General features: G+C 42.2%; 3 protein-coding genes across 8 annotated transcripts; 1 reads left to right on the top strand and 2 right to left on the bottom strand.

The window, feature by feature from the left end:
• Positions 1-12,397: 12,397 nt before the first annotated feature.
• Positions 12,398-38,660, bottom strand: ALDH2 (aldehyde dehydrogenase 2 family member). Its single transcript, XM_031948603.1, has 13 exons — positions 38,438-38,660; positions 26,545-26,649; positions 24,824-24,964; positions 24,636-24,715; positions 22,182-22,293; positions 19,373-19,501; positions 18,743-18,856; positions 18,115-18,217; positions 17,252-17,436; positions 16,627-16,791; positions 16,170-16,327; positions 15,120-15,234; positions 12,398-12,737 (listed from the first exon to the last, which is right to left on the bottom strand). The coding sequence occupies exons 1-13, from the start codon at positions 38,549-38,551 to the stop codon at positions 12,705-12,707; spliced, it is 1,554 nt and encodes a 517-aa protein (XP_031804463.1). The 5' UTR covers positions 38,552-38,660; the 3' UTR covers positions 12,398-12,704.
• Positions 38,661-71,793: 33,133 nt separating this feature from the next.
• ACAD10 (acyl-CoA dehydrogenase family member 10) lies at positions 71,794-115,264 on the bottom strand. Of its 5 annotated transcripts, none has more exons than XM_031948596.1 (22): positions 115,175-115,264; positions 113,184-113,269; positions 112,570-112,765; positions 110,338-110,486; positions 108,019-108,213; positions 105,592-105,750; positions 104,597-104,756; positions 97,055-97,202; positions 93,818-93,946; positions 93,189-93,370; positions 90,473-90,623; positions 87,636-87,781; positions 86,685-86,858; positions 84,161-84,561; positions 81,214-81,354; positions 80,176-80,313; positions 79,997-80,087; positions 79,376-79,534; positions 74,320-74,492; positions 73,553-73,696; positions 73,001-73,078; positions 71,794-72,501 (listed from the first exon to the last, which is right to left on the bottom strand). In XM_031948596.1, the coding sequence occupies exons 3-22, from the start codon at positions 112,754-112,756 to the stop codon at positions 72,367-72,369; spliced, it is 3,240 nt and encodes a 1,079-aa protein (XP_031804456.1). In that variant the 5' UTR covers positions 112,757-112,765; positions 113,184-113,269; positions 115,175-115,264; the 3' UTR covers positions 71,794-72,366. The 5 variants fall into 5 exon arrangements, with proteins under 5 accessions (XP_031804456.1, XP_031804458.1, XP_031804457.1 ...); XM_031948598.1 differs by having other exon boundaries at positions 93,818-93,886; XM_031948597.1 differs by lacking the exon at positions 115,175-115,264 and adding an exon at positions 114,728-114,860.
• Positions 115,265-115,269: 5 nt separating this feature from the next.
• Positions 115,270-140,756, top strand: BRAP (BRCA1 associated protein). 2 transcript variants are annotated; one of them, XM_031948601.1, is made up of 13 exons: positions 115,519-115,688; positions 117,577-117,738; positions 118,508-118,703; positions 120,298-120,487; positions 124,930-125,043; positions 126,208-126,356; positions 130,003-130,078; positions 130,359-130,451; positions 130,555-130,693; positions 131,121-131,230; positions 134,420-134,509; positions 137,045-137,148; positions 138,248-140,756. In XM_031948601.1, the coding sequence occupies exons 1-13, from the start codon at positions 115,604-115,606 to the stop codon at positions 138,609-138,611; spliced, it is 1,872 nt and encodes a 623-aa protein (XP_031804461.1). In that variant the 5' UTR covers positions 115,519-115,603; the 3' UTR covers positions 138,612-140,756. The 2 variants fall into 2 exon arrangements, with proteins under 2 accessions (XP_031804462.1, XP_031804461.1); XM_031948602.1 differs by lacking the exon at positions 130,359-130,451 and having other exon boundaries at positions 115,270-115,688.
• The last annotated feature ends 700 nt before the right edge of the window (positions 140,757-141,456 follow it).

Below are 141,456 nucleotides of genomic sequence, written 5' to 3'. Positions count from 1 at the left end.
GTTGTTTTTCACTTTTGTTGTTAGTTTTCTTTTCATAACTTGACTTATGAGGAAATATATTTAATGTGATTGCACACACTATATCAGATTTCTTGCTGTGTTGGGGAGGAGGGAGAGAAGAAGAGAAAGAGAAAATTTGGAGAGCTCAAAATCTCACTGAAATGAATGTTGGAAACTATCTTTACATGTAATTGGAAAAAATAAAATAAAAAGAAAGAGTAAGGAGTTTTCACATTGTCTGGCTTCTTCTAAGGTGACCTTAGTTGGTTTAGGAAAGAAACAGTTGCCAATGATTCCTTAATTCACCTAATTTATGAAACAGTTTGCAAGTAATTATTATAGTCCTTTAATTTATGGGACAGTTTGTGACTTTTATTTGTTACATATAAACTTACTATACTAATTGGAGTTGGGGGTGGGGAATGGAGTTCACGGGAAGCAGAAAAAACTACCATTTCAACACAAATGGGAAGAAAAAAGGAATAAAGATTTATCTAGTGCCTGCTGTATGTCAGGAGCTAGGCTAAGTGCTTTACAAATGTTATATTATTTGATTCTCACAGTAACCCTGATAGGTAAATCCAAGGCAGAAGCAAACATATGATCTGATATCCCCCTATTCAGATTTCTCATAGCATTGTATGTGAAAATTTCCATTTAATGAAATTCAATTTTTAAAGCATTAAATAAAGATCAAGGTAAGAAGTAGTATGACAAATATGGTATTTAAAGTTAGGAAGTAGTATTGGTGATCAAGGTGAGAAGCAGTGTAACATATATGATATTTAAAGTTAGGAAGGAAAGTAGTATTAGTATTTATAATCAGGAAGTATTTAGTATCAGGAAGATCACCCTAGGTTCTTGTCCCATTTCTGATATGTATTAATACCATGACCTTGAGCAACCTCTTAGTACAGAGGATTAGGAAACTTTTTCTGCAAAGGATCAGGCAGTAAACATTTGGGAAAATCAAGGCCATTGTGTAGGTGTATATAGTAAGAGAAAGTAAATTTCCACCAGTTTTTTATTTACAAATTGAAAGTATATATTGAATATATATAATATATATAATTGAATATAATTATTTGGAATGGAGATCTCCTAGTAAGAAGAATGAAAATTCTTTTGGCAATGATATTTCACTTAATTAGGGTTCAAAGTTAGTATTCCCTAGCCACAAATTCAATTGCCAAAGTAATTATAGATAGATAGATTCAGTCATCCTGTTCTTCCTATTACGTTATAAACTTCTTTAAGGGGCAGGATCTGAATCATATTTTATGTTAACATTAAAAAAGGGCAACTTTTCTATCCTTCAATCTGTCCAATGGGAGCTCACGGAAGGGAGTCAGTAAATCAGACCATCATTTTAAAGAGGCAATTTCAGTTTTAAATGTTAGGTTTGAATTTCCAGGGAGTCCCCACTAGGTGGCTACTAGACCTACAATACAATATAGTACTGTAAAACAGCATTTCAGAATTTCAGAGGGGGAGTCAATCAACCAAACAAACAATAAATATTTATTAAGTAAGTGCCTACTATTTGCCAGGCAGGGTACTAGGCACTGGAGACAGAGCAAGATGCAAAAAAAAAAAAAAAAAAAAAAAAAGACAATCTCTGGAGTTTACAGTCTAATGGGAAAGACAACATACAAGCAAATATATACAAAGCAAACTATTAAATAATCAAATAATTAATAGAGCCAAGGCATTAGAATGAAGAGGGATTAGAATAGGCTTCCTGTAAAAATATAAAAGATGAGATTCTCATTAGGACTTAAAAGAAGTCAGGAAAATCAGTAATCAGAGCAGAAAAAAGAAAGTGTTCCAAGCGTGGTGGATAGCTAGAGAAAATGCTAGATAGAGAAAAATCAGCACTTTCCAATTAATCCATTCCTTTTGGATGCTTCTCTTTGTTGGGAAGTTTCTCTTTACAGCAAGCCTGGAGCTAAAACTTCTTATTTTATAGCATGTTGATGAAGCTGGGATTTAAATTCTGGCTCAAAAGTCTTCAAATTCTTTTAGAGTAGAGGCTACCTCTACTTGAAACTCCTTCATTGCACCTTCTATCCATTGTTCTAAAAACTCCTCTTTAAGATATACTTCTGACTTTCTGGACTTTTTCTGCCATGTCCCTACTGGGTACCTACTGTCCTGATAGTCAGCTTCCTTTGATATGACTTCTTTTATTAGAGTGTAAGCTTCTTATGTGTAGTCAATTTCTTCAACTTCTATATTGTTCTCCTAAAATAAGGACAGGATTAGAAGAGAAGAAGACTTGAGCTATGTACCAAATTCCATTAAAAAGGAAGGGGATTGTCCTTGGTGCCAGTCACTGAATGAACTTAAAGGAGCATGGTACAGTAGAAAAAATCAATGGCTTTGAAATCAAAGCTCCTGAGTTTGAATCCTAACTTAGACATATTACCTGTGTGATCTTAGATAAGTCATGACTTTTCTGGGCCTCTTTCCCCATTGCAAAATGAGGATGTTAAACTACATGGCCTCTGAGGTTCCTTTCTGCTCTAAATTTATGATCTTTTTGATACTAATATATGATTCTATGAGACTTTCTAGGCCTCAGTTTCCCCATTTTAAAAAGAGAATATTGAATTTATGAGGCTCTGAGTTTCCTTCTTAGTTTTAATCTATAATCCTTTGATCCTAGTCCCTGATCATATGATTCCTCTCTGGATCTCAGTTACTTCATCTGTAAAATGAGGAGGCTGGAAAAGATGATGTCCATGATCCTATGATCCCTTCATTATTCTAACTGCCCTCCTCTGGATGCTCTCCAGTTATCAGCTGAATTACCATTCCCATCCTCTTTCCCCAAAGGAAAAACTAGCATGTAAAATACTGCTCTATTTTCCAGATTGAATTGGAATGGATTTTCACAGTGCATTGTTTATCATTTAAGAGTCTATAAGAATAGAGAGTTGCTTCACACTTGATACTCCTGCGATTGCCCCACTCCAATTACCAGAGATTAGGTTGCCCACAACATGAGAACTCCAATTATATTCCAGAACACTTGAGCCTATCAAGGATTTTTGTCACTCATAAACCTCTGAGAAAAACAAGTGTTTATTTAGAGTGTCTAAATCAGTGCTGCAGCGAAGAAGGAATGGGTGGAAGTTTAGAGCCAGCTGATTGATGCTGGATGTCAAGAAAAACTTCCTAATAATTCACACTTCCCCAAGGAGGAATGGAGTATTTGGATAAGGTAGGGGGCTCCCCATCTCTGAAGGTATTCAAGCAAAGGCTGGATGACTGGATGGCTTGTTGGGGATGTTGTTGGGGGATCTTTGCTCAGAGATGAGTTGGCCCAAATGACCTCTGAGGCCACATCCAACTCTGAGATTCTGTGAAAAATAGTGTAAGCCAAAATGTCAAAGGCTTTCAAGGTCATGATATATGAGGATGGAGTAAAGGAAATGGGGAAGTTTAGCCTGAAGAACAGAAGGGATTAGGGGGAACACAATAGCCATCTTCAAGTTTCTGAAAGGTTATCGTGGGGAAATCAATAAGCTTCTAGGGGATGTAATGAACCACACTGGGCCAGGAGTCAGTCCATTAGTCAATCATCATTTATTAAGCACCAACTGTGTCAGGCAGAAATGTGCACAAAGTTATATACAGGATTAATAGGAAATAATTAGTATAAGGAAAGAGCTAGAATTGAGAGGTCGAGGAAGTCTGTGAAAGGGGAGATTTCACTTGGGACTTAAAGGGAGGTTAATAGTCAGAGTAGAGGAAGGAGAATATTCCAAGAAATGAAGAAAACCAGAGACAATGTGTGGGATCGAGAGATGAAGTGTCCTGTTCATAAAATGGACAGGAGCCCTGTGACAGGTAGATAGAAAAGTATGTAACCGTGAGGAAGATGAAAGAAAATTGGAAAGGGATGGGGAGGACTAGTATGAAGGGTTTTGAATGTCAAGTAGTATTTCATTATCATCTGAAGAGGATGGAGAACCCTTAGGGTTTTTTAAGGAGAGGGCGGGGTCAGATCTGTGTTACTTTGGTGGATCAATAGGGAAGGAGAGATCAAGCAGGCCCCACAGCAACTAGTGACATGGTCCAAGCATGAAGGGATGAGGGCCTGCCCCAAGGTGGGCCATGGAAGAGGGAAGCGGGTATATTTGAGAGCTCAGATTGTCCATGGGAAGTTAGAAATAAGGAGGAGTCAAGGATGACTCCTAGTTTGTGAGCCTGAAGCACTAGCAGGAGGGCGATGGCCTTCTCCATCTACAAGAAGAGGGAAGTTTAGAAGGGGGGAGAATTTTAGTGGAGAGATAAAGGTAAAGGGGTGATATTAGTGTATAATAAGGAAAGGAGAGATGTTTCAGGGCAAGAAAGCAGTTGAAGTATGCTGGCTAAGCTCAGAGAATCAGACACTAGGCCAGAAGAGGAATGAAGGATGGCTTCAAAATGGAGGTTCAAGGAGGAATTTATCAGTGGAAGAACATGGTTTAAGGGTCCTCAAACTACAGCCCACAGGCCAGATGCAACAGCTGAGGACGATTATCCCCCTCACCCAGGGCTATGAAGTTTCTTTATTTAAAGGCTCACAAAACAAAGTTTTTGTTTTTACAAACAACAGTTCAGCCCTCCAACAGTCGGAGGGACAGTGAACTGGCCCCCTATTTAAAAAGTTTGAGGACCCCTGGCTAAAGAGTGGAGGGGTGTTCCAGGGTGAGAAAGCCAATTAATCAATCTATAATTTAAAAAAATGTAGGCTTTGGAAGTCCGTAAACCCTTCAGATTTTTAGAACAAGAATAAGAAAAAATCAGTCACCTTCAAAGACGATGAGTAAACATACTGCTGCTGAGCTTGGAATGCTTCCCAAATCTCAAGAACGGATGAAAACAGCTTCCAAATTTCATCAAGGATACAAAAATAATCCTAACTGGGTTTGGGTTGTTCCTGTTCTACCTTGTTCTTTGCAACTTGCACTGTGACCAGCACATAGTAATTACTTAAAAATGTTTGTTGATAAAAGAACAAATTGGCTCACAATATATTATACTTGAGCTTGAGCTGACATCAAAATACTGGCCTGTTATGCTAGTAGAAAAGAATGTTGGATTTGGTCAAGAAAGATCGGGGTTTGAATTCTGTGTCTGATACTTAATGGCTGTGTGACTATGAAAATCATTAAATTCTGTCTGCCTCAGTGTGCTCAGCTGTAAAAATGGGGATCATAATAAACAGCTACTTCATAGGATTGTTGTGAGGAGCAAATCAGAGATTTGTAAAGTGCTTAGTACAGTGCCTGGCACATGATAGGTATTGAATAAGTGCTAGCTATTTTTAATAATATAATATAATAATAACAATTATTATTCTTACTATTATTTTGCTGAGGCAATTGGGGTTAAGTGACTTGCCCAGGATCACAGAGATGGGCAGTGTTAAGTGACTGAGGCCAGATTTGTTTTTTTTTTATTTATTTTTTTTTTTATTTAATAGCCTTTTATTTACAGGATATATACATGGGTAACTTTACAGCATTAACAATTGCCAAACCTCTTGTTCCAATTTTTCACCTCTTACCCCCCCACCCCCTCCCCTAGATGGCAGGATGACCAGTAGATGTTAAATATATTAAAATATAAATTAGATACACAATAAGTATACCTGACCAAAACATTATTTTGCTGTAGAAAAAGAATCAGACTCTGAAATATTGTACAATTAGCTTGTGAAGGAAATCAAAGATGCAGGTGGGCATAAATATAGGGATTGGGAATTCAATGTAATGGTTTTTAGTCATCTCCCAGAGTTCTTTCTCTGGGCATAGCTAGTTCAGTTCATTACTGCTCCATTAGAAATGATTTGGTTGATCTTGTTGCTGAGGATGGCCTGGTCCATCAGAACTGGTCATCATCTAGTATTGTTGTTGAAGTATATAATGATCTCCTGGTCCTGCTCATTTCACTCAGCATCAGTTCGTGTAAGTCTCTCCAGGCCTTTCTGAAATCATCCTGTTGGTCATTTCTTACAGAACAGTAATATTCCATAATTTTCATATACCACAATTTATTCAGCCATTCTCCAACTGATGGACATCCATTCAGTTTCCAGTTTCTAGCCACTACAAAAAGGGCTGCCACAAACATTCGTGCACATACAGGTCCCTTTCCCTTCTTTATAATCTCTTTGGGATATAATCCCAGTAGTAACACTGCTGGATCAAAGGGTATGCACAGTTTGATAACTTTTTGAGCATAGTTCCAAACTACTCTCCAAAATGGTTGGATTCGTTCACAACTCCACCAACAATGCATCAATGTCCCAGTTTTCCCGCATCCCCTCCAACAATCATCATTATTTTTTCCTGTCATCTTAGCCAATCTGACAGGTGTGTAGTGGTATCTTAGAGTTGTCTTAATTTGCATTTCTCTGATTAATAATGACTTGGAGCATCTTTTCATATGACTAGAAATAGTTTCAATTTCTTCATCTGAGAATTGTCTGTTCATATCCTTTGACCATTTTTCAATTGGAGAATGGCTTGATTTTTTATAAATTAGAGTTAATTCTCTATATATTTTGGAAATGAGGCCTTTATCAGAACCTTTGACTGTAAAAATATTTTCCCAGTTTATTGCTTCCCTTCTAATCTTGTCTGCATGTTTTGTTTGTACAAAAACTTTTCAGTTTGGTATAATCGAAATTTTCTATTTTGTGATCAGTAATGATCTCTAGTTCTGCTTTGGTCATAAAGACCTTCCCCTTCCACAGGTCTGAGAGGTAAACTATCCTGTGTTCCTCTAATTTATTAATAATTTCATTCTTTATGTGAGGCCAGATTTGAACACAGGTCCTCCTAACTTAAGGGCTGGTATTCTATCCACTGCACCACCTAGCTAGCCCTTATTATTATTATTATTATTAATTAATTACAATTTCTGTGGACCTCAGTTCCCTCATCTGTGAAATGAAAGAGTTGGACCCCATGGCCTTTGAGATCCATTTAATTGCTTAACCTCCCTAGACCTCAGCTTCCTCATCTGTAAGTTGATAGGGTAGAAATGATCTCTGAGATACCTCCCAGTTTTAGAACTATTATCTTTTTTTTTTTTTTAAGTAAATCCCAACTTCAATTATGAAAGCCTTGGTTCTTCTCAGTGATCCAAGCAGTCCCAATAAACTTTGAATAGAAACCACCATCTGCATCCAGAAAAACAACTATAGAGATTGAATGTTTCTGCTTTTTTTTTTCCTCTCCCATGGTTTTTCCCTTCTGTTCTGATTTTTCTCTTCCAACATGATTCATAAAGCAATGGGTATTAAAAAATAAAATATTAAATATAATAAAATAAATATATATAATATAAATATAAATAATATATTATATATAATATATTACATACATACATAAATATAAATAAAATATAAATATATATAAATATGATATAAATAAAATAAAAAATAAAGTAAATCATTACTACATAGGACCTCTTAGTTGACTGATTAAAGTCCCAATGGTCTTCCTGCCCTTTCTAATTTTTTCACAAAGCCTAACTGGGCTTTACCTCTCCCTTCTCTCCTCCACCTCCCATTTCCCCAATTCTAAAATATCACTATTTTCTTGCAAGGTCTTGCCAGGGTGAGCTGTTGCCTGTCCTAGGCAGGTTGCCTGCACTCAGCTAACAGCTGCTTCCCAAAGTTACTGAACATGGATCCATCGGGTAAATATGAGCAATTGCCCAGTACAGGCCTCTCATTTGGACTCAGCTGCCTGACTCTGGGGCCATTAATTGTGGAATTTGTGCCAATGCCAATCACGAGTCAAGGAAACATTGTCCACGAGCTCAGCTGTGTGTGCTCTGGCCAATCACCGCCTGCCAGATCCTCCAGACCAAATCAGAGACTCGGTACTGATGCCATTTAGGCCAGAAGTGAAAGTATAGCAGAGTATTTGCTTTCCACTGTAGGGAGCACAAATCCTCTGTGATCTTAGCACCTTCCCTCTGAGACTCCCCCAACTTATCCTATCCACATCCTGTTGTTTGCATATAGTGGGCTTTTTTATTGAAGCTTTTTATTTTTCAAAACATATGCATGGATAATTCTTCAACATTAACCCTTGCAAAACCTTATGTTCCAATCCCCCCCCCCTTCCTCTACCCTTTCCCCCAGATGGCAAGAAGTCCAATATCACATAGTAGTTTGTGTCTCCATTAGTCTGTGAACTTCTTGGGAGCAGGGGTCATTTGTTTTTTGCCTTTCGCTTAGAACAGGGGTCCTCAAACTACGACCCAGGGGCCAGATGCAGCAGCTGAGGATGTTTATCCCCCTCACCCAGGGTTATAAAGTTTCTTTATTTAAAGGCCCACAACACAAAGTTTTTGTTTTTACTATAGTCCGGTCCTCCAACAGCCTGAGGGTCAGTGAACTGGCCTCCTATTTATAAAGTTTGAGAACCCCTGACTTAGAACAATGTCTGGCATATAGAAGGCACTTAACCAATGTTAAGTTGATTGACTGATTGACTGATTGACTTTCTCTAGCGCCTCAGGACTTCATGTCCTTCATAAATCCCACTTGAATATCTGAAATTATGTGTTGGGTTTCACTTTTACTATTCATTAGTATTGTAGTTACACAGAATAACCATCCACTTAGAGAGCATTTGCTAAATAAGACCAATGATTTCTTGAACCCATGAAAGCATCCTCTGAATCTTGAACATAAATATTCTGGCAAGAATAGAAATTAAGCATTTATTAAGTGCTTACTGTGTGCCAGAGACTGTACTGGGAATACAAGGTCTCAACTCTAAAGGAGCTTATGCTCTGATGAATAAAGATAAAACATAAAGAGTAATTAGAAAGGGGGATTGGGAAATGAAGAGTATCTGATGAAATTGGAGATGTGAGGAGATACAACTGGTGTAAAAACAGAAAATGAGCAACAATATGGCGGTTCAAGATGGACCTCACTAATCATTAGATCAATCTGTGATGGGAAAGAAGGTATAAGGTAGATGTGAAGGTAGAGCAGGCCCCTGACCGTGGTCCACTGTTAAAATAGTATGGTACAGTTGAAAGAGTTAAATATATAGTAGCTCCTTAGGCTTGTTTCTATCTGCATAATGAGGAATGTTTGATTACATGATCTTTCAGGTCCCTTCCAGCTTCATATCTGTGATCAGATTAAAAATAATATATCTTTCACTGTAAAATTAATAATTTTATTTTCTTTTGCTTCTGCTTTTGGGCTGGTTACTGTGAAACCATTCCGTAGAAATAGGTGATCAGAGTTGAACAGCAGACCTTAACTATGGAAAAGCCAGAGAAAAAACAAATGCCTAAATGAGATTCATTCAACTAGCTTCTTTCTCATAATCCAAATTCTTCACTACCACACAATGCCATGAAATTAAGGAAGAGGAAATCTTAGTGGGATGAGACCTATGGAGATCTTGCAACAGATTCACACGTCTGTGGATTATGATAGAACTGGAAAATCTCGAGTACCCATGACCTTTCTCTGAGAAGGCACTGGGATATCCTGGAGCTTGGAAAAATTAGTACAATATGTACAGGCAGAGTGTCTGCAAACAGACATTTCCTTAACAATCCAAATAAGAAAAACTAAATGGATGAACATATTTATTGTCTATAGGATGACCAATCCTTGAGTAAGTAAATCTATGGGATCATAAATGTAGACCTGGAAGTAATCTTAGAAGCTATCTAGACTAACCTGTTCACTTTATAGATGAGAAAAATAAAGCCTGAGGAAATGAATGATTCATTCAATTCAGGGTTATTTGGGACATTCTAGATTGGCAATGATTTGGATCCAGAATTGAACAGAAAGAAGAGCACAGTTCTTTTAACAATCCAAAGCTTCTCCTTGGAGCAGATTCATTTTCCCCCAGTGTTCTCGGAGCAATATCTGGTTGCAGATATTTGAATACCATGCTCTTTAATGTGATGACTGCGTATTTAAAATCAGCCAGAGTCAGGAACTGAGGATAAGGGAAAATCTTCAATCTTTATTCTCTATGGAGGTGAAGAAGGATCAGAGGTGAAGGAGAATCGCAATAGCAATGTGTGCAGCTGTGACAAGATGTCAGCCAGCAGTCTCTCCCCACCTCTCTTCCTGCCCCTCTGCCTCCACCCACCAAAATCGTCATTTCCTATACAACACATCAGGACTTGCACAAAGAGTGGGCGGGGGCCATTCTTTCTCCAAGCATATATATTAATAGAGTATGGCCCAATTACTATTTAGCCTCATGTGCTTGGGACCTTAGTGCATCAATTTGAGCTTCAGTCCATTACACTTTAAGGAATCAGTTATGGGTAACCCAAAGTAGGGACATGTGTTGCACTAAAATGGGATTTAATCTATTTCCAATGATATCCTATGTGGTATAGATTCTTTTTGAAGATACTTGACTGGTAAAGAAGATGGACTGGTCATGGGACAAAAGTGGAGGATAACAGAGTGCTCCAGTTGTACTCTTCAAATAAAAAGTTAACTTTTTTTATATCAAGGATTCACCTGGCAGACCAGTGAAAACTATTCTTTTTCAGAATCATGCTTTTAAATAAAGCATAATTAATATGCTTTTAAAATAAAATATAAAATAATTGTTACAAAGGAAAATAACTATATCGAAATGTTTTCCCCCATTCATGTTTGCCAAACCCCATTCAAATCTCTTCACAGATTCCTTTGTAGTCCACAAAACCCAAGCTAAAAACCTTCACCTAAAAGAAGCCCCCAAGCATGATGGGAAAATCTTCTGGGGAGAACCATGGGAGAACACAGAGAACATAAGATAAATATTTATCTCAGCTTTTCAAAATCCAATTCATCCAGCAACGAATATCACAAACGATCTTAAAATATTAAGACATATATATATATATATATATATATATATATATATATATATATATACACTAAAGGGAGGAAATCTTTGGTTCCCATCCTGCTCCACCCAGCTTAATTGATGTAGTCACAGGATGAAAACATTCATGAGTAGGTCTTAACCACTTGTTACCACAGCAATGCTGTCTTAGGTTACGTATTTGTTGTTCAATTTGACTATTCATGACCTTATTTGAGGTTTTCTTGGCAAAGATACTGGAGTGGTCTGCCATTTCCTTCTTTATTTTACAGGTGAGGAACTCAAGGTGAAGTTATGTCCAGGGTCACACAGCTGGGACCCAGCTGTGGTCAGATTTGAACTCAGAAAGATTAGACTTCCTGACTCCAAGCTGGACACTCCATCCCCTGTGCCACCCAATTATGTACTTAAGGGCACTCCCTTGTTGTACACAGTTTGGTTGGGGAAAAGGGCTAAAAAAAGAACCTGTATAAAGAAAACCAATAAAATCTACTTGTGGAGAAACACCTGTGATAAAACATTGAGAGGAGAAGCACACATCCCGAAGAACAGAAAACTGCCCCCTCTGACCAATGTCCTCAGAGTTCACTGTTGTTTAAAGAGCTTCTGGGACTAATTATTCTCTAGTATCATTTAGAGCTAAGAGGGGAAACCTCTTAGGAGCTGCCTCCTACTGCTCTCTCCAGTTTGGGGGGGAAAAAATAAAGAATTATTTCCATCGTAGTTGCTGTGATAGGAGTGGAGCAGACTGAGAAGGAAGCTATTTGCAAATGCAAGCCACCTCCAAATTCTGTTAAAGGAACCCCTAGTCAATATAATAGCTTAACACTTTTTCAATGGTCCATTAAGGGTGGCAATGAGATAAAAGAGCCTGTCTCAGCTTCCTCAGCTTAAGAGCTAAGAGGGGAGCAAACTAGCAGAGAAGCAAACTAGCAGAGAAGCACCTTCACTTAGTACAGATGATTCTGAAAGAGATCAAGACCTGAAATCCAGAACCACAAGTTGCTCTCAGCCCAAAGATTTCCTCACTCATATCTCTCTAAATATGTCCACTCCCCTCAACCAACACTGACTGTATTGAAGGGAAAGTGTGTTCAAGATTGATGATCATTTGATTATTCTAATTTTTGCCTTCTATTGACTAAAAACTGATTGTTTCTGCTTTTGTCTTCTATTGAGTAAATATTATTGCTTTTGTGTTTATTATTTCATTATTTAAGGTTTAATGGGTATCATGGTAATTAATTTCATATAAACAGAGCTCAGGAACTATAATGGCAAACAGTAGTTGTGTAGCAAACCCCACTCCCTCAAATAGACACACAGAATAAAGAGGGAGAGAGAAGGGGAAGAAAGAAAGGAAAGAAGAAAGAGAAGAAGGGGGAGGGAAGGAGGAAGGAAATGTGTAAGGTTTGTAAGGTTCTTTACATATGTTATCTCACTGTGTACATATGCTCAGGTCACATGGGACTAGGTTTTCTTCTAAGATAGAATAAATTATACAAGAAACAAAGGTATCAAGTTGTTTTTTTTTTTAATAAGGTTTAGCCCTAAAGCAAAAAAAGTGCCAAAAATGGTTGACAAGAATGTTAACCAACGTATTAAAATGTTTCAGGTATAAAAATTCACTCTCAGATTGTAATGCAGTTGCAGTTAAAAATAAAGTTCTTCCCCCCACCATGGAACATTATCATTTCACAACATTTTTGATTGTTTCTACAGAGACGTTAGTTAACCAGCGGGTCTCTTCTTGGTCCAGGTTCTAACCTCAATCTAATTAAAACTCCAACTGGAGGCATGGTTGGGGAAATCCCACATCCTCCTTTATGAATTCTTCTGAGGAACTTTGACGGTGACCTAATAATAGAATGAAGAGTTAGAAAGTTTCGAAGAGAAAGAATGTGGATAATAATGCTTAATCTTGACCCTGGAGAAGAGACAAGGAAAGACACCCTTCTTCTTTCCTAGGAATAGAGGGAGGGAGGTTGGTCTCTTGGTGTGGAATACTGTATATTCTACCAAGATGGGTTATTTTGCTTAATGATTTTTCTTTATCAGAAGGGACATAATTAAAAATGACATCCAAAAATAAAAATAAAAAATTTTCTTTTAAAATCAAATAGAAGGATTATGGCCCTAAACATTCATTTTTGTTGTTCCCTAGAGTAACACCTATTTCAAAAGCCTCTCCAATCAATGCTAGACTTATTATACTATGAATTTTAAAAAGCCAAATGCAATGTTGTAGAAAGGGAAAATTTCAACTTTTGGTTTAAAGGGACTATTCAGAGTGATAGCTTGAAAGATAGAGGCCTTCTCACTTGATAGAACTGTTTTAGTCTTTACCTTGTGAAGAAAATGAAAAGAATTCTTGAGAAAAGACTTTGCTTAGTTCCTGAATGAACTAAATGAGGTAGGACCATGTTCTCAGAAATGAAGAAACATTATCTGCAGCTATAGTGAAGATTTGAGATGATTCTCATTTGAACATCAAAAATACTGTAAATATTTGAGGTTCTGCTAATTACAATGTTAACTGAACAAACTAACTTTGAATGGACCTAATCCTAGGAAAGTAGGGACTTTGATATTTATAGATAAGCAATAGTTGATGGGAAGAGTTTGCTCTGATTTATGAAATAATATTTAATAAACTGGAGCAGACTATATCAAACTACTTGCTGTCTTGGAGAAGTGGAGTGGGAAAAAAATTTGGAGCACAAGGTTTTGCAAAGGTGAATATTACATGTATTTGGAAAAATAAAACACTAATTAAAAAAGAAAAAAATAACTGGGGTGGGGGCCCTAAATTAATTACTCAAAAGTAATTTTGGGTGGAAAGTACCCAAACATACTCCTGGGTTATATTACAACTCAGGGTGATTGAGAATAAATACAGTAATGGGTCAAACAGCTGACTCAATTGGTTTTTTTCCCCCGTTACAAGGGAGTATTCAATGGTGTTTGGGGAGGGGAAGGTAAATATATATTGGGAAATTATTGATGTAAAAAAAAAAAAACTTTAAAAAACAAACCAAAAAACCTCACCTCACCTTAGAAATTAATAATAAATAAAAGGGTCTTTAGAGATTTCATAGACCAATTCCATTCAAACAAAAGTGCATAAAGAGTAAAGTTTTTCATTTTAGATGCAGGGGGACTTTTCTGGATTCGGCTAGACTTGCCTTCCCTTATCAGTGGACTGAGCACAGGAAATAATACGGGGACAGGAGAGAAAGATATGAACCCATAGCTGTCCACTGTCCCTAAAATAAGACAGAAGTTCTTCTGGTTCCCATTTAGATCCTCCACAATCCGGTTCCCACCTGGGCTGACTTCACATGCACCATCTTCCTGCCCTCTGATATCCCAGAGGGAATGATCTAATCGCTGTTTCCTATACATGACACTCTCCCCCTCCCCAAAAGCTTGAAACTCTTTCTTTAATTGCCAACCCTTCAATCTCCCTTCAAGACTCCCATGAGATGCCGCCTCCTACCCAAGGCCACTGTGTAAAGTGCAAGGATCATTCCACCCATTCCTCAAACTCCTTGGTACATATTTTGAATTGATTTATCTGTGTACAGAACAAAGTAAACAACTATCTAATATTCTCTCCAGGCCACAGACTCTAAATCTGGGCTCTATGAATTTGATTTTTTAAAAAACATTTTGATAACTGTATTTTTTCTTTTTTTTTGAGCAAGGCAATTGGGATTAAGTGACTGGCCAGTAATAAGGCTAGATTTTTAACTCAAGCTCTCTTGACTGATGCTCCAAACTATATTCCACTATAATTGGTTCCCTTGACAATTCAGTGTATCTTATTCTATGTATTTAAAAATACAATTAAGAAGAGCTCCAGGCTGGCAAAGAGACCCAAAACACACAAAAAAGTAAAGAATCCCTGAATAAGGGGTGCTAGGTGGGACAAGGATAGCACACCAGCTCTGGAGACAAAGGGACCCAAATCTGCCCCAGATACTTCCCAGCTGTCTGACACTGAGCACGTCACTTAATGCCCACTGCCCCCCTTCAAAAAATTAAATAAATCCCTGCCCATTCTAGAATGTAGCTCCTCGAGGGCAGGAATTATTTTTGGGTTTTGCCTTTTGCATCCCTAGCATCATGCTCAGCACTTAAGAGGAGTTTTGAGTGTTGCCTAATGAATAAAACTGTAACAAATCTAAAAATCTTTCATGGTAAACAGCTTTGCTAAAAGTTAACCCCCAAACTCACAGTTTTCACTTCTGTGTACGCCTGCAAGCCATACTCGCCCAGCTCTCGCCCATTCCCAGACATCTTGTAGCCTCCAAATGGGGACTGTGCCCCAAATACATCATAGCAATTGATCCTGCAATTCCAAAATTTAATAATTTAGAACAAGGTTTAAAAACAGTTCCCAGCTTCTTGCTCTCCTAATCTCCAATCCAAGTAGTGATAACGTGTTTTTTTTTTCTTTTTTAAAAAAATTAAAATTTTGCATACCCTTTGATTCAGCAGTGTCTCTAGTGGATGTGTAACTCAAAAAGACCGTAAAAGAGGGAAAAGGACCCACATCTGCAAATATGTTTGTTGTGGTGCTTTTTGTAGTGGCAAAGAACTGGAAATTGGGGGGATGTTCATCAATTGGGGAATGGCCGAATAAGTTATGGTGTCTGAATGTAAGATAATACTATTGTTCTAGAAGAAACATGAGCTGGCTGATTTCAGAAAATCCTGGGGTCAATGTTGAAGAATTATCTATGTCTGTGTTTTCAAAATAATTAATTGTATATAACCTGTATCAGCTTGCTCATTGTCTTGGGGAGGAGGGAGGAAAAAAAATCTGAAATTCAAAATTTTACAAAGATGAGTGCTGAAAACTAGCTTTACTATAAAAAAAAAATACGGTTAAATGGGAAAAAAAATTTTAAATTTAAATTTTTCTTGGAACACTAGATTTTGCAAGGGTGAATGTTTAAAATGATTTATGCATATGTTTTGAAAATAAAAAGCTTTAGTAAAAAAAATTTAATTATTTTTCAAGAAATCTCTCCCCTTTCTCACTCCCATCTCATTTGAAAGAAAAAGAAAAGAAAATTTGTAACAAATGACGGGCAAAATAAATTCCCACAGTGGCCATGTCTGTCAGGAGGTGGCAGACATTTTCTGCCAAGAGCCCCCAGAACTATGGTCAGGTCCAAGTTCCAGGGTCCCTGCTGGCCATCAGACTTTACGATACCGCTTCTGCTCCGGCATGAGGGCCCCTTGGCTGGCCCCTGGCTCGCCCGTCTGGGGGTTCCTTACCACACTGTGCCGGCCTGCAGGGCCTGGGACAGGTAGTTGGCTTTGTCCAGGTCTCTGGTGAAGACGGCTGCAGCCAGCCCATATGTGGAACCGTTGGCTCTCTCCACCACCTCCTCGATGGTCTTGAACTTCAAGATCTGCATCACTGGCCCAAAGATCTGAGGGAGGGAGTGCTCCAATGTGGGGGACGCCGACCTCCCCACGCCCGGCTCTGCCCTCGGGGCCGAGCCAACCCCGCTTTGTCCCCCTGACCAAGACCTCCGGCCCAAGGTGGGCCGACGGGTCCGAACGGTCAGCTGCGGGGTCCAAACGGTCAGCCACGGGGGCCGCGGGCTCACCTCCTCCGAGGTGACCCCGCTTTGTCCCCCCAAGCAGACCTCCGGCCCAAGGTGGGCCAACAAATCTGAGCGGTCAGCCATGGGGTCAGAACAATCAGCCGCGGGGGCCGCGGGCTCACCTCCTCCGAGGCGATGGTCATGTTGTCCTGCACGTCCCCAAAGATGGTGGGCTGGATGAAGAAGCCCCGGTCGGAGGCAGGCCCCCCTCCGCACAGCAGCTTGGCCCCCTGCTGTTTCCCCAAATCGATGTAGCCCAGAATCTTCTTAAACTGCTCTTGGTCCACCTGTGGAGGGAGATGTGCAGCTTGGTCCCAGCTCCTGGTGCTGGGCTGGACTGGGCGAATTTTCAGGTTAAACCGGAAGCTCCTTGAGCTGCCTCTTGTCGTATCCCCAGCTTAGCTCAGTGGCTGGCACACAGTAGGTGCTTAATGACTGCCAGCCGACTGACTACCTATGGTATGCAGCTCACAGACAAAAGAAGGCACAAGATGGTCAGAAAATGCAGAAACTACAGAGAGCTGGCCTCCAGGAGGGACATTCCCGGCCCTAGGCCCCGACCCTGGGGCTCACACAGGCACATGAACACACACAATAGGTGCTTAATGACTGCCAGCCAACTAACTACCTATGGTATGCAGCTCACAGACAAAAGGAGGCACAGGATGGTCAGAAAACGCAAAAACTAAGGAGAGCCGCCATTCCTGACCCTGGGCCCCGACCCCGGGCTCCCACGGGCACACACACCTGGGGCCCCTGCTCCGTGCGGCTGTCAAAGGGGTTCCCCACCACACGCGCCTTGGCCCGGGCCACGCTCCTCTCCACGAACTCAGGGTAGATGTCCTCCTGCACGAAGGTCCGGGAGCCCGCGCAGCAGCACTGGCCCTGGTTGAAGAACAGGGCGAAATGGGCCTGCTCCACAGCCCAGTCCACTGTTGGGGGAGAAGGCAGGTTGCAGGTGAGCCTCCCCGGGTGCCATCTCATGCCCTCTGCCAGGGCTCCTTGGCCAGCGGCCAGGTCAGTGTGAGGGGCAGGGGCGGGGCTCGGGGCCATCTCCGGATCCTGGCAACTTCTCTCATGTTTGTCCCTATGCTGTCACAACCCTCTATGGCCCCTCTGGGGTTTTCCTGGCAGAAATGGGGGGCACTTAGCCCCTCATCTCCCGCTCACTTTACAGAGGAGGAAACAGAGGCATTTGGTGTCTGAGGGGCCCCTGATGTCAGGCCTTGTTGTATCTGCCCCTTACTGCTACTCACTATATGCAGACAGAACTGGGGGACCATGGGGGGCAGACGGAGCCGGGGGGCCATAGGGGCAGAGCTGGGGGGCATCAGGGCAGACAGAGCTGGGGGGCCATCGGGGGCAGAGCTGGGGGGCTATGGGGACAGACGGAGCTGAGGGCCATGGGGGCAGAGCTGGGGGGCTATGGGGGCAGATGGAGCTGGGGGACATTGGAGCAGACAGAGCTGGGGGGTAATGGGGGCAGAGTCGGGAGCTCCCCAGGCCTACGCTCTGAGCAACTCCCTAAGGCTGCCAGGGAGGCGGGGGGAGTGTCCTCCCTTTGACTCCCCACGTCCGTCGGAGCAGACTCTAACCCCCCCCCGGCTTACGGTCAGCGTCTGAGAGGATGATGTTGGGGCTCTTGCCGCCCAGCTCCAGGGTCACTCTCTTCAGGTTGCTGCTCCCTGCGGCCACCTGGATGAGCTTCCCAACCTGAGCAGAGACAGAGGGGCTAGAGGCTCCAGGCTCCGGGCGAGGGAGTCGCGGCCGTGCCTCAGTTTACTCACCTGTAAAACTGCTCAGATTGGGATTCCGAGTTAGGAGAAACCAGCTCCTACCTCCCCTCCCTGACAGGCTTGGGGAGGGCCCCATGGCGGGGAGGACCCCACTGAGACTCTGCCAGTGACTGGGCACATCCTGCTCTGCTGCAGCATCCCCCTCTACCCCCCTGCCGGGGCCCCGAGACATGCTGGGCCCCACTGAGACCTCACAGCAGGGTCTGCTAGTGAACGAGACCAGCTTCTTCCCCTCCACATTCCTAGCAGGTGTCTAATCAATGCTCGCTACCCGCCTGCCCCTCCCAAGCAGGTCTCCTGTAACACGCAGACCATCGCTCATTATAAGAAGCGGCGGCTTTGTGGAGGAGGCGGCTCCGTGCCCCAAGAAGACCCCAGCCTCTCCTTGGAGACTCCCCAACGAGGAGCCAAACCCGCCCCCTGGGTCCCTGGGGCTTCTCACCTCGGTGGAGCCAGTGAACGCCACCTTGTCCACGTCCATGTGGGAAGAGAGGGCGGCGCCAGCCGTTGGACCGTACCCGGGGATGATGTTGACCACTCCGGGGGGGAAACCAGCCTGTGGGTGAACAGCCCAGGGCATGGACTGGGGTATCCTCCTGTGCCGGAGGAGGAAGGGGGCAGGGGCTCTGCCAGGCCCGGGGGGCTTCTCCCTGGGCCAAGAGGGCACCATCACACAAGAACCAGGGAGCACCAGTCTAGCCCCCCCAGGGGGGACCCCTTTGTTGAGTGTGGGATCCCGGACCAGAGTCATGTAGGGGCCAGCACAAAGAGGGGCTTGATCAGCGTTTGGGAATGAATGGGTCCCCTCAGCCCCCCTCTCATACCATGGGGCCTGGTACAGCAAGGGGGGCAGACCCAAAGGAGAGGAAAGGGAGGGGAGGGAAGCCCACAAGCATCTATTAAGCGCCTCCTGTATGCCAGCCACTTAGAAAATGGTCCCTGCCCTCAAGGACCTTACATTCCCACAGACAGACCCAAGAGGAGATGGATGGACACAATCACGACACTAAAGGAGGGGGGCCTTGTCCCAACATATCGGTCTGGAAGAGGGGAGAAGAGCCGCGTCCCTCACCTCCTTGATCAGGTTGGCCACGTAGAGGGCGGTCAGGGGGGTCTGCTCGGCCACCTTCATCACCACCACGTTCCCCGTGGCCAGGGCTGGGCCTAGTTTCCAGGCCTGCATCAGCAGGGGGAAGTTCCACTAGGAGAGACGTTGTCCAATCATTCTACGGCCAGCTCTCGACGACCCCTCACGTGGCAGCCCATGGTCACCCAGCCCGGGAGGGCCCGGGGTCACCCGGCCAGGGAGGGCCCGGGAGGGCCTGAGGCTTTTCAGACTCCCAACCCGGCCCTCTCCGACCGGCTCCCAGCCTAAGCACAGAGAGCAGCTGGCCTTTGTCTTAAGATCAGCTGCTCTCTGCAGTGCTTTTATTCCAGGGGGAAAGACTCAGCCCGGAGCTCAGAGGACCCCAGGGCCCAGAGCCTTCACCAGGGTGGGTCAGGAGCCAGCCCCCGTGGGAGGGCCCACATGCCTGTGGGCTGCCCTGCTGACCCCGGGCCTGGTCTGAGGCTTATGGTCAGGAGAGAAGCCAGAGGCCTTTACTGCCTCAGCCTGCAGGGACCAGGGGCAGGATGGGGACAAGGGGCCGCTCACGGGGCACAGCTCTGTCCCAAGGCCTTTGCCCGGTGGCCTTCTGAGAACCCGCAACCCTCTGCTGCTCGGCCAGCTGGCCGGAAGGCGAAAGCCCGGTGACCAGACGGTCTGAGACGCCACGCTGAAAAACCGGATCCCCCACGGCCAACTGGCTCCCGGGGACTCACCAACAAGCATTTATTAGGCCTTTATGCTGGGCTAGACCCCGCTGAGTAAGTGATAGGGATACGGGGATAGGGAACTGGCCACAAACAGGCAAAACTAGAGAAAACACGTGAATGTGTGCGCACATATGTATATGTACAGACCCAGAAAAAAACAGACACAAAGGAAGGGAGGGAGAGAGAGGGGGAAGAAAGGAAGGAGACAGAGGATGAGGAGAAGGGGCGGAGAGAGAGGGAGCAAGAGACAGAGAGAAAGACAGAGATGCAGAGACAGAGAGACACAGAAAGAGGGATATGGAGACAGAAAGAAACAAAGAGAGACAGAGAAAGACAAAGAGACAGAGACAGAGAAACAGAAAGAGATACAGAGAGATACACAAAGAGAAAGAGAAACAGTGTTGCACAGACAGATACAGAGACATGCAGAGACAGAGAGATAGAGACAGAGAAAGACCAAGAGACAGAGAAAGAGACAGAAAGAAACAGAGACAGAGACAAAGACAGAGACAGAGATACAGAAACAGAGGCAGAGAGACAAGAGAGAGAGATAAGACAGAAAGAGAGACAGAGACAGAATGAATCTGTCAGTGGGTGGTCATCTGGCCAGAGGAGGAGGTTTCCTGCAGAAAGGAGGGCTTTTTTGGCTTAAGGGACAGCCATGAAGACCCTGAGGAGTTCTTGTTGGACCAGCCAGGAGGCCATGGGGGGAAGTGAGGTCTAAGACTGGAAAGGTGTGGACCACAACATAGCATTTCCACTCTTTCTATTGTTTGCATTTTTGTTTTCCTTCTCAGGTTTTTTTTTTTCTAAATCTGATTTTTCTTGTGCAACAAGATAAATACAATATATGTATACATATATTGTATTTATCACATACTTTAACATATTTAACGTGTATGGGACTACCTGCCATGTAAGGGAAGGGGTTGGGGGAGGAAAGGGAAAATTTGGAACAGAAGGTTTTGCAAGGGTCAATGTTGTAAAAATATCCATGCATATGTTTTGTAAATAAAAAGCTATAATTTAAAAAAAAAAAGAGAGAGAGAGAGAGAGAGGATCAGGTTATAACAGGTTTTAGAAGCCAAATAGTATAGCAAGAATAATAGTAAGAGGGGCCCTGGGAGTTTGCCAAGTGGGAGGAAGACCCCATCAGACCTATGTTTTAGGGAAGTCCCTTTGGAAATGCACAAAGGCTGAGTTGGGGGCACTAAGAGGCAGGCTGACCCCCCCCCCCAGCAGCCATGGGCTGAGAGGAAAGGAGAGGCCACATTTGAGGGAGGTTGCAGAAGGGGGATCAGTGGGCATCTGGGTATGGGGGGGAGAGAATGAGGAACTGATGGTGACCCTGCATCTCCAGGGGCTGGCAGGACAGCACTGTCCTCCATAGTAGTCAAGAAGTCCAGGAGGGAGGAGACATGTGGGAAGGGAATGGGTCCTGTTTGGTTATGTGACATTCAGGATGTCTGCTGGACATCCAGAGGCAAGTGTCCAAAAGGCCGCCTGTTCACTGAGGACCTACTGTGTACTAGGCCCCACCCCCAGAGCAGCATTCACTTCCCTGGAGTGCTCAGCCTGTGTGAGCAGGTGCCTGCTGACTGCCAAAGGGACCGGGAGGACTTTCCTTAAAATAAAGGGCTCGAGGCTCAACCTGGGTCCTCCTGGGCCCTGGGTGTCTCCCTGAGCTCGGAGTCTGGAGGTGTCCGGAGGCACCAGGAGCCCAGCTTACTCCTGGCCAGCGCCTTGCAGCGCTCTGAGGCTGGCTCTCTCTGCCCTTGCTCCAGGCTGTATCTCACACATACAAAATAAGGGTGAGTTCAGAGCAGGCCCTAAGAATACCCCCCACTTTTGTTTAAACCATAGTTTTCAGTCTTGTACGGAAAAGGCCCCAGGTACTGCCGGTCACCAGGGCCACCCCTGGAGCCCTTCAGCCCGGCAGGATGGTCACCCCCTGGCACAAGGAAGGACAGCGCTTCGGTGACGGCCCCAGGGACCCTGAGCGCTCTCTGTGCCGTGCAGGCAGGAGCTTGGGGCTCCTTGTGGCCTGGGGCCAGGGAGGCACTTACTGGAATGATCTGGCCGCACACCCCGATGGGCTCGTGGCGTGTGTAGCTGAAGAAGTCCCCATCGATGGGGATGGTCTTCCCGTGGTACTTGTCAGCCCAGCCAGCGTAATACCTGCCAACAAACACCTGTGGTTTCAGGTACCAGACTGTGGGAAGCTTCCATGGAGCAAACGGGCGTCAGCCCCATTTCTCAAGCGGCCTCCTCATGGGGCCCCTCCCAGGGAAGCAGCCCCAAGAACCCAGCTCTGGGAAGCACCGAGTCCCCTGGAGCCACCAGACCAACGTGTTCCCAACCCTCCAGAAGGAAAGAAATGAATACGGAGGAGAAAACCTGGAGAACAGAAAGCCAGATTCCACAGGCCCAGGGACTTCTGGAGGTGGACAATCCCTGCGCTGATGCAGATCGCCATGCGGCCCTCTGAGCGTTGCCTCTGACCCTGAAAGGCTTGCCACAGCTACACCGTGCTGGAGCCTGGGACAAGGCTTCCTGCCCCAAACCTGGATTCACTAACACTACACCGTCACCCATATAGCACTAAGCTATATTATATACGTAAATATAGCATATAAATGCACACAAGAGCACAGCTTGTTTCATTGTTTTAATCCTCAGGGCCTAGAATATAGTTGGCATTTAATTAATGCTTGCTCCTTGGTAATGAATAGGAAAGGAGAGAAAAAGAGTTAAAGTTAGAGTCGCATTTAAGGTGAAGAGAGAGGAAGGCAAGAGAAAGAGAGCTATGTGTATGTATATGCATACATGTGTCTGAACAAATATTAGACTATGAGGGGAATCAACTCTGGAGAAACAGCCTCTGGATTCCCCAAATATTACTGAATGCCAGTAATAAATACTAGACTGGTCCCAAAAAGAAATATGAAAATTAAAAAATGACTAAAAAATGTGTGTATAAAAATGTATTATATATATATATGTATGTATGTTTATATATATTTGTGTGTGCATGTATTTGACTTAAGCATCCCCCATCCCCACTTCCCCCATCTGTTCTAAAGGGCAAAATGATTCTCATCCCCCTGCCATCCTCTTAGAACCAGTTAGTGACATGCAATGTGCAACTAAACAAATGCCCATCTAGCACCAACTGTGCGCCAGCTGTGTCAAGCATCACAAAATAGACAGAGAGACAGAGAAAGAGAAAGAGACAGAAAGAACAAATACTAGACTAGTCCCAAAAAGAAATACGAAAATTTAAAAATGACCAAAAAATGTGTGTATAAAAATGTGGCTTTCCCCCCCCCCCCCATAAAGTTTATTCAATAAAGAGGAGCCATTACAGAAAGCAGGAACTGTTTCCTAAGCGTCTGAGGCAGGTTCCTGGGCCCAGCTCATCAGATCCTGCCTTTCGGGTCTTGACTCCCCTAGCCTAACTTTCTAGATCATTAACATCCACGAGATTAACTCCTGGAGGTCAAAGACAAAAAGGAAAAGTAAGAAAGAGAACAATTACAGCAGTTTCTTCTCCCCCATCAGCCGGGGAGCGTCTATTAACCACAGCAAGTGAATACAACTAAACTCAAATACAAATCAATTAAATCACAAGACAGAATTCAGAGAAATCTAGGAGGACCTGTACGAGCTGAGAACTAAACACTCCAATGACTGTAATGATGGGAATGGTCTTCTTTCTCCCTCCCTCCCTCCCTTCCTCTCTCCTTCTCTCTCTCTCTCTCTTCCTCTCTTTCTCTGTCTCTCTCCTCTCTTTTCTCTGTCTCTTTCTCTGTATCTGTCTCTCTCTGTCTGTCTCTGTCTCTCTCTCTGTCTCTCTCTGTCTTTCTGTCTCTTTTTCATTTTTTCCCCCGATCTGCCAGAAGTTTCAGTTTACTATTTACGGATAAGTCAAAGTAGGGGAGTCCTTCCTATAAGAGAAGGAACTATGGTGGAGGCATAATATATGGAGAAATAACATGGTGGAAAAAAAAGAATCAATAAAATTATCAATGATAATAAACACTCATGCCTAAGAACTGTCCAACTAATACAGCTCCCCAACCTTCCCTCCACAAACTCAAACTCAATCATGTGAATTTTATCTGAAGGGGAACGACAGACAGTGAAAAACTCTCTCTACTGCTTTGCCATTTATAATCTTAGAACACAAGAAGTAAAGTGACTCCCCTACAGGCTATCATACACATTTGGTACTTGACAGATTATTGGTTGCTAATAGAGATCTATCAGAAAACTGAGATGAAGGAAGACGGGATGACTGCCAGCAGTTTCCTTCTCAGATTTAACCGTACACAAACATCCTGCCTGTTTCATGGGGGCAACAATATCATCAAAGAGTTAATCTGGGAAGTGCCAATTGACCCACACTTTCAGTGGCTCCCAAAGACAGCCCTTGCCCCACACCATGAGGGTTTGGAAAAGGCTCCGCCTTGGTCTTTTTAGAACTCTCTCCCGGAGTGCTACAGACGCACAGGACCTACCGAAGGCACTTGAGAACCATGTCCAAGTCCACGAGGTAGGAGATGGCGTAGGGTTTGCCGTTGTCCAAGGTCTCCAGCGTCTGAGAAGAGAGAAGCAATTAGTGGCTGCGACCAGCATGGCCCCCAGTGCTACCTCGGGGGCATCTGGGAGACGGGGAGGCAGAAAGGGGCCCGGGAGGGGCACATACGGCCAAGTAAGCCCGGTCCCTCTCGATCAGGTCCGCCAGTCGGTTCAAGAGCCTTCCTCGGTGTGACGCGTCCATTCTCCTCCACGGAGAGCCCAGGCGAAATGCCTCTCTTGCAGCTTTTACTGCCTTGTCCACGTCTGCCTGGGAAACAAAGACCGGGCCCCAGCTCCACCTTTGCACGGGGATGATGGAGAAGGGGGATGACGAGGGAATGCTATTCATGGGATTCTAGATTAAGGGCCAGCCTTTGTGACTCTTTCTACCATACTACACTGCCCTTTCTATAGCTTTCTCCTTATATGTATTCCTCCCCAAATCCCAGGTCTCCTCCCCATGTGCGTTCCTCCCCAAATCCTGGGCCTCCTCCCCATATTTGTTCCTCCCCATATCCCAGCCTCCTCTCCATATGTGTTCCTCCCCAAATCCTGGGTATGCATAATAGTTATCAAGCCAAGCAAATAAAAAACTGAAAAAGGGTCCAAACAGATAAAAAAAAAAAAAAAAAAAAAAAAAAAAAAAAAAAAGCTCTACTGAATGAACTATTACGGACAAAACCAATATGAGAAATTCAGAGAGACTTTAGAAAACTTGTATCAACAGATGCAAAATAAAGAAAAAGCTAACCCAGGAGACAACCTGTAGAGAATGACTATAGTTGTATAATATATGTTCAGTAATAATATAAGTTAAGTAAAATTCAAACGCAGATGAACTTGGAATCCCAATATGAATTCCAGGGGACGGCTGACCATACCTCCCTTCCTCCACCTCAGGAGAGCTGAGAGGACGATTATAGACTACAAATTGATGGATGTATGGGACGTGTGGGTCAGTTTTGAAATGCTGATTGTCCTTCCTATAAGAGAAGGAACTATGGTGGAGGCATAATATATGGAGAAATAACATGGTGGAAAAAAAAGAATCAATAAAATTATCAATGATAATAAACACTCATGCCTAAGAACTGTCCAACTAATACAGCTCCCCAACCTTCCCTCCACAAACTCAAACTCAATCATGTGAATTTTATCTGAAGGGGAACGACAGACAGTGAAAAACTCTCTCTACTGCTTTGCCATTTATAATCTTAGAACACAAGAAGTAAAGTGACTCCCCTAGCACCACTCAGCCAGAAGGTTTCAAAGGCTGGACTTGAAAGCAGATTTTCCAGACTCCCAAGCCAGCTTATTACATAACCTCTCAATACATAAATAAATACATACTTGCTGATCTGACTCCTCCAAATTTCTATCTGAAAGCCAAAATACTTTCAACACTATAGCATTTCCCCAATCTGCTCCCAACAAACTCAATAAGTGTGTAAATAAAATTAGTCTTTAGTTCTATAAACTTCAGGGACCACAGATTTTGCTCTCTCAATTATTTCCCTTTCTAAATCATAGTGGGAATGACCATCTAACCAGATTCTATTTTTAAGTAATAATAATAATAAAAAAATTAACTCTAGACACAGACATTTCTGGGATTTCACAACTTGTCCCCCCTTCTCAGGAAGAAAAAGATGATAAATGTTTCCAAAGGAGAAAAGCTGTCTTTCTGGAAGAGTATAAAAATGTACCAGGTCCCTCTTGTTCCCTGTCCCCTCAGGGTCATTCCCCAAGTGAGACAACAGCAACAAGTATAACTTTAGTTCTTTTTAGAACATGGCCTGGTTTAGAGAATCCAGACTTGCTATTTGTTTAGGACGAGGCTCTCTGTACCTTGTCCCCCTCGGCCACTTGGCAGATCACGTCTCCAGTGGATGGGTTGATGGTGGGAAAAGTCTTCTTGCTGACAGCATCATGCCACTCGTTGTTTATAAAAATCTGCCATAGGGAAAAAAAAAAAACTTTCCATCAATCAGTCATTTAATTAAACATTTACTATGTTCCAGGCACTGAGTCTTTAAGCTTTGGGACTTGCCAGTAACAAGAGAGACCCTGACAAACCGCCATGAATGGATGGGGCACCTGGACAAGTGTATCTGAACTGGCCTTGGCTTGAGCACCCAAGAGACCAAATCTGCATTGGGTGAATGTGCCCGGGAAGGAGGCCTTCAGCAAGGAACTGTCCTTAGCTCAGAAGATGATGTCCACAGGCCATTTGTCCCTTACTTAAGAGCCGTGAATTTCAGAGTTAAACAGGAATTTACATATATATATATTATAAATGTATATATAATGACCCATATACACATACATGCATACATACACATATATACAGGAATATATATGTACACACATATATACAGGAATATATATATATATATATATATATATACAGGAACATATATATGTGTGTGTATGTATATGTGTATATATATATATATATATATATATATATATATATATATATATATATATATATCAGATTGTTTGTCCTCTTGGGGAGGAAAGGGACAGAAGAAGAAAAAAATCTGGAACTCAAACTCTTACAAAGAATGTTGAAAACTATTTTCACAGGTAACTGGAAAAAAATAAAAGTATTATTGATAGAAAGGAATGTATTTCTCAATTAGGCCATGAATTCTTAACCTGGGGACCTCCAAGGGGGTCTGTGGGCGGATTTAAGGGACTCCAACAACTTGACCATCTCTATCTCTCTTTCAATATAATTGGTTTCCTTTCTAATTCTGTGCATTTTAATGCATTTAATAACATTATTCTTAGAAAGGGTCCATAAGTTTCACTAGACTGCCAAAGGGGTCCAGAACACAAAAAGTCTAAAAACTTTTGAACTAGTACAACAAAAACCTTTTCATGACCTGGATGACAAGGTGGTAATCTAGCTTGTATCCAATATAAGGAGGGAGAGAATGAGCGTTTCAATAGTACTTACTCTGTGCTTTTTTAAACAATTATATTTTATTTGATTCTCATATCAGCCCTGGCAGAGGAAGAGAAGGTGCTGTTATTATTCCCATTTTACAGATGAGGAAACTGAGGCAGACAGTGGTTAAAGTGACGTATCTAGAGCTAGTGAGTATTTGAGATTTCAACTCAGGGTCTTCTTGACCGAGTCCTATACCACTTCACTGTCCAAATTAAATCCAAAGAATATTTATTGTCATTGATTATTAATAATGATCATTTATTCTGAGTCCTATACCACCTCACTGTCCAAACTAAATACAAAGAATAATCATTGTCATTATTTATTATTAATGATAATTTATCTAGCATTTTGCAAAGTACTTTTAATTCTGTTTGAAGGAAATGCTCTTTTTTTTTTTTTTACTGTAATTGCTGTCAGACCGATGACGTCCACCTTTGCAGCATCTCTCAAATGCACCCCCTGCTCTTCTCCAACATTGCCCCAGCCCTGGTGCAAGCCCTCATCACCTCATGGCCAGACCACTGTAACTGGTGGGTCTGCCGGCCTCGAGTCCCTCCCAACTTCAGCCCATCCTCCCTATAGGGATCAAGAAAGGGAAGGAAAGAGAAAATAAGCACTTATTAAGTGTCTATTGTGTGCCAGGCATTATGTCATGCACACTACAAATATTATCTCATTTAATTCTTACAACAATCTTGAGCGATAAAAGCTATTTCCCCCATTCTACTGTTACAATTATTAGCAAGTACGCCCTAACTCAATACATTCCAGTGGCTCTGGGATGAATTATAAAAAACTGTTTAATTTTTTTTTTTAAATCCTGTCTGACTTTTAAAACTTTCCATAAACTGGCCCCTCCACCCGAGACTGCCTTGCAAGCATTTTGATCCAGTAGCACGGGCCTCCTGTCCTTCCCTCAAACATGATGTTCACTCTGGGCTCAGTGCAGTCTCCGGGGCTGGCCGCACCCCTGGAACTCAAACTCTCTCCTCATCCTAGCTTCCTGCATCCTTCCTTCAGTTCCTCCCTTCTTTAAAGAGCCTTTCCCAATCATTTTTTAAAATTATTTTTAATGACATACATCCAATTCCCTACTCCTCCCAGGCTTCTTTTTCCACTCCTTAATTTTGTGCCTTCCCTCTGAGACCACCCCCAACTTCCATCTGTCTTGTTCCAATGCGGCTATTTGCATGTTGACTCTCCCATGAGACTGGGAATTCGTTTTTGTTTTTATTCTCAGTGTCTGATCACACAGTAGGAGCCTAATAAATGCTACCCGATTAATGTCGTCTGTATAAAGAGCCCCTAGAAAACTCAGCCCACAAATAAATGTGATGGGCGCCATCTTGGTCTGCCATTCAAGAGTCTTAGAGCTGGTGTAAGGTACTGAGAAGTTTAGTGATTGGGCCTCCAAGGCAGGATTTGGGTGGCTGGTTATCCCCCCCCCCCCATCTCGGTCCATCTGTCTCTCTTCACTGGGGTTTGGACTGGACTGTGTTTGCTCCATGAGCCGGGGTTGGGGGTTGGCACTTGGGCCAAGATCAAGGCTCTTCCGGGGTGTAAAGTCTTCCCCTAGGGAGGGCCCCACCCTGCAGCCCAGCTCAGCTGGTTGTGCTCAATCAGTGTTATATAATATATTGATTCAGCAGGCTCCAAGTGAGCTAGGATTTCTTCAATAAAGAACATGAAAGGGAATTTCACCACAGAAAGGGCCCTTGGAGGTTAAGTACCCTCAGGTGAATAATTAAGGTCAGAGCCAACAAAAGAAGAAAACTTTTGTTGTCTTGGAGTCGTTCTTCCAGCGCTCCCCATTTGGAGTTTTCTTGGCAGAGATATAGGAGTGATGGGCCATTTTTTTCTCTAGCCCATTTTGCCCCCCACTGTAATCTTCCCTTCCTCACCCCACCTCAGCTGTGTCCTGTTCCCCATTAGAGCGTAAGCCCCCTGGGGACAGGGAGCTTTGCGCTTGTAAGATGCAGCAGCCTCACCCCAGAGCAAACACTGCAAGGTGCTCATTTCTACTTCTGGTGAATCTGGATGCAAGAGAGCAATGCCAGCAGCGCACAAGGTCCGACAGTGGGGCTCCCTCACCTGGAAAGCCTTTGAGTATGGATGGACCCAGTGCAGGGCAGTATCCACTGTCCAAGCAAAGCCTGGCCCTCACAATGGCAGAGGAAACGACTGGCAGTGACCTCCTCCCTCCCAGGCTCAGGACAGTCTAGTCCAGGGGGAACCTGAACTTTAGAGTCTTGCCCCCAAGGGAAGTCACAAGTAGCAGGGCAGGGATTTGAAGCCATCCTGATGCAGACTCCATCCCTCTGTTCTTGAGTCTTTGAAGCCATCCTGATTCTGAATCCCTCTGCTCTTGAGCCATTGAAGTCATCCTGATTGAGAATCCATCCCTCTGATCTTCAGCCTCTGGAGCCCTCCTGATTCCGAGTCCATCCCTCTGCTTTTGAGCCTCTGGAGCCATCCTGATTCAGACTCCATTCCTCTCTTCTTGAGTGTTTGAAGCCATCCTGATTCTGAATCCCTCTGCCCCTCTGTTCTTCAGCCTTCGAAGTCATCCTGATTCAGACTCCATCCCTCTGCTCTTGGGCCTTTGAAACCATCCTAATTCTGAATCTATCTCCTAGCTCTCCCAGAAGTTCTGCTTCTCATAATAAACTAGGATCCCATGAGGTTTCCCTACCCCCTCCCTGGAGGATTCATGTTGAGAGCCAGCTTAGCCTAGTCCAGGGAGACCCTTGGTCAGCACAGAGCCATGAAGATGCTTAGTTGTGGAGAGAGGATGGCCTGGATCTCTGTGGGGAAGCCATCTACACCAAAAAAAACCCCAGATCTTTGGTTCCCACCAAGGGTGGAATTTGCTGCAAAGAACTAGAAAGAGATTCCCCACATGATAGCCATTTGCAGACCTGAGCTTGCAACGTGCAGGGCCAACCCTAAGGTTTTGGGTTTTTTTAACTTTTAGTCTTTTTAAACAGGAAGCACTTGAACCATACAGACAATAGGATCAAAATGTTCCTAGATTCCTCTGTCCTCAGGCTTTGAGCCAAGGCAGATTCTCTCCTGGATGTTCTACCCTCCCTAGCTTGTGATCTCCACCCCTCATACCAGGACAGAGCAGATCAAAGCTTAGAATTCAAAAGTAAATAGATCCTGTTAAAAGAGCTTTATTTTGCTGGCTGACAAGTAATTCAGACAAAGTTCTCCAGACCAGAAATCTTCTCTTCTTAAGTAAATATGAGGATGGGAAGACACTGACCAGACCTAATGTAAAACTTAAGAGCTTGGAAACCAAAGAATGGAATCTTAGGGATAGCATTCAAGAGAAGGGCTGGAAGAGATTCCCAACATTAAAATGTGGTTCTAGGAAACAGAATCATAGAGAAATCATCTAGTTCAAGGAGTTCTTAATGTGGTGTGTAGGTTTATATATATATTCTTTCTGATAACTTTTAATATCATTGGTTTCCTTTTTCATGCTGTTCATTTGGTTTAGTGAATTTTAAAATATGATTTTAAGAAGGGGTCCAGCCATAGGTTTCACTAGCAGCAGCCCAAGGGGTCCATGGGGAGGGTTAAGAACCCCCAGACTGGTCCCAGGTCTACCTCCCCTCAGTCCTCCCCAACCTGCAAAATGATGTCCCTAAAGCACAGGCTGGCAGCCAACAGCAAGCCCAAAGCCCCAGATGTCCCCAGGGCTTTGCTCCCTCAAAGATCAAAGAGAAACATCTCATTTGGCTTTCAAAGTCCTTCACTACTCAATTCCAGGTGACCACCAGGTTTCCTAGCATTCTGCTTTACATAAACCACCAGGGGACAGCTCCAAGGCTGGGGAGTTTCCCCCAAAATCCATTGTTCTGAGATTTGCCTTCCAAACAGAAGACTAAAACAAGCCAGATAGAAAGGTCTGAGATAAAGTCAGCAGCCTTCCCCATTCCCAACCAGCCCAGGGGGCTCCTCTAAACTTGTGGCGATAAGATTATTTCAAAAGGGGCAATAACGATTCAACTGTCCAGAAATTCAGGTCTGACCTGAAGAAAGGGTGCCCTCCAAATAGAGGCGGGAGCTAAAGCCTTGGGACCCAATACGTGGGTCAAGCACATATTCCAAGAGCTCACCCACAGGAGACTTAGTGGTCCCCGCTGCTGTCTCCAGGGGGTTGCCAACAATCCCATCTGTGAGCTTCAAAACAAAACAGCAGAATACCTTCAAAATCATCCCATAATTCCTTGACTAATGTGGTCAGAATCCAGCTCGGTCTGGAAAGGGGAATTGTTCCCCAAGTCAGCAAACATTTATAAATGCACCTGCCCCGTGCCAGGTATGGGCGAAGAAAAGAAAGGCAAAAACCCCTGCTGGGGAGAGAAAGGGGAGGAGGATAATAAAATAATTCTGTATAACAAGCTACAGATGAAATAAATTGGAGATAATCTCCAAGGGAGCCTGAGAAAGACTTCTTGCAGAAGATGGGGTTTGAGCTGGGAATGAGGGAAGCCATCTCCTTCACACTTTTACAAAAGGTTAGACTAAGAGGCAGGGAAACAGATACCAATTGTGGTCTTGGGAATGGAATGGAAGGGAAGGGAGGAAGAACAACACAGCCAGCCTCAGTCAGAAACATCTGTGGTAAGTTCTGCATCCAATTAGTGCTCTGGGTGACTCCTAAGCCCTTGCAGTAATGAAAAAAACAAAAAGGCTGGGGACTCAACAAACAGAATGCTGGGCCTGGAGCAGAGAAGAACTGAATTCAAATCCTGTCTCAGACACTAGCTGTGTGACCCTGGGCCAGTTACTTCACCCCAATTGTCTACCCTCCATAAATAAAATAAAAAATCTGGCCAGAAGACACTCACAAGATGCTTGGGCAAGTCATTTCACCTCTGCCTGCCTCTTTTCTTTATTTTTAAAATAAGGATTTAAATAGCCTCTACTTCGCAGGATTGTTGTGAGGTTCTAAGGAGATAATTTTTGGAAAGTCTTAGTATAGAGGCCTGACATACAGTAGGTGCTTAATAAGTAAATATTTTAAAATATAAATATATATTAATTATAGTTTATTACATATTTTACATTACTATATTATGTGTATTGTATATTATATATTGTATTAATAATATATTAATCTTTAGTTTTTTTACCCTTAGCCCTTCTCTGTTACCTTCTCCCTAATGAAAAGTAAGCTCCTTTGGGGCAGGGACTGGCTATGTAATGAAGGGTAGAGATTCATATCCTGTAACTTCTGAAACATCTAATTAATGGGGAAGCAGGAGAGGCCCTTGTGCTTCAGGATAGGAAATGAGATGCTACCTTTGGAGTTTCAAAAGTGTGTCTCCTCAGCTTGCAAGAACGTAAAATAAATCTTTCCTGCATTCATCAATGAGTCTGTGGGTTCTTGCTAAGACATTATGTTTCTTACATCTATAACCTCTTCTCATAAATAAACCTACTTTTTGCCAAAGCCAAAGACTATTGTGAATTCTTCACATGACCAAATCTCAACATTTGGTGTCAATTACCTACAAGGTTTTGGGCCAGCGACAGATTATAGGGAACATATAATCTCAGGTATCTGACATAATTTGGCTTTCTAATTGGATACAGTAAGGTGGGGTTACCTCCCCAAGGGCAGAACTGTAAAGCGGAGGGGCTCCCTGTCAGTGCCTTTCCCTGCTAGTCTCAGGGAGTAATCTTATGAGTATTTCAGGCTTTCTCTACCAATCCCATCTAATGACCCAGGACCTCATAAGATGAGCCAGAGCTTACTGTGATGACACAAATTTTAAATTTTTCTATTTAGATTACAGAATTTTTTTTCTCTAATACTGACTTAAACAAAGATCTGAATAAAGTCTTCAGTTCTCTGGGATTTGTTTTTAAAAATTATTAAGGAAAAAAAAAGAATATTTCTTCAACCTTTTAATTCAGGGATTAATCTCAGATAAAGACTATTCCAGTCTCATTTCCCATGACTTCCCTCATTTTATGTTCCTAATCTCTGAACAAGCCATATCTCTTTAGAATGTATTCCCTCTTCACCTCCATCTCTTAGAATTATTTTTACCATCTTTCAAAGCTTCAGAACCACCTCCTACAAGAAGTCCTGACTAATCTGTCCCCTACTATTTTTGGGAGATCTGTAAGGAAATCTTTCATTTATATATTTCCCAGTGCTAGGGAGTCATCTCTTATAACAAAGAATTTTTTTTTAAAAGAGAGGAAAAAAAAAATCAACAAAACTGATCCATGGATTTAAAAAACTGGCATTATATGCTATGTTACACCTACCTCATCCCCAACTTCTCCACCCCTGCAAAGGACGGAGAAAGGACACTCACCTATCATTAAAGTTTTCCTTAAATTACCTCCTTATATTTACACAATTACATGTAAATAAGTGTAGAATTCAAATCCAACTCTGTGAAGGCAGAAACTGTTGTTTTTGTCTCTTAATCCCCAAGCTGGCATTCAGCAGGCATTTTTTAAAAGTCATTTTTGTTTGCCCCAAAAAGGAAGAACAAAGCAACAATGGTGAGGCATTTCTGTCAAATTTAATTGATACAAGAAAAAACCTGCTTTAGGAGAGGTTTAAGGAGGTTAAGCAAAGGATCATTGAGTTAGTGGGAAGAGGCTTTATAAGCAATTTTACAGATGAACCTTGAAAAGTAAAGTGACTTGTCTACTGTTATAAAAGTACTGAGTAGCACAGGGGAAATTCGAATCCAGGTCTTCTGACTCCAAATCCATGGTGCCCCAAGCCTTTAAAGCCTGTGCATCCACTTATCAGTTATGCTACAGACCCCACACATAGTTACAACACTCCTGAGTATAAGCAATAGCTGAGAAACATTTAACAAAATAAATAAAAATACAAAACATAGATAATAATACATTCTAAAACTATGTAAATATGAGATCTTTTGTGACTAGTTAACTTCCCACGTATCCCCTGAGTTTGACTCAATAGTTATAAAGAGAATTCTTTCCCATAACTAGAAACTGCTGTGATTCTGAAATGAGCTGAAGACCAAAGACTTTCTAAAAAAAAGCTGGTCATCAGGTGAAGGATGATTTGGGCCTGGGTAGCTCATAAAATCATCTAGAAAGGCTGGGAATCTGCAAAACGGAGGGAGGGGGAGTCTAGAAATCACAGGATCCTTCAAGTATCAAAAGGTCCAGGCCCTAGTTGGCTAATAACTTAATGGCTAAACCATAATTACAGTGAAAGCAACCCACTCAACAGTTTGTTAAAGCTAAAAAAAAACTGGGCTCTACCTCTACTCTTATCCTTCATTTCCAATAAAATGTGGGAAGGAAAAAAGTGCAGACAAAGGAGTTGGGGCTTGCCATAGATTTATTGCCCTTCTAATTTGTGGAGTTCAGAGAAAGGGGCTGGATTTGGAGTCAGAGAAAGCAGGCTCCAATTCCAGTCCCTCTGTGACCCTTGGCAATTGGAGGAAACTCTCTGAGTCTGCATTTCTTTAGCTGTGAAAAAGAGGGAGGTGGAACGCTGACCTCTGAGCTCCTATTCCACTGTTAGTCTGCAATCCTACCATGTGGCTGCAAGCAGGGGGAATTTAGGAAAGACCCTAAAATTTAGGCTTCTTCCAGAAGATCATTTCCTGGCAGATCAGAACCCTTTAGACTGTTGTCTTTGCATTCTCCAGAAACTACCACAGGACCCAGGACATAGCAGGGGATTCAGAAGTACTAGTCTATTGACTGACTAGCACACAGTAGGTGCTCCTGACTGGAGGTTACTCCTATATAACAAAGAACTCCCAAATGAAACAAGTTCTCCAATGAAAATTGGTGTTGTCTTTGAAATCTATCATCTTAATTGGAGAGGTGACTTCGCCATGTCCACACAGCCAGGGTGTGTCAGAAGCAGGACTGAGGCTATCCCACCCCAGAAGACAGTAGAACTAGAAAGATAAAGGCAACTGGGTACAGTGGGGGGAGGGGGGAAACCAGGAGTTACTCCCTGACAATTTCCCCTATTTAGTTCCTGGCCTTCATCTATTTTGTAAGGTTGCTGCAACAGATGCCAACTATGGCTTCTACATGTCCCTCTCCTCCTCACTAACTGTTGCCCAGATTAAAAGGAGACAGCAGGGAAAGGGGGGTGGGGGCGGGGGGGAAAGACTGGAGGAGGGGGAACTCGAGTACAGCTATCAATCCTAACCAAAGAAAGTTGAAACTAGTCCAATTTTTTTTTAAGACAAAAGGTCAGAGAAGCCTAGTGTTTCATAACAGAACTCAGCTAACCCAATAATGTTCCCTCTTTGAAAACACAAGATTCTGGTTATTTAAGGTCCTTGAGCTAATCTGGAGGGGGGGGGGGGGGGGAGAAGGAAGGGTTGTTGTTTTTAAGAAAAGAATCAAGTTGCTAGCTTTTTCAGTGGGTGGAGGAGGGGCGGAAGAGAGAGGATTTGGAGTTCAAAATATTTAAGAATGAATGTTAAAAAAAAAAAAAAAAAAAACACTGGGGCAGCTGGGTGATGCAGTGGATAGAACATCAGCCCCAAAGTCAGGACCTGAGTTCAAATTTGGCTTCAGCCACTTAACACTTCTTAACCCCACTTACCTTAGCAAGAAATAATGTGGGGGGAAAATCCACCCAAAATTTCAAATGTGAGGTGGATAGAGCAGTGGGCCTGAAGTCAGGATGAGCTGAATTCAAATCCTGATTCAGATAACTTCCTAACTGTAACCCTAAGCAAATCACAGAAACCCTCCCAGATTCAATTTACCCATCTGTAAAATAAGGGAATTAAACTCTAAGGATACTAGAGGGTCTAAATCTAGGATATTCTGAGCGGAATGATATAGTGGAAAGGAGGCTACTGCTGGAGCCTGAGGGACCGAGTTCAAACCCCACGGGACATTATTGGCTGTGCAGACTGGGACAAGTCACATCACTTCCTGGGACTTAATTTCTGCATTGGTGAAATGAAGGGGGTTGGACCAGATGGTCTCTGAAGTCCCTCCCATCTCTGGACCTATGATCTTATTAACTTTTTTTTTTCTGATGTATTTTTTAATCAATTTTTTAAATACACATTTCTTGATGAATCATCTTGGGAGAGAAAAATCAGAACAAAAAGGAAATACCATTGGAGGAGGGGGAAAAAACAGGAAAAAGAAATGAACATAGCATGTGTTGATTTCTAGTCAATCTCCAAAGTTTTTTTTCTGGATGCAGATGGCATTTTCTCTATCCAAAGTTTATTGGGATTGCCTTGGATTGTATGAACTTTCAATAGGCAGAGCAGAGAATATAAACTTCCCACAGCAAACCAAGTCAACATTGACTTATTGGGAGAGTAGTTACTTCCTGATACTTTTCCCTTTCTGATATAGTTTGTAATCTGCTGGAGGCAGCAACTGCTGAGGAGTGGTCTGGTGGACATTATCTAATGATGGTGGCCTCTGGTCTGTACCCAAGGCTCTGGTCCAAAGAGACTCTAGTTCTGGAGAAGTAGATGAAAGACATTTGCCTAATGAGGAGTTCAACAGATGCTCACAGCTGGAGCGTTGGATGGGGGGAGGGAGCTCTGAATTATAAACCTGTCTCACCTGAATGAGCCCAATTCCCATCCCCCTCTCATTTGACTGATGAGGAAACTGAAGAAGACAACAGGTACTCCCCCTCTCCCATAACCCAGAAGGAGCAGTTCAGGGAAGATGTTGGCAGGAAAGGTGAAGAAGGTAAGAGAGGGCAAAGGGAAAGGAGGAAAAGGAGGGGAAAAGCCTCCCAAAGAGGAAGGAGGGAAGGTGGAGGTTAGAGAAAGGAAAAAAAGTTCTGATTGGAAGGAGAGAAGGTGAGAAGCAATAGACAACAACTCCAAGAAAGTAGAAAATTAGCAATGAGGTGAAAAAATTGGGGGAACGGAATGGGGGTGGAGGAAAGAACAGGGAGAAGAGAGTGTATGAGAAGACAGAGGAAGAGAAGTCGGTCACTAAGCACTGATTAAGCTCCTACTGTGTGCCAGACACTGAACTAAACAATGGGAAAGAAAATAGGTAAGAAAAGGGAAGCACAGGATGGAAAAGAGGGGTCAGTTACAAAGGAGCAGACTAGACGGGAAGGAAGGGGGTAAGAGAACAGACACAAGGGAGCATGAAGAGAGCAGGGAGGCAAGGAAGGTAGGAAGAGAATGAAGGAGGAGGTGCAGGAGGAAAAGGGTCTCATGGGATGCAGGGGGAGAAAGGGGAGCTATGGGGTGCAAGGGAGAAAAGTGTTGGTGCAGGGAGAAGGGGAAACTATAGGTGCAAAACGGAAGGGAGAATTGAGAAAGGAGGGAGGGGAAAAGAAAGGCTAGGGAAGAATGGGGAAAATGGGGGGTGGGGTTCAAAAAAGTGCACAAGGAAGAAGAAAGGGCACAGAAGAGGAAGGAGAGGGGAAAGAATCAGTGAGGGTTGCAGAAACGGTGGAGGGGAAGGGAGACATGAGGTATAAAGGGGGACAAAAAAAAAGAAGCGTCGGGTGTAGAGAGAGGGGAAAGGCAGACATAGGGTACAGAAGACAGAAAAGGGAGGTGTGGGGTGCAGAGCACACGGAAAAAGGTGGAAAGGAGGGATTAGAGAAGAGAGCGGGTTAAAAGGAAGGCTCGGGGGTGCACCAGGGGAAGAGGGAGGGGGCACAGACGAGGGGTGCAGAACCAGCCGTACACACAAGAGGGAAGGGGTGCTGGGGAGGGGGGCATGGGGTGCAGGCTTGCATTCGGGAGGGGCCGGCGCCCAGGCCAGCGGGGGCGCGGGGCATCCCACCTTGTTGTAGAAGATTTCGGGGTGCTCGTTGGGGATGGGCACGGCGGCCGCAGCGGTCGAGGACAGAAAGCGGCGGCCCAGACGGGGCCCGAGCAGAGCAGCGGCCCGGAGCATGCTGAGTTGGAGGCTGGAGGCCGGAGGTCGGAGCGGAGGCAGATCAAGGTCCCACGTCCGTCCCTAAAAGGCGAGAGACGCGCAACTGACTCTCGAGGGCCGTCACTCAGCCTCCGGGCACAGAAAGAGGCGGAGCCCGCAACGCCCATCTGCACTCGTGGCCAATAGGAGGAGGGAGCGACATCTGGGGCGGGGCTGAGGAGAGCGCTCCGGGCCGCTGGTGTCGAGACCCGGACGTCAATCACCGACCTCCGGACGCCCACGTGGGAGAGGATGGGGGAGTGTCAGAACTGGGAGGGCCCTGGAAGCCTCAAATGTCAGAGCTTAGTCCCCAATGGAGTCTTAACAATGGAATCCTTAATAATGAGCGGGTCAGAGAACAATCCCAGAAACAACTAATAACTGTGGAAAAGAAAGAGGTAAAGATGAAGCAAGATATCGGATTCCTGAGATAAAGTAGTCCTCCGGGAGGAAAGCCTATCCTCACACACTACATTAACAAAATGGGGAGAAGAGGAAGGGACTGAATGGGCAGTTTAAAAGATTAGAAAACTAATTAATAAATAAACCTAAAATAACAAGAGGAGCTAGTAAAAATCGGGGGAAACTAGGAAAAGAAACAGATATGAGAGTGAAAACTGAGAGCTGGTTCTTTAAAAAAAAAAATAAAATTGATAAACAGTTAATTAAAATGAAAAGAGAGCAGAAAACCTAATCAATAAAAAACCAAATGAGCAATGTGGAATCGCAGCAAAACCAGGAGAAAAGAAAAGAACAATCAGATTTTTATCGTGTTCCTTACAGCTAACAAAATCGAGAACACAAAAGAAACGGGAATAGCTTCAAAAATCTAGACTATCCCAAATTATCAGAAGACTAGGTAATAACCCAGTTCCATAAAGGGAAATAGATCTAGATGTGAAGGAAAAAAATACCAGTCCAGACTGGATTCATAGGAGAAATTCTATCAAACTTTGCATTTTTTATGAGTTATTCTCAAAAGTTGAGAAAGAACTTTATGAAAATTCTCCTGAGATAAAGGTAGCCCTAATACAGAAACTAGGAAAAGATCAAACACAAGAAAATTATAAGCCAATATCAACACAACAAATTTAAACAAAATCCTATAGCAATTTATCCAAGAAATCAATCATGATCGAGTGGAATATATGCCAAGGATGCAAGAATGGTTCAATATTAGGAAAACAATTAACATGATTAATCATATGAAAACCAAAGGATCCCAAACAATACGTACGATCATCTCAATAGATGGAGAAAAAGCAACTAAAACAAACAAAGCTTACAAGATATAGGCTTAGAGGGAACTTTTTAAACTATTATAAAAAGCATCTACCTAAAACCAAAAGCAGATATTACGTGAAAATTATTTTCCAATAAATTCGAGTGCAACAAGGTTGCCCACTCTCCCCACTATAATTTACTCTGCTATGAGACACAATGTATATGATGAATACAAAGAAGCATGAAGAGATCTATATAACCTAATGCAGAGTGAAGTCAGCACAGCCAAGAAAACAATATTAACAGTAACTGCAACAATGCAAGTAGAAAGAACAACAAAAACCCCAAGTCGATGTTTGGTGTAAAACTGACAATATTATAAAGAACAATCAGGAGTCAAAGGAAGAGATAGGGGAAGACATTCCCCAACCCACCTGTTCAGGAAGGTGGGAGGTCCATAGGTGTTACACACTGCACATGTTTTCAGATTTTTTCAATTTATCCATCAATCGTACTGATTTTTCCCTCTCTTTTAAAAAATATTATTTGTTATATGAAATGGATCTCTAGGAGGAGACAGGGGAAGGATACCAGGAATGTGATATAAAAAACAGAAGACATCAATAAATTTAAAAAATAAAATAAAGAAAAAAGGCAAAGCTGGGAGGAGTCATAGAATGTAGACTATCAGAACTGAGGGATCTCTTAGAACAGGGATGTCAGAGCTGAAGCAGCCTTAGAAAAGGGAATATCAGGGCTGGGAGAGCCTTAGATCAGGGGATGTCAGAGCGGAGGGTGGGCCGCACCTTAGAACACAGAATGTCAGGGCTGGGAGGGCCTTAGATTAGGGAATGTCAGAACTGAGAAGGAGACTATAAGGCAAAATAGAAAGTGCATTGGGCTTGGCAAACGCAAATATTTTACGGATGCTTACAGAGCCTGAGTATTCTCATGTTTACCATGGAAATAATCTCTTTAATACCGCCCCCAACAGATTTGTTGTGAGACTCAGAGCAATGTACAAGGCACCTTAAAAACACGAAGCACCATATAAATGTCAGTTATTATCATTTGTATTATCTATGTATTATTATGATAATTATTATTATATTATTGAGTGTCAGAATGGAAAGAGACCTCCAAGGCTCTCTCATCTAAGCATACCTGGAGAAAGCCTCCATCAGAGCCAGATGGTGATTGTCCAGCCTTTGAAGAAATCCAGGGAGGGAAGGTAAACTATCTCCCCAGGCTCTCTGTTCCATTTAGAAATGCTCTCATTGGGTTATTTTTTTTTCTGAAGTTTTATTGATTGGAGTTTTTTCGGCACCATTTTCCCCAATCTACACTTCCTCCCCAACATCAAAAATTTTCCTTTTAATCAAACCAAAAAGAAAAAAAAATTAAACAAAAAAAAATTTTTTTAACCAATCTCAAAATCAATTAGACCTAAAACCTTATTTGATAATATATCAATTCTTACAATCCCCCTCCTCTATACCTAAATTAGAGAAATACATTTTATCATTTGTTCCAGGAAAGCAAAGCAAGTTCTTACAAATACTTTTACTGTCATTTTCATTTATATTACTGTGTTCTCTTTGGGCATTTTATTCTCCTGGTTCTGTTCCTATATCTCTGCATCAGTTTGTACATGATCTCCCAAGTTTCTCTGAATGTCTCATATATTCATAATTTCTTAAGGTGCTGTTATTTGTATAATCACCATTTATTCAGCCATCAATTATTCAATGTGCAGGTACTTACTAAGCCCCTCCCATGAGTCAGTCAGACACTATGAAATAAGAAATGAGGATCCAAAGGCACAGGTGGAACAGGTCCTGCCTTTCAAGGAGAAGATATGAGTGCACGTAGGCTAGAAAGAAACCGGTTTTCTGGGGAAAGTGTAGAATAAATGCATTTTTAAGTTTAATCTGCACAACTGACATTTTCTTCATCTCTTTAAGCTCAGACCAATAAAACTATAAAGCGAGCACTGATTTGCCAGTTATTTCTGAGATATAAATGTTCACACAAAAATTTTTCACAGTGGCCTCTAAAGTGCTTCACAAACTGTCTCCAGTATATCCTTGCAAAAAAGTATGTGCACACACACTTATGTGTACTGCATAAATACATATTTAGACAGTATATTATATATATACATATACATACCTATATGCAAGGATGTATTAGAGCCAGCCAGTTATACATCTAGTATATTCTTGCATATAGATCTGTGTATACGTACACATACATACACACTTATAATATATACATATATAGATGTATATAGATAGAGATCTAGCTGTAATATATGTATTTATATTTTATATGATATAATTATATTATCACATCTATGTGAGATATATGAAACTATGATTATATGATATCACACATTAATCATAATTATATATAGATATATTACATAAATGTCATATTTTCATAATTTGTGTAATATATATGATTATGATAATATATTATAAAGAATTATATACATAACAGATAACATGTATGATATATAATTATTGTATATGCATATATATGCATATATAATTATACATGCAACAGATTATATGCATAATATATAATTATTATATACATATATACAAAAATAGAATATATGACATAATTGCGTATTATATACAAACATTTTTATTTTCTGTATTTGTTTATATCATGTATGTGTTACATATAATTCTAAAGATATATTATGTGTATATTATATCTGTAATTATTATATATAAATATACACACAATTTAAAAATATAAAGTAAAGAAATGGAAAGTAATTTAGAGGGAGAGAATGTTGTGTGTGAGGAAGAGGATTATGTGAAGGAGAATGATGTAAATCAACTTGGAAAGCTAGACTAGAGCAGGACTTTGAGGGCCTTTAAATTACAAGGTGCTTACTATTTGATCTTAGAAATATTAGGGAGTCATTGGAGTTTATTGAGTGGGGTGTGATTTGGTCAGACCTGTTTGGGGGTTTTTTGTTTTATATTTTGTTTTTTGGGAAAACCAAATCTCTGGCAGTTAACTCATTTGCACTAGAGAGATTATTACTTGAATTAGTGGGCAGTCACTGTGTGCTAGAAAATAGAGAAGAAAAGATGCTTAAACCCTTAGCCTTAGGTACTTATTATCTGTATGACCCTAGGCACCTCACTTAATTCTGATTACCTCAGTTTCCTTACCTGTAAAATGAGCTGAAGAAATGGCAAAACACTCCAGTATCTTTGCCAAAATAAATCCCAAATAGGATCATGAAGAGACAAACACATCTGAAAAATGATTAAGTAACCACAACATATGAGAAGATTAAAATTCATCCTGTCCTTTCTTTATTGATCCTGTTTATAAATAATCATAAGTCATGGTACTTTGTCTTTGAATTAAACATCTGTCATGGAATGGGTTATATTTTAAAATCCAGCTCTTCTTGCCTTAAGGAATTTAACTAATCTTGGAAAATACTGGTGAAAGCAAACGAATTGGACAGGATAACTTTTTACAACCAAGCTATTCTTCAAGGAAGTCTGGCTTGTCCAAAAGTGTCAGTTGCTATCTTGCATGTGGACTCAAACTAGGAGCACTTCTAAATTTCATAAGAGAAGGTGGGGAGGATATTATTGCTAGCTCTCATTCCTCTATCCATCCAAACTTTCATGTTGTTCTCTGTGTCTCAGCTTTATAAGTAGTTAGCCTGGGCAACTAGATAGCATTGTAGATAGAGCACCAGCCCTGAAGTCAGGAGGACCTGAGTTCAAATGTGACCTCATCCACTTAACACTTCCTAGCTGTGTGACTTGGGCAAGTCACTTAAGCCCAATTGCCTCAACAAAAAACCAAAAATAACTAATTATGCTGATCTCAATCCTGTGGTGTCATTCACCCTGTTCTTTGTTTTGTACTCCCCAAAACCTATAAAAGGGGAATTGTTCTTGTGCTCAGGGGTCTTTGGCACAATCAGAGTCATTTATCCACTAAGCCATTTACTGGCAGGCAGTATGACTTAATTAATAGTTAAATAATAATTAATAAGTTAATAAATACTCTCTTGAATTCAAATTTGCCTCAGTTTATCTTTTTGTCAAATTTCACTGGAGACAAGTATAATCATTGAGTCAATAGGCAGGAACAGACATTTCCCCCATAATTACTAATTGTTTTCCAGAATGACTGAACCATTTGTCACCAAGGTACACTAGTAAGCCAGGCTTCTCATGGTCCCTGAAAAATGCACTATTTTTGTCTTTAATCATTTTTGACAATTTTATGGATATCATATACCTCATTCTATTATTGGTGGCTTGTTACATTTTTTTCATAATTCTTTAGAGTTTGGGATTTCTTTTTTTTATTTTTAAATATTTGTTTATTTAAAAATAAAATACAAAATAGAAAGAAAAAAACAGTGCTATGTGCACAGCAGAACATGAGAGAGGATTCAAAATATGAGACAATGAATTTCCATTTATCTATATCTATATCTATATATGTCTAAAAATAAAGACTAAACCTTTTCTTTGCTTCTTTGTAGGTTTTCTTTTGCTTTCTACTACGCAATTTTTACTTTATTTTTCCCCCCCTCTCTTTCCTCTTCAACCTTCCCTTCTCCCAAGAAGGCTACAATTAAGTAGGGATATAGTTTTATAGATAGAAATCTATAATTTTATATATATATATATATATACACATTCATAAGCATCTATGTAAAACCATACTATGTTTATTTGTCCTTTGTTTCTCTGAAAGTGGATAAAATCATTCTGCATAAATCCAAGTCTTTCCATATTTTTCTAAATCCACCATCTCATCATTTCCTACACTACAGCAATATTCCAACCTTATACTATCTTGTTATTTTAAATAGTCTAAAACAATATTGATGAATATGGCTATCATAGAATAAGATACTTTTTTGGACAATTGTTCACATTTTACCATTTATCCATTGAGAAGTGAAATGCTCTGGTTATTGTTAGAAACAAAACAACTTCTGTAGAATTATTAAAAGAGAATTTAGAAGACATCAAATACAACCCCCTTTTTCCAGATGAAGAAACAGGCATAGAGGAGTTAGTAACTTGGTTGGAGTCACACAGCCAGTTAGTTTCTGAGGCTGGATTGGAATTCGGATCTTCCTGACCTTACACACAGCACTCTACCGCACTTCCAAAGCCACCTATTGGGAGGTGATGGTAGTTAGCTTTGAATAATTGGTTTTCACCTCAACCCTCAGATGTAACCGTAGAGATCAAAAAATAAATAGCAGAAGGAAAGAATTATTCATTTATTAACAAGTTGTTCAACTGTCTGGACACCTAAAGAATTCTCAAATGTTTTCTAGCGACAGGTAAGTGGTTCAGTGGATAGATTCCTGAACCAAAAGAATGGAAGGCCAGATTTCAAATTCAGCCTTTGGATCCTGATATAAGTTATTTAACTTTAGCCTGTTTCCTCATCTGTAAAATGGTGATAATATTTGTCCCTACATGTTGGGATTGTTATGAGAATCAAACACAATTGGGATATTATTGTTCTATTAAAAAAATGGTGAGTAGGCTGATTTCAGAAAAGCCTGGAAAGACTTACATGAATTGATGCTAAGTGAAATGAGCAGAACCAGGAGAACATTGTACACAGCAACAACAAAATTATATGTTGAACAACTGTGATGGACTTGACTCTTTTTAATAATGAGATGATTCAAGACAATTCCAATAGACTTGGGATAGAAAGTATCATCCACATCCAGAGAGAGAACTATGGAGACTGAATGTGTATCAAAGCATAGTATATTCATCATTTTTGTTACTGTTGTTGTTTTTCCTTTCTCGTGTTTTTTTCCCCTTTTGATCTGTTTGTGTGTGTCTGTCTGCAGCATGACAAATATAGAAATTTAGAAGAATTGTATAGGTTTAACCTATATCAGATTGCTTGCTGTCTTGGGGGGGTGGGAAAGGGAAGAAGAGGGAGAAAAAAATTGTAACACAAGATTTTGCAAAGGTAAATGGTGAAAACTATTTTTGCGTGTATTTGGAAAAACAAAATAAGACTAAAAATGTTTGCAAAGAAAATAAGCACGATATTATTTGTATAGTATTTTGCAAACCTTAAAATGCCATATAAATGGTAGATCTTTCTCCCCCAACTTCTCAAAATGACTTCGGGTTGGACTTTTGAGCTATTTTAAAGGCCTCTGAAGATTGGCTAATTTTTAGTCAGTTAGTCCTAAACTCTCCTTCCAGTGGAGAGAAATGTTTTCACATTTTGTTATTTGTTCTTTACTTTGGCTACATCAAATAGTTGGGGGAGAGAGAAGAAAGGAATAGAAACCAAAGATCAATCTCTCCCCACTCTGACATTGAGCTGAATTTGGCCTCCCTTCAATTTCTACCCACTGCCTCCTTCTGTTTTCTAAAAGAAGATAAGGAGAGCTGATGTAATTCTTTTTTAAGCTTTTGCCCAAATTTCCTATTTTTGTTCCTGTATTCTTAAATTTTTATTATAAATGTGACAAACACTAAAAAAAAATTCTCAAAGTAAAGCAGATAAAGCAAATTATGTGTAAAATGATAGTATGTATAGCTCATTAAAAAAAATCTGCCAGAAATTATTTTAATTAATTTATCATTATCCTGGAAGTGATTCAGTATTTTTTTTTCTGGTATACTATCTAGGTTTCACAGGTATACAACACTGAGTTCAGCTCAACAGCTCTGTAGATCTTCAGTCTGGTAGTCAGTCTAATATCTCTCCTATACTTTTCTTTGGAGCCTCCAAACACTGAGTTGGCTTTAGCAACACATGTGCCAGTCTCATTATCAATGTGACGTCCCTGGAAAGTATACTGCCAAGGTAAGAGAACTTATTCACAACATTCAAAACTTCTCCATTGGCTGCAACCAGTGGTTCCACACATGGACCATGTGCCACTGGCTGATGGAGAACCTGTGTTTTCTTGGTGTTAACTATCTCAGGAGAAAAGAGGTTGGCTCAACTGACAAGAGCCTACCATTCTCCCCAAAGCATCTCTCTAACATGAGACATTTGGAAGTAATATGTGTAGGAATACTGAACAAGGCAAATCTTGCAATATGATAAAATACAGATAAGCAATTAACAGACTGTTCTTTCCAGCAGAAAAATAGTCCCTTAATCTTTCTGAGAAGTACTTGGAGAATTAATTGGCCTTCTCCTCAAAAGTTTTCTGCACAACTGGTAGCAGCTGATCTGAAATCATCAAAAGGGACTTAATGCCCTGTTCAATACCCTACTCCCTTTAATAAATGGAGAAATAGGGAATGGCCTTTAGGTAATCCCTAATTACTCTGATTGTCTAAAAAGCTTGAAAGAAGATAATAATCTTAACTAGAAGTGAGATAGGTCTATTTCTAGGTCTGTCCACCACTTCTAATCCATTTTCTGAAGTCTATTAACATTCATTCTTGTCCTTTACTTGGGAGACCCTGGCACAGGACTACCCAGCATGCTGTGCCCTCATCAAAGAACACGCTGTGCTCTATGAGCAAAGCAGAATTGAATTAACTCAGAAGAAACTGGAGAGAGAATCCACCCCACATGTTCATAGGGACTATTTGTGCACCATCTGTGGCAAAGCATTCTGAGCTCATGTTGGTCTGATCAGCCATAATTGGACACAGTAACTCCACTCGAATGTAATGTCATTTTGGTCCTCTTCAAGAATAAAGGAAAACAACTGATATAGTTTTATTAAAAGAAAGAGGCTGGATCTAAGAGAAAGAAGAAAAATATAGAAAGGGCTTTAGAGAAATATTTATTACTTAATGTATTTATTTCAACTTAAAATGAAGTTTTTTAAAAAATTATACTTCCACTATGGTCAAACAAGACAAATCTCCACCTTGGCCATGCCTGAAAATATGTCTCTTTCTGTACCTTGAGTCCATCATTTCTCTGTTAGGGAGTGGGTAATATGTTTTATCAATCACTGATATAAAGAGCTATCTGTACCCTTTGGGGCTCAAATGAAATCAGATGTAGTTTTGTCTGAGTGTACCCCACCAACTGCACCCCACTTTAGCCACTCTGCTATCCCTTTAAAAATTTCTCTCCAAATCCCTTTAATAATTATTCAGTGATCAAAAACTACTCACCAAAAAAAATAAATAAGTAAAAATAAAACAAAAAAACAAACAAACAAACAAACAAAAAACTACTCACCACTCCCCTCTCCAATTCTTTTATTTCTATCATTCTCAATCCAATGTCACTCTAAACAACTGACTCCTACCTGTCATTCCAGACTTACTGGGCATTATTTTCCTGTCTGCTTTTTGCAATCTGGACAAAATTACCTTCTCATTGTTGTGCAGACTCTACTCCCTAATTCCATAGGTTTTCACTGATTATATACCTTGTTTAGAATGCATTCTCTTCATTTCTGTTTCTTTGACTCCCTCTCTTCCTTTCAGATACAACTAAGGAAATTTTTTCATACTTAAAAAAATATGTATCTAAAATTCAAATGTTTTTCAAAGTTTGGTCACTTTTCAGTTATGTCTGACTAACCGTGATCCCTTTTAGGATTTTCTTGGCAAAGATACAGATGAGTAAACTAAGGTAAACAGAGTTTAGTCATACAGCTAGCAAATGTCTGAAGCTGTATTTAAATTCAGGAATTCCTGACTCTATCCACTGCTCCACCTAGTTGCCCCAAAGCAAGCATCATATTCAATGAAGATACATTAGAATCTTTCCCAGTAAATATAGGTATGAAGCGAAGTACTCACTCTCCCAACTATTATTTGGCATAGTTCTTAAAATGCTAGCATTAATAGTGATAAGAAAGAAAACAAAGGTTGAGAAAAAGGAAAAAAAAAAAAGATAAGACCATCCTTATTTGTTGATCACATGTTCCTTTACTTTAAAAAATCCTAGGAATCAGCAAAGATACTCATTGAGCAATAGTAATAAATAATATAATATAATATTAATATATATGATAATGTAGTATAATATAAAATATGATATTATGTGATAATAACACAAAAGGAAATAATTCCAAATAACTTCAAAATTTATAAAGTATTTGGGAATCAAAATACTTTAAAGTACACAATTACAAAGTGTTCCCTATAGAAATAAAAACCACAAATAGTTGGAGGAATATTTGTGCTCTTGACTGGGCCATGTCAATAAAAAATGACAAAATTGCTAAAGTTAATTGGCATTTTAATGTTATACCAATCAAATTATCAAATGGATATTTCAAAGAATTTGCTTAAATAATAATAAAACTCATTTGGGAAAATAAAAGATCTAGGATATTAAGAGAAATTATGAAGAGACATAGGGAATAAAAGGAAACAAGTACTTCTAGATCTCAAACTACATCATAAAGTAGCAGTCATCAAAACCATCCAGGGGAAAAGAGGGTAAAGATAAAATGAAATAGTGATAAGAAACCATGAGTTCTTCACAAACTCCTCCTGACAGAGCTAGAAAATCCACCAAACCAAATCCTGATGGGGAAATCCAGAAAAAGCAATAGTGAGTCCTTTGTCCAGCCCAGCTTAGGACATGGAGACTCTAAAACATTGGTGGGAAAAAAAAAAAAACCATAACTTGGGCACAAACTCAACTGGAATTCCTGGAAACAATGAAGCAAGAGTTTTTAAAAGGAGTCTTAAATTTTTTTATAAATTGAATGAGTGCTCAAAGGGGAAAAAATGGGGAAAAAAATGAGAATTGAGGAAGAATTAGATCCAAAGACCCCTTGGTGAAAAATGTTATCCACCTCCAGAGAACTGATGAACTCTGAGAGCAAATTGAAGCATACATTTTTTTTCCACTTTATGTTTCTTGATTTGGGGGCTTTTTAAAAACATGACTAATATGAACATATGTTATATATGACTTCATATATATATATATAATTGATGTCATACATTTTTTTCCACTTTATGTTTCTTGATTTGGGAGCTTTTTTAAAACATGACTAATATGAGCATATGTTTTATATGACTTCATATATATATATATATATATATATAATTGATGTCATATTGTTTGCCTTTTCAATGGGCAGGGGAGAGAAAAAGAGAGAATTTGGAACAAAAAATGTTTTTAAATGAATCTCAAAAATAATTTTAAATATTTAATTAAAAATATAAGATATCTCGAAGCAAAAAAAAAGTACCTAAAAAAAGAATAAAGCAAAAAAATTTTAAAAGAGTCATTGTACTCTTTGAATATCATGAAAAATAAAAGAGCCTAGACATCCTATCTCCAAAAATCTTCAAAAAAAAAAAATCTGTCAAATCTCTTAGAACTAGAGGGCAAAGTGAAAATAGGACAAATCCATTGTCTACTTTTTGGGATAAGTCCCCATAAACTCCCAGGAACATCATAGACAAAATCCAGAACTTCCAGATCAAAGAAAATATCCCAAGAGCAGCCAGAAAGAAAGAATTCAAATATCAAGGCATCACATTAAGGATCATACAAGATTTAGTAGCTATTGCCATAAAGAAGTGGAGAACTTGGAATACCATATTCCAAAAGGTAAAAGTTATGGTCTCATAGGCAAAAATAATTTACCCAGCAAAACAGAACATAATGGCACATAGGAGGGGAAAAATTAACCCTTAGTGTTATAAAGGATTTCCACTTATGCCTGATGAAAAGATCAGAGCTACCAAAAAAACTTTAAAGTTCAAATATAGAAATGAAGAGTAACATAAGAAGAAAAATGTGAACAAATAACTATAGAAGATTTAAACAAGGATAAACTCTTTACATTCAAATAAAAGGAGATAATACATGGGTTTCCTCCGATACCTATCATCAGAGTTCATAGACAAGGTCTAGTGGTGGTTCTGCTATATCTTAATGATCTTAAGAATAGAAAAAAGAAGAAAGAAGAATAACCTGGGGCTGGAGGATATGTGGGCAGAAAGGTTAGAGAAAATTACCTCCCATAATAAGGGAATGGGGACATCTAGGTACTACAGTAGATAGAGCAACTGGGTGGAAATTAGGAAGATTCCTGAGTTTAAATCTGGGCTCTGATACTTACTATATGTGTGATCCTGGGCAAGTCATTTAACACTGTCTTGTAAATGAGTTTGAGAAGGAAATGGCAAATCTCTCCAATATCTCTGCCAAGAAAACCCCAAGTAGAGTCACAAAGAGTCAGACATACTGAAAATGAGTGAAAAATAACAACAAATGAGGGTGAACAAGTAGACGTTTTACATAAACAAGGTGGAAAGCATGGAAGGAGTCACTGACAGTAAATTGAAAGAAGGAAGAATACAAACACACATATAGCTGAATACAGAAATCTATTACATTCAACTGTGAAATAGAGAGGAAAGGAAAGAAGAGGGGAGAGGGAATTAAATGGAAAATAAGTTAAAAGAAGGATAAGTTCTAAGCAAAATCAATTTTGAGGTTGTACAAAAATATTTATAGCTCTTCCAAAGGTGTCAAAGAATGAGAATCCAAGAGAGGTACCCATTAATTGGGGAATGATTGAACAAGTTATGGCATATAAATGTAATAGAAAATTATTGTGTTGAACTTTATTAGTGTAATGACCAACCAGGATTCCAGAAAACTACTAATGAAACATGTTACCCACTTCCAAACAGAAGTTTCTAAATGCAGACTGAGACTTTTTTTTTAAAAGAGTTGGACAAGGAAAAATTTTGTTTTATTTGATTGTACATGCTTGTTATAGGGATTTTGGGTTGTTTTTTTTTTTTCAAGGAGGAGGGCAAAGGTAAGTGAAGAGAGAAGGCTGATTTTAGTTTGAGAATAAAACAAATTTAATTTTAAAATGATCTGATGTTGGTTAAAAAATAGATTAAGATCAATGGAACAGACTAGACAAAACAGAATCAGAAATAATAAATTTTAATAACAATGTTTAATAAACTGGAAAACATAAATCACTTTTTAAAAATTCCCTATTTCATTAAAAAAAAAATCTAGGCAATTACAAAATGATGTCTGGTAAATCCAATAGTTCATAACTCCAAATGTGTGATTAGTCTTTGTATTCAGAGTAAGCCTTATTGTTATAATTCACAGTGGAAGACTGCTTCTATAGCACCGACCTTTGTATTATAATTTTTTTTAAAAAGTCCTTCTTTTAAATAATTACAAAGAGGGTTTGCTTTCAGATGCCATGGATTACAATTTTATGGGCATTATATCCATCATTGTAAAATATAAGAGTTGCATTGTACAAAAGAAAAATAAATATGATTCCCAGCTTCCTTTCACATTAAAAAAAAAAAAAAGGATTGGGGAAATTGAAAAGCAATCTAACAGAAATTAGGTTGAGACTCATCACTTTATGCTATATTCCATAAAATATTATAAACAGACATATTACATTAAAATAAAAAAAATCATGCTGTTAAAAAAAATTAGGGGAGAAAAAGATCAGTCACCATTCAAAGTTATAGATAGGAGATATATCTTTTTTTTTTTCCTTAAGTCGTTGGGATTAAGTGACTTGCCCAGGGTCACACAGCTAGGACATATCTATGTAGTGTGCCATCCAGTTACCCCTAGGAGATATATTTTTAACCAGACAAGGAATAGAAGCAATTACAAAAGATAAATTAGATAACTTTACATGAAACTGAAAGCTTTTGCACAAGCACACTAATGTACCCTGGATAAGAAGGTAAGTTGTCTAATAAGAAAAAAATCTTTATATTAAATTTCTCTTTAAAAAATTTAATATCTAAAATATACAAATAATTAACAGAAAGACTAAAAGCCATTTCTTTTGATAAATGGTCAAAAAAAATGCACCAACAGTTCTCAAAAGAATTGTAAACTATTTAGAATACATGGAAGAATGTTCCAATTCACTAAAAGTAAGAGTATTACAAATAAAAACAATCTTGAGGTTTTACTTCAAAATGTACAGATTGGCAAAGTTGGCAAAAGATGGGAATGGTCATGTTGAAGGGGTTGTGAGAAGGTAATCATGCCAGTGTATTGTTGTAAATCAGTACAACCATTTGGGAAAGAAATCTGGAATAAATTATCCATTCTTCTTGACCCAGAGATTCCATTATTGGGCTTTTACTACAAGGAGGCAATTGATTAGAAAAAAAAAGTCTCCAAATAAACCAAAATATTTATTACAACAATCTTTGGGAGAGCAATGAATTGGAAACAAAGTAGACACCCATTGATTGGGGAATGGCTAACCAAATTGTATACATGAATGTAAAGAAATGTTACTATGCTATGAGAAATTATGAATGTGATGGATCCAGAGAGGTACGAGAAGATCTACATGAACAAACACAGAGTGAAATAAGCAGTCAAAAAAACAACACGCTATAATTATTTAAAAAATGTAAATAAAAAGAACAACCACATTTGCATGAAAAGTTAGTGCTGCAAAATTATAAACAAGATTGACTTGAAAGAATAAAAATGGGAGGATACTCCCAATTCTATTCCTTTGCAAAGGCAGAGGTCCACAGCTGTTGCACTTGTATATATTATAATGCATTTTTGTCATCTATTAAATCATCTATATATGTTTTTAAATTTTTAATAGCTTTTTATTTACAAGTTATATGCATGGGTAATTTTTCAGCATTGACAATTGCCAGCCTTTTGTTCCAATTTTTTCCCTCCTTTCCCCTCCCCCCTCCCCTAGATGGCAGGATGACCAATACACATTAAATATATTAAAGTATAAATTAAATACAAAATAAGTATACATGTCATGCATTTTTGATGTATTGATACTTGATGATTTTTTTTCTTGTCTTAATACTCTTTGCTATCTGGAATGATTCTCTGGAAAGGACACAGGGAGGATACTGGGGGAAACTATGGTGATATTTTTTAAAAATTCAATAAAAATGTATTTTTAAAAACCTAGGGGGCAGTCAGGTGGCGCAGTGGATAGACACCAGTCCCAGAGTCAGGAGGACTCTAGTTCAAATGACACTGATAGGAGGCAAGTCATTTAACCCTATTGCCTTAAAAAAAACCAAATAAGCAAAAAAACAAAAACAAAACTCAGGCACCATTTTCTGCAGGAAGTTCTTTCTTAACCCCCCCAACTGCTCCCTCCTAAATTACCCATAGTTTAGCAATGTATATATTTGTTTTCACTTTATCTTTAACCTGAATAAATGTATATGTATATTTGTTATTCTCTCTCCTTTAGAATGCAAACTTTTTGCAAATAGGATTATTTCATTCTTTATAGTTATATCTCCAGAATCTATCACAGGGCCTGGCACATAGTAGACACTTAAGAAATATTAATTGATTAAATGGAGTTATGATTAATCACTGCTGTGATCAGAGTTCTTAATTCCTTCAAGGTTGTTTTTCTTTACAATGTTGTTACTGTAAAAATTGTTCTCCTGATTCTGCTTACAACAGTTCACTCAAGTTTTCTCTGATTTCTCTGAAATTGTCCTTTATGTAATTTTTTATGGCTCAATCTTATTCTATTATATTCATATATTCTTCCTCTGTCAATCTACATATATGGAAATTTTGGAACTCTGTTCCAGAGCTTTTTCATACTGACTTTTGGGACTTTACTACCATGTCTCACCCACCTTCTCACCCTGAAACTTCCTTCATTGTCTGTGGTCTTTTCAATCTGAAACATTCCTCCATCTTTTCTTCCCCTATCTCCCACCAATGATCTCCTCAGACTTCCATTCTGTGTCCAGCCCAGGCTTCCTTCTTCATTCCTTGCCCATCTTCTGACTGATACAGTCTTCTCTCAGAAGGAACATTCTCTTCTCTCTCTTTCATGCATCATCTTTCTTCATTAGAATGTAAGTTCCTTAAGAGAAAGATTTATCTTTTATTTGTATTTATATCCTTTGTACTTAACATAGTGTTTGGTACACAATATGTACTTTATGAATTCTTGTTGATTGTCTGATAGAAAAAATCTCTTAAGGCTTTCTATGCTTCCTTCTTTTTTTCATTTACTTAAGTTTGCAAAATCAGTGACTGTTCTCTTTGTTATTAATCTTTGCTATAAAAGAGCTGTCATAAATATTTCTGAGATAAATATTTTGTATGTGTTGGTCCTTTACCTTTTCCTTTGATGTCTTTGGTTATAGGCCTGGTAGTTTATTAACTTTGAGGGCAGATTTCCAAAAGATTTGCAGAATGGTTAAAACAATTTACAACTCTACCAACAACACATCAATCAAATTTATTATATATTTAAACACTGCTATTTTAACCAAAAGCATCATGACCTATTTTTGATGAATCATAATGAAATTATGACAACTGTTTATTTTTATATATTTCTAAGGAAACATAGAAAAATTCTGTATTTCACTAACCATTTTTGATCATTTATTTTATAATTTTGCTAATTTTTAAGGTGATCACTCTGAAAATTTACCAATTGGCTCTTGAAAGGCAATTTGAACTGGCTTCAGCACGCCACTACCCCTACTCCACAAAAGAGGACAAACACTGATTTTGCAAAATTAAGTAAATGAAAAGAAGAAGAAAGCATTGAAAATCTTAAGAGATTTTCATGTTCCTCTCTCAGAGCAGGACAAATCTAAAAAAAGATAAACAAAATGGAAAAAAGTAAACTCAGCAAACTATTGGAGAATCTAGAGATGAGAGACATGTCATTTTTCCAAATAGAACACTGAAGCATCATATGTTAGTTTTCCAAAAATGGACAATGTAATAGGGTGTACAAAGAAATTATGAAAAAAAAATTTAAGAGCAAAATTTAAAGAATCCTTTGTAGATCATAATGTGACTAAATAATATTTAATATGGAAAACATTAGTAAGATATATAAATCTAAATGGAAACTTAATGACATTCTTAAAAAATTTCTCAGTTAACAAATAACAAAAACAATTTAAAATTATGACAGAGCATAAAATGAAATAAGGTACCCCAAACTCTGGGAAGTAGCTAAAATAACTTTAGATGAGAAAATATATTCAGAGAAAAAACAGTATATATTTGTAAAAGGCGAAAGATTTATACAATCTGAAGAGAAACCAAAGTATAAAAACAGTATATATTTGAAGACATATATTAACAAAATATGAAAGAAGGAAATAATAGGACTAAGATATAATTTTTAAAGCTAGAAAATAAAAAAAACTAAAATAAGCAAAATAGAAAGCATCTTAAAATCAGAGAATAAATAAAATTAATAGAATAATAGAAATAAAAGACAAAACTAAAGTCTAATTCTTTTGAGATTAAAAAAACAACAACAAAAATTTAGCTAACTTGATCAAATAGAAGAGAAAGGATTACTAAACAATAAAGGGAAGCAGGAAAGAAATAAGTATTTATATAATGCCTCTTATGTGCCAGACACTATGCTAAGTATTTTACAATTATTATCTCATTTGATCCAAATTATCCACATTTAACAGATGAGAAAACAGAGGCCAACAGAGATTGCCCAGGATTATACAGATAATAAATATCTGAGGCCATATTTGAACTTAGGTCTTCCTGACTCCAGCACTCTATCCATAGCACTGTCTAAATTGCCCCGAAAACAAGGATAAAGACAAAGTCAAAATCTATTGTTTCCTCAAAAGACCAATACATGTTAACTATGTTAAAGTATATGTTAAATACAATATGTATATGCACTCATTTATTTTCAATATCTCCTTGTTTACTGACCATTTCCCTTCTGCCTACAAACATATTCAGGTTTCCCCAATCCTCAAAAAAACCTTATTTTATATGTCCATCCCCGCTGGTGATCAAACCATACCTCTCTTTCCTTTTGAAGCTAAACTCCTCAAGAAGATCACTTACAATTGTTGCTTCTCCCGCCTTTCCTCTGATATTCTCTCTCTCTCTCTCTTTTTTTAAACTTTCTACAAACTGGTATTTGATCTTATCATTCAAGGAAAGAAGGGAAAGAAAGAAGGAAAGAAGGAAAAAGCTCTCTACGTTTTAAAAAACTTTTATTGATGTGCTTTGTTTTTACATCACCAATATTTAAAGCTTAGTCTCACTTTTGAGAGATCTCTCGTAACTAAATAAAACAGTTAAGTAAAATAGTAACACAGTTTACTTCACTGTTTATCCATTTGAATAAGTCTTTAATTTTTCCCATAAGGACTTATTTGGCTGCATCCCCAAAATTTTGGAATGTTTGTTATTGTTGTCATTATGTCTCATGTCTCTCACACCAATGAAAGGCATGCTCAAATGTCAAGGATTTTTAAAATTAAATTTATTTTCAGATCAACATGTTTTCCTCCTCTCCTTCATTCTTCTTTCTCATTGACAAAGCAAGAAAAACAAAATAAACCCATTACAAAAATGCATAATTAAGCCAAAAAAAATCTAACATTGGCTATTTCCAAAAAAAATGCTTCAATCTGCCCTCTGATTTTATCATCCCTCTATCTAGAGATGAATAGCATGTTTCATCATTAGTCCTCTGTATTTTGGTTTGTCTTTCTCTGCTTATTTAAATATATCTTTATTTGTGTCAGCAGTGTTTTGTAATCATATTAATATAGTTCCTGTGTGTGTATCTGAATAGGCAAACTTCCATCTGCAATTATTTTGAATGGAATTTTCTAGCTCTTCCTGCTGGATTTTGGTGATAATATCTCAAAGTAGCAATGATATAATCACTTTTCAGTGCCCAGTGTTAATTTAGCTGAGTCTTATAAAAGATATGAATGGACAGTTTTGCCACAGGGAATGAAAAACAACCCTACTTTGTGCCAAATGTATGTTGCTGCTGCTCTTACTCCAGTGGAAAAACATTTCCAAAGGTAATATTGTTGCATTATATGGATGATATTTTGAGGTGTGCACCTGAAGAACAAATGTTAAAAGCATGTCTACAAAAGACCATGGAAACGCTAAGAAACTACAAACTTCATATCGCTATGGAAAAAATTCAAAGGCATGCTCCTTTTCAATATATCAAAATATCTTCTTCTAAGATCAAATCAACTCCAATGGCTTAACACTTTGTAAAGATTCCAACAATGATTGAAGCTTGAACTTACTTCTTGTGGTGGAACTGACTGGAGGTACAGAGAGATTCATTGCATATTCCAACTTGGTGCTGGCTGGAGGCTGAAGAAAGCGGAGGCAGAAGAATCTAAGGACAAAGCTGCAAGATCTCTTGGAGCCAGGCAGTGAGTGAGATAGTCCTCAATTAACTGGGCTAATTTGGAAGGAGAAATAAACGTTTGCATTTTCACCAGCTGGCTGCGATAATGGAGTAATTATTTATTTCAATAAGGCTGCCTCCAGGAAAACCTGCACAGATTTGTATAAGTCTGCTTACATCCTACAATTTTGCCCATTGTTTGTTGTTTCAGTTAAATTTTTAGTCGACTCCCTTTTGTTCTCTAAATAAATTGTCATATTATCTACAAAAGTGACAGTTTTGTTTCCTCTTTGCATATGCTTACTCCTTCAATTTTTTTCGCCTTATTGTGATAACTAATATTTCTAGTACTGTATTAAATAGTAATGGTGATAATAGATATCCTTGCTTTACCCCTGATCTTACAGAAAAGTTTTCTAGTTTATTCCCATTACAGATAATGGTAGTTCTTAGTTTTAGGTGGATTCTACCTTCCATATCAAGGAAAGCTCCATTTATTCCTATGTTTTCTAGTGTTCATAACAGAAATGAGTGTTATATCTTGTCAAAAACTTTTTCCGCATCAATTGACATAATCAGATGATTTTTGTTGGTTTTCTTATTAATATGGTCAATAATATTTGTAGTCTTTCCAATATTGAACCAGCTCTGCATTCTTAGTTTAAATCTGTTCTGGTCATAGTATATAACTTTGTGATATCATGCCACATATTTTATATTTTTGCTTAAAATTCTTTCATTAGTATTCATTAGAGAAATTCTATAATTTCCTTTCTCTGTTTTGATTCTCTTGTCTGGGTATAAAGACCAAATTTACATCATAGAAGAAACTTGGTAGGACCTCTTTTTTTCTTTTTTTTTTTTCAAATAGTTAACATAATATCATTAATGATAAGAGAAATGCACATCAGGACAAATCTGAGACATCTAACTCAATGAATTGGCAAAGATTAAAAAAAAGATGGAAATGCTCAGTGTTAGAGACATCAAAGGACATGGATACACTGATAAACTGTTGATGAAGCTGTGAATTGACCCAACTATTCTGAAAAGCAGTTTTATAATATGGTGAAAAAGAGTCTAAAACATTCATGCCCTTGACCTAGACATCTCACAGCTAAGCATATGCCCCCAAAATGTCAAAGGCCATAAAATTAAAAAGTTTCAAAAATGCTAAAACATTCATAGCAACCCTTTTTTGTAATAGCAAAAACTGAAAGTATAACAGATCTCCATCAATTGAGGGAATAAACAAATTGGGCTACATGAACGTGATAAAAGAATTCAGACACTAAGACTTTTATGAATTGAAGTAAATAGAACTAGAAAATCATATACACAATGGTTATGACAGTGCAGAGTTAAAAAAAAAAAAGAAAAAGAAAAAAGAAACTGAATGCTGGGTCATAGGAATAACTAAGCTTGGCCTCAGAAAAGAGCGAAGATAATAAAGCTCCTTCCTTTTATTGCAGAACTGGGGGATTTTGGGTATAGAAGATTCCACATATTGCTAGATACAATCAACATATTGATTAGTTTTGCTCAATTGTTTTCCCTTTAAAATTTTTGTTACAAAGAATGATTTACTGGGATACATTCAGATACAAATGTGATATAAAAATAAAATTGAAATAAGACAAATTATTTTTAAATAATTTGCTTCCAATGGAAAAATAATGAAATATAAGTTGTATTCAACAACAAAACTTTCAAGAAGCATTAAGTGCCTACTATGTGCAAGGCATTGAGCTAGTCACTTGGATACAAATTCTGAAATGAATAAGTTCATTCCTCAAAGAGTTTAAATTCTATTGGATAATAGATAATTCCTTTTTTTCCCTTTCTAGGAATTTTTTTTCTGTTTGTGTCTTCAGAATTTCATTCTTTTTTTAATTTTTGAAAGTTTTTTACTTCATTCATTTTTTAAAATAATATTTATTTTTACTCAAATTACATATAAAAACAATTTAAATTTTCTTTACGTTTTGAGTTCCAAATTCTATACTTTCCTCTCTCACCTTCCCTCTCCCTGAGACAGTAAATAATCCAATATGGGTTATATGTATGTAATCTTATTTTTAAAAAATTCTTTATTAGTCATTTTGTAGAAGGAAAGTCATGGAAGGAAGGAAGGAAAGAAGAGAGAGGGAGAGAAAGGAAGGAAGGAAGGAAGGAAGGAAGGAAGGAAGGAAGGAAGGAAGGAAGGAAGGAAGGAAGGAAGGAAGGAAGAAGGAAAGAAGGGAAGGAAAGAAGGAAAGAAGGAAGGAAGGAAGGAAGGAAGGAAGGAAGGAAGGAAGGAAGGAAGGAAGGAAAGAAAGAAAGAAAGAAAGAGAGAAAGAGAAAGAAAGAAAGAAAGAAAGAAAGAGAGAAAGAGAAAGAAAGAAAGAAAGAAAGAAAGAAAGAAAGAAAGAAAGAAAGAAAGAAAGAAAGAAAGACTGACTCTTCAGGCTGTATTCAGATGCCATTTCCTGGAGGAGGACAGCATGCTTCATTATTAGTCCTTTGGGATCATCTTGGATTATTTTACTGAGAATAGTTAAATCAATCACAGTTGTTCATCGTACAATACTGCTGTTACTGTGTACAACATTCTGGTTCTGCTCACTTCACTCTGATCAGTTCATCTAAGTCCAGATTTTTCTGAAAGGATCCTGCTCATTTCTTTCAGCATAATGATATTCTAGTAATCACATCTCACGACTTGGTCAATCCTTCCACAATTGATGGGCATCCAGAATTTCATTCTTGGGCCTGACTTTTGCCGTGTGCATTTTGGAATGTTAACACTGGGACAGAGGACGCAGGAGCCACAGAATGTCTGTGTTGCAGGGACTTCTGAGAATAGATTGTCGGCTCTCTGAGGCGCCTCAGAACATCAGAGCTGATGAGACCTCAAAATGTAAATTGACAGGACTGGGTTGGGCCTTAGCAGGCAAAACATCAGGAAGAGAAGGGAGTCCAAACTCCTCATCTTACAGAAAACGCGCCCAGACAGGTGTGCTCCCCCAAGGCCGTTGAGTTAATTAGAGGAGTGATCTTGGAGTAGAGTAATTCCCAGCCAGGAGAGGACTTTGAACCCTTCTGGTAAGATATGTGAGCTGGGCCCTTGCTAAAGATCATTCATGACCAGCATCTTTTGGTTGTTCTCCCTGTGCCTGGGGGGAGAAGGGGTTATGACTGGCAAGTGAGTTGGAGCCATAGAAAAGACTAATCTCCTCATTTGAGGGGTTCCTTGTGCCTCAGGCAGCCTCTCCCACGAATTTCCAGCAAAAGTGGGGAAAAATCCTTTTCCATTCCCTGCCGCCCCTAGTCCCACCCAGCAGCACGGATGGCTGCCCCTAAAGGGCACAACAACAGCAACTATATATACAGATATAGATATACCTAAGTCAAGTAAATAGGTGGGCGCACATTTATTAAGCACTGCCAGCCATTGATCTAGATGATGGGGATACAAAAAAAAAGGCAAATACAGTTTCTGCTCCTCCAGGGACTCACCATCTATATAAATCTACAGGATAAATCTGGAGATAATCAACAGAGGAAAGGCATTAAGAGGAACAAGTAACAGTTCCAGTTTCCTACAGATAGGAGAGGTTTTTTGGTTTTTTGTTTGTTTTTTTATAGCTTTCCTACTTTACTATGGCAGCAGCACTTCCTAAATCAATCAACAACTTCTTTTTCTTCCTATTGAGGAAACTGAGACCCAGCAAGGTTGTTCAAGGTCTACGGTTAGAGACAATATTTAGACATAGATCCACTGACTCCAATATCACTCATTTTCCCCCTGTACTTTTCAGGTGGTTTAGATAAGACTGCTACTTATTCAACTAAATTTCTTTCTCTGTAAAATGATGCTAATAATTCTTAAGTTATCGGGGCCTTGAGAGTGAGTCCTTGAAGCACACAAAAGTATTCTTTGTTTGGTTCATATCTAAGTGACTTTGTAGAAACTTGCAGTCAGTCTGTTTTGGGCCATTTATGACTAAGGGGCCGATGTTGTATGATGCTGAAAAGTTTTCTAATAGAACCAGAAGAACTGGTGACTCAGAAGTTGCTGAGCTGGAACTGAATGAGAATATAAAAGGGACTCCTTTATTGATCTCATGGTTTTGCAGCTGTAAGAGAGGAACAGCAGCCTTATCTTTCACCTAGCTGTGAATATAAAACTGCCTCTGAATCTTGGGTTTATTTTTCTGCTCTTAAGCAAATGGGTATTTAAAGATGTAAATGTATAGGTGATCCTGTGATTTGGGACATCAGAAGTGAATGGCCTTGGTAGCAGGAACTGACAATGGTTGAACTAAGTACAGTGGAAGTGGAATGATTGTAAATTGAGGAAAGATGGGTTCAGGGAAAGGGACCCCTTATAAATGCTGGGTTTGGACTCAGCAAAGGAACAGAGCCCAGCTAGGCTGCCCAGTCTGTGAGGAGCTACCCTTAAGGGCAACTTGGTGAGTTAAAAAGATTGAGGTATCTTGATCTATGAGGGCTAGTCCTTGAAACATACATAGATATGCCTTGGCTTATTCCAGATCATCGCTCCCTGGATTAGGAATTAAGAAGGACCCTTTTATCACAAGTGCTCCTTACATGTTTGCCACACTTAACTTTGTACTGAGCCCACTCATCTCATGAATCTTGTGTGTGTAAAGGGGGAAGTGCACACCAAGTTTGGGTGCAATGCTTGTACCAGATATGTGTTCTTGGTAAATACATTTTGTAAAAGCTAATTAGCTGGCTGGCTCTTTACTAATAGGGAACATACCAGTGGGGGCTCAGGAGCAACAATATTGAAAATGTATACTTCCACAGGGTTACCTTTAGAACCATGAATGAGAGAGACCTTCAATCTTTCTCTGGGGACCTAACCAATAATAATAGATGAAATTATTTCTTGTGCTGCCTGCTTTATAGAATTCCAGATTTATTGTTAGGAGGGAGTTCAGCCAACTAGAGTATATGTTGAGTATAGACGTGTTGTCAAGTGGTGTCAAACTCATATAAACCATAAATTCCTGTGAGGCACATATTAACTCAGTTTTAAAATCTAATATCTAATCTTTATTATATTTTTATTTGTAAAGGGCGTGAACTCTGGAGAAGTATACTTGAAATAAGGATACTTACAACAAGGTGTTAACTCAGTGGAACTGATGAGAGGATGGTTCTCTAGTTCACAGATACTTAGTACTTACCATGGTGATGTAAGGGTTCTACAATTGACATATGCTCAGTAGACTGTAATGATGTAATTGTACTAAGGCAGTGGACCTCAAACTTTTGTTCTCAATATCTTTATCCTATTAAAAATGATTGAGGACCTGTCCAAAGAGTTTTTATGTGGTTTATAGTTATATTGATCACATTAAAAATAAAAACTAATTATGAATTTGTAGACTCTCTGAAAGGATTTCAGAGATTCCCAGGACCAGACTTTGAGAATCACTGTTAACTAAGGTATATAAGGGCTAAGAGAATTTGAAATAAGCAGACTCAAGAGAGATCCTCCAGAAAGCAAGTCTGGACATTACATTTATTTATTTTATTAAATATCTTCCAGTTACATTTTAATCTGGTTTGGGAGCACTCTGGAGTGTTGTGGCCCCATGCCCCCACCCACCACACAGAGGTATGTTTGACACCTCGGATATAGTCCAAACTTTTCATTTTTGTCTAAGAGAGGTGAAGCCCATGGAAGAACACTCACTCACTTGTCTAAGGAAACTAATATCCTAAGGAAACTGACTTACCTAATAAAACTGACATCCCTAAGGAAACTGACTTGCCTAATAAAAGGGACATCCCTAAAGAAACTGACTTACCTAATAAAAGGGACATCCCTAAGGAAACTGACTTACCTAATAAAATGGACATCCCTAAGGAAATTGACATGCCTAAGTGGAGAGAATGCTGGGATGTGGAAGCAGAAAGACTTAAATTCAAATTTGTCTTCAGATACTCACTAGCTGTGTGCTCCTGGGCAAGTCACATCACTCTTTGCCTCAGTTTCCTCATCTATAAAATGAACTGGAGAAGAAAAAGGCAAGTGAATTTGCTCAGAAAACTCCACATGGAGTCACAAAGAATTAATACAACTGAAAATTATTAAGAATTTTATTAAGAAATTAATTAAATTTAATTAAGAAAATTATTAAGTAATAACAAGACTTCATAAATCGAATGCAACAAAGCTGGGTTGTTGGTTGAGGGAATCTCTGGATAAGCTTTTAAAATATTGTGAAAATACAGCTGCTATTATTAGTCCAAATACTCCACCCAAATTTTATCTCCAGGCTGGCACAGAACAAAAATGCTACTTACAATCAGCTTCCTGCCAGCTTCTCCTCCTCCTCTGTCAAGCAGCTGATTTTCATAAGTTGGATAGAAGGAGTATTATGGGATAGAGCCTTGAATCCTTAACAGTTTATTTATTCTATTATGTTATCTCCAGTCTTTGGCTTGGGGATACTTGCCATTTTAATCTGGTTTGGCACCTTTTTGTTTCTCTTTGTTGCTCAAATTTATCTCATCAGAAAAAGGAAATAACAAAAGTCTTCCCCAAGGTCTCTGGGGAGTTCCTAATGAGTTTAAAACAGGGAGAAGAGAATAGTAATACAAACTGATATTTTTATTTTATGTTTGTATAATAACTTATATTTCTATAAAACATTTTGAAGCATGATAGTATCTGATATTCATAATCTCCTTGAGGGGTATGTTATTCCCATTTACAGATGAAGAAATTGAGGTCAGACCACACAGCTACTTGAATCTAGGTCTTCTTCACATTTCATCCAGAACACTTTCAACCCTAAAGTTCCATGATTTGAATCATGATTCTCTCTCTATTCTTTTTGTTCAGAATTTTTTTTACATTTTGGAAGCATAGAGGAGGATTCTGAAGAGCTGATTTATTAATCTCTCTGAGAGAGTGAGAGAGGACTGTGGGAAATGAGTGTGGATCACAACAGACCATTTTCACTCTTTCTGTTATTGTTTGTTTGCATTTTGTTTTCCTTCTCAGCTTTTTTTTTCCTTTCTAGATCCAATTTTTCTAGTGCACCAAGATAACTGAATAAATATGTATACATATATTGGATTTAACATATACTTTAACATATTTAACATGTATTGGACTACCTGCTATCTAGGGGAGGGGGAAGGAGAGGAAAAGTTGGAACAAAATCTTTTCCAATTGTCAATGCTGAAAAATTACCCCATGCATATGTTTGTAAATAAAAAGCTATAATAATAAAAATCTTCTCTCTGAGTTGTCTGAGATATTTGGGGTAGGCTTTGCAGCTTAGGCTGGCTCCAAGCTTTACCTAGATGTTCTGATTCATGAAATGCCTTGCCCAGCTGCCACGGTTATTTGCACTCTGAAGAGGAAGAAGTCGACCAGTGATTATGGGCACAAGGCAGTCTTTGTGAGACCGCATTAGAGTCGGTTTCTCGGACTCACACCCAGATGTTATTTTTGGGAACCCAGCCTAGCAAGATGCCTGGAACTCAGCAAATCCAATTCTATCTTTCAGAACTGTATGGAACCAAATGGCTGATGGCTTTCGCTTCCAGCTGATGCCCCACAGGCTTGGAGCTGAAAATCAAGCCAATAGGATTTATTAAATGCCTATTATGCCGCAAGTGGGGCAGCTGGGTAGCTTCATAGTGCATAAAGAGCCAGACCTGGAATCAGAAAGGCTCATCTTCATGACTGCAAATCCCACCCCAGATATTTACTAGCTGGGTGACCCTGGGCAAGTCACTTAAGTCTATTTATTTCAATTTTCTCTCTGATAAAACAGACTGGAAAAGGAAATAGCAGATCAGAGTCAGTAAATCAATCACATTTATCAAGTGCCCTCTGTATGCCAGGCTCTGGGCCAGGAGAAGTCATTTTCAACATTTTATAGATAAGGAAAATGAGACTAAATTTGATTAGCCTCAGATAGCATGTTAATATTTGCAAAGCTCTTTTTATATGTTATCTCCTGTGGTCCTTCCAATAATCCTGTGAGGGAGGTGCCATTATTATTCCTATTTTGTAAATAAGAAATAAAGCAGCTGGCTAAGGCATTACATGAAACAAAACTTCTAGGTAAAACTTGGAGCAAGCCTAAGCTGCAAATCTACCCCAAATCTCTCAGACAACTCAGAGAGAAGATTTTTATTATTATAGCGTTTTATTTACAAGACATAATTTTTCAGCATTGACAATTACAAATCCTTTTGTTCCAACTTTTCTGCTCCTTCCCCCCACCCCTTCCCCCAGATGGCAGGTAGTCTAAAATATGTTAAATATGTTAAAATACATGTTAAATCCAATATATGTATACATATTTATATAATAAGTCAAATGACCTGATCAGGGTCTCCAGTGTCTCCAGCAGAATCTGAACTCTGGTCTTCTTGACTCCAAATCTAACATTATTTTCCCTGGCATCTAGCTGCCTTGTGCTACAATAACTTACCCAACGTCCTACAGGTAAATAAGAATGATGTTATCCCACTCTCTTTGACCCCTTTTAAGATTTTCTTGGCAAAGAAACTGGAGTGGTTTGCCATTTCCCTGACCGGTTTATTTTACAGGTGAGAAAACTGAGGCAAATAAGGCTAAATGATTTACCCAGGTTTACCTAGGGAGTGTCTGAGGTGGGATTTGAGCTCAGGTAGACGAGCCTACCTGAATCCAGGTGTGGAGCTCTGGGCACTATGGTGCCATCTAGAGGCCCCATTTGCTGCACTGTGCTATAAGCACTTTACAAATATTTCACAGTAACAATGACCTTGTGTGATGATCAGCTATGATAGACTTAGCAATGCAGTGATCCAAGACCATTCCCAAAGACAAAGTGATGGAAAATTCAGGCCACGTCCAGAGAACCAAGTGTGGAATCTGAAAGCAGATTGAAGCATCCTATGTTTTTTTAAATTTTTCTCCTCGTTTTTCCCTTTTGTTCTGGTTCTTCTTTCATAACACGATTAATGTGGAAATATATTTAACGTTATGATACATGTATAGCCTATATCAGATTGCCTATTTTCTGGGGAGGGAAAGAGGGGGGGAAGATTTGGGACTCAACATCTTAAAAAGATGAGTGTTGAAAACTATCTTTACATGTAATTGGAAAAAATAAAATACTATTAAGTGACAAATATGACCCTCAGAACAATCCTAGGAGATCTATGCTATTACAATCCTCATTTTACAGATGAAAAAACTGAGGCAAACAGAAGTTAAATGACTTGCCCAAGTTTATATAACTGATACGTGTCTGAGGCCATGGAATCCAGGTCTTTTTGTTTTATCCACTACACTAGCTGGCGCTTCAGGAGCAGAAGACACATTTGTCATCGGGAGGTGGCTCTTGGGAAGCAAGAATTGACATGCTTAAGTAGGGCCATTCAAGCCACACCTCAGGAGCTGCTGTTGGAGCCTTCTAGAGCTGAAAGTCGGGAAATGGGGTATGGACAGGAGGGATTCTTCAATGGAATCTTAGAGATGTTGGACAAGGCAACCATTAGGCAAGAATCTGAGATCAGATCAGTGTGGGAATTTCCGGTGGGAAAATTCTCATGACCAAGGCAGATGGAAGCCTGTCTGAGGTTCAGAGAGGTCTTTGGGAATTACTCAAGTTCACACAGGTAAGTCAATGTCAAAAGCAGGTTTTGAATCCTGGTCTTCCTGACCTTAAATTCAGCCCTCTCATCCCTTTATCCTCCAGTTGTCTCTGGATGGGATGTAAAATAACAATAAGGACAAAAGTTTCATGGTACTCCGGGATCACATTCTGTTCTTTTGCCCAATATAGGTAGGGACAGGCCCAGGCAAGTAAGATTGGAAGTGAAAACAGATTCATTTTTGTTGTTGTTTGCTTGCATTTTATTTTGTGTCTCATTTTTTTTCTCGTTTGATTTGGCTTTTCTTGTGCAGCAAGATGATTGTATAAATATATATGCATATAGTGGATTTAACATATATTCTTACCATGCTTAACATATATTGGACTACTTGCCATCTCAGGGAGGAAGTGGGGATAGGGGGGCAGGGGAATTGGAACACAAGGTCTTGTTAACGTTGAACGATTGTCCACACATATGTTTTGAAAAATAAAAAGCTTTAATAATTAAAAAAAAAAAAAGATTGGAAGTGAAATGTTCTAAATTTTGGAATCAAGCTAGTTGAGCCCATTTATGACCAGACTGAGCCTCACTCTCAATCTTCATTAAGATTCATGCATTCCTAATGAACAGGGAGAAGTATAAGTCTCACTCAACCTTCTCTTAGGGAGAAGTAAAAGTCAGAGAGCAATGTAAAACACTGACAATTTTGCAGAGGTTAAGTATGGAAACTTTCTAAGCCCCAAGGAAATATATATGGATTGGCTTTGTTTTCCTTTTTCTCAAACTGCCTTGGTATTCTTGCAAATATTTACTTAGTACCGTGTTCCTTCCAGGTTATTTGAGTTATGTCATGGCTTTATTAGCAAGAAAGACAATCTGCTCATTTTCTCTTCAATCAATCCTCCAAATATAAAAATAAAATAAAATAAAAAAATAAATAAATAAATAAAAAAGAAACTGAATTAACCATGACTAGGTAAATTCCTTCATTGATCCCTAATGATGTAGGCTGAAAATTATAATAATCAATATTTTCCTAGCACTCCATGTTAGAAAATCACTCTAAATGTGTTATTTACAAATGTGATTTCACTGGATGTTCATAACCACCCTGGGAGGTAGGTGCTACTATTTACCCCCATTTAATAGATGAGGAAACTGAGACTAAATGACCTGAGTAGCTAAAAAGTAGCTGGGATAGGACTGACACCACATTCTAATGTACTGCCACCTAGCTGCTCCTCCCAAGAATAAGCCCCATCAAATCTGTCTCATTATTTTAATTACATTTTTTGTTTTTTCGTTGTTGTTTTTCTGAGGCAATTGGGGTTAAGTAACTTGTCCAAGGTCACACAGCCAGGAAGTGTTAAGTATCTGAGGTCAGATTTGAAGTCAGGTCCTCCCGACTTCAGGGCTGGTGCTCTATCCACTGGGCCAACTGGCTGCCCCTCCATTTCCTCTCATTATCATTATTATATCTCATCAGTCAACCAAAACTTGCTCTCTCCAAGCCAATAATCCCTTAATAGCCAAATCCAATGGCCTTTTCTCAAGTCTCATTTTTCGTGCTCTCTGCAGCCTTTTACTGGTCAACCACTCTTTCCTTTGGTGTTCTCTTCTTTCTAAGTTTTCATGACCCCCTCTTCTGCTTCTCTATCTCCGTCTCCCTTGCTGGATTTTAATCCTACCTCAGAGACTCTCTCATTGGCTCCCTCCTCATCTCTGCCTCTTGCCTTCCTTTAAGTCCCACTTTTTCCAAGTACCCTGTTCCAGTCCCTCCTAACCCAAGTGCCTTCTCCGCTAATTAGTTCCTATTGATTCTGTCTGGAGCTAGGTTCTCTGTAGCTGTTCCCATCCTGCCTCCCTCCTTCCGCGCTCAGGTCCCAGAAACAGTCCTTTGCTTTGTATCCTCAGAGCTTAGCATCATGCCTGACTCTGGCCGTTCCCATGATGCTTCTACTGAAATTAATTAGCATTTACTCGGTTTATTGGGATTGGAAGGCTACGGGGATTGTTTTTATGAATTATGCAGAATAGTTACCTAATAACAGGAGTTATGATTAATCCGCTATGCATTGGTTAGTTGTATTTATCAGTAACTTCACATTAATTAGAAATGTCATGAGCCTGTAATTGCCGCCTTTCACTGCCTCTGCTGTGTTCTACAATAAGGTTCACTTGTTGGTACAAAACCTCCTGAGAATCCCGACTATCCATTCCCTAGTGACCTTGGCTTTAAATCCACAACTTTCTAGAACTCGATCCTGGGGGTTAAACCATAGGATCTCATGACTTGGAGAAGGCTTCAAGGCTTTGTTGAAGGTTTCCGTATTATTGAGTCTTAGGAGTGTTAGAAAGCACCAGCTGAGAGGAAGGGGAGCTGAAGGTCGCTATGACTGATGGACATTTTCTTTAACTGATTTCCACTTTGGGAATTGACTATCAGTGAATTATAATTTCTCCTTCCACTTTTTAGTGCTTTTGTATGTATAAAAATAGCCAGCACTGGGGCAGCTAAGTGGCTCAATGGATAGAGCACCAGCCCTAAAGTCAGGAGGACCCAAGTTCAAATCTGGTCTCAGACACTTAACACTTCCTAGCTGTGTGATCCTGGGCAAGTCACTTAACCCCAATGGCCTCAGCAAAAATAAGTAAAATAAAAATAGCCAGCATCCAAGGTGGATGGGCAGTCTTGGATCCAATGAATTAGGGACTCCCCCGACACCATAATAAATTGATCAATCATGCGTGGAGTTCTTGGTGACTTTTGTCACAAATTGGAGTTTTACAGCCCATAAGGCTCATGATAGGTGCTTAATAAATGTTTACTAGCTAAATGACTGATTCCATGTTCAAACAACTCTTTTTCCATAGCATAGACTTCAGATATATAAAGGCAACTATCAAATCTCCTTAAGACTTCTTCAAGCTGGACTCGGCTCATGAGAAGGAAGGGAAGGGAATGAACATTTATTGAGTGCCTACTGTGTGCCAAAGTTTTGTGTTTACAAAAACTATCATCCTGTTATCATCCCCTGCGTGGGTAAGTGCCACGGCGGTTCCCATTTGACAGTTTTACAGGGTCTCTCAGTCAGGCTTTGTGAATAAGGGACCAAAGTCTCCCCCTTCCTGCTTCCACAAAGGGGGAGCTGCTCCCCATTTGCGTCCTAGGGTCCCCAAGGCTCCACCTCACCTCAAAGGGCCTAGTTTATCATATAACTCTGGGAGAGATTCATGGCTTCCAAAAAGTGGACTAAGGAAAACATTTTCATTTTCTGCCCAGAGGTGAATAATCTCATCATTTCAACCGAATACTCTTTTGTTTTGTTTTTCCCTCTAAAAACAGTGGGTCAGGGAGATAGAGGGCTGGACTTGGTGTCTGGAAAACTTAGATTTGAACTCTGCCTCTCAAGCTTATTAGCTATTAGTTGCAGGCCAACAACTTGCTTTCTTTTACTTCAGTTTTCTTATCTATAAAATGGAGATAACCGCACCTGGCACTTTGCAAAAGCTTTACAAATTATGTAAAGACTTTGCAAATGCTAGTTTATGCAGCTAATCCCTAAATGTTTGCTTCCTAATCTGTAAAATGAGATTGGGAGCTTCTACAACCTCCAACACGAGCTCTGAATTCTCAATGGGATGAGATCTCTGTGGGGGAAGCGACTTGCCAGATGGGAAGTTCTCCACTCGATTCCTTCCGTGGTCAAGTGTTGAGTTTAAAGCAAGCAAAAGCACTGAGGTTCAGGAGCAGCGGCACAAGCATTGTTAGCCCAGTTTTACAAATGAGGAAACGGAGGCCCAGAGAGTGGGCCTAGCTCCTAAGATATTCATCCTAGCTCCTAAGAACCCGGGGCTGCTGGAAGGTTCTTGTCTATAAATATATAATCCCTCATGTGCCAAAAAACAATCGCTTCTCGGAGGGCACTTATTGTGAACACTGGGGAAGTTGGGTGGCGCAGGGGACAGAGCCTGAGGCTGGAGGCCTGAGTTAAAATCTGCCCTCAGACACTGACTAGCCCTGGACTGGTCACTTCACCTGGTGTGCCTCGGTTTCCTCATCTGTAAAATAAGATGGAAAAAGAAATTTTTGATTTTTTGATTTTGGGGTTCGGGGCTTAGCTCCTCGGGCAGGCTCTCTGAAGGGATGGGTGGAGGCTGGAGCGATGGAAAAGGGCCAGGGCCCCGGAGGCGTGAGTGGCCATAATTGAGGCACGGATGCAGAGGCCAGACCAAATTAAAATGCTTTATTCTGAACATCTTTCATGTTCCCAAATGCACCCCAAAACCGTGTGATTTTTCCCTAATTTTTTAGATCCACTTTCCATTTTGTCTGGGAGCACACGATTTGGCCTCCCCTAGGGAGCTGTGGCAGCTAAGCGGGGGCTGGCAGGAACGGCCCCTCCGGCCCCCTGGACACTCTGCCCATGCTCTCCCAAGCATGGGGCATTCCTTGGGGGCAGAGGAGGGCACTGCTGAGCAAAGCTGGCTCCCTCTGCCAGCCCCCTCTGCCTTCCCGGCCAGTCCTGGGGTCTGTGCCCACCACGCCCACTGACCGGCCCTCAGAGGCCCAAGGCAGGCTTTAAGGCCTCTGCAGGGGGCCAGGGAGGGCCAGGCTCTCCCCCATCATCAGACCCCGGGCTTCCTGGGTAAAAGACCCAGAGATCGTTGCCAGCATCTACTACAATGAAAGTGGTGCCCCCTGAGTCCCGGATTCTGAGTTCCCCCCCCAAGCTCCCCGGTTCCTCCCACCGTGGTGCGGCCGCTGCGGGGGCCATGAGGGCGACAGAGCCTAGCGCTTCAGCTCCATCCTCGCCACCGTGGCCCGGTGGACCTCGTCGGGGCCGTCTGCAAGCCGGAGCGCCCTGGCCCAGGAGAAGAACTGGGCCAGGGGGGAGTCGCTGTTCAGTCCTGCAGCTCCGAAGGCCTGAAACGCCCAGAGCGGGAGGTGAGAGGGGCCTGGGGGCCGCTTGGGGTCAGGCTTCGGACAGAGGAGCAAGCTGAGGGCTAGTGGCCAATGGCCTTCCCAGGTCACACAGGGGGCAGCGCCAAGCAGAACCACCCCGGGCCCAGCCCCGAGAGGCCGGATTCAGCGCCGGGGAATCCCACAGGGATAAGTTCTGGGACTGAGGCCGGGCAGGGCGGGCCGTGGAGGGGCCCCAGCGTGGCAGGCACTAAGCAGCCCCACAGTGAGGGGTCACTGAGCCCCTGCTCAGGCTGAGGGGCGCCGGGGACTCTGGGGGAGCCTGGGGCCTGGAAGGCCCCACATCCTAGAAGGGGACACTCCTCTCGGGAGGGGAGCCTCCAAGTCCCTGAGTTAGGGCTCCGTCCTTATGGTTTGGGGGAGGGTGACTAAGGGGGAAAAACCAGACCTTCCTTCCTTTTCCTTTGAAAGCCCCACACCCATCCCCACACACCACACTCGCCTGAATGGCGCGGTCAATCACTCGCAGGGCCATGGTGGGAGCCACCATCTTGATCATGGCGATGTCTAAAGCGGCTGCCTGGGGAAGCCAAAGGAAGCGGAGGATGGAGCATGAGCGCCAGGGAGCAGAGCCTTGGAAAGCGGAGAGGCGCAGCTAGAAGCGCCAGGCCCGGGCAGGGAGGGGCAGGACGGGCCTTTCTGGGGCTCCCTACAGCCACAAGGGCGGTCTGAGAAAGGTGGGGGATGGTGGGCTCTGCTCCCCCTGCCGGGCCCCTGGCAATGCACCCCCTCCTTCTTAGCCACCCATCACCACACTGACTCATGTGGAGCTTGGGGTTCACTGAGACCCCCAGAGCTTTTGGAGGACCACTGCTGACTAACCACCCCTCCCTTCTTCTATGGGTGAACGGGGCCTTTCTGTGCCAAGTGTCCCACAAACGCCAAGATTCACCCCAAAGCTCTAAGGTCAGAGGGCTCTCGGCTTCCAGAGGTGGATCCCTGTCCCCGGCCCCCACGTCCCAGCCCCCTGAGAGGCCCCGCCGGGAGCGCGCACCTTGTTCCCCGCCACGTCCATGAGGTGCGCTGCTTTCAGCACCAGCAGCCGGGCCTGGTCGATGTCGGCCCGTGACTTGGCGATGTCGGCCAGGATCGTCCCCTGCTCCACCAGCGGCTTCCCAAAGGCCACTCGGGACTTCACCTGCGACCCCAGAGTGGAGGCCTGAAGGGAGGCTCGGAGGGGCAGAGGGCGAGGAGGCTGCGGGGAGAGGCTGCAGGGGGGGGGGGTGGCTGCGGGGGGAGCCTGGCAGCAGCTGGGGGGTGGGGGTGGCTGGGCGGCAGCCGGGGCGGGGGGGAAACCAGGCATTGGACATCCACTTTGCACAAACCCTCAGAAAGGCTCCCTGGTCGCCACCCTGAGACCCAGGCTGTCCAGCTAAAGAGCTCCGGGCTTGGCCAAGAGCTCACCCTTTGGCTTCAGGCTCCCAACGGGCAGTGAAGGAGGAATTTGTGGTCCCTGGCTCTGGGCCCAATGGTGTGTGGGGGGATCTGGGAGAGGGCCACATGCCCTGGGTGCTGGGACAAGGGCTGCACGGCCTTCCTGGGGGCTCCAATCCAATGGGGCAGAAAGGGAGGGGAATGGGGCATGTCCCTCTGCCTTCAGCATCCACCATCAGCCCGGCATCCAGGGGGAAGCTGGGCCTCGGAAACCTCCCTGCTTTTCCTGGTGAGGGTCCCCCACTTCCCCCACTAATTCTCGGGGAACCGGCCAGGAGACTCTCGCTCTTAACCCGGGACCCGCCGCAGACGGAGGCACCCACTCACCCGCTCCTTCATGAGGGCCAGTGTTCTCTCCGAGTACCCGATCAGGCGCATGCAGTGGTGGATCCTGCCCGGGCCGAGCCTGCCCTGGGCGATCTCAAAGCCGCGGCCGGGGCCCAGCACCAGGTGGTCCTTAGGCACCCACACGTTCTCGAACAGGACCTCCCCGTGGCCGCCTGCGGAGGGCGAGCGAACCCCATCAGGCCCCAGGCAGAGCCCGCAGTGGGACGCAATTCCCCACAGCTGCTGCTACGTTCCCCCCCCCCCCCAGCTTTCTCTCCTGGCTTTGCCTGCCTCAGGGAGGGTCAATCCTGCTTCTAGCTCAAGTCCCAAACTGAACCAGGCGGCCAATGTCCCCAAGTGAGTCTGGTTAGGATCAGAGGGTCCCGCAAGCAGACTTGGGATACAAGGGACCAGAGCCCCGATCTAACCCCTTTGTCTTTCAAATGAGGAAACTGACTTACAACTAAAAATGCTAGAAAAGGAACAAATTAAAAACCCCCAGTCAAACACTAAACTTGAAATTCTAAAAATAAAAGGAGAGATCAATAAAATTGAAAGTAAAAAAACTATTGAACTAATTAATAAAACTAAGAGTTGGTTCTATGAAAAAACCAACAAAATAGACAAACCCTTAGTAAATCTGATTAAAAAAAGGAAAGAGGAAAATCAAATTGTTAGTCTTAAAAATGAAAAGGGAGAACTCGCCACTAATGAAAAGGAAATTAGAGCAATAATTAGGAATACTTTGCCCAACTTTATGGCAATAAATTCGACAACTTAAATGAAATGGAAGAATACCTTCAAAAATATAGCTTGCCCAGATTAACAGAGGAAGAAGTAAATATCCTAAACAATCCCATCTTAGAAAAAGAAATAGAACAAGCTATTAACCAACTCCCTAAGAAAAAATCCTCAGGACCAGATGGATTTACATGTGAATTCTACCAAACATTTAAAGAACAATTAACCCCAATGCTATATAAACTATTTGAAAAAATAGGGACTGAAGGAGTCCTACCAAACTCCTTTTACGACGCAGACATGGTACTGATACCTAAACCAGGTAGGCTGAAAACAGAGAAAGAAAATTATAGACCAATCTCTCTAATGAATATCGATGCTAAAATCTTAAATAAAATATTAGCAAAAAGATTCCAGAAAATCATTCACAGGATAATACACTATGATCAAGTAGGATTTATACCAGGAATGCAGGGCTGGTTCAATATTAGGAAAACTATTAGCATAATTGACTATATCAATAAGCAAACTAACAAAAACCATATGATCATCTCAATAGATGCAGAAAAAGCATTTGATAAAATCCAACATCCATTCCTAATAAAAACACTTGAGAGTACAGGAATAAATGGACTTTTTCTTAAAATAGTCAGGAGCATATATTTAAAACCATCAGTAAGCATCATATGCAATGGGGAAAAACTGGAATCTTTCCCAGTAAGATCTGGAGTGAAGCAAGGTTGCCCACTGTCACCATTATTATTCAATATTGTATTAGAAACACTAGCCTCAGCAATAAGAGTCGAGAAAGAGATTAAAGGAATCAGAATAGGCAGTGAGGAAACCAAACTATCACTCTTTGCAGATGGTATACTTAGAGAACCCTGGAGATTCTACAAAAAAGCTATTAGAAATAATCCATAACTTTAGCAAAGTTGCAGGTTATAAAATAAATCCCCATAAATCCTCAGCATTTTTATACATCACCAACAAAATCCAACAGCAAGAGATACAAAGAGAAATTCCATTCAGAATAACTGTCGACAGCATAAAATATTTGGGAATCTATCTACCAAAGGAAAGTCAGGAATTATATGAGCTAAATTACAAAAAACTTTCCACACAAATAAAGTCAGACTTAAACAATTGAAAAATATCAAGTGCTCCTGGATAGGTTATCGTTTAATATAATAAAGATGACAATACTCCCTAAACTAATCTATTTATTTAGTGCTATACCAATCAGACTTCCAAGAAAAATATTTTAATGATCTAGAAAAATAACAACAAAATTCATATGGAATAATAAAAGTTCAAGAATCTCAAAAGAATTAATGAAAAAAAATCAAATGAAGGGTGGCTCTAGCTGTACCTGGATCTAAAACTATATTATAAAGCAGCAGTCACCAAAACCATTTGGTATTGGCTAAGAAATAGATTAGTTGATCATGGAATAGGTTAGGGTTCACAAGACAGAATAGTCAACTATAGCAATTTAGTGTTTGACAAACCCAAAGATCCTCACTTTTGGGATAAGAATTCATTATTTGACAAAAACTGCTGGGATAACTGGAAATTAGTATGGCAGAAATTAGGCATGGATCCACACTTAACATCGTATACCAAGATAAGATCAAAATGGGTCCATGATTTAGACATAAAGAACGAGATTATAAACAAATTGGAGGAACATAGGATAGTTTCTCTCTCAGACTTGTGGAAGAGGAAGAAATTTGTGACTAAAGATGAACTAGAGACCATTATTGATCACAAAATAGAAAATTTTGATTACATCAAATTAAAAAGCTTCTGTACAAACAAAACTAATGTAAACAAGATTAGAAGGGAAGCAACAAACTGGGAAAACATTTTCACAGTTAAAGGTTCTGATAAAGGCCTCATTTCCAAAATATATAGAGAGCTGACTCTAATTTATAAGAAACCAAGCCATTCTCCAATTGATAAACGGTCAAAGGATATGAACAATTTTCAGATGATGAAATTGAAATTATTACCACTCATATGAAAGAGTGTTCCAAATCATTATTAATCAGAGAAATGCAAATTAAGACAACTCTGAGATACCACTACACACCTGTCAGATTATCTAAGATGACAGGAAAAAATAATGATGCGTGTTGGAGGGGATGTGGGAAAACTGGGACACTGATACATTGTTGGTGGAGCTGTGAACAGATCCAACCATTCTGGAGAGCAATCTGGAATTATGCCCAAAAAGTTATCAAACTGTGCATACCCTTTGATCCAGCAGTGTTTCTACTGGGCTTATACCCCAAGGAGATACTAAAGAAGGGAAAGGGACCTGTATGTAACAAAATGTTTGTGGCAGCCCTGTTTGTAGTGGCTAGAAGCTGGAAACTGAGTGGATGCCCATCAATTGGAGAATGTGTTGTGTAAATTGTGGTATATGAATGTTATGGAGTATTATTGTTCTGTAAGAAATGACCAGCAAGATGAATACAGAGAAGCTTGGAGAGAATTACATGAACTGATGCTAAGTGAAATGAGCAGAACCAAGATACTGTATGAACAACGATACTGTATGAAGATGTAATCTGATGGAAGTGGATTTCTTTGACAAAGAGACCTAATTCAGTTTCAATTGATCAATGATGGACAGAAGTAGCTACACCCAAAGAAAAAACACTGGGAAATGAATGTAAACTGTTTGCATTTTTGTTTTTCTTCCCGGGTTATTTTTACCTTCTGAATCCAATTCTCCCTGTGTAACAAGAAAACTGTTTGGATCTGCACACATACATTGTATCTAGGATATACTACAACATATTCAACATATATAGGACTGCTTGCCATCTAGGGGAGGAGGTGGAGGGTGGGAGGGAAAAATCGGAACAGAAGTGAGTGCAAGGGATAATGTTGTAAAAAAATTACCCTGGCATGGATTCTGTCAATAAAAAGTTACTATAATAAAAAAAATGAGGAAACTGAGGCTGCAGGGAGAACTGCCCTGTCCGTAGCTGCCCAGGCACCAAGCGGCCGTTGTTGAGGCACCTGGAGAGAGGGGCCTGTCTCCTGCAGGGAGAGCCTCGGAGAGGAGAGACAGCCCAGGAAAGCGGGAGACCCCATGCGGCCAGCCCAGGAAGGTGGGAAAAGCGGCACATTTTTACCCAAGAACACCATCCCATGGCCAGCTCAGCTGCACCATCCAAGACACTGAGGCCCACACAGAGGTTTGGAAGCCATGAGTAGTGCCCTGGGGCCTTCCTGGGGGGTCCCCTCGATGCCAGATCCTTCTCTCATGGAGGAGGGGGGCCATGAGTGAAAACCCACCTGAGATCGGACTGAATGGGAGGGCTGTGCATGTGAATTCCATAGAGAAGCCCCTAGGCAAAAGGAGGAGGGTGGTGATGGTAAAGGAGAGAAATGGTCACTACTCATGACAACCAGGATGGTGAAGTTGCTAGTGGTGATGGGAAAAGCAACCGCAACAGTGGGGACGTCAGTGGAGATGTCGGCAGGGATGTCAGCAGGGATGTCAGCGGGGATGTCGGTGATGATGTCAGCAGGGACGCCAGCAGGGATGTCGGTGATGATGTCAGCGGGGATGTCAGCGGGGATGTCAGTGGGGATGTCGGTGATGATGTCAGCAGGGATGTCAGCGATGATATCAGCGATCGGGATGTCAGCGGGGATGTCGGCGATGATGTCAGCGGGGATGTCAGTGGGGATGTCAGCGGGGACGCCGGTGGGGATGTCAGTGGGGATGGTCGTGATGGGGCCCAAACAGTCACTACTCATGACAACCACAGCGATGGTGACACAAGCATGATGGTGACAAGAACACCGGCATGAATGATGATCATCTAGAACTCCGGTGCATGCCCTTGTGACCCAGGATCCCCTTGGGGTTGTCCCTTGGCCAGGGATTCTGCAGCAGTTGCCATTCCCTTCTCCATTTTACAGTGAAGGAAACTGAGGCAAATAGGGGGGAGGGGCTCACTGACATCACCAGCTGGGAAGCTCTGAGGCTGGATTCCCACTCAGTAGAGCCAAGGCTGGCGGAGGGCTCTGTGCGCCGTGGCACCCCCAGTGGTCAGGATGATGACCCCCCCCCACTCCCAAGCCTCTTCGGGGTCTCAGCCCAGGCAGGAGGTGCCTCCTTCTCCCCTGGTCCTGGAGGTCTCAGAGCGGGAACGTCCCCAAGCCCCAGAGCTCCAAGCATCGCTGTCAGGGTCCCTGGCTGTGTCCCCCCCACCAGCCATGGGGCACCAAGCAGCCTGGGAAGCCCCGAAGCCGTCTCTGCGGCCGGATCCCTGCCGGCGCCTGCCCCTACCTGGAGGGTCCTCCAGCCCATAGACGCTCAGCGGCCTGATGACCTTGATCCCCGGGGTCTCCATGGGAACCAGCAGGACAGACTGCTGCTGGTGGCGCGGGGCGTGCGGGTCTGTTTTTCCCATAAACACACAGAGCTGGCACCGGGGATCCAGGATTCCTGCCGGGAGAGGGGGCAGACGCCCGAGTCCATCCCGGCTCTGTGCCACAAGCAAAGGCGCGAACAGCCCAGCCAGACCGCATGTCCCCAGGGAGGCCCCTCTGTCCCCATGAGGGACGGACCCCAGGGGTTTTCCCCAGAGGGCCCTGGGGAGGCTGAGCCTGTGGCCGAGACCCCCAAGGGGCAGAGCCAGCAGTGGTGCCCAGGCTTGGGGGGCAGATGGGGCCGGGCCCGGGCTTCCTGGTCTGCGGGAGTGAGAAGATCAGCTGAAGGTGGCAGGGCCTCGGTGCCCATGCTAGGGAAAGGGCGCTGGCTCTGGGCCCGCGAGCGAGCATCCCTGTGGGGGGCAGACGGAGCCCCAGGGCTCCCCACAGAGGGTCTGAAGCCCCTGCATTTCTCCTGACTAGGGCTTGGGCGAGGGCCGACTGAGCCCTTCTATGACAGGAGCTTTCAGAAAGGTACCTGATATCCACCACTTGTGGCCGTTTACGACGTAGCCCCCGCGCTCCTCTCTGATGGAAGATTCAATATTGGTGGCGTCCGATGAAGCGACCTAAACAGGAGCAGACTCGAGTTCGCCCTGCCCAGGGCCGGACGGGGGACCCTGGCTCGGGGAAGGGGGGGAGGCGCCCACTTCGCACCTGGGGCTCGGTCATCGCAAAGCACGAGCGGATTTTCCCATCCAGCAAAGGAAGCAGCCACCGGGTCTTCTGCAGCTCGGTCCCATACCTCACCAGCAGCTCCATGTTTCCCGTGTCTGGAGCAGAGCAGTTAAAGATCTGCAGGCAGGAAAGCCCGTGCCCGGTCACTCCCACGGCTCGCTCAGTCAGAGGCGGCCGGTTTTCTGCCCGTCTGGGCCAGAAAATGGGGCCGGGACCAGCGGGCATCAAGCAGACCGTGGCTCCCGGGCCGGCTCTGCTTCTCCCTTCTCTCTCCCTCGCCCCACCACCTCCCCCTCCTCCCTCCCAGGCCCCATGCTCTGCCACTAGAAATGAGGCACCGGGACTATAAGACAAAAGGGCGCAGTCCCTGCCTCGGAGTTTACATTCTAAAAGCTGCCTCTCAGCACTCCGTGGGGCACAGGAGAAAAAGGCGGCCCTGGCCAGCTGGAAGAGGCCCAAAGGGAGGAGGGGAGCTCTGGGGCTCTGCCAGCTGGAACCAGGGGTCCGGCCCTCGGCCTCTCAGGGGTGTCCGAGACAATGAGTCACAAACCAGCGAAACCGCCCGGCTGGACCACTTTAAAGTGAGCCTTCCAGCATCCTGGCACAGCCCCTCACACCTGGACCCACGCAACAGCTGCTGGGGGTCTCTCCCCCCTCTCTACCCCACTCCCCGGTACTTTGGCCCTGAGACCGGCCTTCTGTTTGCTCCCCACACGGCTCTCCCTCCCCCGGCTCCAGGCAGCCTCTGACTGTCCCGTGTCTGGAGCGCTCTCCCTCCTCACCCCCAGCTTCCCTGACTTCCTTCCATCCCAGCTGACATCTCTGCCCCGACGGGAAGCCTTCCCCAGCCCCTCTCACTGACTTGCTTTGTCACATCTCACATGGAACCGCAAGCTCACTGAGGGCAGGGATTGCCTTCTGCCCCTTCTGCATCCCCAGGGTCTGAGAGTGCCAGGCACAGAGTGGGAGCTTAATGGTTGCTGACTGGCTGGCTGAAGGCAGACCAAAAGCAGGTACCTCTGGGGCGTACAGGGACTTGCCCATGAGCTCACACAGGTGGGCGTACTCCAGGTTGGTCAAGCCCGCTCCGTACTTCCGCTCAGGGTCAGTCTCGACCGGCAGGAAGAGGTTCCAGAGCCCCTCAGACTTGGCTTTTTCCTATCCAGAAGGGGCACGAGAGAACATCAGGGACTGACAGCCCAGACCCAGGAGAGACCCCCCACCCAAGGAAACGGGGGGACAGAGGGCAGAGGGCGACGACAAATCCTGCTTGAGCTAAACGCTAAACCTCAACTCCGTGTCCCCAGGAAGCAAAAGGAGGCTCTAAGTAATAACTAGCAGCAGAACCGGAGGATGGCCTGGACCTCGAGAAGGAGAGGGCAGCCTTTACCCAGTGCTTGCCCAGGTGCCCCTTCCTGGTGAGACCTTCCCTTTGCTGCACAGCTTGCCAAAAGCTGGGGGTTTGGACTTCCCCAGGCTGGCCCTGGTAGAGTGGGCCAATTAGCCCTGGGGGCCTGAGCCAACACTGCCAGGCAAAGTGGGCGGGCAGCCAAGAAAGGTTATGGAGAAATGGGCAGAGGGCGCCTGTTTGGAGGAGTGAGGTACCAAGTGCCCATTTTAAGTCTGCCCAGGACCTTCCTCAGCATCCCTTTGGGACCTCCCATGGCATCCCCCTCAGGATCTTCCATAGTGCCCCCCCAGGACCTTCCACACTTGGTGCCCCCCCCAGGATCTTCCTTGACACCCCCCCGGGGGACCTTCCATTGCATCTCCCCAGGATATTCCATAGCACCCCCCCCAGGACCTTCCACACTCGGTACCCCTCCAGGACCTTCCTTGACACCCCCCCCCCGGGGACCATCCATGGCACCCCCCCAGGATATTCTATAGCACCCCCCAGGATCTTTCTCACTTGGTGTCCCCCTGGGGACCTTCCACACTCAGTGCCTCCCCAGGACCTTCCATGGCATCTCCCCAGGATATTCTATAGTGCCCCCCAGGATCTTTCTCACTTGGTGCCCCCCCGGGACCTTCCACAGAGCCCGCCCGGCCCCTTTGCGGGACTAGCAAATAGAAGGCTTGACTTCTGTCAACTTGGAAGACTCCAAAGCCCTGTATAAACCAAGGTAAGCCCTGCTTCCGTTCCCTGCCTCTAGTGAGCACCTCACAAATGCTCCTCATTTAATACACCCAAATCCTCCTGATATCTTAATGTGGCCTGAAGATCCATCTCCACCCAGGTCGCCAAGCCTTTGGGGATGGGCCAGTGGGTGGGGGGAGGGGAGAGACGTGAGTGTGCATGGGGGTGGGGCTGGGGCTGGGGAGGGGGCCAACTGAGGTCCCCTGTCCCCCCCCAGCTACAGCAGCTCCTAAAGATCCCATTCAGTAGAGCCAAGGCTGGCGGAGGGCTCTGTGCGCCGTGGCACCCCCAGCGGTCAGGATGATGACCCCCCCCACTCCCAAGCCTCTTCGGGGTCTCAGTCCAGGCAGGAGGTGCCTCCTTCTCCCCTGGTCCTGGAGGTCTCAGAGGGGGAATGTCCCCAAGCCCCAGAGCACCAAGTATCGCTGTTAGGGTCCCTGGCTGTGTGGACTTCGTGTGTGGGCTGATGGCTTCTCCAGCACTGATGGAAGGAGGTTCGAGCAGCTGATATTGCCACCTGCAATCCAAGCTATTGCAAAAGGATGGACAAGGCAAGAAGCTGAGGCCCTGGGCCTTGGTTCTCAACTGTCAGATGAGATAGAGAGATAGAGAAATACAGAGGGAGGATGAGAGAGACAGACAGGGAGAACAAGAGGGAAAGAGAGACAGAAACAGAGATGGAGGAGGAGAGAAAAGGGGAGGGAGGGAGAAAGAGACAGGAGAGAGGGAGAACCAGAGGGAGGAAAGAACAGAGTAGGGGAGGAAGGAGAGCAAGAAGAAAGAAAAACAGATAGAAGAGAGAAAAAGAGGAAGGGAGAGAGAGACAGAAGAGAGGGAGAACAAGAGGGAGGAAAGAACAGAGAAGGGGAGGAGGAAGAGCAAGAAGAAAAAAGACTGATAGAAGAAAGAAAAAAGGGAGGACAGGAAGACAGAGGAGAGAAGGAAAACAAAAAGGAAAGAACAGAGAAGGGGAAGAGGAGGAGCAAGAAGAAAAGAGAAAAACAGAAAAAAGAGGGAGGGAGAGAGACAGGGAGAGAAAAAAGAAAGGGAAGATGTGAAAGAGGCAGAGAAAGAGAGAAGGAGGGAAAGAAGGGAGAGGCAGAAACACAGAGAAAAAGATTCAAATTAATTTAATGTCTCTGATATCACTGGAAACCATTCTGTTGGTGTTCAAGATCAGGCACGGCCAAAAGAGCAGAAGTGCCGGAGATGCTGAACATCTGGATTCAGTGGAAGCTCAGACTTTTCATGCTGGAAAACAATTTGGAATTATGCTTTTTAAAAAACCTGACTAACAAGACACCACGATTCAGCTGCCAGGCATGTGCCCACTGTGGAAATGCAAGCCGAATGAAAACTCCCATATGCACTAAAATATTTGTGGGGCATTCTGCGGGGCCCACGCAGGCGCCAGGGCTGGGGGTGGCCAGGCCGGCGGGGGCACATGAAGCAGCACCACTCCACAAGGAAAGATGCCCCAAGAATTCTGAGGAGTACAAGAACTGACACAGAGCCAAGTGAACAGGACCAGGGCAACACGAAGCAGAACGAAGTTAAGAGCAAAATCGCAAGAGTGAACCCTGGGTAATAAGAGTGGCCCCGGGAGAAAAGTTAGTTTTAACTCCTTTTCTTCTTTTTTCTTTATCTTCTGAAGGAAGGGCTCTCTGGATAGGGATGGGAGAAGATTATATTTGCAAATGAAAATAAGGGAGCAGCAAACACAACTTGAACACAGAAATGATGCTTTACTATTCCACACCATTGTGGCAGGAGGTGGCACCATTGTGCCACCATTGTGGCATTGTCTTAATGAGGCCTATTTACCTTGAGCTTTTCGATTTGTGGAGCCGGCGTCCACCTGGCCTCGGACATCTGGTGATTTCTCAGGTCTTGTTCAATAGGATACACATGGGTTTCTATGAATTTTTCCAGCCTGCCATGGAGCTCCCGGACCGGTTCTGGGAGGGCCTCTGGGGAGATAATCAGGACCCCTTTGGGGGCAGCGGCCTGAGGCGCCTTGGAAGCTGTGGCCAGAGATCTCGTTCCACCAGGGAGGAGCGGCGGCCTCCGGGAGGCCCACACACCATAGGCTCTTGTCGACAGCTTCGGGGTTGGCAGCCCTTTGAAAATCCGAAACCCTTCCTTGACGGCAAAGTCCCACGCCAGGTTAGACATGAACTCAACCAGTTTCCCACTTTGCTCTGCAGCTGCTGAACTCGACTGACCTGACCAAAATCAAGACAAAAAGGGTTAGAGATCCCAAACCACTCCTCCTCCTCCATTGACCCCAGCAGGGTCAGGAAGGGGCTCAACTGCACCCCCTCCATCCCCCCTGCCACTCTCTGCTTCAGCTAGCCATTACTGTGGGGGGTGTTGAGTCCTTCCAGTCGTGTCTGACTCCAGGATCCCATTTTGGGTGCTCTGGACAGAAACATTTCCCTTCTCCAGCTCATTTTACAGATGAGGAAACTGAGGCAAAACAGGTTAAGGTGACTTGCCCAGGGTTCCAGAACTGCTGAGTGACTGAGGCTGGATTTGAACCCACGAAGGTAGTTCAGGCCAGGTGCTCTGGGACACCCCCAGAACGGCCCGCCCCCCTTCCTCTTGGATGCCCCCACTCCCCTGTGTCTGGCCAGGGCCACCCATCCTAAAGAGACTGTGTCTTCCTTCCTAAGTTCATTGATCTCCTCCCATGGCTAGCTCTTCTAGAGTTCTTGGCTGCACTAACATTGTTTCTGCAGCTCTGGATTAGGAGTTGATGCTACAGTCCCTCAGCAGGAAGCCTCATTCTCCAAAAATCACTTAAATCTTCCTGCACTTGGAGGAGTCACTTCCTTTCTAGATCAATATCAGGACACCCTTGATCCAGCTAAGGAAAAAATCTAATTCTCAAATCCAGTCTTATCCAAGTAGAGGGCAAGAAGGAGCCTCTTAAAGTTGCTCTGTAATTAGATCCCTCCCTTTTTCAGACCTCCCAGACTCCCATCTTAATAAGTCACTCTCTCTAGCCCATTGTTCCTACTCCAATCAATTCTAATCCCTGCCCGGCGAAGCTGGGGCTTCAGAAGGCACCGATGGATGGCTACTGTCCCCTACTGTTGGAGGGCTTTTCCCCAAAGTGGTCTTTGAGGGGGAGCGGGGAGCACATGTGCTAAATCTCCCCACCCTGCAAAGCTGGAGGGCCTGATGTGTCCCAGAATCCCTCAGCAAAGGCTGATGGAGGAGCTGAATCTGCGGTCTTGGAGATCAGATGTGCACACACACAGACACACTCTCACTCTCTGTCTCTCTCTCTCTCTCTCATTTATCTGCAGCCATGCTGTCCAGAAGGGACAGTGGCTACTCAGCCGGGCTCCTTCACTGGGTCACTGTCTGCAAGATCAAAGACCTTTGTAATGGGGAAAGCTGGGATGAGAGTCTGGAGCAGGAAGGGCCTTCAGAGCTCATCTAGTCCAAGCCCTTTGCTGGGAAATGGAGGTTCAAGGAGGCTCTGATGATAACTGTAATATCAATGATGATGAAAGAATATGGCTAACCAGAGATCTAACTAGTCCAATCATCCCATTTTACAGATGAGGGCTTAGGGAGGCTAGATGACCAATCATGGTTCAGTGCTACAGCTGGAAAGGGAGCCCAAGGGGTTGCTCCATCCCCTGAGCCCACAGGGGAAGATGAAGTTTTCCCGGGTTACAAGGGACCCTGGGACAGACCACAGAGTCCAAGAGAGAATACTTTAAAAATACCTAGAGGGTCCTCAGACCTCTTCCAAACCTGATTTTCTTTTCCTCTAAGGACATGAAAATGCTCCCCTCTGCTCCATCAGGCTAATTGTGAGGACCAGAGAGCACTCTGCAAACACCACACCCTGTCAGCCAGGTGCTAATACAGTCCCCAGTTTACAGATGAGGGAACTGAGACTAGGGTTAAGTGACTGGGCTCGGATTTTATCCACTGACCCTGCACAAAAATCCATAGGTGCACATGAGCACGCCAGAGGGATGAATGTGAACCCAGAGACAGTGCCTGCCAACGTGGGCAACAATACTAACACTTAGAGGAAGTGACTCAGGGACACACTCCCAGCAAAAGAACTTTTCCATTAGGCTAAAGCCGAGGCAGTGAATGCTCAGCAGTCGTTCTTTCCTCCCCTCTATGGCTCCTTAGGAGGATAAAGCTTGTTTTTAGAGCCAAGAGTGGGCAGTGCATTCATGCTCTCCCCCAGACCTCTGGGGGCTCCCCTGGGGTCCCAGGGCCTGGCCCCATGGTCCTGCCGACCCCCAGCGCTGACAGACTCCCGGAGATCCCTGCCCATTTTCCTGCTTCCCACCCAGCAATGTGGTCTGGGTACCTTTGAGAGAGCGTTTGTAGACCCCCTGCAGGATGGCAGCCACTCGGAAGAAGGAGAAGGCCATGTAGAAGTTCCAGTTTTCAGCTGCTGGGATCTCCATTTGACGGCAATACATTTTGAAATATTCCTCGGCAGTAGGGATTCCTAGCTGAGTAACATCCAAATCACTCAAGCCTGAAAGAAGAAAAAGTGCAGTTTGTTAATCAACAGCCAGGGCCATCACTGACCCCGAGACTGTCCTGAAGCACCATGAAACAGCAGAGAGAATTTTCTGAGCCTTCTTCTGCCTCGGTTTCCTCAGCTGTAAAAGGAGAGGGTTGGACTCCAAGGTCTTTTCCAATCCTAAATCTAGCATCCCATGGCCCCACAATTGGTTTGTTCACTGGAAACCCGTTTTGAAGTTCCCTTGAGGAATTCACACATTATTTCAGTATTATTCCCAAATTGGCTCCTAAAGGTTCACCTAAACTGAAGCTGGCTGGAAAGGCCCAAATTCTGAGTTCCTCTACCTTGTGATCAGTATTCGAGAGACTGGCACATGTGACTTCACAGTTTTTTGCCTTGTCTATTTGTTAGAAATCTTAAAATGGAGATTTCACAAAATAAGAGGGAAATTTGTTACAAATCAATCAATTAGTCAATTGATCAGCATTTATTAAGTGCTCTAAGTGTTAGGGCTACAAAAGTGAAGCACCACCAAGAGCTTACAGTCAATCTACTGGAGACACAGTTGAACTTTTTCACTATCTTCCCCCAGGACAATCAATGACTGAAAACAGATCTGGATATTTTAATACTATTCTGCAGTCTACGTTTGCGCACCAATATCCCACTCTTCCCTCCCGGATGGCTTAAGCTGCCTTCCCACAGCCCTTCCTGCCAAAGTGGAGGCCATTCCCCACCTCCAAGGGGAGTGGAAGCTTTCTGATCCTCTTTCATGGCAGCTCCTACCTTTTATGAGAGGAAAATCAGATGGCAAATAGTGAGCCATGCAGTTATAGGCCACATCGGAGAGAGGATCTCCCAAGGTGGACAGCTCCCAGTCCAGGATGGCGAGCACCTCGGCCTTTTCTGGATGGAATATCAGGTTGTCTAATCTACAGAAAGATTGAAGAAACAGCCTCGTGCAAACACAGCACAAATACAACAGAAGTGTGTAAACTGCTAGACAAGTGCCAAACTAATATTCAAAGGGCTACCCTGTCTCCGCTATTTCTGATAAACTTTAAGGTGCTCTGGAGCCCCAGAATTTGAGAGCCAGAAGGACCAGCTCTAAATGATTTTCATTATTTAAATTATCTACAAACTGTTAAATTCAGCTACTTCATTTTGCAGATGGGGAAGGTCAGACTCAAGAGAGGAGACAGCCATCCCGGACCTCCCTCGTGAATGGTGAGAGCGAGGGATTGTGGATGTCATTGTCGTCACGAATCCCACGCCTTTCTTTAGTGCTGGTGACCAAGTCTGGTGATTTCCCCACTAAATTATGTTTAGGAATACTACTAGAAGGCAGCACAGAACTGTAAGAAAAGTACCAGCATCCTGCCTTTCTCCTGCTGAGAGGCCTGGGCAAGCCACTGAATCCCCCTAGGCTGGTTTCCTCATTTATAAGAGGAGAGGGCTGGACTGATGACTTCAGGATTATGATCCCCAGAAAGAGCACCGAGGGGCCTGAATGGGGGCCACAATAGAATATTTTTACCTTTTTTGTTGCTGTTTGCTTGCTGTTTGCTTGCTTTTTGCTTTCTTTCTCACTTTTTCCCCTTTTTGATCTGATTTTTTTGTTCAGTAAGATAAATGTGTAAATATATAGAGAGGAACTGAACATGTTTAACATATATTGGATTGGGGACAGTTAGTTGGTGCAGTGGGTAGAGCACCAGCCCTAAAGTCAGGAGGACCCGAGTTCAAATCTGGCCTCAAACACTTAACACTTCCTGCTGTGTAACCTTGGGCAAGTCACTTAACCCCAATTGCCTCAGCAAAAAAAAAAGACAAAACTGAAAGGAAAAAAGTTTTTTGCCTTGTCTACGACATGGTCTATCATATCTATGTCTATCTTAGATCATGATCTCATGGCCTATGCAATGGCTACATCACTCCAGGAAATGGAATGAGTGGGCAAGGCCAGTGGTCTCCATAGAAGCTTTGACATGTACTGGTCCTCTGTGTTCTTGAATGATGGGAAGGTGAGCCTTGTCCAGCCCAGCAATTATGGGGAAATGAAGGCCACAGAACCATAGGTTTCCTGTTCAATGGCCTGGTGAAGTGGGTTTCAAATGTACTCTTATAATCTCCTATTCCAGAGGCCTTGGGATAAATAGTGAAAGGGTTAGGAGGAAGGCGTCCAACCTCAGATACCCACCTAAAGACCAGACACACCAAGCCCAAAAAACAATCTTTGTCTTTCCAGCTAGAGCTAAGAAAGGATTGTCAGACCCAGAGCCGTGGAGGCCCCAGACCTCCACCAAAGGACAGCGGCATCACGTGCCCACTGAGCCAGCCAGACAAGCCCAAAGCCTTGGCAGCTCAGAGGACACTCGGAACAAATCATTCTGGGAGGCCATGGGCCAATGCCCTCACAGAAAGGATGGGGGGAAGGAATTTCACTTGTTAAAGTAGGGAAGAAAAGACTGGTTTCAAATGCATGCAAATTCTAGCTTCAAAACACTAGAAATAAAACTTGCTCAACAAAGCACTTTTTCTCAGTTCTCTAGGGTAGAGAAGGGTTAAAATAATTAGAGAGATTATAGTTTGGCCAAGGTACAGATCACTTAGTGTCTGAGAGGCTTCCTAAGTGCTTATGTGAAGTGGAAAAACATTACAACCAATCAAAGGTGCAATTAGCTGGTTCCAGAGCAAGACAGGATCAAGCCAGAAGCACAGGCTAGATGCCAGGCCATCCTGGCTCCGCTACAGACTGACCACACATTAAAGGCCTAAGCAAGTTGTTCTGGCTCTATTTTGCTGGTTTCCATAATGCACGATGAGAACCTGGTCGGTCACTAACTGATTTTTAGGTCAAAGAGTTTGGAGGTCCACTTCTTCCCCTTCCTGCTTGGACAAATGGGCTGGGGGGGCTGTGACTGATCATGTGAACATGAGCACTTTCTAACTATAACCTGAATCTAAGCCACCAGTGAAGACTGCCCATGGCCACACAAAGGGCCTTCAGCTAATCAAGAAGCTTTCTCACTTGAAAATTTCTTGCTGCTCATGATAATTATAGAAATATGTATAGAAGAATCACGCCTGTTTAACATATATTGGATCACTTGCCATCTAGGGGAGGGGAGAAGGGGAAGGGAGGGAAATTTTGGGACACAAGGTTTGCAAGGGTCAATGTTGAAAAATTATACATGCTATATACATATACTGTATTTAACTTATACTTTAACATATTAACATGTATTGGTCAACTTGCCATCTGGGGGAGGGGATGGGGGGAAGGAGGGGAAAAATTGGAACAAAAGGTTTTGCAATTGTCAATGCTGAAAAATTACCCATGTGTATGTCTTGTAAATAAAAAGCTATAATAAAAAAATTATACATGCATGTTTTTTTTAACTAAAGCTTTTTATTTTCAAAATATATACGTGGATAATTTTCAACAAAATCTTATGTTCTAATTTTTTCCCTTCCCTTCCACCCACTCCTCCCCTAGATGGCAAGTGATCCAATATATGTTAAACATGTGTGATTCTTTTATACATATATGCTTATGTTTTGAAAATAAAAAGCTTTAATTTTAAAAAAAAATCTCTTGCTGTTATGTTATCACTTTCTACCTGAAATCTCCATGCACCACTGTCGCCTTCTGAGCCTTGGGTAGGTGCTGTGGAAGCCATTCGATGAGCCTCTCCATGGCTGGGACTGTGCTGGTTTCTGTGGCTCGGTATTGCTTGGTCCAGGTTTGAACCTGGCGTTGAACATAGTCCCCTAAAACAGAGATGTTTAAAACACAGGGGGGCTACACCAAAGACTTCCAAAGTCTTGAAAATTAATCCATAAGGACAGCTAGGTGGTGCAGTGGATAGAGCACCAGCCCTGAAGTCAGGAGGGCCTGAGTTCAAATCTGGTCTCAGACACTTAACACTTCCTAGCTGTGTGACCCTGGGCAAGTCACTTAACCCCAAATTGCCTCAGGAAAAAAAAAGAAAAGAAAAGAAAAGAAAGAAAATTAATCCATGAAAGACCTTGTCATCTTATTTGAGAATAATCAATAGATATCAATAAAGTTGTTTAATGAAGCTGTAAAGGTCAGTTCTGATGCTAGGAGGAAAAGGCCCCCAGAGGTTAGACTGATTATCTATAAAGAAAACAAAGACATAATTAATACCAGTATCTTCCATTTCCACACTTGTTTGTGTCTTTTCAAAACATTCTTACATATTAACTCATTTGATTCTCGTGCTATTCCTGGAATGATAGAAAAATAAAATTCTAGGTCTAGGAGGTCAACTACTCCTGTTCCCTTAATTAAGTTTGCCTTATTGACGAGGAAAGCAGCTAGGAGGCTTTCTAGGATGGGAATGCCCTTTGGGCATTCCCAATCAGGCCAGAAAACCTGAGTTACTTGGTTCTGGTGGAGAAATCCAATTCATACGGGTTAAGGAGCAGGATAATGCCTTGACTACATTTTGCTCCCCCTTCAACTCTTCAAAATCAAAGGAGTGAGGTCTTCAAGCAATGGGGATGATCAGGTTTCGGATACTATGGAGGGGATTCTTGGTCAGGGACAAATTGAGCTCTAGAGCTACTGAGATTCCACCTCTGATATTCTCTGATTGCATGAGCTTCATCATGAACTGAAAAAGGAAAAAATGTTTGCTGAAGAATGATTTCAGAAAAACCTGGAGAGACTGACATGAACTGCTGCTGAGTGAAATGAGCAGGACCAGAAGATCATTATTCACAGCAACAACAAGATTATATGATGCTCAATTCTGATGGACATGGCTCCCTTCAACACTGAGATGATTCAAACCAGTTCCAATTGTTCAGTGATGAAGAGAGCCATCTACACCCAGGGAGAGGACTATGGGAACTGAGTGTGGACCACAACATAGCATTCTCACTCTTTTTGTTATTGTTTGTTTGCATTTTGTTTTCTTATTCATTTTCTTTCCTTTTTGATCTGATCTTTCTTGTGCAGCAAGATGATGGTACAAATATGTTCACATATATTGTATTTAACATCTATTTTAACATGTATAACATATATTGGATTACCTGCCATCTAGGGGAGGGGGTGGGGAGGAGGAGAAAATTTGGAACAAAAGGCTATGGAAGGATCAATGTTGAAAAATTATCTATGCATCTATGTTTTGAAAATTATAAGCTTTAAATTTAAAAAAAAGAAATAAAAAGAAATGTTTGCTGAGCTGAGTACTGGCCCTGGTTGGCTCTCAAAAGCTTCAAGAATAATTGTGGTCTCTGGGGCTCTCCAGTGTCCCAGTCAACCTCTGTTGGGAGCTCTCCCTTCCCTGGTGGAGCAGACTGGCCTCTGCCCTCCACAGATGCTGCCCTCCTAACTGTGCCAATACTTGGGGCCAGCCATCCAACCCCATCCTGACTCAGCCCAAACCATAATTAACACCAAACCCAGCCCTTTTCCCAGATCCATGATGACCCTGAGTGACTCCTGGCTCTGGCTGCCACCTGCCTCAACCATGGAGCCTGGACACCAACAGACATTTTCTCAGAAAGAACTGAGGATTCCCAATTCAACTTTTTGTTACAAATGAAATATCAGTCAGCTTTTTGGTGCTCATCAATGATTTTTAAAAATGCGCCTCTAGAAGGAAGGGAAAAATTGCAACAAAAGGTTTTACAATCATCAATGCTGAAAAATTACCCATGCATACATCTTGTAAATAAGAAGCTATAATTAAAAAAAAAAAATGTGCCTCTAGGACTAACTGAGCCAGCAGGAATCATTTCTCTGCACTCCTTTCTGGGGCTTGTTGGATGCTAGGGCTTCCCAAATGATCAATGACTTCAGGACATTCAGTGGGAGGGAGACTCGGCACCTCCGGAGGCCGCCTTGCCCACTTCAGGCCCGCTCAGGGTCCAAGCCTTTCCTAAGACTCAAAGCTGCCTCTGATACCCATGTCCGGGGCTTCCAGTTCTTGTTTCTGGAGCTAAGAGCGGGCCCACGCCACTTTGGGACGAGGGCCCTTTACACCTGTGAAGATGGCCACATTTTCTTTCCTGGATCTTTAACCTAAGACCCCTGTGTCTTCAGCAGATCCTCGTGGCTCTCTTGTAGCCCTTCCCCAACCCAGCCCCTGTCACCACGGCCCTCGGGGTGCCCCCAGAACTGGACCCCTATCCCAGAGGCTCTGTGGCTGATCACGGCAGAAGACAGACAGCCAGGCAAGGCTTCCCTAATAGGTTACACTTAGGGTGAGTGACAAGCCCGTTAGCTTCCCAGTCCCCAAAAGCAGGACTTTACAGCAGGGTGGAGCAGCGTCCCTAGCAGCGGCTTGGCGCGCCCCTTACCATGCTTCCCGTAATCTTCCAGACCCGCCGCTTTGACATCCACACGGTGAAGCTGACACAGCACCTGGTTCATGGCAGTGTAGATGGCCTTCCTCTGGCTGGGATCCAGGCCCGGGAGTGAGGCCTCCTTGTAGATCTGCCCGGGGCAGTACTCCATCAGGTAGAACGGCGTGCCGATGATGCTGCGGGGGCACAGATGCCATGCTCAGCAGGGCCCACAAAGGGCACCGGAAGGCCCAGACCTGGGACCATGGGACCCCCCTCTGGCCCGTGCAGGAACCGGCCAACAGACTTCAAGGAGGGCTTTGTAAACGGACTACCCTGCGCTTCTCGCATGCCCTGGGACAAGCCCCCGCCAGCAGTGGGTCACTCAGCCCCAAGTGGGGCCACAAGGAGCCCCTTCCAGTTAATGAGCGAGCCATGCAGAAAATCAGCCAGGATGGATAATCAAGAGCATCTAAATTGTACATGCAGCTGTTTCCTGCTCATGGGAGAATGAAAGGTATTGGGAGGGGGCTCCTGGTCGGCCTTCCTCCTTCTCGCTTCCATTTTCCTTAGCTTTACTCAGCAAAACATGTGGTCCTGCACCATCCTGGGAGTGTGGCCCTGGGGGGAAATCCCCAAATTACCTGGAATCCTCACAGAGATCAAGAACTTTGGGGACAGGAAGTCCAGCGTCATGAAGGGCCTTTATTATCCTGGAGGCACAAAAAGGGCAAGATGTCGGGCTGGCCAGACCGAGGGGGTCCCCCGCTGAGCTGAGGATACACGTCCCCCAAAAGGCAAACGCATCAACAGGCAAAGGAAGAGTAAGGTCAGCTACAGATCCTTTAACACAGGCCTTTTATCTTAATGCGGAAGAATCCAAGGCACAACCAACCCCCAATGGTCTGAATACACTGGCAGCTCTAATATCAGGACCTTGAGGGCTGTTCATCTCTGTCTCTTCCTCTATCCTTCCTTCCCCTATTCTGATCCCCCTCTCTGGCTCCTTTTTCTCCCTCCCTTTTCTCTTTCTTTGTCTCATTCACCCTTTTTTTCTCCTTCTCTCCTCCCTAAAAAATTCTCTCATACATGCACATATGCACACACTCAACTAAACACTTGTGATTTTTAATATTTATTATTTATTGCTTATTTTTAATTATTTTTTATTTTATTATTAAATTTATTTTTTTAATTTATATTTTATTATTTCATTATCATTTAATATTATTGCTATTAATAATATTATCAACACAATGATATTATTGTTGCTTATTAATATTGTTAATACAAGAATAATATTCTTATTTAATATTTATTTGAGATCCTCGGTCCTAGCTCAGTAGCAGAGCAGACCAGCAGGGCAGCCTCCAGCCCTAGCTCAGACGGCAAATTGCCAATCCAGGGAAATCAGGTTGTTTTCTGCAGAGAGCAGTTAGGGCTACCCATTCCTGGGAACACAGCCCAAACACAAAGGGCTCCCTATCCTCAAAGCCAAGGCTTAAAGCTGCACAAGCAGCTTGGGACAGCATCCCATGCACCCCAGAGCTTGCCCTTAAAGGCACAAAAGTAGGAAAAAAGAAAGACAGACAGAAAATGAGCAAGAAACAAAAAAGAATTAAAGAAATCTACTGTGGTGACAGGGAAGAACAAAACACCAACTCAGATGAGGACAAAATACCCACATGGGAAATCCGAAAGGGTGACATGAATTTGTCTCAAGCCCAAAGAGCCTCCTTAGAAATGTTTATAAAGGATTCTAAAAGGTAAATAAGAGAGGTAGAAGAAAAATTGGGAAAAGAAACGAGAAGTATATGAGTCACCAGCTTGGAAAAGCAAGGACAAAAATTGACTGAAGAAAACGATTCCGTAAAAAATGCAATTGGCCAAATGCAAAGAATAAAAATAAAAATCCACAAAGAAATCAATTCCTTAAAAAACACAAGCAGCCAAATAAAAAATAAAAATCCACTGAAGAAAACAATGCCTTGAAAATAGAATTAATCAAATGGAAAAAGATGCAAAAACTTAACTGAAGAAAATCACCAACATTAAAAACTAGAAATGAGTAAATGAAAAGCTAACCCGTCAAAAAGAATCAGTCAAACAAACTTAAAAGGATGAAAAAATGTAAGAAAATATAAAATACCTCATTGGAAAAAATGTTTATTTGAAGGAACAAAAATATCTAAAATCTCAAGAGAAATAATTTTTTTTTAAAGTAAGAAAGAAGGGGAATTGTCAGTTAACAGCTTCCATTAAACACCATCATCCAGGAGCTGTGCAAAGGTCTAGTTAGAGAAAGAAAGGTAAAAACCTAGTCCCTGGACAAAGAGAGCTCTCTTTCTAATGGGGAAGGCTAGATTCCTGTAAGATCTACAGAATGAAAATGAAAGGAAATCTCAAAGGGAAGGCCCTAGTAACTGGGGAGAGACCTGGAGAGAATGACTGGAGAGCAGCCTGAGGGAGATAAAGAAAATCCCCAAGGAAGTCAGGGAAGAGAAAGGTCCAATAAGTAGTTCTATGTTCATAAGAGCATCATTTGTAGAAATAAAGAGCTGGAAACAAAGTGAGTGTCCAGTAATTAGGGAACAATGGAAAATACTGTGACTTGAATGTAATGTGATATTAATGGACAGTAAGAAATAACAAATATGAGCAATTCAGAGAATCTGGGGGAGATTTTTTACGAAAGTGATTAAAATAATCAGAACCAAGAGGACCCAATAAACACAGTCACAGTGACTATTATAAAAACTTGGCTCAAGGAAATCTAAGTAACTAAAAAACCCAGGAAGGCCCCAGAGGAGGGTGCGTTGTGACTGCTTCCTGGCAATCAGAACGTCTTCTATCACCAGAGGCACTCAGGATATGTTTTTGCTTAATTGTCTTCTGTGGAACAATTTGGAGGAAGGAGGAGGGATTTTACATAAAGGCAAAAAGCATCAAGAAAAACCATGTTTCTTAAGGGAAAATTGTGAATAATGGGACAGGGGAGAAATATTCCTCCTTCTGTAGTTGAGACAAACAATAATCCTTTTTGCCTTCCAACTTTTAAATTTCAAAATATATTTATCTTCAGCTCACTTTTGCAGGTAAGGGCTTTCTCTATGCAATGGGGCATGGATTTGAATCCATTTTATGATGCAATATATAAACAAAAAGTTGAGAAAGAAGGTGAGCAAATAATGAGGGCTGCCATCCCTGTACTTCTTGCTGTGGACAGCCTTTCTGCCTCACAGAATGTCCAGGGCGAGAAGGCTCCTTCCTCTCTCTTTTCCTAAACACTTGCAGCTCCTCGTTTCTCACTGGCTGCACTCCTGGTGGTCTTCACTAATGTTTCCATCCCACCCCCTTTCAGCTCGTCCCTTCCTTTTCATTTTTCTCCCCAAACAGACTGGAAGCTCCTTGAGGGCAGGAATTGACTTTCTTCTTGCTAACTGACTGGATGCTTGGTATATGGGATCTGCCAGATAAATGTTTATTGACTACTGACAAAACATTGTTTTGAAGTGGATAGACACTATCCTACACAGGGTAAACTGTAAATCAAACAGTCCAAGATGGCTTAAGAGAGAAGCACGGCAGGAATTAAAGAGAGAAACAGATGATCATAATTTGTATATGAATAATGGGACGCTCTCCTCCCCCAGCTCTGCTGGCGAAGTCCAGCTGCTCCAGCCTTCTGTTCCTTCACAGTAATGCTAACAGATTAAACAGAAGAAATGAGATGCAGAATAAAGCCCCAAGTGACTGGAAATAGCTCAAATTTACCCTCATATTTTGTTCAGTTTCCAAGGCATTTCTCTAATTGTGACTGTCAGCCGGGGCCGCTGTCAGCGGTACAGCCCCTTCCCAAACGTGCTCCCCTGCAGAAGTACCTGAATTCCCTCTCCACAGCATGGGCAGAGGGAAGGAGTTTTCCTGGTGGCTTCTTCCTCAGGACCAAGTGGTGATTGGCCAACCTGATGGAGTAAGTTGGATTGGACTGCCCGTGGCTGAACTGTAGGACTTCCATGGGACCCGAAACTATAAAAGACAAACACAAAATTCAAAAAGGTGGTTGAGAAAAAGACAAAATGTCCTTTCTTTCCGATTTTACCCAGAAGAGACTATTTCCCACTGAGAAAAAAGGCATTTCTAAGTCACACGCTGGAACGATGAAATCCCTGCAGTACCTTGGGCAGGTAATATCCCCCGTGAGATGGTCCCTTTCCATGTGTAGGGGCTGGAAGCTGTTTCTGGGAAAGTGGCGGACGTGGGCATTCTGTGTTGGCCAACCACAAGGCTGGAAACAGCCAGAACTGTCCGTGGCTGAAAAACCACCTGATTCCAGCTTTTGCTATATTCACAGCAAAGGAAAGAGGTGACCCCTTCAGTCACACTATGGTATAATTGTGGTATAAATATTCCCTTATGGTATAAAGGGGAAGGGCTTTAAGCTCCCCTCTCAGCCCACAAGGTCCCCCAAATCTTGGTTTTTCCTTCATTCTTTTCCATTGCAGGTGCAGGGATCTCTGACCTGGTCCAGTGCTGGAGCGAGACTAGGTGTTGCAGCCAGTGCAGCAGAAGCTGACAGAAAATTGGGCCTTTGGCCACAATGGGGCGGAATTAATGATATGGAAGAACTGAACTAAATAGTGAGCCTAACTTTCCCTCCCTTTGCTCCCCTCCAGACACCGAGGTAGGGGGGAGGATGGTGCTCCAGCAGTGATGGGGCAAATGCTGCATCTCCAAAGTAAAAATCCCCTTGTAAAAAAAAGCAATTATGATGATAGGTGGTTGAATGGAATTGGGGTGCTAGTCCCTGGGCCCCTATAATGGAAGGAACAAACCCAGCGGGGACTTGAGCTGAAGGCAGAGAAGAGACCCCATTCCCCCCAGCCTCTCCATAGTATTTGTGGGCAATCAAGTGTAACAGGACTGGTCCTGAGAGAGCAGGGTCAGAGTCAGCATGGATTAGGGGTCAGAGCCATAGCTAGAAAATCAGAGTCTGGGGCAGCGGCAGGAAACTTTTAAGGGAAGCTGAGTGAGAAAAACATGGCAATCATTACACGATGACCCGGGGGAAGGGGACAGAGATCTAGGATAAGACTCCTGGACACTGAGGCTGGGAGGGAGCAATCCAGGGCCTAGTGGAGAAGCTGTTGCTCTGCTGGTGCTAGGATGGGGAAGGATACCATCTGATTGTCACTTATTATTCTTGCTAACTGACTACATGCTAAAGTCAGATTTCAGAAGAAGAAATCAAAGCTATCTCTAGTTATGTGAAAAAATGCTAATCACTAATCACTAATAATGAAATGCAAATTTAAACAACTCTGAGTTACCATCTCACACTCATCAGATTGGTTAAGATGACAGGAAAAGATAATGATAAATGTTGCAGGAAATGTGGAAAACTGGGATATTAATGTACAGTTTACCAGTTGTGAACTGCTCCGACCATTCTGGAGAGTAATTTGGAACTATGGCCAAAGAGCTACATAACTGCATGGTCTCTGATCTAGCAATACCACTGCTAGTCTGTGTCCCAAAGACATTTTTAGAAAAATAAATGGACCAATTTGCATTAAAAAAAAAAAATAGCAGCTTTTTTTTGTGGTGGTTAAGAACTGGAAATTGGGGACAGCTAGGTAGCGCAGCGGGTAGAGCACCAGCCCTGAAGTCAGGAGGACCCGAGTTCAAATCTGGTCTCAGACACTTAACACTTACTGGCTGTGTGACTCTGGGCAAGTCACTTAACCCCAATTGCCTCAGCAAAAGAAAAAAAAATGCTTAAATTATTTTAACATGTAATTGGGAAAAAATTAAAATATATTTTAAAAAAGAAAAAAAAATGAGTTAGTCAAAGACAGGGGGAAAATCAGTTGTTTTTTCTTGCTGAAAAACTGTTCTAGTTATGGCTTCCCTGCTCTAGTTATGGTTAAGGGCACTAGACTGGCACTTCTATAATTTCTTTGAGTGGTGTTGCATTATCTCAGTCTTTAAAGCCCTTTTCCAAAGAAGGCAAGCTCATAGTTGTATTCATCTGAAAAAATGGTTTCACATATTGCTAAAAATAGGACCTTCTTGCTCTGCAGATGAAAGGGTTGTTTTTTTACCACATGTCCTTCCAAGCTCTTTTTAATAAGTGGGTACTGAGAGGGGCAACCTACTAGTTTTGCTAATACAGAAAATGTCATTTCTTCTGTCAGTGTGTTATCCCAGTGACATTCCCTTGTAGAAATCTTGGCTCTAACTGGCATCTAGAACCCAGATCTGGTCTTTGCAGGCTGAAATCTGAACACTGGCCAGAATCAATAGAAACAGGGCAGCTAGGTGGTGCAGTGGATAGAGCACCAGCCCTAAAGTCAGGAGGACCTGAGTTCAAATCTGTTCTCAGACATTCAACACTTCCTGGCTGTGTGACCCTGGGCAAGTCACTTAACCCCAATTGCCTCAGCAAAACAAACAATTTCCATTTAAAATAACTGCAGAAAGTATAAAATACGGATATCTGCCTGCTAAGACACACCCACAAACTATATGAAGATGATCATAAAACACTTCACAAGAATAAAGACACATCTAAACAATTGGAGAAATGTTAATTGTTCATGAGTAGGCTGAGCCTATTGCAATTAAGAGAACACTCATTAAATTAATTTATGAATTCATTGCCAAACCAATCAAACCAAATAATTCTTTTGGGCTAGAAAAATTAACAACAAAACTGGAGGAACAAAAGGCCAAGAATATCAAGAGAATTACTGAAAAAAAGGTGAAGGAAAGCAGTCTAGCAGATAGTAAACTCTTCTACAAAGACAGTTCCAACATTTTAATACACATCCTTCTTCCTGCCTTTATTTCCCCTCCTTCCCTGAAAGTCTAAGTCATGGTGTCAAACCCCTGAAGTAATATTTTCCCTATAAAAGATCTGCTCATGATGGGGATCTTTGCTAACTCTTTTTCAGGACAAGCCATCATAGGGTATTCTCTCCCACCTCATGGAGTCTTCCCTTTAATGGCTTCCTCTTCCTGCTTAATTATGAGTCCCACTAGGGAACTTGTCTTTCCCCTTGTTATTTGCTCATAAAATAAAACAGCAAATCTTTCTAACCTAAAAAACAAAGAAATAAATAAACAAAAACCATCTGGGAAGACTTTAATATAAAGTAAAGTGAGTAGAATCAGGAAAACTTCATACACAGTAATAGCAGCGTTGTAAAGATGACCAGCTGGAGTCCAGATGGCAGAGAAAAGGCAAGACTCCCTGAGCTCTCCCAAATTCACCTCCAAATTACTTTGAAAAATGCCTAAAAATTAATGCTGGAGCAGCAAAAAGCACAGTATGAAAGAATTTTCCAGCCTAAGACAACTAAGAAGGTCAACAGAACAAGGCTGTCACCCTGAGTAAGAGTGGAACGCAGTCCAGTGCAGACCCCTTCAGCCAGCAGCCAGCCTTGGAGACAAGTGCACTGGCAGCAGGGGCTTCTGGAGCTCTCGGGCCCCAGGTGAACGAAGTCAGCTCACAGGGATCCCTTCACTGGCACCGAGTGCAGGGCCCTGCGGTGTGGCCCACACGTGTATGTGGGTCACAGTCCCAGGGCAAGAAGGAGCTTGCTAGTACATCAGAGCTTGTAGCCACAGAGCAGCAGGGACCCTGGTCACCGTCCCAGAGTGGAAAAAAGCACTTGTGGTTGCTCACAGAACAGAATACAGGCCAGGAAAACACTGACCACACCCCTCTTTTGATCATACCACCTTGGAAGAGATGAAAAATTACAGAATTAGCTCTGAAAACAGCAGAACAAAAATAAATCACTGAACAAAGAAATAAACAGAGAGATATAATAGATAAATAAATAATTAAAAAAAAAAAAAAACCAGCAGAACTTTTTTAGACAAAAAGTCTAAAGCTTGAGATACTGCCCCTTGCACCGTTGGAGGAGAAGTCAGCATTAACATAAAGTAAAAAATCAAATGCACAAATAACAACAACAAAGAACTTGATCATAGAAAGTGACTATGGTTACTAGGAAGATCAAAACACAAACTCAAAAGAGGACAATTATATTAAAACGTCTACAAGCAAAGTTTCAGAGAAAATTGTGAATTGGAGTCAAGCCATAAAAAAAAAAAAAAAAATTTCTGAAAGCATTCAAAAAAAAAGATTTTCTAAAAAATGAGAGAGGTAGAGGAAAAATTGGGAAAAGAAATGAGAGTGATGTAAGAGAATGAGGAAAAAAGAGTCAACAGTCAGTAAAGGAAGCACAAAAAAAGGAAAAAGATTTACAGAAGCTCACTGAAGAAAATAATTCCTTAAAGATCAGAATTGGGCAAGTGGAAGCTAATCATTTCATAGAATATCAAGGAACAATCAAACAAAATCAAAAGATTGAAAAAAAAGAAAATATGAAATTTCTCTTTAGAAAATCAACTAACCTGGAAATACATCAAGGGGAGATAATTTAAGAATTATTGGACAACCTGAAAACTATGGTCAAAAAAAAAGAGCCTAGACAAGGAACTGGAAACTGAGTGGATGTCCATCAGTTGGACAATGGGTGAATAAGTTATGGCATATAAATGGTATAGAATATTATTATTCTATAAGAAACGATCAGCAGAAGGATTTCAGAGAGGTCTGGAGAAACTTACAGGAACTGATGCTGAGTGAAGTGAGCAGAGCCAGGAGATCATTGTACATGGTAATAACAAGATTATATGATAATTAATTCTGATGGGCGTGGCTCTTTTCACCAATGAGGTGATTCAAACCAGTTCCAATAGATGGGATGGAGAGAGCCATCTGCATCCAAAGAAGAGATTGAATGTGGATCACAACATAGTATTTTCACCTTTTTTTTTTTATCATTGTTGTTTGCGCTTGCTTGTTTTTTTCTTTCTTATTTTTTCTTTTTGATCTGATTTTTCTTGTGCAGCATGATAAATGTGGAAATATATATACAAGAATTGTGCATGTTTAACCTATAATGGTTATCTAGAGAGGAGGGGGAAGGAGACAGAGGGAGAAAAATTTGGAACACAAGGTTTTGCAAGGGTGAATATTGAAAACTAGCTTTGCATGTATTTTGAAAAACAAAAAGCTATTATAAAAAAGGGGGAGGGAAAGAAGCCTAGATATCATATTGCAAAAAAAAAAAAAATGTATTCAGGAAAACTGCCCTGACATCTTAAAATCAGAGGATAAAATAGAAATTGAAAGAATCTATCAATCATCTTCCAAAATGAAAATTCCCAGGAGTATTATAGCCAAATTTCAGTTTCCAGGGAAAGAAGTCTGGCAACTGCAAGTAGTCAGAAAAAAAAATTCAAATGTCATAAAACCATAGTCAGAATAATACAGGACTTGGCAGCTTCGACATTAAAGGATCAAAGGTCTTGGAACATGATATTCCAGAGGGCAGTGGAAATAAGATTGCAACCAAGAAACACCTACTCAACTTCTTCAGGGGGAAAAAAAAGATATTTAATCAAAGAGAAGACTTTCAAGTATTCCTAATGAAAATATCAGAGTTGAAAAGAAAATCTGATTTTCAAATACAATATTCAAGAGAAGCATTTAAAAAAAAAACACACACAAAAAAAAAAGCAGGAAGAGGGATTCCATAAGATTAAACTGTTTACCTTCCTACCTGGGAAGATGATACTTGTAACTCATGAAGACTTTATCCTTCTTATATTATTGTTCTGTAAGAAATGACCAGCAGGACGAATACAGAGAGGATTGGCGAGACTTACATGAATTGATGCTGAGCGAAATGAGCAGAACCAGGAAATCATTATATACCTCAACAGCGATACTGTATGAGGATGTATTCTGATGGAAGTGGATTTCTTCAACAAAGACAAGATCTAACTTAGTTTCAGTTGATCAAGGATGGACAGAAGCAGCTACACCCAAAGAAAGAACACTAGGAAATGAATGTAAACTGCTTGCATTTTTGTTCTTCTTCCCAGGTTATTTATACCTTCTAAATCCAATTCTCCCTGAGCAACAAGAAAACTGTTCGGTTCTGCACACATATATTATATCCAAGATCTACTGTAATCTATTTAACATGTATAGGACTGCTTGCCATCTGGGGGAGGGGGTAGAGGGAGGGAGGGGAAAAACCAGAACAGAAGTGAGTGCAAGGGATAATGTTATAAAAAATTACTCTGGCATAGGTTCTGTCAATAAAAAGTTATTTAATTAAAATTTAAAAAAAAAGACTTTATCCTTCTTATTAAGACAGTTATAAGGAGTAAAAATAGACAGAGGGCACAGGTGTGAGTTGACTATAACGGGATAATATCAAAAAAAAATCAAAATTAAGGGATAAGAAATTGGGATCTCACAGAAAAGGGGCACAAAGGAGCTTTCAGTGCAGACGAAGTTGGGGTTGGGCTTGGTTGACAATACTTGAACCTCATTGGAACTGACTGAAAGAGGAAATAACATACACTCAGTTGGGTATAGAAATCTTGCTTACCCTACATGGGACTAGGAGGGAAGAATTATAGAAAGAAAGGGAAGGCCATTTGATGGAGGTAATAGTCAAAAGCAAAACACTTTTGAGGAGGGACAGGATAAAAGGGAAGAGAGAGAGAGAGAGAGAGAGAGAGAGAGAGAGAGAGAGAACAAAAAACACAGGGAGAGAGAGACAGAAAAGAGAGACAGAGAAAGAGAGAAGGATCAACAGGAGAAAAATAAGATGGAGAGAAATACATAGTTGGTAATCATAACTATGAATGTGAACGGAATGAATTGACCCATAAAATGGAAGCAGCCATAGAATGGATTAAAAGACATAATCTGATAACATGTTCTTTACCTGGAATACATTTGAAACAGAGAAACACACAGAGAACAAGATAGCAATTATGATATCAGACAAAGCAAAAACAAAAATAGACCTGATGAAAAGAGATAAGTAAAGAAACTATATCTAGCGAAAAGGTACCATAGCCAATGAAATATTAATATTAAACACAAATGCACCAAATTATATAGAATCAAATTTTTTTTAAGGAAAATGTAAATGAGTTACTGAAGGAAATAGTAAAACTATCCTAGTGGGGGCCCTCATCATTTATTCAACTCAACAACACTTAAAGATGTACACCAATGCTTACCTCTCAGAGTCAAAGAGATATGGCAAGTCCAACTCTAGAGACACAGGAACACAAAGGAGTTTGATAATTTTACCCTGACAGAACTGGGAACTCACTCCGCTCTCAGCACCTAGTCCCAGAACTGCCTCTTTCTGTATCTTTATAGTTCATTTAGCCTTTAAGCCCCCAGCCCAATGCTGGACACAAGGTGAGAGAAGGACCCATTGTGGTTTAAGCCCCCAGCCCAAGGCTAGAAACAAGGTGAGAGAAGACCCAATAAGAACACAAGTCTTCAGACATAAGACCAGACTGCAGGATACCTGCTGCTTGACTTCCTAGAAAGTTTTTGAGGTATTTCTCCAGGGAATCTCTTGGAATTTCCATTGTCTTTCTCACAGAACAGGTGTTTGGAATAATCTTCCGTAAAGAGAAACCCAGAAGAGTTTCTAGTTCTTTTAAGGCACTTTCTGCATCATTAACCTAGTTTAAAAAAAAAAATTTTTTTTTTAGCATTTCCCAACCATTAGCTCTCACTGTGTTCCTAGCTGCCCATTCTCTAAGTTCTAGATCACAGATTTTTCAAAGGCACAAAAGTGAGGTCAAGGCCAAAGGGGCTTTCCATTCCCATGAAGCCTCTAGTCACTGAAGCCATTCTGACCGTGCTTCTGCCCACCACGGAGGCTGCGTCTGCTTTCTGTTCAGAGCCTCCAGGCTCCAGGCAGGGCCTGCCAAGCTCACGTCAGTCGGACTCACTGCATTCGATCTGGCATCGTGGCGTCATTTTGTTCCTCTTTGAGAACATTATTCTCTTATTCACTGTCAAAGTGGGAATGGAATTTGGAGCCAGCCAAACAAGGGTTCAAGTCCTACCTCAGACATTTATTTGCTGTTGTAACTCTGGGCAATCCTGAAAGCCTGTCTGCCTCAGGTTGTAAAATGGGGTTAATGCTAATCACTTTACAGGGCTGTTGTAAGGCTCAAATGAGATACTCCTAAAGCACCTAGTGCCCAGAAGACAGTAGGCACTTAACACTTGCTGGTTTCCTTTTCCCTAGCTGCCTCTGAACAATTTCTCCTAGCCTTTCAGACTCAGTTTCCTCAGCTGTAAAACAGGTATGATGTCAGCACTTAATTCACAGGGTTGTGAGGATTAAATGATACATATAAAGTGCTTTGTGAACCTTAAAGTGCTCTACAAGGGGCAGCTCCTACTATTACTTGGGTTATTTAATGCACAGGTCTCCCCAGCACCTGTAACAGTCCGTGGCACCCAGAAGGTGTTTAATAAATGCTCAGAGGCAGACTGGTTCTATACCTTTATGGTGTGAATGCCAAGCTGGGCAGCTGCTTTTAAATTGTGTGCGAGGTCATCAAGAAAGATGGATTCTGTGGGCTCCACCTGCAGCCGCTGCAAGCATATCTTATAAATGCGAGGGTCCGGCTTACAGATCCCCTCCAAGCAGGATTCAACCACCTAAAGGGGGAAAGAGAGCCAGAGATAAAAGTCTTGGGATGCACCGTGCTGAAGCAGAGACAGTAAAGGTACAGCTGGCACGGCTGCCAACACGACCAGGCCAGTGTGGGCTGAAGTCCTGCAAAGGCACCCGAGCCGAGTGGGTTCCTTCCTAGCTGGCAGCTTGCACAGAGAAGGCACAGGAGTGGGCTGTCCCCAGGCCCACTTTTGTTTCAGAAGGCCCCACATGAACGACCACTGGGGACCACTAGGTAATTACCGCTGGGGCCCGGGGTATGGGCCAGAGTACGGCGACAGGATTAGATGCCATAATTAGGCTCTCTCCCACACAGTCCCGAGCTCTTGGTGTGAACCTCATTGAGAGTCCCAGAGAAATGATGGGGAGGGAATATCCAGCAGGGCACACAAGCCGGGGGGCTGGGGACCCCATAACTGTCCCTCTCCTCCTATGCTTCCCCCCGAAATACCTGTTGGGCACCCGGCCATCCACAGGGCCTGCTGAAACATGACAGAATGAAATCCATCCCTTAAGCCACAAACGCTCCAATAAAGTTGTGTCTATGTTTTATGATGCAGATAGTTATAAATACATATCTATGTCTATAGATAGATATAAATACATAGATATAGGTATATAGATATGAACACACGTAGAGATTGTAGATCTATAAATACATAATAGAAATATAGAAATGTGTGTGTGTGTGTGTATATATATACATATGAGTGAATTCACAATCAAATTATTGGCATGAGGTTTAAAAAAAGCCTTATCCCATGTGATGTTTTGAGTTTGTTGTACGATAGTTTGGTATTTTTTGGTTTGGCTTTTTTTAATGGAACGGTGGTGACAAACTGCGGCATCTTCCCAATCTCTCCAAAATAAAACACAAACACCTTTGTTTGACCTCTAAGTCCTGCCCGAGCCCCTCTTTCCCTTTCCAGCCGTGTCCCCCATCACCTTCCTCCATGCGCATAACCTTCGGGTCAGCTCCATGTGGTTCCTCCGTTCCCATCTCCATGCCTTTGCCCAGGCTGTGCCTCGGCCCCTCACTCTTCACTTCCACCTTGGGAGCCCTGACGCCTCCGCCAAGGGCCTTCACTCACAAAACTCTCCGCTACCCGCAGCCACCAGCCCTTTATGCTCTAAGCCATAGATACCGAGCAGATGTGATGGAGGCGCCGTGACCGGGTCTCTGAGGACGGGGCCTGTCTCGCTTTTGTGACTCGTCAGCCAGCACAACAGCCGGCGCATCATCAGCACTTAACAGATGCCTCGTGTTTACCCAATGAGGCTGAAACCTTGAACCCTCGATACCGAGGGGGAAAAGGGTTCCCAGCACCCCCCAGGAACCAGGGCTGCAATCTCCGGGGGAGGGGGGGACTCTAGGTAAGGAAGCGCTCCTTGCCGAGCAGCTTGGCCCCCACTCTGCACCTCATGGTGTGACCTGAGAATGGGGACTGCCCAGGGTCACACAGGGGGGCCCTGGGCCCACGTCCCCCCGACGGAGGTGGCTCTCTGGCCAAGCACACTGCCTCCAGGAAGACAGACTTTAGTTCATCTGTAAGCTAGAAGACGAACTCTTGGATGGGAATTATGAGAGCGAAGAGTATGTGGTAAGAGGCTCTTTGCCCCAAGATTCACCACATCCCTCCTCCCACCGGCCCTTCCAGCCTGGTCCGGTCCTGAGACTGACCCAAGCATGCAAGTACGGAGACCCTGGGAAGGCTCCAGGAAATGTTCCTCCATTACTGCAGCTCCAGAACCGGGGCTTCTTCTGGCCTCTTGGGGAGTGGGAGAGTGTGTGTGTGTGTGTGTGTGTATTGCGAGAATAATCTTTTGGTGAGGAGATGGACACTCAAGTGGGAAAAGCTGTGGCAGCCTGAGCATTCAAGAAAGGGATGTCAACAGAAAGGTAGGGGGACAGGACTGGCCTTGAGAGAGCAAGACCACAGCTCCTGGGGGTGGGGGGCTGATGGGACCGGGTCTCCCAGAGGGTTGGTGGCTGGGGATCTGAAGGCCATGGTGGAGCCTCCATTGCAGGGGGTTTCCAGAGCTGAGGCTTCTCTAGCCCCTTCCTGAGGCCCATGTTCTGAGTTTGACCTTGGGCAGAGGACAGTGACCTCAAGGTTTCACTTTGGCCGTGCTCCTCCATTGGGAGCCATGGCCTCCGCCTGAGGCCTGCCAGAGTACCACCTCTCAGCCATGGCTCCAAGGGGGGGAGCGGGGAGCACTTTCTAAGCTATTTTTAATCCCTGCAGCCTTACCACATCAAACTGTTTCCGGTCCAGAGGCAAAAAGCTCTCCCCACTGGGGAGATAAAAGTTATTACTAAGAACTGCAGTCTTCAGGCCTTCTGCCCGGATTCGATTTATCGCTTCTGTCATCACCGAAAACTGCTTCGCGACTTGTCCACTGGTCAGCAGGGAGAAAAACGAGCCAACCGGCACCGGCAACTTTATCTACAAAATAACGAGGGGAGAAAATCAGCCATGAGCAGCTGCGGCAAAAATCTCCCCTGGCCACCATCCCCCGCGGCCACGGCCCGGGCCACTTACAGCCTGCCACAGGGACCGTCCTGCTTGGGACTCCGGAGCCTTCCAACCCAGCCACTGTAAACGCCCCTTGATTCTGAGCACCGGGGGAAGGAGGCACTCAGGGGCACCAAACAGTCAGCTGCGATCTTTCCCATTTGTGTACGGCCAATTTTCAAAATTCAGAAGTCGAGGAAAACACTCACGCTCAGATTTCCCCTCTGCTGTGATTCTGGGCCAGTCACCCAACCTCTTGGGGAAGGGGGGAGCTCTTTAAGACGCTCAGGTAGAGAAGGTATTCATTGAGCAAGGGGGGGGGGTCTCCCCCCAAGTGCTCCAACTCAAAAACCGGGGAGCTGAGACCTGCAGCATCGTGTCTCTGCTGCTCAGAAAACCCATCGGGCTGTCTGGGAGCCGCAGGGCCTTGGTCATGATGATGCTCCTGGCCCAGCTGTGCCTCCGGAGCTGCGCTGAGCCCGTGGCGGGCATCTGAAGGAGCTTTATTTTTAAAATCTCTGCCGTCAGCTGCTTTTCTGCACAGGTCTCTGTAACAACTGTGCACGGAAAGCCGAAAGGAAGAATCAGCTCTTGGAGAGCTTCCATTTTTTTGATTCTGGATAGATGGGAATTTACATCTGTGCTGAAAGGAGCACCCTGGGGAGGCTCTGGAGTCCGGAGGGGAGGGCTCCGAGGCAGTGAGAGGAGTGGACAGGGTGTGACTGTGGGAGGCAGGCGAGACCCAAATGTGAATCCTGTCTCAGACACATACTAGAGGGGCAAGTCAGGCACCCCTTCTGAGTTCAAGTTTCTTCATCGAGAAAATGGGAATTAAAAAAAAGCTACCTCACAAGGTTCTTGTGATGAAAGAGACACAGAGACAGAGACACAGTGAGACAGAGAGAGACAGAGACAGAAACACAGAGACAGAGTCAGAGACAGAGACACAGAGAGAGACAGAGACAGAGACAGACAGACAGAGAGAAAGAGACAGAGAGAGACAGAGAGAATAGACACAGACACAGAGACAGAGAGACAGGGGCCCGTCAGGCCCGCCTGTCCCCTGCCCCATCTGACCGCCAGCTCTCGGAGGACAGACCACTCTGCCCTTGTACCCGGGATCCTGGTGCCTGGCTGCATGCTGACTGAACGCTTGTGGCTTAAGCCGGCCGTGCAGCCAGGCTGTGGGCCCAGGGCCTGGGGCAGGTGGGGGCCTAGTTAAGAAGGCTGCCTCTGACCCTCTCCTCCCCGGAAGGTGACGGGTTCCCCTCTGAAGGTGCTGAGCACCGTCCTTCACTTACTGGTGAGAGCCAGACAGGGTCTCAGGTCACACAAGCAGCAAAGGGCAGAGCCAGAACCTGAGCCTAGGCCTGGGGCTGCGGGTTTGGGCAGGCTTCAGAGCCGGAGGGGCCCTAGGCCGCTGGCCCAGAGTTGGAGGCAGGTGGAGGCGCAGGGGTGAGAGCGCCAGACCTGGGGTGAGCGCGAGCCCCGCGGCCCTCCGTAAGCCTGGCCGGGACACTTCTGCTCGGTCGGCCTCCGGGCTCCCAGGCTGCTCCCTGCTCACCTGCGGATCAGGTGGGACGACACCGTGACAGGGCCTGACCAGGGGAGACGCCACAGGTGCTTTTCACACCCACAGACTGCTAAGGTGTGTGAGACCATTTCAGGAAGCCCCTGAAGGCGAAACTACTTTCCCAGCAACACTAAAATAAGCAAATGCTGACAGGACAATTCACGACTTGGCTCTTGAGGTGGGAAGATGCCCCCCTCAGAGGGGAATCTTCCATCATTTTTAAGAGGATAAAGAGGTCCTTAGACCAAAAACTTTGAGAATCACTGACGTGATCCAGTGTCCTGTTGGAGGCAAGGACAGGGCCCGGAAGAGGGGAGGCAGTCCTGCTGGGAGTCAGCGGTCCTGGAACTCCGGCCCTCAAGTCCAAGTCCGGCCTCTACCGAAGGTGGCCGTCTGCAAGCTGCACTTAGCACAGTGCGGGAAGCGAGCCGAGCAGCCACCGGTGCAGACGGGCGCCGGGGCCAGATCCGGCATTCACTCACCATCTCAGAGCACTGCGTCCCAAAGGCCTGCAGAAACCCCTCCACCGTCATTTCTCCTCTCATGAACCGCATCCAGGGCCCCTTCTCCCCGCCAGCGACCAGGGCCTTGATGATTGTCCCAGAAGGGATGTGGTTGCTGGCCTCCCACTCTGGAGAAAGCAAAAAGCCCCAAGGTGAGGGCCGGGGATCCCCAGTTTTGCGCAATGTGGGGCAGCAGGGGGTCCCAGTGAGAATGCCAGGGCCCAGGCCCCACCCAAGGCCCCCGGCCCTCCCGCTTCTGCCAGGCCCTGCTTCCCTTGGGCCTGGAGGGGCTGGCAGCGGACCCCCACAGAGACCATCAGAGACAAGGCTGCTCAGTGCGGGAAACACTGGGACGCCTCCCACCGAGGGACTGCATCTGGGGCAGGGCTGGAGGCCCCTCCTCTGGGACGGCCCTGAGGACACCCCTGGGCCCTCAAACACACCCTTTGGCCTTGTCCCCAGGAGCCTCCAGGAATACATCTGTGCTGAAAGGTGCATCCTGGGCAGGCTCTGGAGTCTGGGGGGGAGGGCTCCGAGGCAGTGAGGGGAGTGCAGAGTGTGACTTCGGGAGGCAGGCGAGACCCGAGTGTGAAGCCTGTCTCAGACACATACTAGAGGCAAGTCAGGTACTCCTTCTGAGCCCCCAGGAAACAGGCGGCTCCCTCTCTGCCCTCTGGCTCTCTTTGCCGTTTGTTATGGTTCTCTCCACTCCAGGAGCCCTGGGGAGCAGCCAAGGGCAGCAGGTTTGACCCCAGAATTGGCCCACGAGCTGCAGGAAGGCTCTGGGATCTCCAACTTCCAAAGTGAAGGAGCCGGCCTCTCCGGTAAATGCCCACAAGCACTAACACCCCGCCGCCTTTCAGGGGGAACACAGGAGATGATGGCCCCAGCCCCAAGAGTGGGGTGCCCCCTTGGCAAAAGCAGGACCCTCGGCCCCCCAGAGAATGCGCGGCCTTAAGTGGGCCCAGGATCCAAGACAACTCTGAGGAAGGGATGGTGAAAAGCGCCCGCCCTCCCTCCCCAGAGAGAGAGCCGGGGGCCTCTGACTGCCGAGGGAAGCAGACTTTTTAAACTTTATTGGGGGTTTTCTGGCCTGTTTTCTTTCACAACATGACTATCATGGAAATGTTTTGCATGACCACACATGTATGACCTGTGTCGATGTGCCTGCATTCCCAATGGGGGAGGGAGGGAAGAAGGGAAAGAAACTGGAATTTAGCTTTAAAAATGTATATTAAATACTGTATTTACAGATAACAGGGAAAAAATGCTAAATTAATAAAAATGCAGTGTCTGCCCTGAGCTGCTCCCAGAGATGCCCCATTCTCCAGAGGAGCCGAGGCCAGGAGAGAAGGAGAGAGACAGAGAAAGAGAAAAGAGAGAGAGGGGGAGACAGAAAGAGGAGACAGAGAGAGATCAAAGAAACAGAGATAAAGAGACAGAGAGAGTGTGTGTGTGTGTGTGTGTGTTCAATGTTATAGCACTGGCTTAGACTTTAAAAAGAAAAAAAAAGGGAGGGGGGCGAAGGAAGGGTTTCAAAAATAGTCCTTGAGGGCAGCTTTTTCACAGCAAACTCTGCATTAAGTAGTGCTCCAAGGCAGCTGGGGATGTAGAATGCTGAGTATGTGGTAAGGAAGAGCTGAGCTCAAATCCAATTTTAGATATTTACTAGTCATATGACGCTGGGCAAGAGGCTGTCTGCCTCAGTTTCCTCATCTGTGAAACGGGAATCAGCGCGCCTCCCTCCTGGAGCAGTTGTGAGGGTCGTCTGCGATAAGACACTTACCAGAGTCTGGCTTCTCAGTCGGTGCTATAGAAGTGTTAGCTACTACTATTATGATTGTTGTTATTACTATGTTGAAGCAGGTCCTTGGGGCTTAGGAATCAATTACATAAAACCAAGCATGTGCTCCTAGGATTCCGGTCCTAGAGGACACGAGTTTTTGGTTTTTTTGGGTGAGGCAGGGAGGGTTAAGTGACTTGCCCAGGTCACGCAGCCAGGACGTGTTAAGTGTCTGAGGCCGGCTTTGCCCGCTGCTCTGCCCACTGTGCCATCTAGCTGCCCCCCCCCCAGAGGAAGGAGAAGGCCGCAGAGGAGAAGAGCCCCGGGCGCAGACCCTGCTCTCTTCTGCTGTCCCTGCTGCCTCTATCACAGGCGCGGCTTTCCTGAGTCCCCGGGTCCCAGAAAGAGACGCAGCCCCCAGAGCTCACCTGTGGCCACCGAGGAAGGAGAGGGGATGAGGACCCCGCCCATGTCGAATATCACAGCCTTGTAGGGGCGCCCTCCAGAGGGTCTGCATGGAGGCGGGTGCTGGGCCCAGATCGGGGACGGCAACCCTCGGGTGGGGCTCCGGGCCCACAGGGCCGGAGGGCGTCGCAAAAGCCTGAGGAGGCCCATGAGGACGGACTAGGGGAGAAGGGAAAAAGAGCTTGTCTGTGCTGGTTAGCAGGCCAGACCAGGGTCTTCTCCCAGCAGTTCCTTGGGGTCTCCTCCCAAGGGCCAACGGGCAGAGGATCGCCCACCTGGCGCTAACGGCGCCCTGCCTCCTGGCCTCCACCCCCAGCTTCCTGCAAGATTCCACCCGGATCTCATCTTATGCAAGAAACTCTCCCAGTCCCCACGGGCCGAACCCCCTCAGCGCAGAAACCCTGGAGAACAGAGGCCGTTTTTGCCTTTCTTTATATCCCCAGCCTTAACAGGGCCTCACAAGGGCTTCCTTACTGCTTGTGGGCTGATTTTGCTGATTTACTACCCACCGTGCTATGGGGAATCGCTCTGCTCCAGCTTACTTCTAGTAAAACGGGGTGACAGAACCAACTCTTACCTATTTACTTTGCTTCCTATTTACTCATCTATACTCTCTCAGCAGAACAGAACCTCCGGGAAGGCAGGGGCCGCCTCATTTTTGTCCTGAAATAATGAGGAGGCAGAAAGGGAAAGTCGAATGAAAAGGAAGGAGTGCATTCTCTGCTCCATGAAAACGCTGCTAATCACCATCAATAATACTGATACTAAGGTTCCACGTGTTATTATGTACATTTATGTGTCATACGCATCATTGTCAGTGTAATTATTATTGCACTAGATTTACTAGATACAATGTGATTAGATGCAATAATAATTATCATGCACTATGAATAATTCACTGGGCATCATATTTTATTTACATTTAAAAATGTATTTAAAACATTTCAAATAGACTTTAATATATAGCTACATGTAACAGACAATAATGTGTATTGTTGCATGATGTGTAACAGCTGACCCCCCAGGGCGCCACCCGCGCGCCAGGGACCGGACTAGGGGCCCAGGGAGTCTCTGCCCTCAAGGAGTTGTGCCCGTCCCAGGCGACAACATCAGGGTGACACAACGGCCTGAGCACGCGCAGAACACCCCCCCCCTCCGCCGGCCCTGCCCCCGGCACCCTCCCCTCCAGAAGGGGGCGCAGGGGAGTCCCTGCAGAAGGAAGGGGTGCGCCCTGGCCAGGCGCCGGCCCCCCGCCATTCCCGCCCTCCCGGCCCGGGCCGCTTGGCTGGTCTGCCCCGCTTCTGTGCGCGGCCGCCCTCTCCTCTTGCAACCCCGCCACAGGCTTCCAACCCGGCGCCCAGCCGGGAGCGCTCTGGGCCTCGCCTGCGGAGCTGGCTTTCGGGGCCTCCCCCAGCTCCGAGGCCCCTTCCCTGCGATGCGCAGCGCGGGGCTCCCCTCCCCGCCCCTTCCTCTCCAGCCCTTCCGGGGCCACTCCGGTCCCAGGCCCCCTCTCCAGACGTCTGCATTCGCGCAGTCTCCCGGCCCCGAGCACTGATTCCAAGCCAGGAAAGCTGGGTGCGCGGCCAGGAGGCGGCCACTGCCGGCTCTGCAGCTGCAGACTGGTGACTCCCGGGCTCCGGCCTCAGTCTTCACAGCAGCGAAATGGGTCTACAGCCGCGCCGCAGGACTGAGTGCCGAGTCCCACGGGAGGCCGGATGAAGACGTTTCCCAGCTTCCCTCCCAATGCCCCCCCCCCCACCTCCCTGACGCCTTCGTCAGCCTGTCTGCCCTCCCCGGCCTGTTCCCGGAGCCCGGAGCTAAGGTCCCCCTCCACCCTGGGCCCACGGGCCGGGGCTTAGCTGCCCCCCCCCCCGAATGTCGGCTCCAGGGGCCTAACCCTCCTCCCCGGCAAGCGCCCCCCACTGCAGAGCTTCCTGCGGGCCCTTTGTGGGCCCGGGGCACTTCCTGTTTGGCTCCGAGGCCAGTGACTGGCCCTTGCTGGGCCTCAGTTTTCTCAGCAGGGAAATGGGCACAAGGGCATCACGCAACCACTTCCGGGAACCCCTGGAAGATGAGGAGATTGATTACAAGGAGTCCAAGCACTTGGCGGACTTAGCTCACGTGAGCCGTTTTCATGCCGTTCTTTGCACGTGCCAGTGCCCTGGCACTTAAATAAGTGTCCGCTGCTTTGACTAAGGCGCCTCCCGGCTCCAGGCACCCGGGGCAGAATAAAGTGGTCCAAAGGCTTCCAGACCGAGGGATGCTGAGAATCCCGAGCTCAGAGCTCCCCGCCCCCGCGAGGCCCCGCCCCGAATCGGCTCTGCCCCCGCCCCCGTTCTACTCTGGCCACGCCTTTCTCGTGCTCCAGCCCCGCCCCCGCCCCCGCCCCCCGCGAGTCGAGTTCCCCCCCCCCCCAACGCCTCTAACAGCTGCCCCCAGGCGCGCGCCGCACGATCCCTCCCACCCCCAAGCTCGCGAGAGAGGGAGAGGGCGCGGGGAGGAGGGAAACTTCCAGGATCTGGGGTAGGCAGAGGAGAAGGAGTGGAGGATAGTGCAGAACGCGCTCACCTTCTCCGAGCGTTCTGCTCACGTGACCGCCCCGCCCCTCCCGTCTCCTCCCCTTCCCGTCGCTCAGGCCCCGCCCCCTCGCGTCACGTGCCCCTCGTCACGCCAGTGACAAGCGGACGGCGGCCGGGAGGCGGAAGTGGCGGGCGCTCTGGGTCGCTCGCTTCCCGTCGGGCTTCGGAGGTGAGGCGAGCGCCCGAGGGAGCGCGGGGCCGGCGGTGGCAGCAGCGGCAGCGGGGGCCCCGGCAACCCGCCAGCCAGCCCGCCCGCCCTGCGGCGGTGGCGGCGGCCTCCCTGGGCCAGTCCGGCGGCGCGCGTCTCTGCCCTTCCCCAACTGTCCGGGAAGGGGCCCGTCCCGTCGCCCTCGGCCCGGCCCGTCCCGTCCCCGCCTGGGCCCGTCGGGGCCCGCGCCGGGCTGCGCCTGCCCGCCCTATGAGTGTGTCACTGGTTGTGATCCGACTGGAGCTCGCGGACCACTCGCCCCTGCCTGCCGGCTTCGGCTTCAGCGCGGCCGCCGGTGAGTACCCCCGGCCGTGACCCGGAGCGGAGCGGCCCCGCGGGCGGGGGACGGTGGGACCCCGGCCGGGGGGGCGGGGCGGTTTGCAGGTCGGAGGGGACTCCTGACGGAGAAATGGGGGCGGGAGGTGGGGGTGGGGCGGGCGCCGACAGAGAGACCCTCCCCCGCGCCCTCCAAAATTCTCAGGCTAGTCTCCCTGCCCCCTCCCCTGGGTCCCACATCTTCGCGTCCTCTGCCGACTCCTCCGGCAAACGGCGAAGGATCTTTTTTCTTCCTACCTTTCCCCTCCCCCTCCCCCACCGAGGCCTCCCCGCCTTGAGGCTCCGCGCTCCTTCGGGCATCTCCACTCTTCTCCAAGATGGGATTATGGTCCCAGCTTCGGACTCCAGGGCTTTCCAGCGGTCTCCCTCGGAGAACCGAATGATCCGCAGCCCGAGAGATGCGCCAGCCTTAAGCACCTACTGTGTGCCGGGCGCTGGGGACACAGGAGGCAGCCTCTGTCCTCTCAATCTCAAGGGAGAGACGCCTGGTGGACTGGAAATAATAAGCGGGGGAGGCTTCGGGTGCCAGAGGTTGGTGTTCCTTTGGGGTCCCTAGGGAAGGGTAAAGCGACCCGGGTGATAGTTTGATGTAGAAGAACTGAGGGGCTGACGCACCCCTAAATGGCTAGCTTCCCTTGGACCTGGTTTGCGAGTGTGTATTGAGTTGAGCAGGAAAAGAGCAAGTTGGAATACGTTTGAGAGATGCTCATTTCTTCAAATTCTTCCAATGATTCCAGATCTTTCTCTGAAACAAAGGCCCATATTTTTATTTTTTAATACAGTATTGTGCTAGTCTGGTGATTAAGAATTGTGAATGATGCAGTCTCTAAAGGATTAAAATGAATATTACTAAAAGGGAAGGGAAGCGAGCACATGGTGTGTGTGAGCAGGTCGCAGCGCTTGACCAAGAAGGAATCAGAAAGAACTGGAGTAGTTTTTTAAAAAGGTTATGAAATGGATAGTGCATGCTCCGTTGGTATATTCCAGATGTCAGAAGAAATGGAGAACTCTCATACTTGGGGAGGGAAGGCTGTGACTAGGAGTGACACTGCTTCTAGACTGGGGCAGGTTGTGATTGCTGTCGGGGAGATCATCAGTCACGTCTAGTAGTAGACGTTCAGGGTCTTCACTTCTGTAACAAGGCAGTGTAGGTAGTAGAAGGGACTTATGGGGCTAACAGTCAGGAGTCTTGGGTTTTGATTCAAAGTTCTTTCATTTCCCGGCTGAATGGCATGTTAATAAGAAGTTGAATGTCTCTGAGCCTCAATTCCTTCATGTAAAATAAGATTGTGTTCCATGATATCTAAGGTCTCTTGCAACTCTTGGAGCCTGTAAATGAGAATGGTAAAACACATTTTACAAGATTATTTTAAGGATCAAATGAGCTTTTATTTATTTGTATATGTGTGTTGTATATGTGTGTGCATGAAAGTGCTTTGAAGTTTGTAACCACATTATTTTATGACAGTGTTTTATATGGTGCTTTATATCACAAATTCAAACCTTGATTTTGGTAATTTAAAAAAACTATTAATAGATGAATGTTAACTTGGGGCTCAGCATAATCACCTTCATGACTCTTTTTGTGGCTAATTTCTCTAGAAGTTCATATCATTAAAACAGATCTTCATATATTTGTAAGTGATTAAATTCTCATCCCTTTCTCTTTGTCCCAGACTGGTAAAGAAAATGATAAGATGATTTTCTGACATCTGTAATAATAGAGAAGCTACACAGTGACTGTGCTATTCCACAGATCTGCTTGGGTTTTTTATTGGTGTGAGGAGGAGTTTGTTTTACCATCTGGACAGCCACTATGAGATGTTAATTAGTTATGTTTTACTTAGTTAGGGAAATGTCTGATGAAGAAATCAAAGAAAAGACACTAGCTTCAGCTAAGGTCCATTTAGAAGGAAAGGCACCAGTGGAGAAGGCAGCAATTATTCACCAACATCTTGGCCGGCGAGAAATGACAGATATGATCATTGAAACCATAAAATCTAACCCAGGTAAGTTTTTCAAATGTCTTGAATCTCTTATTAGATTGTTTTATGCATCTGGTTGGTTTTTCATATTCATATTTCAATAAACCTATTATTTTAATATCTTATAAAGCTTTACCATAGTTTCTTTTGCTTTAATATGACATAGGTAGGTGGGTTTTAATTAATTTCATCCAAGTACTTTTTAAATTAATCCTATTATCATAGACTTGGCTTTATTGAAAGTAGTAGAGTATCTCATAGCAGAATGACAAAATCCAAATAAATCTGTTGTCTGTTTTCATTGTTTTGCTGACCTGCTCCATTAAGAGGGGTTAGATCAATACTGAAACTTAAATGAACAAAACTGGTAGTTCTACTTTTTAAACATATTAGCCTTGACCATATGTATAAAATATCTGCAAACAAGCATACTCTGAAAAGTGTAATGTCTTTAGAAGTTATCAAAAGTGTTAGTTTTATTTTTAAGGAGCCAATAGAAAAGACAATTTGAAGTTTAGGGATTTTTTTTTTTTTTTTTTTTTTTTTTTTTTTTTTTTTTTTTTTTTTGCAATACACATATTTGATTATTTGGAGAATTTGTTCAAATTGTAGTTCATTAAATTTTCTTTACTAAGTACAATCACTGAAAGGTTGAAAAAAATTTTAGGAAGATATATGTAATGAGATTAATGTCTGATTGATCTTATGTGAAATAGGAATCCTTGACCATAATTAGCCTCCTAATGTAATTTATAACCTTGTAAATTTATCAAAACTTTTTGATTTGTGAAAGATGAGATGAAAGCTACAATGGAAGAAAGAAAGTCTTCAGAGGCATCATCCTCTCCTGAGAAAAATAGAAATGGAGATCACAGTAAAGAAGTTGCTCCAGATTCTCCCTCTAAGCAACTTCCGGACCAGATTTCATTCTTCAGTGGAAACCCATCAGTGGAAATAGTTCATGGCATAATGCACCTATACAAAACAAAGTAAGAAAAGTGTTCTTCCTTCTGAATTGGACAAGTGTGAGCATGTGCTGGGGAGTCTTTTTTCCCTCTGAGGCGGGCTTGGATAGTGTAGGGGCCTGGTTTGGATGTGGGTGACCCCAGTGACCAGAAATGCCCTTCAGGGTGATGATATTTCCTTAATGTTATCTCTCTGATGATTCTTTGTTTTATGACACAAAGTTTGGTTTGATGGATAGACCAGATGTTTTTCTTTCTGAATAGTTTTCAGTATTGGTATTGATCTGCCCATAAAGTAATAGTGGAGGTGGATGTTTTGAAGGGAGATGTTTGAGAGGAATATTAACATCGATAATGGAATCCTATGGAGAGTCCTGTATATCATTTTAGGAGTTTTAGCTTCTTCCCTCTGCAGACTTTTTGCCAAAGCTGCTACAAGGAGTTAATTAACTGATAAACATTTCATCTACTTTTCCAACCCCCTCCTCTGGTGAAATAGTAACTCACAAGCAGTGCAGTAAAGTGCTCCAGAGGCAGGCTACTTGCAGGAGGAGGGAGATGAGATAGCTAAAAGTTATTTAAAGCATCCACAAAGTGGCTCATCAGTTCTGAATAATTGATAATTGGCTCAAAACCTCCTGGCTTCGTAGCCTTTTGCATGACATCTTGATGTTCCTGATGTCTATCAGGACCCCACTGAGAGCTCATGGAACTTTTCAGTGACAACCGTTTTGGCAAATAGATTTTTGAAATTGATTCATGGCAGTTAAAGTGAATTTCAAAGGTTAGCTAAAATGTAGGATAGTTTATTCTCTATTCCATTTGTTGTAACTGGAGTAATCATTTCTATGATCTTCAAAACTGCAAAGGTATTCTGTGTGTATTGCATGGTTTTGAACTCTGTTCTCGTTTTTAAAGTTCTGCTTTCCTTCTCTTCTCACCTCATAGTTTGGCTTCTGGCTGAATCAGTGGCAGAATTTTTTTTTTTTTTAATGATGAATTTTTGTCCGGTACAATGTATAACTTATCTTTTAACTAAAGAGGTTAAAATTTTCTAGGAGACAAATGTTACAGAAGCCTTAACTTTACTTTTTTTGTGTGCAAATAATTTGAAGTGATCACTTCATTATCCTTTGGGGGGGGGGCGCTCAAGTAAGTAGTCAATTAGTGAGACATCCGGTTTTTCCCATCTGTTATCTGGACCTTCAAATCAATCAACTGGATAGGATTGTAGTCTCAAAGTATCCAGCCCTGAATATCAGACGGCAAGACTTTTTTATAGCATAACAAGAACAATGACATAATGGAGGAGGTACCTGGATGGGGATAACCTAATGGGGTGAGGCACCTAGAATGACATAATGGAGGGAGGTACTGGAGAAGTTATTGATATCCCAATGATGCCTAAAATGGATAGACCTTTTTTCCTGTCAAACATTTAAGAAGGAATGATTATAGCCTAAAGACCTTTATCTCATCAAACATTAAGAGGGAAGGATTATATTCTGGGCTTTGGGGGCAGATTAACTGAGGTAGGACAACCTTAAGGGAGACTGTGGCATAACACAGAATCGCCCTGGCTCCTCTATTCAAGACAGTTTCATTGTTGTCTCTTTAGTAAGATGACCTCTTTAAAAGAAGACGTCCGTCGCAGCGCTATGCTGTGTGTCCTCACAGTCCCGGCGACAATGACCAGTCATGACCTCATGAAGTTTGTGGCTCCTTTTAATGAAGTCATTGAGCACATGAAAATAATCAGAGACTCTACTCCAAACCAGTATATGGTGCTGATAAAGTTCAGTGCACAGGTATGAGTTAAGATAAGATTTCTTTGTTGCACAAACTGTATTTGGAACTGTGTGTCTCTTGATTCTAGTGGTATGGGATCAGAAACTTTTCATGTAAACTATTTAAAATATATATTTCTCTGAATATAACCTAGGGTGTTGTTGTAAACTGATGTAAATGGTTTACATAGCCAATGTGAATGCTATTAGAATTCCTGCCTTCTTTTCCTTGACATGTGGTTACTTATAGTCTGGCAGTTTTCATTTAATACTAATTTCAGTAACCTGTTAGAGTTGCAATACTCAGTTTTTCTTCCCCCCCCTCCCCACTTCTTTGTCTCCTCTGAAAAAGTGCTTTAAGTACATAATTTTAAAATTAGTTTTAAATGTGAAAGATCCAAGTGTTATAATCCCTCTTGAGTTTACTAAACTGTTGCAGAATTGAGGTTAGGCATCATTCCTATAGGTAAATACTGAGAAGATTGATAAAATGATGATCCATTTCTTCCCTCCACTTCTTAAAAGGATGATAGTTTTAAGTGAAAGAAGAAGCTCCAAAAATTCGGTTCTTTGGTAGATATGTATCATATTCTTAGTTTGAAGGAAAAACTTATAATAGATTTAAAACTCCAGATAATTTAAAAATTATAATACCCTTAATTTTTTCATTGATGTTTTTCTTTTGCCTATCATATTTTGTTTAAATTAGGACAAGGAATTTAAAGCACAGTTTTGTCATAATGACTCCTTCACCTTGCTAGTAAAATTCCTCCCACAATTTGCCCTAATTAAATGGAGTCCAGACTAGCTGGATGGCAATAGGTGTGTCTTCAGTGCTGTTAGCCTTGGTCTCTGACAGATCACAAGAATTTGTGGGTGGAAGGGCATAAATGCCATCACAGGTATATAGGCTTGCCACCCCCTCTTTAAAGAAATGCAAGATTGTTAATAGCAACAACAGCCACACAGTGGCTCTATAAGGGAGCAGACTTGGAGAGGAAAGGATGGTACTTTGTACATGCTCTGCAACAATGGCGTCAAATTCAAACAGAATCAAATCCTTGCCAGCCATGAATTGACTCTTATGTTGGATTTTTATTCATTTTGTTTACACATTTCCCAGTTAAATTTTAGACATTTTAGGCTGAAATTTGAGTCTGACTTTTCTACTCTTATAACACCAGAAAGAGAAAATATCACTATGAGGTTCATTTGCAAATGATGCCAAGTGTATGCATACCCAGCAATGTGTCCATATTCGACTAAACAAGTAAAAAAAGAAATAGGGGTTTCAACTATCAAGGCTTGCAAAGCTAAGAGTCTAAGAGCTCTTAAATTTTCACTAAATGTGCAAAGCCCGTTAGAATTCATTAGGGAAATAAATTTTTAAAAAATCATTAGGGAACTTTGTAAATTCAGTAAATGGTTTTCTAAAACTCTTTTTAACTGATGTCCTACACTTACTGGAAGAAGTGGGCTGAAGATGTGGGGAAGCCACTATTTATACAAGTTTTAGCTCAAGCTCTTTATCTTAATGACTTTTCCTTCAACAATCAAAATGTCCTCTTAGGTTTGGCAATTGTCAATGCTGTCAAGTTACCCATACATATAACCTGTAAATAAAAGGCTATTAAATAAAAAAACAAACAAACAAAAAACAAAGTGGCCTCTTAATCATCAAGTTATTCTCAAGTTTGTAAATGGGAATTAAAATAAAAAAAAAAAGCACAATTAAAAGGAATGTCTTGTCTTCAAAAATCACTAAATTCACCAAGCTTATCCTCTTGTTAATTCAATCTAGTCATTTTGCGATCATTTTCGCCAACTTTTCTGAGTAATTAAGTACCATTCTTTGTACATGAAGATGGCTATTGACCTACCATGATTGTGCTTTGAATTGTTTTATTAATAGAGATGGTGGATTTACTATTGTGTAGCAGACCATCCATCTAAAACCTTTTGTGACAGAGTGCTGACATTTGTTGGCTAAATTTAGGGATTAAGTCCAAAGTCAGGAAAAGGTTTGAAGCTTATTGGTCTTTGGGGGATTATTCCATGACATTAGTATCATTAGGTCTGCATTCTCACCAATATTATTTGACATTGCTCTAAACCCCACTGTGTAATTGGCTTTCCTTAGAAGTGTTAGCAATCCTCCTTTGAATACTTGAGTACCACTTACAATCCAATCTTCAAACTGTTTCATTTATATCATTCTTTAAAAAGTGGTATAGATGGACTTTGATTTTCTTCCATGGTCATCTTTTCAATTCTTAAAAAAAATTTCAATCTTTTAGAGCTATTAAAGTGTCTCTGTATCTTTTCCAACATCATGTGAGGTTGTTTTCCTTAACTTTATTCTGTAAGGCATATTTACTGATATTTACTGTGACCTTTCAGGGATTAAATTCATAAGTGAAGAACTTATAATTCATCTGGGCCTGTGAAGGTAACCCTAAATTTATTCACCAAAAAAAAGCACAGTAGGGCAGGGTTTTGGCAGCCTTTTTTGGCTTCAGCATGCTTAGTGCTCTCTAAGAGGGCCTTTCTATCTGGACCTGCTAGGCTCCGGACCAAAAAGGGATTCTTTTTATTGTTCCCCAACATAAACCCCATCCTATATCCTTGGGAAAGGGTCATGTTACAAAAAGCTTATCATTATTGGGTCAGCTAGAGAATCACCTTGCAAAAAACAACAAAGAACCCAAAGCTTCTAACACTGAAGTGATAAACTGTATTTTTAATAGTAAGAGAACCATTGGAGAGGACTCTTTATTTGGATATCTATTTTTGAACAATGTCTTTTATGATTGAAAGGTCTTTTTTTGTTGTTTTTTTAAAAGGATAATGTTTCTGATTGTTGAATAAAGCAGAGGAATCGGTATCTTTTACCCTTCTTTTCCTTGGATGAAGAATTCTAAATCTGAATAGTATTAAAAAGACATGAGAAAGAATGATGAGGGGCATTTGTGCCTTGTCCCAGCAGCAATCTTTGCCTCTTTGACCAAGGGTAGTGGTTCAGAGAAACTGGCATATTTGTCTGGGTACCTAGCTTTCTACTCCTAGTTTCTTCAAACAAGCATTAGCTGTCTTAGGTGCCTCTTTATAATTTCATATTCCAAGAAAAAAGCTGTGACTGTTAAGGAATGAAGAGGGCCCTTTTAAGTATTTTCTCCTTTGTAATATCAGTGTGATAGAGAATTCTGCTATTAACATCTTGCAGAGTTGAACATTAAAAAAGCCATTTTTTTCTGGGGAGGAGGAACACCTTAAAAATGTGAAGCTAATAGCTGACAGTTCCTCATCAAATATTTGGCTCACTTGATTACATTTAATAAACATTAAGCAAGATAAATAAGATTGAATTTCCATCCATCAAAGGGCATTAAAAGCATTTTAAAAATTCTGGTGCTATAAGCTCTAAAGGAGTACTGAGAGCTTTGGGATAAAGAACATTTCTTTATTTCCCAAAGATCTTGAGAATCTTTTTCTGAATCTGTGTAGGTTCTCTGTGGTGATAAAATTTGCATGATATTTCCTTTTGCAAACTAAGTGCTATAATAAAATACTACATAAGTTGATAGAGCTGATGGCAGATTTACTTCCTGTGTTTAGGTTGGTACCTTTTTCCAAATTTTGCTGGCCCTACTATATGAAAGATAATGAAAGATAAGTTCAGTGCTCTCTAAAAGGCTAATTTTTTAAGCGGAGTCGCCTATTTTCTGTCTCCTAAAACCAGACCAAAAGGCAATGTCTTATCTACACAAACATATTTCATCTTGCCATTTTTAAAGGAGTATGTATTTAGGAAAGAAGACAGATTGTTAATCCTTGTAGCAGCTTTATAGGAGCCAAAAGTTTTGGGGAGTTCTCTTCCCACTAAACATTATTCCCTAGGAACCTTAGAGAATGGCTTAATTTGTAGGCATTCCAAACTTGGAGCCCTTTAGCCATCATATTTGATATTGGGAGCTCAGTTCCTTTAAACCCTCATGATGAGATTTATATTTTGCTTACTCGAGAAGGTGAATTTTTTTTCTTTATTCAACTTGCACTAATGCCTTTTTCCTCTGGCGTGACTGTTGACTTTTTTAATGGAACTCGTCTGAAGCATCCATTAATTCTGATTTGGTTCCAAGGCTTTGCAAAAGGAAATTTACTTTTCAGCTTCTATGAAAGTGCTTACTAGGGATGGGAGGAAATTGGCTATTGCCAGTTGAATATTTAAATCTGAATAGTTGTCATCTTTCTGACGTAAATGTAAGTAAAAAAGTAGGACAAAAGTAGACAAGTAGAATATTGACCTGGAAAGGTTCAGATAGCCTTAGGATGTGACTCTTAATTGTGTGATTTTTCTAAATAAAAATATTAAAAATGTTTCCTTGTAGGTACACATTCAGATGACTAGAGAAAATGTCACTTCCTCTGAGTAATTAACTTCCCCCCTCCCTTTATATTCATAGGCTGATGCAGATAGTTTTTATATGGCATGCAATGGTCGACAATTTAATTCAATAGAAGAAGATGTTTGCCAGTTGGTGTATGTAGAGAGAGCTGAAGTGGTGAAATCGGAAGATGTAAGTTTGAAGGCTTTTCCTGTTTTAAGATTTCTAGAAATGCTCATGAGAAGCAACGGAATGTGATGAAAAGAGCATTCATGTCATTTGAGTCCAAAGTCTTTGTCTTTTTTGAACTCTTATGGTCATCATATATAAAATGTGAATGATCCATTAATAGGGGTGTTATAAGGAGAAACACTATAAATTAAATATTGTTATAAATTCATATGTAATATATAATAGTTTATATAGCAAACTATATATGTAATATATAACTATATATATTAGTATAATAGTTTATAAAAAATAAAGTAACCATAACAGAATTATATTAAGTCACTATCAGTATTGATCAAGTGAAACTCTGATAGTTGAATTTGGAAGTAGTTTTATAAATCTATATATTCCCATATCTACATACCTAGTTATTTTTGGTTTTGAAAACTTCTTGATATCTCCCTGAGCTGCTTGTCATCTGGCAAAGTTTTTTGCCTCAGTTGATTATCATTTTAAGGATTCATCAATTTAATTACATTATATTCTAGGCTTATTGTTCCAAAGTGTAGTAGTTGATATTCTCTACTTTGCATTAGACTTGATTGAAGTAAAACCTTTTAGATTATTATATTGTTAGGTTGAGAATAAATTCTGGGCCTCACACTAGAAAACTTTTCCTCCAAGCAAAATAGATTTACTAGCTAGCTTGAAAAATTGAATATTAAAATTTGAGGAACTTTGCAAAATTCTTCTGAGAATGTAAAGTGATTTTCATAATATACTATATTTATGTTTTTAAAATATATGTAATTGGTTATTTTATTGAATTCTTATCAATTAAATAATATATTAGTATTTATTCCTAGGGCTAATCAAGCTTGGTGTGACTATTACCGTAACATAGAAAATGTTGATAAAATGAGGAATACTGAGTTTAAAAAGTCAGTTTGTCAGCGAATTTATATCTAATAAAGCTATTTTTGATAGGTGCTTTTTCCAAATAAATCAAGGTGTTGAATATTTTGTTGTTATTCCCAGACTCATGTCTTCATGAAGGTCAGTGTACTTTTGGCTAGAAACTTAAAAAATTTAAATTTCCTAATTAGCAGTTTGCTCATTCTACTTTGACAGTTTATCAACTCCTAACTTGTTGAAATGAAAGATGGTGGTTACATTTATATCTAGGGTGCCAGTCTCCCAGTGATGGACCTGACAGAACTCCCCAAGTGCACAGTATGCTTAGAGAGGATGGATGAGTCTGTGAATGGGATACTTACCACGTTGTGCAATCATAGTTTTCATAGCCAGTGTCTGCAACGCTGGGATGATACTACGTAAGTATGATGGCTTTTTTCCCCCTTAAGCTCTATAAATATGATAAGCCTATTTGGAATTTAAAAAAAAAAAAAAGTCTTGCTCTTCTTTTCAGTTTCTCAGATTGTGGGTGGTACTAAGCAGATTTCATTGTCCTTTTCCATTTTCTTTTCTTATTCCATCATTCCTGAGAATAATCAGCATTCTTGGACCAAACTCTCTTTAATAACATTGAGTTTGAGTTCTGAGCTTCCAGGTGGAATTTGTCCAGTAAATCATGAGTTATTCTTTCCTTCCATTCTACAGAAACTAAATGACAAAATTTGAAGCTCTCATTTATGTTATCTATGCTGTGGCCAAGTCTTGTTCCAGAATCATGCTTCCCATCCAATACTGTAGGCTGTTTGTTCCAAATTTTTCATCAATGAAGCAGCAGCTGCCTAAGTGGCATTTTAGTTTGTTGTGAATGTTGGGAGTCACTGGCCAAAGGTCATGGTTATTACCAAGCAAAAAATGTTTTAAGATTTCTTACTTATAATGCTTCAGATGACTTTAGCAGGTGAGATTACCTTGGCAGGACACGCCAGTGACTTACCAGTTTCCTCTGCAAACTACCAAGGTCCCTGATGGTTAGCTCTCTATCTAGTAACCTGACTGTTGCCCCTGGGCCTTCGGTAGCGTGGTCACGTACCTGGCAGAGAGTTCTGTGTCAACTCTGGTGATATCAGTTGTCAAGTGTCCCTGAGAATTTAGAGCTCGAAGGGATTAATCTGGTCTTAACCTCCTCCTTTTACAGAGACAGAAATAGATATTCAAGAGGTGAAGTAATTTTGAGGCCGCTAGGGGGTGGCACAGTGCACAGCGCACCAGGCACAGAGTCAGGAAAATTTATAGTCCAAATCTGGCCTCAGATGTTTACTGGCTGTGTGTGGTCCTATAAAAGTCAACTAACCTGTGCCTATCATTAATCTGTAAAATAGAGATATTAAGAACACGTACTTTGCATCCAAGGGGGAAAAAATGAGAATATTTTTAATGCAGTCTGCTGTGCAATGGGGACACAAATAGAAGGAAGCCTTCCCTCAAAGAGTTTACATTCCAGTTAGGGAGAACAACACAAAGGGAGGGTGAAGAAGATGAGAAAAAGGAGAGGTTCATAGAGAGTTGAGACTTCCTTTTTATTAATATTGACAGAGCCCATGCCTGGGTAATTTTTTTACAGCATTATCCCTTGTATTCACTTCTGTTCCGACTTTTCCCCTCCCTCCCTTCACCCTCTCCCCCAGATGGCAAGCAGTACTATACAAGTTAAATATGTCACAGTTTTTTTTCTTCTTTTTAAATTAATTATCATATTCATAGACTTATGATCAGATAATTTGGACAGTTAACTATAAAATTCACTTTGCGTTGTTGTTTAGCTTAAATAACAAAGTGTTTATAGCCAAAAGTTGGCCTGAAAATTTTTTTTTTTAATATTGAAGTTTTTGGATGATCAAAAAAAAAAGTTATGATTCACAAACAGTAGTGATTAAAAACTGCATTGGAAGCAGATTTTGTATTTTTTTACATACTACATATGATAGTAAACTGTAAATAAAGGCATCAAATCCATCTTTTATCTTTGAACACCATTTGCCAAATATTTATAATAGGACCAATATAATCTACCTAATAATTTTCACCTAGATAGAGAAGAGAGGGAGAGATACTAATTAAGCACCTTACTTTGTTAACCTCTTTATAGTTAATCTCATTTGTTCCTTACAACAACCCTTTGAGATAGGCCTTATTATCTCCATTTTGCAGTTTAAGAAATTGAGAGAAATATATGTTAACTCACTTGCCTAGGGTCACCCAGCTGCTAAGTGTCTGAGGCTAGTAGAGTTCCATCTACTGCTCTACTTGGCTTGCCTCAGATTATAGCATGCTGCCTTATAAATACCAGAAAGTGCACTTATAATGGGTTTTGTCATTTAGTAAAAGCTATATTTCAACCAACTAAGGGTAATATTGAAAGTAAGATTGAAGCTGCTTTTTTGTTTTTACTTTTTATTGATATCTTTGGCTTTTACATCATCTTTATTTCCAAATAGGTATTTTCCCTTCCCTTTGCATAGAGCCATCCCTTGTAATATAAAATTTTTTAAAAAGTTTTGCAGAATTAAACATATAATCTCTTACCTCTTCTAAGAAGAGAAAAAAGTATAACCCTTGAAAAAGCTTTAAAATATAGGCACTATAATGATATGCATTCATGTATTATAAAGACTAGCCTAGATATGTTTAGAGAAGTTTTTTAAGTTGGCTGTGCCAGATGAGCCTTTTTTTTTTTTACCCCAATCTCCTAAATCACTAGAAGGTGGCATTCTGTCAGTGAGAGGGGATTCCCACCTGGATAAAATCTGAGATCTTTTTAAAGTCTTGAAGTAAAGCCTTTAGGAAGGAGATGGTTAGTAATGACACCCCAAAATCAGTAACCTCACATATTAAACAAACTTGATAAATTATCTTAAGTTCCTAATTCTGATTTGTAGACTTCTATTAGTCTTGAACTCTAGGCAGAAAGATAGAAAGGAGTATATAGTATGATCCAGGCTTCTCCCTCATTTCTCTTCCCATTGTCCTTTATCTTTTTATTTGTGAAGTTATCATATCAAGAGGTTATGTTTTTCATGACATATCCTTAAGATAAAGTAATGTCCTTTCTTGTAAATTTGTAAATTGAATGTTACCCTTTAATTTATATTTGAAAATTTATTTGGGGAAAGAGAAGTTATCCAATTCTATTACATTAGCTAATAGGGGAAAATAAATTAAAGGGATGTGGAAAAATTGAGATCCTAATGCACTGTTGGTGGAACTGTGGTCCAGCCATTTTGGAGATCTGTATTCCTGCTAGATTTGTATCCCAAAGGAGATTTTAAACAGGGGGGAGGGCGGGGGGAGATGTATATGTACAACAATTTTTACAGCAGTTCTTTTCTGATAGCAAAGAATTGGACATTGAGGGGATGCCATCAATTAAGGAAGGAATAGCTGTACAAGTTGTGGTATATGATTGTGATGGAATGTTGTGTTATAAGAAATGGTGAGCAGAATGTCCAGATGCCCTGTAAAGACATACATTAACTGATGCAAAACAAAAATGAATAGAACCAAGAGAACATTGTATACAATAACAACGATATTAAAATATGATCAGACATGAATGACTTAGTTATTTTCAGCAGTACAATGATCCAAGACAGCTCTGAAGGGCTTATGTTAACTTTATTTTTCTTAGATAAGGTTTTTTTGGATCAATTTTCTTTTATTATATGATTAATATGGAAATAGGTTTCACATGACTATACATATATAACCTATATTGAGTTTCTTGCCTTCCCAATGAAGGAGAGGGAGTGGGTTGGGAAAGGAGGAAGAGAATTTAGAACTCAAAAGTTTTGAAAATGTCAAAAAAAATATTTTTACATGTAATTGGGGGAAAGTAAAATGCTAAATAAATAAATTTTTTTTTTTAAAGGTAGAGAGATTAGCAGCAATGTTCTCTCTCCGGGCATATTCACATTTTTTAATAATACAAAAAGGTATCTTTTACAAGTCTTATCTAATCTGAAATATGTTTTTTTATCTTCCTCTGTCTTCTGGTGATTGCCTTGATAGGTGTCCTGTTTGCAGATACTGTCAAACACCAGAACCTGTAGAAGAAAATAAATGTTTTGAATGTGGAGTTCAGGAAGTAAGTAATGGGTTTTTAAAAAGTGATGAACTCATCTTGACTTAACTGGGAGTATTCTCTGCTGGGTGCAATTAAATTCCTTTTAGGTCCTGTTGAGCCAACTTGTTTCTCTGGGGATCTACATTAAAGTCTTTTTTTAGGGATCAGACAGGAAGTATAACTGCATCTCTCATTTCTAATATGCCTCTAATCTACTGTGACTTGACACTTTTATCTATTCTGTTTTTAATCAGTATGTACTTAATACAATTCTGAAACTTCACTCTTGCTATTTTCTTAGTGTACTCAAAAAAACAAGATGGAAAATGATTTATCATTAAAACTGTTCATTGGTTCGTGGGTCTCAAAATGCATATGTTCAGAACTCTTGAAGGTACAAACCAAAGTATTCCTCTGTATCTCAGACCCTATCTGCTGCGGTATAGCAGATTTATCAGTTACATTGCCTAATGGTTGCCTTTCTGGTTTGTTGACAGAACCTGTGGATTTGTTTGATCTGTGGCCATATAGGATGTGGACGATATGTAAGTCGGCATGCTTACAAGCACTTTGAAGAAACCCAGCACACTTATGCAATGCAGCTAACTAATCACCGAGTCTGGGATTATGCTGGAGGTATGAGCACGCTGCTGTCACTTTTATTATCAGTCTGCCCATACATTTTATTAGGAGCAGACATCTTCTCAACTCTGCAGTTTCCCTTTATTGCTAACAATAAATAGCTGTCATTTCCCACTAATTGCTGCAAACATTGATCTCCCTTGGCATAGCAGCACAACATGTTCAGGGTCCCAATGAATAACTTGAACTTGAACAGCATGGTAATTACACTCCACAAACTACCAAACCTTTCACTGATGAAACTACCAAGTCTAAACTAATCTTTTCTTTATTACCAGTCCAGTCCTTTAGATAACTTTTTTTAAAAAGTCTTGTGTGTGTGTGTGTGTGTGTGTGTGTGTGTGTGTGTGTGTGTGTGATTTAAAAGCTTATAGAGACCCATTTCTAAGAAAACTTTTGATTTTTTTTTTTTTCCTTCTAGATAATTATGTTCATCGATTGGTTGCAAGTAAAACTGATGGAAAGATAGTACAGTATGAATGTGAGGGTGATACTTGTCAGGAAGAGAAAATAGATGCCTTACAGTTAGAGGTAAAGTATTTTACTTCTTGAATTGGTATTCATTTTGTTGGTTAGTCTTTTAAACACTGTTTAAGTTTAGAATTTAGCTATTTTACCTAGAATTTTATCAGCCTTTGACCTTACAGATTTCTCTACCTGAACCAAATGATTTAAGGAATTGCTTTTCTTTTTTTTTTTTTAATGTCTGTCAAAAGCTGATAATAGTGTTTTCTTCATGCAAAAACTGTTGAAGAAATATTATCCATGTTATAGAAAAATTACTTCAGTGGATCAGTTATTTCATCAGTATATATATGCCCACTTGATACCCATTGCAATCCTTCACATCCTTTCATCCTGTATAATTCTTCTTTGTACTATTCTCTAGCCCTTCCTGCTTCTAGTTCTTTAAATCAGGCTTTAAACTTTTTCCATTTGTGACTCCTTTTCACTTGAGATTTTTATGCAACTCTTGAGTATATAGGTATATAAAATAGGTATACAAATCAAACATTTACTGATAATCATAATTTGACAATCCCCATGATCAGTTACAAGACCCCATTTGGGATCACAAATCACAGTTTAAGAAGCTAGTCACTAAGATATTGTAATAGATTATAGGGAGCAGTGCAGTTTTTAACTCGAGCCTGCTCTGGTGCCTCATCAGGGTATGGAAATAATATTGATTTCCCATAGTCTAGACTAGCCTGGTGGCAGCTCAGGCTGTAAGAGCTCCACATATGGCTCCGTTGATGTACTGTTTATGTCAGTATTTGAGACTCACCATTAGTTTAGTTATAGGGAAATGTTTTGTTTAGTTGGTTTTTTTTGCTATAACACTTAGAGGGAAACCATATGTTATATAGGTTGCTATCTCCGTCATAGGAGAGAATAGCTTTCCATATCAAATGATAAGTCATGAAATTAACCGTGTCCCTCATGTTTGTTATCCCTCCACCTCTACATTGTTATAGATCAGTGATCTACTTTACACTACTTCTCATATGAAAATCACTTGATTTCATGCTCTTGCCTACTTTAATTTTATTATTTATTAAAACCTACTATGTGCTAGGAGTTGAACACAGTAGTAACAGTGCTACATCCCTGCCTCCAAAGACTGTTGGAGGCACCATTTATCCACAGAGAAGTTACTGCAAAATAAGTAGAGGATGCCACTAACAATTGGGAAAACTCAGGAAAGTCGGTGTGTGAGCAGTGTTGCTTGTTTTGGTCCTTGAAGGGAGCTAGAGATTCCCAGAGGAGGGCACGCATTCCAGACATGGGGACAAATTGTGCAAAGGTGTGGAGAATGGCAAATAGGCCAGTTTGGCTGGAACCCAGCATGGGGGAGAGCATGTTGTGTAACCAGCCTTCGAAGATAGGTTTGAGCAACATTGTAAATAGCTTTAAAGGCCAAAGAGGTGTTGCATGTTGTCCTAGAGGCAATAAGAGGCCATGAAAGTTTCCTAACCAGTGGAGGAACATTGTCAGACTTGGGCTTTAGGAATGTCAGTGGGATAGCTGTGTAAGACTAGTCTGGAGAAGGGAGAGCTAGAGACAGGGAGACTAAATTGAGAGGTGATTGTGGTGTAGGGGACAAGAGATGATGGTCTGCAGTAGAGTAGTGTCTGTCAGCAAATCAGCAGGCATTTCTTAAGCATATTCTGTGTGCCAGATGCTGTTCTAAGCCCTGGGGAAACAAAAAAAGATAAAAAAAATGGGCCCTGCCCTCAAGGAGCTTCATAGTCTGTTGGAAGAGACAGCCTGTTGTAACACTATGCAAATAGTATCTATGGAGAGAATCTAAAAGAGGAAAGGCCTCTTGCAGAACATGGGATTTAAGCTTTAGAAACTGAAAGGCAAAAGTGAAGGGCCAGAGCATCCCAGGCATGAGCTGCCAGGGTGGGAGATGGAACGGCATGTTCCAGGAGCATGCTTCACGGAGTAGGTGGAAGAAGACTGGAAATATAACAAGAGGCTCAGTTGTGAAGAGCTTTACCTGCCCTGACAAAAATTAATATTTGATTTGAATAATTTGATTAATATTTGAAGTGATAAGATGTGGGATTTATTGGGGGAAGTGGAAGGGGAGTGACATGATCAGCCTAGGAACATCACCTGCATCTGTTACGTGGAGGGTAGATTGGAAGGGGAGAGACTTAAGCAGGCAGGCCAATCAGGAAGTTATTATAGCTGGGCATAGTGGCCATGGAGACCTGGAGACCCTAAGCTAAACAGAGTAATTCAAAAGAACAGCTACAAAGAATCTTTAGAAATTATAAAAACCAAGCTTGGCCCAAAGAAAAGATGAGAGAAGACAATTTTTCTTTTCTTCAAACAGGCAGTAATCCACAGGTGTGGCTCATTATTGTAGAGAACTCCCAGGAAGCTAGAAACTTCAGTAAATGAGATGTTCCCCTCCTCCTAAGATTAATCAAAGGTGCAATGTTTTTCATAGTAACATGGTTTTAAGAAAGTAACATTTCTCTCAATAAATGGCTCTGTTGAATTATCAGCAACCCTGTCTCCTTATTTTCGACTGCCACTAGGCCATTTGTGTTGTGCTGGCCACAGCACATATTTTTTATTTATATATGTGTGTCTATATATAAAGAGAGAGAGAGAGAGACATCTTTTCAATTTGTTGATCAGTTTTACTAAATTATTTTTCCTCTTTTTTTTTTTTTTTAATCAGGGATAAGAAATGAGAAAGGGAATCTAGGCAATGTAAAAACAAAAATGTATGGATAAAATTATTTTTAAAAAAACTTCACAATTGGCATGCACCCTAGCTTTCTAGATTTATTGCATAGACTTTATGATCATACTAAACTGGACTTCTCACTATTCATCACCTTTGTCTAACTGTGTCTTGTTTCTGTATCTTTGTACTAGTTGTATCTTCTTCCTAAAACTCACTCCCTCCTTATCTTAACCCTCTAAAATACCTACTTTCCTTAAAATCTCAATTTAAGCATCCTAGTCTATATAAAACTTTTCCTATAATACATACACACATCATTAAGAAAAATATGGAGTCAAGTCCAGCTTATTTAGAGTAGCAGACTCAACTTAGATAAAATGTCATATTGTAATTTTTATTCTTAGGTTTCTGTATAATTACTTTTGGTTCAGCTTTCTAAACAAATTTTATCAAGTTGTCAACAATTGTTTCATATGTATTCTTATCTATATTATTCTTTCTGGTTCTAGTATTCTTATTTACTAACGAGCCAGCTAGAATCTCAGCGAATCTACTGGGAAAACAAGATAGTCCGGATAGAAAAAGATACTGCTGAGGAAGTGAGTCTTCTTAATCTTAATTTATCTAATGCTATGTATAGGCATGTTTGGGGGTTAAAGGGAATAGTTTACCTATCAGACCTTATGGATGAGGAAAAAATTTACAACCAAATGAGATAGGATTATGAAATATGAAATGGATATTTTGATTATATACAGTTAAATAGTTTTAGCAGAAAGCAGAAGGAAAATGAAACTGAGAGGAGTTTCTAGCAAATATCTAAAGGCTTCATTTCTCAGATATATAGAGAACTGAATTAAATTCATAAGAACACAAGTCATTCCCCAATTCATAAATGGTCAAAGGATATGAATGGGTACTTTTCAGATGAAGAAATCAAAACTATCTGAAATCTTATGAAAAAATGCTCTAAATTAATAATGATTTATTGACTAGAATAATAATAACTAGAAAAAGGCAAATAAAAATCATTTTTGATTGATTAATATAACAGAAAAAGAAAGTGATAAATGTTGGAAGGGAAGTGGGGAAAACTGGAATAGTAATGTATTGTTGGTATGTTTGTGAACTGTTATAACTATTCTAGAGAGCAATATTTGCAAAGAGCTGTAAAAAATGTGTACCCTTTGATTGGTGAGCGGCTGAACAAGTTGTGGTATAAGATTGTGGTGGACTGCTATTGTGCTATGAAAAATGGCAATCGGCATGGTTTCAGAAAAACCTGTAAAGGCTTACATGAATTGATGAAGAGTGAAGTGAGCAGAACCAGGAGAACACTGTACATAGTAACAACAATGTTGTATGGTGAACAGTTGTAAATGCCTGTTTATATTGTCAACAATACAATGATCCAAATTCAAAAAAAATTTTTTTTTTTTTTACAATGTGCCTTCCTGCTGGAAACACTATTTCCCTGGGGAATTCAATTCAATAAGCATTTATGGGTGTGAAGCATTCTTTGGAAAGAGAGGGTAAAAGGAGGTAGTCAGGTTCCAGAAGTATATTCATTAAAATGGTATCATTTAACCTTTTTCCTCATAAAATGGACTGGATAACATATTCTTTTTTTTTTTTTCCCATTATTATTATAGCTTTTTATTTACAAAAACATGCATGGGTAATTTTTCAATACTACCCTTGCAAAACCTTCTGTTCCAAATTTTCCCCTCCTTCCCCCAACTCCTAGATGGCAGGTATTCCAATACATGTTAAAATATATATATAATATAATATATTCTTTTAAAGTGAATTAAGATAATTTCAATTGAAGAATTTTGTGACTTTCCTTGTTATAAGTGGAGTCACTCTGGCTATTGCAAAACTGGAACCGGGAACTACTTTGCAGTTGGATTAGGCCTTTCTCAGAACTCGGGATCCAAGGCACAGTCAATTTCTGCTTGGGCTAATGCCCAGTTGTCATATGACCTTTGGATTACCTGCCACTTAACCTGTGAAAGAGGAGGAACCAGATCTGTTGAACTCCTGATAAACTCAAGCTCAAATTACACTGTCACAGCCACATCTTTAATAGGGGGGGGGGGGGGGGGGGGGGAGGGCACTAAGATATTAATTTTCCTAGCAAGATAAATGCTTAGTGCAAAGGATTTAAGACTTAAATTTCATATTCTTTGGAGATATATAGATTGTAGTAAGTGAAAAATGGTATACTCTTCAAAGGTCTTTGGTGGTTGCCATTCCCTCTACTAGCTTGCTAGTGCTTTCTTTTACTTCAGGTGTCCTCACATTTTTCTATTTTCACTTTAATTCATCATCGATCCCATACTGGAAGCCTCTCCAGCTTGTAAAACTAGCTAGCATCTGAAATAGCCTGGGAAGGGCCCAGAAGAAATTCTCTCCATTAAGTAAAGCATATTTTTACCCTTTAAATAATCCCTAAAAATGAATTGATTTTATTCATACTCATGGAAAAATGACCTTGACAGAGCCACAGGTCAACTGACTGACCTTTTATCAGTGACTAGAGAAAGATGGATGATGGAAACTACTCTGTAATCTTGTTTATAGGTTTTGTGGAAACAAACACTGGCTTTGCAATCTAGAATGCTTTATGCAAGTAACTTGTAAAGGTCATCCTACGGTATTGTGTGCCCTTTAGGATACTTTTGTATTAATTGCTACATAACAATGATGCCACAAAAAGGAGCCAATTTTGAAATTAAGCCCTAGAACCCTACTAGCAAACTGTGGCTTTCAGTATGAGTTTTCTTCCTGTGTACAGTTCTTGATTAAGCAGATGTTAGTTGTTTAGGTGGCAAATTATTCTGGCCCTTTTGTTTTTCCTTCCTCCTGTTTATTTTTTGACATTTTTATTAGCCTTTAGAAATTCAAGTTGGGAATCTGCTACAAGAAGAGGTAAAATGAAATAAGTAGACTTATTGTTCAGTTAGATCATTTAATTGGTTTTTGTTGATTTCTAGTAAAAAGTTAGTAGGTAAGGGAAGGCCATTAAGTTAATGTTCTAGAACCTGCCACTAAAATAGTAATATTAATGAGAAGTTTACAGGACTTTGCTCTGCCTAAAGTATAGACATGATATCTGTTTGCACTTTCAGATTAACAACATGAAGACTAAATTTAAAGAAACAATTGAGAAATGTGATACTCTGGAGCATAGACTCAATGATCTCCAAAAAGAAAAGCAATCTGTGGAAAGAAAGTATGTATTTGGTTCTATATTCTTTAAAGGATTTTTTAAATAAATCCCTCAAATAATGGAATAATTTCCCTAATAGTTATGGAAATATTATGAAATGGTGTTCAAGCTTAGAAAAACTGTTTTCATTATCAGTCTTTCATGGCCCAGCATATTCTTTCCTCTTTATATAGCACTTGCCTGCTTTTGGACCACCTAATGAGTAGAAAATGGGGTATTTATCTTTAAAGGTCAAAGTAATTTTAAAGGATATTGTAAAATATAGTTCCCTCTTCTCGTGGTATTGGTAAGATTACTATATGTTAACACATCTTCCTTCTTTGTCTCCAGGAGAGATTTTTCTGTTTCCATAGTTAGCTGTTCTTAGGAAGATAATGGATAACTGAATGGAGTCGTCCTGGTATATAGAGTAAAGAGGGCTCGTCCAGCTGGGCCAGAAATAGTGTACTTTAAAGGGAGGCCGGGAGAGTTGTGAAGGGGAAAGTTGATGAATGTTGAGCAAAAGATTAACAAGTTGTAGGTCAGAACAGAAACAGCTGTAGGTATTTTGAGAAGAAAGGCAAATGTTACTAAATTTAAGTAATTTTCCTGGGTTTTCTGGGTGACTTCCTGTCTATTTCTTTTGTTCCCTGAGCGAATAAGAGGTAGTTCCATAGGTCGCTTAGTCTTGAAATTAATTTTAAAAGCACATTCCCCCTCTCTATACAGTATATCATTGAGGTCAGAGCACTTAACTTTGCAGAAGTGCTATTTTTCCTCATAACTTCTTTCCATCAACACTGCCCATCTCCCAAGCACACACACAGACAGAACTACTGGAAAGGATAATTAATTATTCCTGGGTAGGTTGTGGCTGGGCTTTAATGTGCTCTTGAATTTTCAAATCCAGATAATTTTTAAAAAAAAATAATCGAAATCATCTGTGAGTCTGTTCCTGTGTACTTTAAATGTGTTAGCCAGAGATAATACTGCTGAGATGCCTGAACCTGATGATAGTGAAGTGTTTGGGTAAGGGAGAGACCCTGGAGCGTTGGCTCCCTCATTGGTTTACAGAGGAGAGAGCTAGTGGAAAATGCATTGTGTTGCTTTTGTTTTTTGAAAGGTGCACACAGCTGAACGTAAAACTAGCCAAACTGTCCACCGAGCTCAAAGAAGAGCAAGAAATGAACAAGTGTTTGCGAGCCAATCAAGTCCTCCTGCAAAACAAGCTTAAGGAGGAGGAGAAAGTTCTGAAGGAGACTTGTGATCAGAAGGACATGCAGATCACAGAGATCCAGGAGCAGCTGCGGGATGTCATGTTCTACCTAGAAGCCCAGCAGAAAATTAATCACCTGCCAGCCGAGACCCGGCAGGAAATCCAGGAAGGACAGATCAACATTGCCATGGCCTCCGCTGCAAGCTCCCCTTCCAGCGGAGGTACAGGGAAGCTGCCCTCCAGAAAGGGCCGGGGCAAGAGGGGCAAGTGAGCCTCTTGTAAGCAAGCACTTGTGGCTAAGACAGTGGCCCCTGGCACCAGAAGGTGGTCAGGGGCTGCCAGCTCAATGTGAGGTTGGTTACTGAATAAGTAAGTACACCAAGTGAGGATCAACATGAAATTGTTTGGATCGTTTTTTTCCTAGTGTGTTGTTTAATGAGTTATAGGGGTTTATGACCAGGATGGCTAATGGGAATTTAAAGGGTTTTTCTTTAAACTGTTCTATTTAGCTAATCTCTGACATGTTTTAATTACCATTTTGCCTTCCAAATTTACCCAAAACTAACTCTACATTTTTCAGCTTTATTTATTGAGTTGGTATATTTCACACTTAAGTCCTGGGGTCAGTTTTTGATATTAAGAAAAAATTTGAAACCTCAGTGAAGATTTCCTAGGCACTGGAGCACCAAAGGACCCTTGGAGCAGTAGCAGCTGCAAAGGTCAAGAAAACAGGCGCATTTGAGGCTCTACGAGCCATTCGGTCGTTCCAGAAACATTTGTCAGAAGTTGGTCCTGTTGGATACTGATGAGCAAAACTCCTTTCTATCAGATATCATTGATATGTGTGCCCTGCTAAAGGGGAATGGAAAGGCTGTCCTCTTTAAGGAAGTTTGAGAACCAGTCCTAGATGCATGTTACTGTAGCATCTACTCCAGTCCAGTTTTAGGAGTGGCCAGGGGGGAAAACAAACGAACAAAATTGAACAGAACACACTCACTATGGACATGACAACTGCATTTCCACTTTGTTTTGGGTTCACCTAATTTTATTATGACTCTGAAGTCTGAAGGTTTAGTGATTGTTGCCCAGAGTCTTACTGGCAGCTCCCTCCCTTATAAGTGCTCTTGCTCCAGCAGATGGACATTGAGCCACATAAACTGACCAAGTAATTCAGCCTAGTTGGATATGTAAATTAAGTGGGGGTATATGGGATACCTGTTCTGCCAGCTATACTTTCTGCTGAGATCAATGCTGATTAAATATTCATATAGGTTACATTCTTTGTTGAGCTAGAGGCTAAAATAAACTTCAGAAAGAAAAAAATCTCCAAAGACTAAATTGCCCTGAATTGGAATAGAATGAATTTGACATAGCCCCTTTATAAGTAATCTTTTTTTTTTTTTTTTTTTTTTTTTTTTTTTTTTTTTGACCTCCAGTGATGGATCAGAACCTCAAGCTATAGTGTGACTTGTATTTGGATATGCAGAGCAAAATTTAATTGAGAACAGTATTGGCTGTTGGCCAGTGGTTTTGAGTAAAGTTAGCAGAGTAAATTACACAGCAAATACTGTTAGGTCCTGGATTTTTTTTTAATGCAACAGTTAATCAGTTTATCTCTAAATTCTCACATTTCAAAATTATTTTTTGATGATGATTGGTCTACATCATCACTTTTTCACCAGTTGCAACTTTCCTCTTTGTTCTTCTGACTTGCTGCTGTAGCATCTCTGAAGAACTTTCTCACATAAATGTTCTTACACATTCTCAGTCCTTTGCTACTATAGACCTACTAGACAGGTTGATTTGGCCTTAGGTACAGATCTATCTTAAAACCTTAGTTGGCGTATAAAACAGAGTCAAATTCTCTCTCCTATAGAAATTCTATTTTATTTAAAATATATTTTTACATAGCTAGAATCCTGCTTTTTGGCCAAGAGCTTGTGTTGCATGTTTGACCTTTCAGGAGCTGGGATAGTGATCTAAGTAAGAGAATTAGAATTAGTTTAGGAGTGTGCAGTATCCTTTCTACAAGCTCACTACACCATAAAATAAGAAAATAACAGGTGGGAAAGCAGTGATTCTTTTTTTTTTTCCCAGAAGGGGTGGAACTAAGTAATATGAGGCTATAACAGGGAAATAAACAAAAAAGAAAGGTAATGATTGGAGGGAAAGATGTTATATCAAGGTAGCTATCATAAAGTCTTAACTAGACAAAGTATATTTTTAAAAATTGTTTGTTTTGAAATTCATGTATTTTGAATTTAACTGAGTTTCACAAGGGGGAGATGGAGGGAGGGGGAGCATTTGTAAGAAGGGAAGCTGCTACTGCATTTTCCGAGTTGAAAATGGGCCACTTATCATCCCCACACTACCCTGGACGGGGAAATTGCATTAAAATTGCTCAGCTTTGGAATGACTCTTGTCTGGGTGTGATTTATTGTCTTGAATTGCAAACTGTTTAGGGACATGCCATTGGTTAATATCCTGGGAAAGTATCGGGGACCTGGATTTGGGAGCTACCATCAGCCCCCAATTCCTGGACTTTGTATAGAAAAGCAAAGGAGGTGGTTTCCAGTCTGTCATTGACACAACAGAGATGCTGGCCAAAAGACAATTTTGTCTTGAGACAACAGGACCTTCCTCTCTTCATGTGAAAGAGCTCATTTGCTGACACATACAGTGTGCTGGGCCCTTTGAAGAGCCTTTCCCTTACAGGGTACCCTGGGTCATCTTCAAGACACATAGTACATCCAGTCAAGTAAGCATTTTATTAAGTACCTGCTATTCCAGGAGCTAAGGTCACAAGAACCATAAAACAATTCTTGTCCTCAAGGAGCGTGCATTCTAGTGGGAGAGTATATCCTATAAGCAGCTTAATAAAAATAATTTGAAGAGAAGAATCATGCACATTAGAACAGGCTTCCCAGAGCAGGTGACCCTTACCATCACCACAGTGGTCACCTCTTTGGAATCTACACTTATCACCAGGGGCTTCAGACACACTGGGAGAACAGTTCTAAGGGGGGGCAGCCCTCAGGCAGTCCCCGGAGTTCTGTCTGCATAGGCTACAGAAGGATGTGTTGCAAGCATCCCTCATTAGGTGGCTGGAACAGACC

The sequence above is a fragment of the Sarcophilus harrisii genome, chromosome 1, assembly GCF_902635505.1.
Source record: "Sarcophilus harrisii chromosome 1, mSarHar1.11, whole genome shotgun sequence".
NCBI classification, from domain to species: Eukaryota; Metazoa; Chordata; class Mammalia; order Dasyuromorphia; family Dasyuridae; genus Sarcophilus; species Sarcophilus harrisii.
This window is presented reverse-complemented; position numbering and strand designations above follow the sequence as displayed.

What these genes read in the sequence shown, in the direction of transcription:
- ALDH2 (XM_031948603.1), bottom strand. Translation starts at nt 38,551, where the DNA reads ATGCTCCGGGCCGCTGCTCTGCTCGGGCCCCGTCTGGGCCGCCGCTTT. An exon ending in TGTGCGGCCAGATCATTCCA is followed by an intron (nt 19,502 to 22,181) that starts GTAAGTGCCTCC and finishes CGTCTCTCCTAG; the next exon opens with TGGAACTTCCCCCTGCTGAT. An exon ending in TGACCATCGCCTCGGAGGAG is followed by an intron (nt 16,328 to 16,626) that starts GTGAGCCCGCGG and finishes TCCCTCCCTCAG; the next exon opens with ATCTTTGGGCCAGTGATGCA.
- ACAD10 (XM_031948596.1), bottom strand. Translation starts at nt 112,756, where the DNA reads ATGGGCCTCCTCAGGCTTTTGCGACGCCCTCCGGCCCTGTGGGCCCGG. An exon ending in CTACAAACGCTCTCTCAAAG is followed by an intron (nt 84,562 to 86,684) that starts GTACCCAGACCA and finishes GATTTTGGTCAG; the next exon opens with GTCAGTCGAGTTCAGCAGCT. An exon ending in TGATTGACCGCGCCATTCAG is followed by an intron (nt 72,502 to 73,000) that starts GCGAGTGTGGTG and finishes TGGGCGTTTCAG; the next exon opens with GCCTTCGGAGCTGCAGGACT.
- BRAP (XM_031948601.1), top strand. Translation starts at nt 115,604, where the DNA reads ATGAGTGTGTCACTGGTTGTGATCCGACTGGAGCTCGCGGACCACTCG. An exon ending in TGATAAAGTTCAGTGCACAG is followed by an intron (nt 120,488 to 124,929) that starts GTATGAGTTAAG and finishes TTATATTCATAG; the next exon opens with GCTGATGCAGATAGTTTTTA. An exon ending in TAGATGCCTTACAGTTAGAG is followed by an intron (nt 131,231 to 134,419) that starts GTAAAGTATTTT and finishes TTCTGGTTCTAG; the next exon opens with TATTCTTATTTACTAACGAG.